The 144,179-nt window shown below is 44.0% G+C and overlaps 2 protein-coding genes across 3 annotated transcripts; both read right to left on the bottom strand.

Moving 5' to 3' along the window:
* Nucleotides 1-15,763: 15,763 nt before the first annotated feature.
* On the bottom strand, nucleotides 15,764-67,823 carry LOC126259551 (acidic mammalian chitinase-like). Of its 2 annotated transcripts, none has more exons than XM_049956437.1 (9): nucleotides 67,753-67,823; nucleotides 50,648-50,824; nucleotides 44,921-45,015; nucleotides 44,701-44,832; nucleotides 35,063-35,190; nucleotides 34,841-34,967; nucleotides 34,522-34,707; nucleotides 17,722-17,844; nucleotides 15,764-17,104 (listed from the first exon to the last, which is right to left on the bottom strand). In XM_049956437.1, the coding sequence occupies exons 1-9, from the start codon at nucleotides 67,769-67,771 to the stop codon at nucleotides 16,973-16,975; spliced, it is 1,119 nt and encodes a 372-aa protein (XP_049812394.1). In that variant the 5' UTR covers nucleotides 67,772-67,823; the 3' UTR covers nucleotides 15,764-16,972. The 2 variants fall into 2 exon arrangements, with proteins under 2 accessions (XP_049812394.1, XP_049812393.1); XM_049956436.1 differs by lacking the exon at nucleotides 67,753-67,823 and adding an exon at nucleotides 63,259-63,308.
* Nucleotides 67,824-111,315: 43,492 nt separating this feature from the next.
* LOC126259549 (chitinase-3-like protein 1) lies at nucleotides 111,316-131,422 on the bottom strand. The gene is made up of 11 exons (XM_049956434.1): nucleotides 131,185-131,422; nucleotides 127,518-127,587; nucleotides 127,093-127,269; nucleotides 126,785-126,879; nucleotides 126,564-126,695; nucleotides 124,266-124,393; nucleotides 122,807-122,933; nucleotides 122,516-122,701; nucleotides 119,770-119,892; nucleotides 117,797-117,952; nucleotides 111,316-111,699 (listed from the first exon to the last, which is right to left on the bottom strand). Exons 2-11 carry the CDS (start codon nucleotides 127,585-127,587, stop codon nucleotides 111,424-111,426), a joined length of 1,470 nt encoding a protein of 489 aa, XP_049812391.1. The 5' UTR covers nucleotides 131,185-131,422; the 3' UTR covers nucleotides 111,316-111,423.
* Between the last annotated feature and the right edge of the window lie 12,757 nt (nucleotides 131,423-144,179).

The following is a 144,179-nucleotide window of genomic DNA, read 5'->3' on the forward strand; positions in this document are numbered from 1 at the left end:
CATGACCAGCGTGCTGTTCTTCTTTTCTTGTCTGCCGAAGTACAAACACCAGTAAAGATCCATCGAAGAATAAAGAATGTGTACGGGGCAGCACGCCTGCATCATTCTGGAATGCTGCTGCATCATGACAACCCACATCCCCCTTTCGCAAATGTCGTAACGCAGAAGTTACGCCAACTCAGGTGGGAGACATTTGAGCACCCGCCTTATAGTCCTCATCTCTCCCCATGCGATTATCACAACTTCAATCCTTTAAAAAAGTCCTTGAAGTGTCTACGATTCCCGTCGGATGAGAGGTGCAGCTGGCAATAACTGACTTCTTCACGCAGCGGAACACGGTATTTCACCAAACAAGTATCTTTACCCTGGTGCGTAGGCGGGATAATTGTCTCAATGCTTACGGTGAATTTACCTCATTGGCATACCGATTCTGCATAGTGAAGGCCTACGAATGGGAACTTCTTGATCGCCTATTATACAGGGTGTCCCAGCTATCTTGTCCACCCAAAATATCTCTGGAACAATAACAGCTATTGGAAAACGACTTTCACCGGTAACAATTTAGGGCTGGGGCCATTAATGTACATATTTGGAAACATTCTAAAACGAAAGCATATGTGTATGTGTTTTTTAACACAAACTTATGTTTTTTTAAATGGATCTCCTATATTTTTTCTTCAGCAATCCATAGCATGACAAAGCACATACACAATGGCGTTGATTGCATCGCAATATTCCCATTACATCCAGAGATATTAAGACGCGAAGTTGACGCTTGAAACACCCGACATGCGCTACTAGCGCACGTCCTGAGGCTCAGGCGTGAACCCCATGCTGCCCGTAATCGCGATGTGATTGACATGCGTAATCACACTTCCATACTTATCAAGAGGTCCGAAACGAATAATACGGTCTGCTGCCATCCTGCATTAACGTCGTACATTCCAGCAGGTATTTATCCCATAGGCTAGGGGTGATGCGGTTCTGTAACATATCTGTCTACCGCAACGTTAGTCACAAAGTTAACTTCGTTTATCGTTAACCGTTACTAAAAAGGTAATGCCGTTCAACGTTAAAACTTTACTTTACTGTAGATCTAGCGCAAGTGACAGTTAATCATTCACTCGTAATAGTAAAATTCATGTTGATGGTTTTAGTGAAACGAGCAAGTGGACTAAAAGTTTTACCGTTGTTTAGGTAAAAATGTTTTGATTTGGGAAGTTCAGGTAGGACATAGAAGATGAATGTAAACATGTTTAACCAATTAGTTTTATTATCACATAATTATCAATGTTATGTTTACCTAATGCGTTAAATGACAAATTGTTGCAAACAAATGTTTCTTAACATCACTGGGTAAAATGGCCCTTTGTAGAAACTTCCACTGTGATACCAGCACTACATACTAAACATAGCGTTCACATCTCATGCTCAGAGTGATGCCCATTGGCTTGCACACTTAGGGTCACTCTGCGGATGAAGGATGCCCTACTTCGTGCTACTGTTTCCTCTTTGATGGCTGTACAAGCATCAATAATGCGTTGCTTCATGTCCTCTGGTGTTGTTGGTGTTGAGGGTTGGCAGGAGAGCCAACACCGGGTTATTAGAGGAAGCCGAAAGGCACGCGTTTTAGCTCATGCAGGCTGGCGTGAGGTCTGGAACAGGACAAGGAAATTAGACTTTAGAAAAAACGGACGTAGCTGGTGGAATACTTAACTTTAATCCATAAATGGTGAACGTCGCTCTTGACTACATTATTCACGATATCAATAGTAACTGAACATGGCGCCTTGCTAGGTCGTAGAAAATGACGTAGCTGAAGGCTATGCTAACTATCGTCTCGGCAAATGAGAGCGTATTTTGTCAGTGAACCATCGCTAGCAAAGTCGGTTGTACAACTGGGGCGAGTGCTAGGAAGTCTCTTTAGACCTGCCGTGTGGCGGCGCTCGGTCTGCACTCACTGATAGTGGCGACACGCGGGTCCGACGTATACTAACGGACCGCGGCCGATTTAAAGGCTACCACCTAGCAAGTGTGGTGTCTGGCGGTGACACCACGGTTGGTTCATGTTGGTAAACAGCATCCTTCACTGCTCCCCAAAGAAAATAATCCAGTGGTGTAAGGTCCGGAGATCGGGCAGGCCACCTAACTGGGCCACCTCGTCCAATCCACCTACCAGGGAACTTACGGTTCAGAAGTCGTCGTGCTCGTAAGGCGTTATGTGCAGGGCATCCGTCATGCTGATACCACATGACCATTCTCCGGTTCAGAGGTACGGTGTCCAAGAGAACAGGAAGATTGTGTCATATAAATCTTGAGTATTGTCTGCCATTTTGGATGCCATTTATAAAGAAAGGTCCGATAATGGTATCTCCAATAATCCCACACAAAACATTATCTTTCCACGGACGTTGATGCTCTACCTGACGGAGCCATTTTGGATTGTCTGCGGACCAATAATGCATATTCCTCATATTGACAATTCCTTCGTTTGAGAATGATGCCTCGTCGGTAAAGAGAACATCTGCAAAAAATTTGGATTAGTCAGAAGTTTTTGCTGAGCCCACCGACAAAATGTTACCCTATTGCGGAAGTCATTTCCATGAAGATCCTGGTGTAAATGAACATGGTAAGGATGAAATTTATGACGTTTAAGAATACGCTGTGCACTTGATTTCGACACACCAACTTCACGTTCAATTTGACGTGTGCTGATTTGAGGATTCACAGCTATGGTAGCGAGCAGAGCAACTTCAGCACGTTCATCTGTGCGTGTTCTAGGACGATGTCGAGGTCTTGGATTTAAGCTTCCCGTTTCATGTAGACGAGATGTGAGACGACCAAACATCCGGCGCGAAGGCGATGGCTTGTCAGGGAATCGTCTTCTGTACAGTCGTTCTGCATGAACAGCATTTCGTCCACCTACAACAGGGTACAGTACAGGTATATAGAGTAGGGTAGAAAACAGACATATTAACTTAATAATCATAATGTTCGCTAACAGTACTATCAACAAACAAGCAATCTCATAACGTATTTCCCGCCAACGTACATTCTCCATAGATCAGCAGCATTTCTACCATATCTTCATGTGTGTGCATTATACTGTACAGTATAAGTTCCACAACACAACGTTTATTCACAATGTGTACTACCTCCGTGCCGTCACTAGATTACTCTGATGCACGACTACACTGGCAAGCGGTGTACTGCACGCCAAAGCAACAACAAATGGGATGCTCGGAGGGTAGTGGAGTACAGGAGTTTGCATGGGTCGCAAATCATAAACAAGGCGAAGTGGTAACTGTGGCAGTAGTGGTTCAAAAATGGTTCAAATGGCTCTGAGCACTATGGGACTTAACATCTGAGGTCATCAGTCCCATAGAACTTAGAACTACTTAAATCTAACTAACCTAAGGACATCACACACATCCATGCCCGAGGTAGGATTCGAACCTGCGACCGAAGTGGTCGCGCGGTTCCAGACTGAAGCGCCTAGAACCGCTTGGCCACAACGGCCGGCGGCAGTAGTGGGAACTACGTTGGACACTTGACTAGGTAGAGCCAGGCCCTGCGCGACAGGCACAATGGGTCATATAACGCATTAGATAAACCTTATTTTGGGTGTGCAGGGTAAATAAGACAACCTGACGGGTGTACACCGATCGGTACTGGTTCATATTGTGTACGTAGATACGTAAAACGTGCAAGATGGAAACCATTATGTGCTTATGAGAGTTGATGGCAACAGACCGTATTATTCGTTTCGGACCTCTTGATAAGTATGGAGGTGTGATTACACATGTCAATCACATCGCGATTACGGGCAGCATGAGGTTCACGCCTGAGCCTCAGGACGTGCGCTAGCAGCGCATGTCGTGTGTTTCAAGCGTCAACTTCGCGTCTCAATATCTCGGGATGTAATGGGAATATTGCGATGCAATCAACGCCATTGTGTATGTGCTTTGTCGTGCTATGGATTGCTGAAGAAAAAATATAGGAGGTCCGTTTAAAAAAACATAAGTTTGTGTTAAAAAACACATACACATATGCTTTCGTTTTAGAATGTTTCCAAATATGTACATTCATTGGCCCCAGCCCTACATTGATACCGGTGAAAGTCGTTTTTCAATAGCTGTTATTGTTCCAGAGATATTTTGGGTGGACAAGATAGCTGGGACACCCTGTATATAGATTGATAACACATAGGCATACAAGGAACGCGATTTAGCTCAAATATTAAGCCATAAAATGGAAATAAGTGTGAAAAAATACTGACAATCGCATCCTTAATTCCCACATACTTTCAGTTGGTATGCAGTGGTAAATGAAACAGTACCAATACCACAGAAATGAAACAAAATAAAATAAAGATCCTGAGAGAAAATATAGGTATGGAAATGGACACTCTTCATTATGAACAGGATGCCAGAGGAAGCAATACGTTTATGAACAGTACGTCTGAGGAAGCAATACATTTGAATCCGATCAGCCTGGAGTGCGTACCCTGAATGAAAGAACAATACTACAATATGGCCTACAGGGCATTACGCATATTTTTTCCTCACTAACAGGAAAGCAACAATGCAGGAATACGTCTAGCACATTGCAGAAGAGCCCTTATTTCGCAAAGAAATAGCCGAACTACAAGAAAATGTCCCAAACGTTTCTTTACCTGACATGTCCTAGCTGAGCGGTTTAGCGGCGTTTGTGTTGTATTATATTTACTTCATGTTTCAGCTTCAAGGTGATAATCCATCCAACTGTTGTGTACCTTGCAATACAAACGTAACACATATGACGTAAAGAAATGTTTGTTGTAATTATATTTTTTGTGCCAGTCATGTAGTATCCTGGCATTTGTTTCATGGTGTGATGAAATTGCATACTATTGAATACCATTCAATAAAAGTTTATAACTGAAAAAACTAAAAGTCAGAAAATACTCGACTACTGTTCTGCAACGCTGGGTTTCAATCCCATTCCCGTGCTCCTTTCACCTGTGGCAAAGATTTACTAACGTGAAAAATGTCTAGTAGCACTGAGGCACGGAGCACACTGGATTTCCAGTTCTGAGGTTAGGTTAGTATCCCCTGTTAGTGCTCTTTGGTATGGAACCCACGTGCTCGATAAATATTCCAAAATGAGACGCACAAGTTTTTTCTAAGCATTCCCCCGTTCAAAAGCTCTCATTGATTCTTCTCGGAACATGCCGCTTTGGGAAACTACAGTGCTTTCCTTTTCATTTGGGGTCTTCCAGTTTTCTTGAAGCTTGGAATGTCTGATCCCAAAATATAGGTCCCCATAGTAATTCCATGTTACTGGCACGGTTATGCAGTGTTTTCTAAACCTCATTTGCATCCAAAAACTGGGCACATCAGTTATTTCACAGGTATTCTGTTTATCATGCACCCAGCAAACACGATGCTTCCAATGAAAAACACCACAGGTGTGACTGTAAATGTGAAACAAACGATGCTCCAGTGCTAACAAGCAGTTTCGTGGATCTATCTACTTTATGCGATGCACGTGTCTGAAAACTTTGAAATTCATTTAACACTTCGCTACTAAATCCAAATATTACCACTACGAAGGGGCACAGTACCGTGAACAAATTGCAAACATCGATTACCATTAATGAAATTAAACTGCAAAGAATGCCAAGACACCGCCGGCCGGAGTGGCCGAGCGGTTAAAGGCGCTACAGTCTGGAACCGCACGACCGTTACGGTCGCAGGTTCGAATCCTGCCTCGGGCATGGATGTGTGTGATGTCCTTAGGTTAGTTAGGTTTAAGTAGTTCTAAGTTCTAGGGGACTTATGACCACAGCAGTTGAGTCCCATAGTGCTCAGAGCCATTTTTTTGAACCAATGCCAAGACATCTATTGGTAGGATGTAAACCATCAAGTTATCCATCTTATGACGTAAAGAAGGGTAGCCAGTCAGAAGAGCCGATACCCTGGCTGCCGCAAATGGCAGGTGAGTGCCTCAGCACGGGTGTCCACGGTTGAGATTGGCCAGCTACGAGGTGCCCGGAGGTTCCGTTCCAGCCCAGCGGATGGGCGCTAAAGCCGTCTCCCTTGAGTGACGCCGACAGCCGGTCTTGTCAGCACAGCTTGCGACGGTCAAGTACTCCCATGGGCTCAGCTGGAAGTGTAGCCGAATGACGACACGCCTGTGGCACGGTGAGAGCTGCCTCGGCTTCCTGGACCGCTACTCGAAAGTTCGGGCCATTGCAGTACTAGTTAAAATCTCGCAGCTGCCGTTCGTCGCGAAAGAACTTGCCCCCCTTCTAACAGCCGTGTACCGCAAGTCTCTAGAGGAACGGAAGGTTCCAAATGATTGGAAAAGAGCACAGGTAGTCCCAGTCTTCAAGAAGGGTCGTCGAGCAGATGCGCAGAACTATAGACCTATATCTCTGGCGTCGATCTGTTGTAGAATTTTAGAACATGTTTTTTGCTCGAGTATCATGTCGTTTTTGGAAACGCAGAATCTACTATGTAGGAATCAACATGGATTCCGGAAACAGCGATCGTGTGAGACCCAACTCGCTTTATTTGTTCATGAGACCCAGAAAATATTAGATACAGGCTCCCAGGTAGATGCTATTTTTCTTGACTTCCGGAAGGCGTTCGATACAGTTCCGCACTGTCGCCTGATAAACAAAGTAAGAGCCTACGGAATATCAGACCAGCTGTGTGGCTGGATTGAAGAGTTTTTAGCAAACAGAACACAGCATGTTGTTATCAATGGAGAGACGTCTACAGACGTTAAAGTAACCTCTGGCGTGCCACAGGGGAGTGTTATGGGACCATTGCTTTTCACAATATATATAAATGACCTAGTAGATAGTGTCGGAAGTCCCATGTGGCTTTTCGCGGATGATGCTGTAGTATACAGAGAAGTTGCAGCATTAGAAAATTGTAGCGAAATGCAGGAAGATCTGCAGCGGATAGGCACTTGGTGCAGGGAGTGGCAACTGACCCTTAACATAGACAAATGTAATGTATTGCGAATACATAGAAAGAAGGATCCTTTATTGTATGATTATATGATAGCGGAACAAACACTGGTAGCAGTTACTTCTGTAAAATATCTGGGAGTATGCGTGCGGAACGATTTGAAGTGGAATGATCATATAAAATTAATTGTTGGTAAGGCGGGTACCAGGTTGAGATTCATTGGGAGAGTGCTTAGAAAATGTAGTCCATCAACAAAGGAGATGGCTTACAAAACACTCGTTCGACCTATACTTGAGTATTGCTCAACAGTGTGGGATCCGTACCAGATCGGGTTGACGGAGGAGATAGAGAAGATCCAAAGAAGAGCAGCGCGTTTCGTCACAGGGTTATTTGGTAACCGTGATAGCGTTACGGAGATGTTTAACAGACTCTGCAAGAGAGGCGCTCTGCATCGCGGTGTAGCTTGCTCGCCAGGTTTCGAGAGGGTGCGTTTCTGGATGAGGTATCGAATATATTGCTTCCCCCTACTTATACCTCCCGAGGAGATCACGAACGTAAAATTAGAGAGATTAGAGCGCGCACGGAGGCTTTCAGTCAGTCGTTCTTCCCGCGAACCATACGCGACTGGAACAGAAAAGGGAGGTAATGACAGTGGCACGTAAAGTGCCCTCCGCCACACACCGTTGGGTGGCTTGCGGAGTATAAATGTAGATGTAGATGTAGATTAAATTTTCGACCAATGGCAATCCTCATCCCACACTGCAGCGTAAAACATTATTTTTCCTTCATAAATTCACTGTCTGCTTCAAATGGTGCAGGTCGTAAACAATAGCATGTTACGTCTCATTATTGTCCTTCCTTTATGTAGAATATTTTGTTTATATTATGCTAATGTTTATTTCTGACGTTTCTGCCGAATATGAACCCATTCTGTGCACGTAATATGAAAGGAATCCGTCAGAACCATTGCGTATATTTGTGTTACCTAATTCTGTTGTTTCTGGGGTTTCGGTGCCTCGGGCTTCCTGTAAGTAATGCAAGCGAATCTTAAGGAAGGAAAAGAGCCGTGTTGCTTTTTCTCACATATTGTATCTATGTTTTGTTATCATAATTCTTTTTGCCGTGCCCCAACCCAGTGTTTCCGTTGTTCCATTGTGCTTGTCTAGCTTGAGCGTGTGAGACGACTGTGTTTTCTTGTAGATGAAGAAAGTCTTGTAGTCTGCAAGGGCAGTTTAGCCAGCGTAGAGGGTTAGGCATAAGGGCAGAAAGGTTTATCAACAGGCAGAAGAGGGGATTTTGTATGAGAGGTTTCAGAAGGGTTGGTATCCGGTAGCAGTAGTCTTTGCCTTAGCGCTCACACCCTGTCTGGCTTCTGGAGCAGAGGAGTGCTGGTCAGTAGAACCACTGCACACTCTTGTTCGAGCTCTCGGTAAGTCACGTTGCACCTCTCGAAGACACTCCGAGATGTGGATACAGGCACTGGAATGGTCATGGTATGTTTTAATTTTGTTTCACAGAGAGATTTCAGGTTTAGAACGTTAGAAGAAAATTTGATATACTCGTTTTGAGTATAATTTCGTATGTGCACGAATGTCTATAGGTTGTGTAGCTACCACTCGGGGTGGTAAGACAAAGGAACCATGCTTAATTAGATATTTTATTAAATCGTTTCACCCTCAATGTTTTAGCTAAATTAGAGGGGTCTATTTACTTTTAACACGGTTTTGGTATTATAAATTTCCTGAGTTTTAGAGGACTTAATCATTGGGTCTTTGTTTCAGCCAAGTTTCCCTGTGATACTACAATAGGATCGATGTCCTTTGCTTTTGTTGTCTTTCATAAGGGTTCACGATTTCAGTGCTTGTCTAGGATGCAGGCGATTTTTCATCAAGATGTAGTTTTTGAGGCTAAACAGTAAAGTTCCGTACTTCATGTGGTCGTCAGAGTTTTGCCACGTATTTACGTTTAGCTGGCTGTTCGTATTCACTATTGAATTGTGCAAAATTTGTTTCATAAAATGAACACCTATTCGTCTTGCTGAAATCTGTTTTTCTGATTTCCAATTTAATATCTTTTCATGATTTTCTTATGCGACTGATTCTGTCTGCCCACTCCCTTCAGATTGTGCTGGGGCATGCTACGACTTTCTGTAAACGACTGCTCTTTTTCTTTGATGCAGAACGACTACCTACATGTGCAGCGGGGTTTTACTAATTTAGGGATCTTCAGAATTTTCGTATTTGTTCATTGTGAAGACCTGCTTCTTTGCCTGGTCTGCAGTATGGTGGTGTGGTAGCTTCTCTCTTGCTAATTGTATTTTTGTATCATTAATCGAGTGCTTGAGTCTGTATTCAGTTATTTTGCTTGTTAATCCTAATGTTTCCTTCTTTGCCCTCACATTACAAAGCAATGATTCCAGCTTCTGTTTGAAATAAACCACAGTACATTCCCTATAATTTGATATTTATGGTTAATCTTATTATGAATCCAGATTATTGGCTTATATAAAGTGCTGATTGCTTCATGTAAATTGCGGTTTCCGTTGAAATTGAAAATAAATCTTATTTGTGTAGTCTAGGCCTTATACTTTGCAAGCCATGTCCCAACCTGATCCATTCAAACTTAATTGATGTACAAGATAGTTGCCCTAAATTTAAACAAAAAACGTTGCATTTCCTTTGCCCAAATTAAATTTGAATGTTTTTGAGCTTGATTTATGGTCAATGATAGTGAATTCGTCCCCCAGTAGTCACAGGATATGTTACAGGTTTCAGAAAGGAAGTTCCGCTAAGCTACAGAGCTCAGAGTAAATTAAATTCTGCTACTAATAACGGCCAATATCTTTCAAATGTGATGTGTGAAAATATTGTGTAGTTTACAACGCCGATAGACTTTTAACTATAGGTTGACAGAAGCGAGGGGAAATGCACTCACATGAGTAAGGTGGAAGGCACATGGAGAGCCTGCCAACTAAAGACAGCTAAACATACTGAGCATATCCTGACTTGGATACGGGGCTAAGATATACAGCTACATGGAATTATTTTCTCATATGGTCATTAGCACCGATGGTAAAAATCTGTAATGTTTAAATAGTGGTGCATGCCACCTGTTAATTAGAAGGCGAGCCATGTAAACGGCGATGCTTAAACCACGTAATACTCTATGATACTATGGTACCTACACAACGCTTCAAAAATGGTTCAAATGGCTCTAAGCACTGTGTGACTTAACTTCTGAGGTCATCAGTCTCCTAGACTTAGAACTACTTAAACCTAACTAACCTAAGAACATCACACACAGTCATGCCAGAGGCTGGATTCGATTGTTGGTTGGTTGGTTGGTTTGGGGAAGGAGACCAGACAGCGCGGTCATCGGTCTCATCGGATTAGGGAAGGATGGGGAAGGAAGTCGGCCGTGCCCTTTCAGAGGAACCATCCCGGCATTTGCCTGGAGTGATTTAGGGAAATCACGGAAAACCTAAATCAGGATGGCCGGACGCGGGATTGAACCGTCGTCCTCCCGAATGCGAGTCCAGTGTCTAACCACTGCGCCACCTCGCTCGGTGCTGGATTCGAACCTGCGACCGTAGCAGCAGCGCGGTTCCGGACTGAAGCGCCTAGAAACGCTCGGCCACAGCGGCCGGCTCACAACGCTTCACATAGTCGCCTCCCGGCATTGTATTGTTTTCTTTAATATTGTAAATAACATGGGCCAGTATTTATTGTGTGTTCTTTTGTCAATACAGACTAATTTACGTACGCATACTGACTGTTATTTAGCCAATTCACATTCCCTGTGATAAATTCCTTGTCCAAATCCTAAAATTTACCTGTTCACCTTAATTACAAAACGAGAATCTGTCATATTTTCTCGACAAAGACTGTCAGGAATTTATGTCATCTTGAAAAACAATTTGCCGATTGAGACTAAATAAGTGGTGCAGTGACTGAGTTGTACAGTGTTCAAGAGAAGTTAACTATTAATCCAAAAGACATTTAAACTGACATTTATATTCAACAAAAATTCGTGATAAACGAAGAAGTTGAGTTTAGCATTTCATTGTTTGCAAGTGTAGAAAGTGTACGTTCATTTACTTGTATTTGTAAATATGTGACAGCCGCAAATTAACTTCCTCGGTTACTTTAGAGGTTGCTTTACTCAAAGCCATGTAGAATTATTTTTTAACCGTTAATGTAATTTTATGGCTAGTTAGTGTCTCACAATAAAGTGCATAATCAATATTAACACGTAAAAGTTCCTTCAACAGCTGTATCATGAAATATTTTATGCAGACAGTTAATTAGTCATTGAAATTCCGGGTTTAATTACTAAAGTTTTATTACTCAATGAAAAGACTGTCCGAATTGGACCGACGATCATAATTTTACCTTGCTATGACTCGTAATTACAATTTTGTATGACCTAGCAGAAATGATTTACAATTCGCATTGGTTTTTTACTGACTGCGGCATGCTTCAGGGCAAAATATACGGAGTGTTTCCAAAATACTTCTACAAACTCTGCAGACAGGTTCCTTACAACAAAACAAGAAAAACGGTTCTTATAATATGTACGAAACCCCTTCGTTTCCGAGCTATTAACAAAAGCTTACACCTAAAGAGCGTCAGAGGGGTTGCCTCCCCTCAGGCGCTACAGCAGCCGCGGTGTACCACTCAGCTGAATGGGTGTCGAAGTCTCTGTACAGGTACATTTTTAATGTGCTCAACAAATGTGCGTGGATGCACCGAAAACATTACCGAACTGGGGGGTTCTTAAAGCACCCCTTTGCCCTTTTATTCAAGCACATGTCAATGTTGCATCCCTCAATGATCACGCAACAGGAGGGCACGAAACAGGGGCGTTGAAAAACCATAAACACGCTTCTCCCCTTCGGATCACGTTCGAATTTCGTCGAGTGCTTTTGAAGGGTCCCTAGTGGTTCCACCAGGTACACCAGAGCAAAACTTGCGGTCTCACTACACTCCAAAGGGGTTAGATCTTATTCTATGGGGTTGCAATCCCATGATGTCCTTGGAGGAGGGTTCAATCGTCTGGGGCGTGTCAGCAACGTCTACAGTGTGTAAACTTTTAGATGGCAGACCTCTCCCAGTAGTCCTGAATCGGTAGAAGTCGGTAAACGTCGGCAGGCTTCGGTAGGCACGCAGTTTCGACTGCTGCCAACATTACGTAGCTGACTGTGTTGTACAAGGTAGCCATTGTCGTCTGCTTCGTTATTGTTTTGCGCTGTACTGTTCTGCGTGTTTTTATTGTGCAGTTGTGCTAAACATTATCAAAATGAGTGAAAAGGCAGTTGCTGTGGCCCATCTCGGGAGTCGCCAACAACACCTACCGGTAGGCCTACGGTTAGAAGGAAACCAGTATTCCGTAGCGATGCTCGCAAAATTATCGGATGAATGGTTTGTGAGCGCATAGTAGACAAACATGCATACATTCATTTTTATATATATAGATTTTAATGTACATGACGATTTCAGTTTCGTTTACGAACAACATTTAAAGCGAGTTTTACGTCCAAGCCTTTCGTCTGCTTTCGTGTAAGCATGACGCGCAATTTGTAGTGCCAGCACTGCAACTGGTAGGCGTGCCTTGTTCCCCCCCCCCCCCTCCCCCCAACGGCTCCTCTCCCCTCGCCAGACAATGCTTGCTTCCTCCTCTCCCCGCACTCCCCTCGCAACTCTCCCATCTTACAGTTAACACACTGTAATGTTGTCTAGAACATCGTATTGTTGCTTATCACTCTGCGAACTGTCGTTTTCGACGGCAAAACGTGTGGGAATCAACGCTCAAAGGGAAGGGATGGTTTTATTGACGCCCTTTATGCTACCTCCATAGGGCTTTTCGTGTCTATTCTGAGCGGCGTTTTACCTGAAATGTTTTCCTCGGCAACCCAAAAGAAAACCCTGTCTCCAGCGCTGGATCTCGCAGTTCTGACCTGCATAGCAGAGACATCAAAAGAAGGGACGAAATGAGAGTAAGAAGAAGTGTAATGACCTTCCAGTCGCTTGACACGTCCACGATCGTCTTGGACAGAACTGTGGTGTAATTTGGTGCTAACGTGACATCATTAACCCATTTAGACATCATATCTTCTTCTGAGCTGTAGCTTTTTTCCCGTATGTTTCGACACTATGCTGTTTGAAGCTTCTCCCAGCCCGAGTGTTACGTCATCGGGTGCTATGCTTTTGCATTATTACAGAGGAACGTTGTATGCACCCTTGAGCCAAATGTCAGGCTTATACTTCGCATTGGGATATAGTTACAGGGGTTTCGCAGAAGTGACAACTATTTTTTTAAGTACTTGCAGTGTACATTTCGTCCATAAGGGACGTCATTATGAGAGCTGCAACTTTTGATCAATGCAAATAAAACAGTTTCTGTGTGACTGACGCAGTAACTGTTTTATTTGTACCGGTAGTGTATATTCATGTGAAAGTAGGCTGTTTAGGTTTTTATGTTGGTAACGCCATGTAGCGCTTTATATGCAAATCACTGACTTGTGCTGTGTGCAGTGTGTGGCTGGTTTGCATTGTTGGAATTTGCTATTGCAGTGTTGGGCAGTTGACTGTTAACAGTACGTAGCGTTGTACAGTTGGAGGTGAGCCGCCAGCAGTGGTGGATGTGGGGAGAGAGATGGCAGAATTTTAAGAGCGGATGATCTGGACGTGTGTCCATCAGAGACAGTAAATTTGTAAGACTGGCTGTCATGAACTGATATATATATATATATATATATATATATATATATATATATATATATATATATATTATGACTTTTGAACACTATTAAGGTAAATACGAGGCCTGTTGAGAAAGTAAGCTCCGATTGATTGCCAAATTGAAACCACAGTGAACATCAGAAATGTTTTACTTGTAACAATTAGCTACACCTTTCAGCTACTTCTCTACGTAGTCGCCGTTCTGACTTAGACTTTTGTCATAGCGTTGTACCAACTTTTCAATAGCCTCATCATAGTAGGCAGCCGCCAGTGCTTTCCGCCAATTCTCCACGCTGGCCTACACCTCGTTGTCTGTGTCAAAATGTTGTCTTCAAAGACAGCGGTTCATGTGACCAGAGATGAAACTCAGGGGGAGACAATTGCGGACTGTATTGTGGGTAATCTCACATTTCCATTTGAAAACGATGCAGGAGCATCTTCATTGCCCCTGCAGAATGCGGCTGAGAATTGTCTTGAAGAAGAAACAGCACGACAGTTATGTAATGTTAGCTGCATAGCTTCAGGCGAAATTTCTCACCAGGCCCTCGTACTTGGCGGCAGACACTATTTTCTAGACATCTTTACGCACTCACTGCGAGCTCAGAAATGAGAAGAGCGACGTGATGCTAACTGGGGTTATACTAGAGACACTACCCAACACATCTGTGCAAAGCTTTATCGGATTTTCATAGTCGTTTCCATTTCGCGACCGATCGGAGCTTACTTTCTGAACGCCCCTCGTACATTGTTTCTTCTCTATCAAAATCTTTCATTTGCTAACTGTGCCTATCAGTAGTTAGTGCCTTCAGTAGTTAGAATCTTTTATTCAGCTGGCAGTATTGGCGCTCAATGTATTGCAGTAGTTTGAGTAAAGAAGATTTTTGTGAGGTAAGTGATTCATGAAAGGTATAGGTTATTGTTAGGACGAGTCATTTGTACTGATTATTGAAAGTCAGATTGCGTTGCGCTAAAAAAAAAAATATTGTGTGTCAGTTTACTGTTGAAGAGAGTAAGTAAAGAGAGAAATGTCGGAGTACATTCAGTTCTGCTCAGCTGTTTGAAAATCAAATAATGTAAGAGGTTTATCAGCACAGTCATTCATAAATTTTTCTAAGGGGGCGTTACATATGTATGTTTTTGATAAATTGTACATAATAATGTCTTTGATAATAACGAAGCATGTTGTCCAATAATCAAGTTAAGAGCCCTTGCCAACTTACCATTGTCTAAAACTTAATTATGAACTAGGCAAATTGTACTTAGTAATACATGCACCTCTGTTTGCATAATCATCTGCACTTCATCATGCTATGGGCCTTTTCTTACCTACATGGTAAACGTTTCGGCCCTATAACTTTAATGTTTAAGTCATACAAGTTGTTTTATGTAGTTGATGTAAGAACGCTTGGGTCAGACTCCTACAAAAAGAAATAAAATGTCACATCTTTCTATTAATGGGCTTTATTAATTAATTCACAGCCAGAATACAATTGACAAATGAATCCATAAGCTATCCAGGATAGCTTTAGCTACTGGATAATAACATTACTTTTATAAATACATATGTTTGTATAGTAAAAATATACTGGAACTCTGGTAACGTTACTAGATTCTATTACAGATACAAGGTGCAAGACACCATGATTAAAAGTTCACTAAATGAAAGAGAAGGGAAAATACCTATGTGATTAATATATCACATGTTTATTCATTATTAATTTTAACATCTTTTTCTTTGTTACAACAATATGGTGCTGTCGAAGCACATTTCATTCATCAGTTTTTCTATGATCAACACGTTTAGTGTTTGGCGTCATTGAAATCGGCGTTTCATCGTTCACATTGTTATGGTTTTTGCTTAACTATAGAATCTTAAGTACAGATATTGTAGCAAAAATGCTGTGTGGTGGCGTGTTACAGCAGCATCCTTACGCGTAGCGGGAGTAACGAATGTAAATACGGTAGCGAAAGCCTGGAAGCGACTTCTTGCAGCAGTCAGCAGACAGGGACCTATGTTAAGCTTGATCGTCAAGTCGACCGCACGTCTGTCGAACTGAGACCATTTATTTATTTATTTATTTATTTTTTTGTAATATTTTCGTAGGCGAGAGTCGTGATCCTGAGCTTCTGATAATGTTTGTTGTGGGTAGACTATCATTTCGCGGTGCAGTCGGCACTTTATAACTGTAGCGTAGGTAGTTCCTTTGAACTATGAATTATTTTCTGAAACAGCTCACGTGCAACTTGGGTGGAATTTTACTCTGTGGTGGACTATGAATTGTGTACTGAATTAAGTGATACGCTTCCTTGAATTACGAATTTCGTTATAGTTCGCTCCACCCTCCAATAACAGAGCACAGATTCGCATTTGGTTAAATAAAACTGTGGCTCTCCTGAACTTTAATTGTGGCGAGAACTGGCTACATTTTTGCTGCAGCGACTGTCGGATTAGTAAGTGATTCCAGTGATGACACGTCGTAATCGAGAGCTTCACTAACACAAGTGCAATGATAATACCACTAACAACCTTTCAGTCGAACATAGTCTGAATGGCCAAAAAATTTCAGTTAGCTGTAAACGTTATTCAGTGGTCCACGACAAAATAAATACCAATAAAATAATGCCGTGTATATCCGTAAAGCATTTGGCTCTAACTACTTTATGGCTATGTTATGAGCCACCCTTGATTTCATCTTTGACCAGATCGAGAACATTAGATAAACTGAGTAATATTTAATCTGGAGAAATCAAGCAACTTGTCTTTGTCTTTTAATAAATAGCAACTGACGAGTGTAGTGAGGAAATCTGTGTCAAGCCTTGCTCTATGCATGGGATGTGTTTCAGAGTGTCTTAGGTGCCCACAGTTCTAGTCCCGCGTTGAGGAAGAATATCAATGGAAGACGGATTGTCTCAGTACGTTTATGGCAGCGGATACTGATCAAAATGGAGGGAAAATCCTACGCATGCCGGCGCCAGAAGCACCTTCTATTCTGAAGACGCAGATACTTTTTAAACACAATCCACTTTCACTCCTTTAATGCTCCAATAATTGCTTTAATACTCAATTATCAACGCATCATGCAATATAAAATGTTGAGCAACAATTAGTAAGCATTAACATATTAATCGATAAATATTGGTTCAACAGGTGCCAGTACATCTGGTAATGGCATTGTCTGAAAGCGACTTCTACATTTAATGAAGTGTCGGGCACATACACCTGTCTCAAAAATTGAGTAAGAATCCGGACCGACGTTCTTTTAAATGCATCTAACCCCGAAGGACTTGGTTGATCGTCCTGAGCAGAGGGTAGGTTGTAGAACTATTCAGGCCTTTGAAATCGTCTGTTTCCAGGCTCCAGATCATTCCACCAGCCAGGCCCATGTCGAGAACGTACTGCGACTGGAAACAAATACAAAAAATCATAGTTGTAGCGTATCTACAACTTTTCAATCTGAGCAGTTAACGTTTTGATATTTCTTATAGGATCACAACAAAGAACAAGGAATAGTAAGGAAGACTACCATCAGCAGAAACTCAAACTCTAGACGTTCTACACTGTTCATTCATCATGTTAAATATTTTTTGGCTTGCAAGGCTAACTTCAGCGAATTGTTTCACTCCAACACATTTTTTGTAAGCAGTGTTCCCAGCTTCTAAGCAACTGCTGCATAGAATTATTGAAACTGGTTTGCTTCAAAAGATCATCTGCAGTCGAGAAAATTTGAAAGCTTTTCCTGTAAAGAAAACTTTTGACGACTGAAGATGATTTTTTTAATCGAAACTAGCCTCTATAATAAAGAATATATCATTGCAACATTTTTATAAGTCTTCAAATGTTACTGTCTCACTTATGGCCTCGTAGGCGGGAAACTGGTTAAAGAGGATCAGATATAGTGTAGAACGTTCGTAGTTCGTGTTTCAAATTTATAAATACCGAACGATTCTTTCAGGCTGTGAAAAAAGAATTCGACGCCATAAATAAGGAAGAGATGGAGAGTTACACTGTTCACTGTTACCTTCAGCCGGATGGACTCTTCGTTGTCATAACCAACCCACTGGTTTTCGTGAACAGCATACGGCACCTTCTGCTCTTCATCCCATGTGACTTTCCACCCTCCAGATTTTAGTTTTTCCAGGATCTGAAAACATGAATAAGATTTGAGTATTTGCTGTAGCTGTGCTAAAAAATTGTGGCGTCGTGACCGCCCCTATCTGCGTCCTGATGTGAGCTCAAGATTTGGTTTCTTTTAATTAGGAGTACAATGGCAGAATCAACGGAACGAGAAGGAAGAAGCTTCCTTATCAGATGGTTCAGATGGCTCTGAGCACTAAGGGACTCAACTGCTGTGGTCATCAGTCCCCTAGAACTTAGAACTACTTAAAACTAACTAACCTAAGGACATCACACACACCCATGCCCGAGGCAGGATTCGAACCTGCGACCGTAGCAGCAGCGCGGTTCCGGACTGGAGCCCCTAGAACCGCACGGCCACCACGGCCGGCGCTTCCTTATCGATTGCTTGTAGCAGATTTAGGAAAGAGTAGGGCTTCCAAGTACAATATATTGTTCGACAACAAAATCAATTTATTCAAAGTAAATTTTACAGTTGACACTGTGAGCAATACTACTTGTTTCCCTTTTTACCATTTCTCTAGTTGTTCACCGTTAATTTATTCACCATCTGCTACGTCCAGTGAAGAGGTAAAGAGGCATACGAAATGTTTAGTGAGATATATTTGAAATCTCAACGTATGTTATTCTTAAAAATAAAATGTAGAGGTGTTATGTCCTAGCATATCACTAGATGTATGGATGGGGCATTCGTATGCGCATCACACCTCACAGGTGGAAGCGTCCTAATGGTGAAAGAGGAAAACAGTATCACGTGGAACACCAACCGTGATGCAACTTCTTTTTCCTTATATAGACAGGTATTCACACATTCCGTAGATCTAAATTGCAATCTGTCATTATGATGTGGAATGTGTCGTTTAGTTTACAGCTGATACATACTTTCTCAGTGGAAAACATTGCAGTATGCTGACCATTTACATAATTATTTCTTACATTAATCATAAACTACAGTGCCTTTAAATTTTTTGTTCTGGTTTATATATAACTCCTCTCTCTCACACACACACACGCACACGCACACACACACACACAGTTCAGAAATTATTCTATGGATTATGGAGTAGAAGTTGTCAAGCTGGGATGATTTAAGTTTGTGTTTGAAGTTATATAAGTTTATTTATTTATAAACTGCGAGTGACGTATGCTTTCACAACTGGAAAACGTAAACGTGGCGCAAGTGTTGATTTGTTTCATAACGAACTTTAGCGGACAGTGTGGCAGCATCACTGATGAACATTTACAGTACTGCACAATCGGGGTCTTGACTTTGGTTTTGCTTTCGAGTTGCCTGATTTAACTGACGAATCTGCCAAATATTATTTGCAATTCACTTTAGTTTTGCTATCGAACTGCCCGATTTAACTGGCAAAACTGCCAAATATTATTGCAGTTGACGCAGTCTTAACTGCACTGAGCTCCGATTTTAACTCTTTTACTTAAGGTGGAAACCAAAAGCCATATGCCGCGCAGGGTAGCCGCGCGGTCTTGGGCGTCTTGTCGCGGTTCGTGCCGCTACCCCCGTCGGAGGTTAGAGTCCTCTCTCGGGCATGGGTGCGTGTGTTGCCGTTAGCGTAAGTCAATTTAAGTTAGATTATGTAGTGTGTAAGCTTAGGGACCGATGACTTCAGGAGTTTGGTCCCATAAGAATTTACCACAAATTTCCAATTTCCAAAATCCATTTAATTATTTTTTGTAGGGCCATCGTCTTTCTTTGTGTTTTTATTGCAAGTACAATACTCAACAGTCACCTTTAACTTATTTTACTGGGTTTTATATGTTTAATAGGTACTTACTTAGCAAAACTTAGCATAGACAGCTAGGGCCGTTATTAGGGCAGCAACGCAGCGGCGGATGACCCACCCCTGCGACTACAAAGCGCACTTTCTCGCCAGAGTTTTTTACTGGCCCGGACTTCAACCGTCCTAGTACTTTGAGAACACGGTCGCGGATTGTCGTAATTATTTTCTCAGTTAGGGGGAGTCGGCTTGTAGGCTACTGATAGAAACAGACAAGTGCAGGAATCTGCCAGTGGAAGCGGAAAGCTATCATACAAATGATGTAAAACGTTCAGTCCGAATTGCGTTTATTGGGCGCCGTCTTCAGTGTGAACTGCATTGATCTATTAATCATGTTACCTTCAGCACTTATTATTAGTTATACAGTGAATCATACTACAGTACAAAGATCGACCCAACATGCATGAGTTATCAGAACCATGCCAGAGATACTCAGTTAACCTTATCAGGACTTCATATTTTGAACAATAGCTCATACATTATGGAGAGGGGGGACTCCCGTTCCTAAAGCCATCGGTACACGGGACGAGGCGGCTAACGTGGATGTGGAAGCAGACGGGATATCCCATGTCACGAGACACAGAGCCGTCTGGTTAACGTGATTTTGCACTCTCAGCACTCTCCAGTTTGTTCATGACAATGGACGCGCGTTGCTGTATTAAAATTGACAATTTCTTTGTTGACCATATACTAGTCACGTTATCCGTCCGTGTTATATAAATAAAAACTTCAGTATCCGTGAATGTGTGATAATAGAAAAATGAAAGACATATGTCCACTGACGAAGGACATCAGCTTATAAAAGTTCACCAAATTGAACTCACTCCTTATTGAGAGTGAACTTACGTTGACATAACAGTAAATATTACAGAAATCATTCCTATTAATTTCACAGGAAACTCCCACAACCTTTTAGAAAGCACGAAGGTTGAAAGAAATTGGATACATCGGGACGCGAACCCTCTTCGATACGCCCTCGGTTTCGAATTGTGATGCAACTAAGTAAACTATGGTGAAATTCGGCTTCTATAGGCCCCGCAATTTAGCTCACAACTTCTAAAGGCTTCAATGGCCGAAATGTCATAATTATAACAAATCCTAACAAGGACGAAACGTTATCATGAATATTCGTGGGTCACCGGATTAAAACGGCGTACTCTCAAAGCACGCGAGTCATGAGGCGGAAATAACTAAATATGAAAATTCTTTGACCACTGATATGACGTTTCGCGTCATTTTATTATAACAACTCGTACCAATAACGACTCGTTCTTGAGACATTCACTGTGCTGGTGCTTGGAAATTGCGTCTATTCATAGGGTCTAAATGTAACGTAAAACCCACCGATTATGGGCTTCTATTGAACATGACAAATACAGTATGGCGTCTTGCTTTCTGATTGTGACGTAGGGAGCGGCATTGCTTCCTATTGGTTCTACTTTAGATGGCACGTTGCCAGAATATCGGCGAACTTACTGTTACGGCACACAATAGTAAGGAGTAGAAATTAGAAAAAAATGTATTAAAACTCACTCACATTGCCTCAGGGAAATTCAAGTCATACCAAAGACAGAAAAGACAGACGCGGAAGTAGGAAGCGTGCCATTATCAGGGGATCAGGTCGACGACAGTACCTGCTGAGTAAGGAATAAGCATTCAACAGGAAAGAGGATGGAAAACCAAAGGAAGCAGATAAGAATATTTGTTAGCTGGTTAGGAATGTTGCAAGAACCTGTTCTATTTGATAAGAGCTTGCAACCAGGGACCGACAGAGCAGTTAACAGCCTGTTAAGTGAATTCAGCAAATTAAGGAAGAGAATCGGTCATTACGAACCGAGATTTGCGTCATAGCCTTGTAAGACGTGTGTATTTCTATTGTCTATTGTCAAACTACAATTTATGAAAGATATTTATATTTTGTTAATAGGATTAAGTAGGAATAATTAACATTTGTCATTTTGAAAATAATTGTGGTAGCAGGGAATGTCTGCACCAAAGTATTGTTGGCAGGAGAGACCGCACATTGATATAATTTTAAAAAGGGCAGGAGAGACGGCGTATGGATACATTTTAAGAAAAGAGCGGGAAAGACCGCGCATTGATACATTTTGTAATGGTAGCAGGGATTGTCTGCACCAGAAAGTATTGCTGGTGGGAGAGACCGCACTTTAGTGTTCGTAGGAAGTCAGTAGCAAGCGAGATGTGAAGGGAGTCGGTAACAGGTCAGAAGCGAGAGGTTGAGAGGAGCGGTGTGTCTGCCAGCCACCAGCTATGATTTACAAGAGGTAATAAACGGATGTACAGAGACATCAGCTAACTATTATCATAAGAGGAACTAATATTATTGAATTAGTTTTTTGAGAAATTCATTACTACTGAAGGTATGTTTACGCAATGCTATTTGTAAGATTATTGTAAAAAGTAAGTCCCATTTGAACGTTTGTAAAATCATATCATTACCAACAGCAAATATTTGAAGAATCGTTTTCAGAATATAATTAATTTTTGCCACCAATATTGTATTTCTGTGTATAATCCATCCCAAAAACCATCGACGTAAAACTTTGCAAAATTTTATTGTTGTCAAGAAAAAGTTTTAACTGTGAATTACGTAACTTCAGTCAAATTAATTAAAGAATAACGTCAGCTTTGCTATTAAAGAATAACGTTAGCTTTGATAATAAATGCAGCCACTAATTATGACAGCCCACCAGCAGCTAATAGAGTATAGTAAAACAGAGTAAGTGTATTCATGTTGCAGTTCGATGTAGCAGTCAGATGGCGATCCAGTAACATTAAAAAAGGTAAGGAACAGTTTTGGGTTATTGCAGGTAACGACGGAGGGCCACGACGACGACGCATTCTATGTTTCGTCGAAATAATCAAAAAAAATGGTTCAAATGGCTCTGAGCACTATGGGACTCAACTGCTGTGGTCATAAGTCCCCTAGAACTTAGAACTACTTAAACCTAACTAACCTAAGGACATCACACACATCCATGCCCGAGGCAGGATTCGAACCTGCGACCGTAGCGGTCGTGCGGATCCAGACTGTAGCGCCTTTAACCGCTCGGCTACTCCGACCGGCTCGAAATAATCGGCAAATCACTTTTGATAAGCGGCTTTTAAATTTGTATGCAAAGATTGCACTTATTATTATTGAGAATTAATTTCAAAGGGGAGATTTCATTTGTTATTATTAAGCAAGAGATAGAAATCCTAAGGGAAGGTTCCATAGGTTATTGTAGAAGGGAAGGTTGCGTAACAAAAGAGATATAGAGGAGACGGGAAGGTTTCAACCTCGCGCTAGCTTCCATTAAATGCTCCAGCTCTTGTCATGAATTGATCACTGGAATTGAAGGCATTCACAGTAATAGCACTCGATTTCATTATCACGATAGTGTAGAGAATCTGCGTCCTAGATGTTCCAGCACAGTCTATGAACTAGCCGAAGATCTACTCAAAATTATGGTCTTCACCAGACGAATCTCATGCAGCTCGCCGCCTACTATCTACTAATGGAGAAACTGACTGTCGTCTGAGAACGCCACATCGCAGAGTGCTGCCAGCACCTAACTTCAACGTGGAGGCCAGCAACACGGCCATCTTGGGTCCGTGTTTCTGCTCAACACTCATACGCCTTCGGGTGGTGAAACCTACCAGGGGTAGGGAGGAGATCAGCCGACGACACGACATCGCAGATGGGTCATCAAGGATCATAGTAGGATTCGGAATGGGACCGAGCACGTTCCGCAGCCGGCGCGAGGACCACTTCACGCTGGCCAGCAGCCGCCGCGCCGACAGCGTCGCTGACCCGACATCGAGAGTGGAAACGCTGAGCTGACTCGACGAGCGTCAGCTAGAATCCAACACGCAGCTGACTTAGCAACAGCCAAGGAAACTGCAGGAGAACAACGACTTGTAAACACTGTGAATAAATAACTGAACCCTAATAATGTTGTATTAGTGTTGTTAGACTTCAAGGCTTCCCAACAAGGGTCCTTTAATACACTACTGGCCATTAAAATTGCTACACCAAGAAGAAATGCAGATGACAAACGGGTATTCATTGGACAAATATGTTATACTAGAACTGACATGCGATTACATTTTCACGCAGTTTGGGTGCATAGATCCTGAGAAATCAGTACCCAGAACAACCACATCTGGCCGTAATAACGGCCTTGATACGCCTGGGCATTGAGTCAAACGGAGCTTGGATGGCGTGTACAGGAACAGCTGCCCATTCATCAAGAGTAGTGACTGGCGTATTGTGACAGCCAGTTGCTCGGCCACCATTGACCAGAAGTTTTCAATTGGTGAGAGATCTGGAGAATGTGCTGGCCAGGGCAGCAGTCGAACATTTTCTGTATCCAGAACAAGCGGTCGTGCATTATCCTGCTGAAATGTAGGGTTTCGCAGGGATCGAATGAAGGGTAGAGCCACGGGTCGTAATACATCTGAAATGTAACGTCCACTGTTCAAAGTGCCATCAATGCGAACAAGAGGTGACCGAGACATGTAACCAATGGCACCCCATACCATCACGCCGGGTGATACGCTTGTATGGCGATGACGAATAAACGCTTCCAATGTGTGTTCACAGCGATGTCGCCAAACACGGATGTGACCGTCATGATGCTGTAAACGGAACCTGGATTCATCCGAAAAATGACGTTTTGCCATTCGTACACCCAGGTTCCTCGTTGAGTACACCATCGCAGGCGGTCCTGTCTGTGATGCAGCGTCAATGGGAAACGGCAGCCATGGTCTCCGAGCTGACAGTCCATGCTACTGCAAACGTCGTCGAACTGTTGGTGCAGATGGTTGTCGTCTTGCAAACGTTCCCATTTGTTGATTCAGGGATCGAGACGTGGCTGCACGATCCGTTACAGCCATGCAGATAAGATGCCTGTCATCTCGACTGCTAGTGATACGAGGCCGTTGGGATCCAGCACGGCGTTCCGTATTACCCTCCTGATCCACCGATTCCATATTCTGCTAACAGTCATTGGATCTCGACCAACGCGAGCAACAATGTCGCGATACGATAAACCGCAGTCGCGCTAGGCTACAATCCGACCATTATCAAAAAAAGTCGGAAACGTGATGGTACACATTTCTCCTCCTTACACGAGGCACCACAACAACGTTTCACCAGACATCGCCGGTCAACTGCGGTTTGTGTATGAGAAATCGGTTGGAAACGTTCCTCATGTCAGCACGTTGTAGGTGTCGCCACCGGAGCCAACCTTGTGTGAATGCTCTGAAAAGCTAATCATTTGCATATCACAGCAACTTCTTCCTGTCGGTTAAATTTCGCGTCTGTAGCACGTCATCTTCGTGGTGTAGCAATTTCAATGGTCAGCAGTGTAATAAAAATATCGTGTGGCGAGGGCCTCCCGTCGGGTAAACCGGTCGCCTGGCGCAAGTCATTTGAGATGACGCCACTTCGGAGACTTGCGTGTCGATCAGGATGATATGATGATGAAGACATCACAAACACTCGGTCCCCGAGCGGACAAAATCTCCGACTCAGCCGGTAATCGAACCCGGGTCCCTCGCATGGCATTCTGCCGCACCTGACCACTCAGCTGTGGGGGCGGACAAACAAGTGTCCTGACTTCACGCAAAAACGTCTCCGCTCAGCCCTTTGTATTATTTTGTGTTTCCCGTCACGAAATCGCTCCTCACCTAGAAATAGCAGGGAGTGACGTCACAAACCTCGTACAGTGGCCCGTCAACGTTAACTAAGTCGTCCCGTGTACCGACGGCTGAAGGTCAGTTGTTTCGTTATGAGTGACGTATTACTGTCGACATAAGGTCACCAGAAAAAATATTAATCGGCCCCTTAAATGTATTCACTGGTCGCTTTGGAGCGCTGTACACGGTACAGAACTGGTACCAGGCGGTCACGTGACCCTCCCGCCACTGACGTTCGTCATGTGAGTGAACTGGTGTCTGCGTGCCAGTCGCTCGAATGGAATCAGCGCAGCAAATAGGGTTGACAAGGAGGCATGGCAGAATGGCAGAAAGCAGCTGTCGTGTTTGGATATATCCATGACCACAATGTGTAAGTAGGCCGTTTAGGATTTTATTTTGGTAACGCCACGTAGCGCTCTGTATGAAAATCACTGACTGTGCTGTGTGCAGGCTGTAGCTGGTTTGCATTGTTGTAATTTTCGCTATTGTAGCGTTGGGCAGTTGGACGTGAACAGCGCGTAGCGGTGCGCAGTTGGAGGTCAGCCGCCAGCAGTGGCGGATGTGGGGAAGAGAGATGGCAGAATTTTGAGACCGGACGATCTGGACGTGTGTCCGTCAGAGAAAGGAAATTTGTAAGACTGGTTGTCATGAACTGGTATTTATATTATGACTTTTGAACACTATTAAGGTAAATACACTCCTGGAAATTGAAATAAGAACACCGTGAATTCATTGTCCCAGGAAGGGGAAACTTTATTGACACATTCCTGGGGTCAGATACATCACATGATCACACTGACAGAACCACAGGCACATAGACACAGGCAACAGAGCATGCACAATGTCGGCACTAGTACAGTGTATATCCACCTTTCGCAGCAATGCAGGCTGCTATTCTCCCATGGAGACGATCGTAGAGATGCTGGATGTAGTCCTGTGGAACGGCTTGCCATGCCATTTCCACCTGGCGCCTCAGTTGGACCAGCGTTCGTGCTGGACGTGCAAACCGCGTGAGACGACGCTTCATCCAGTCCCAAACATGCTCAATGGGGGACAGATCCGGAGATCTTGCTGGCCAGGGTAGTTGACTTACACCTTCTAGAGCATGTTGGGTGGCAAGGGGTACATGCGGACGTGCATTGTCCTGTTGGAACAGCACGTTCCCTTGCCGGTCTAGGAATGGTAGAACGATGGGTTCGATGACGGTTTGGATGTACCGTGCACTATTCAGTGTCCCCTCGACGATCACCAGTGGTGTACGGCCAGTGTACGAGATCGCTCCCCACACCATGATGCCGAGTGTTGGCCCTGTGTGCCTCGGTCGTATGCAGTCCTGATTGTGGCGCTCACCTGCACGGCGCCAAACACGCATACGACCATCATTGGCACCAAGGCAGAAGCGACTCTCATCGCTGAAGACGACACGTCTCCATTCGTCCCTCCATTCACGCCTGTCGCGACACCACTAGAGGCGGGCTGCACGATGTTGGGGCGTGAGCGGAAGACGGCCTAACGGTGTGCGGGACCGTAGCCCAGCTTCATGGAGACGGTTGCGAATGGTCCTCGCCGATACCCCAGGAGCAACAGTGTCCCTAATTTGCTGGGAAGTGGCGGTGCGGTCCCCTACGGCACTGCGTAGGATCCTACGGTCTTGGCGTGCATCCGTGCGTCGCTGCGGTCCGGTCCCAGGTCGACGGGCACGTGCACCTTCCGCCGACCACTGGCGACAACATCGATGTACTGTGGAGACCTCACGCCCCACGTGTTGAGCAATTCGGCGGTACGTCCACCCGGCCTCCCGCATGCCCACTGTACGCCCTCGCTCAAAGTCCGTCAACTGCACATACGGTTCACGTCCACGCTGTCGCGGCATGCTACCAGTGTTAAAGACTGCGATGGAGCTCCGTATGCCACGGCAAACTGGCTGACACTGACGGCGGCGGTGCACAAATGCTGCGCAGCTAGCGCCATTCGACGGCCAACACCGCGGTTCCTGGTGTGTCCGCTGTGCCGTGCGTGTGATCATTGCTTGTACAGCCCTCTCGCAGTGTCCGGAGCAAGTATGGTGGGTCTGACACACCGGTGTCAATTTGTTCTTTTTTCCATTTCCAGGAGTGTACATTGTTTGTTCTCTATCAAAATCTGTCATTTGCTAACTATGCCTATCAGTAGTTAGTGCCTTCAGTAGTTAGAATCTTTTACTTAGCTGGCAGTATTGGCGCTCAATGTATTGCAGTAGTTTGAGTAACGAATATTTTTGTGAGGTAAGTGATTCATGAAAAGTATAGGTTATTGTTAGTCAGGACGAGGCTTTTGTAGGGATTATTGAAAGTCAGATTGCGTTGCGCTAAAAAAAAAAAAATAAATAAATAAAAATAAAAAAATATTGTATGTCAGTTTACTGTTGATCAGAATAAGTAAAGAGAGAAATGTTTGAGTACGTTCAGTTTTGCTCAGCTGTTTGAAAATCAAATAACGTAAGAGGTTTATCAGCCTAGTAATTTATAATTTTCCAAAGGGGACTTCTCAAATGGAACGAAGTTATATGGTTTGTTGGTGTATGAACGTGGAGTGTCCAACAAGTCTACGAGGAATGCTGTACCAATCGGTGTAAGAACAACGGTCGTTGAAACATCCTAACCACCAGGCAGCTGGGACGAGTGTGAAGCATTCTAAACGACGATCGGTTTCAAATCCGACAGTAATCGCTGCTGTCGATGAATGCAGGTCCACCTCAACCAGTTTCCGAGCGATAGAACTGGTAATCGAATTGCAGCAGCAACGGACATTTGGAGCTTGGCACACTGCAAGACACCATTGCTTACAGCGATACATAAAGATGCACGTGTTAAAATTACCAAAAAACGCAGAAATTGTACAGCAGCTAACTGGAGCCGTATAGTGTGGTCAAATGGCGTTATCAAAGCTGGAGTTGTTGTTACACGGTATTAACGTCACGTATCCTCGTGTGCCTGATTTTTTCTAAGAGGTGTGCTTATTGTTGTGGCAGGGCAAATATACACGGCGATACAAAAGTTATCTCCCACATGACAATAGGGTGAACCAGAACTCCCACAAGAAACTTTCACATGTGTTAGTATGGATGGAAACAAGAACAAAATGTCTAGAAAAATATGGGCTCTAAAATCCATGCCCTAAGAGCTATGAGTACTTCTTCGTTTTCGATATTGTGAAACAAATCTCTTATACCGGGAGGTTTTAATTAAACTTCCCCTATTTAATACGTTATAACACGGTAACTAATTACCGTACGAGGACCAAACTTCGTAGCATTAATGTCAAGGACATGTGGAAGAGAAATAATGCCAGGATTGCCACAAGTTCTGGAAATCAGGGAATATCAGGGAATTTCAAACGTGTCAGGGAAATATCAGGGAAATTAAAAAAAACACTGGAAAAAGTCTGGTTTTTATAGCAGTAGATGAAATGGTTCGTTCACTATGCCATGCATCGTCGCTGGCTGGGCGCAGCTGAGAAGTGCACCGCTTCCCTACTCCCTCATTCTTACTGCTTCTCCCCTTGCTACCACTCACCACACCTTGCAGGCAGTGTTGCCACAACTTCTTGCCGCTGGCATAACAGCTGCCGAGAACAGCCAGGGCGGCGTGAGGAATGGTTTGTTCGAATCTGATTCTCAGAGACTGTTGACGCAGCGGCCGCAGACGGCGGTCATGTGTGCGTGAGTTGTGTCTGAGTGATTGTGTGAATGTGTGTGTGCTCTTGTTTTCTGACAAAGGCTAGGGCTGAAAATTTAGTTCTGAGAGTGTGATTGTCTTTTCAGCGTGCCTGTCTGAGGCTCAGCGATCATCTTTGCGGTGAGTTGCTAATTATCCTCATTAGTATTCATTCTCAGAGTACTTCTGTTGCATGGATTGATCACCGAGATCTCATTTCATCAACATGTTGTTTGTGACACGTGAATAACTGGCCGCACGAGTGGATTTCCGCAACGGGCAAAAATCGCAGACCATTTCTGCGGGTATCTCTAACGTATCGGGCCTGCCGATATGAAACCCGTCGTTTCCCACTAAGGTGCAGGCCCTGCCCGTCGGATCTAGTCTCACTGATTTGCCTGCATGCCGGGTCTGTTCGTGTGTGGCATAATGCGACGGATTTTCATGGTCCCAGGACCGAGGTGGACCTCGACAAGGGGACGATGGATTTAAGGAATTGCGACTGTCTCACAGCAAGTACATCGTACAGCGCGGCGTTTTATAGACTTTTTATTTATTGTAGTACATTTTGGTACTTCGTAATTAATTTATATATTAGAAAGTGTGCTTGATAAGAAGAAGAAAAATGTGCAGTCGCTGGCGGTTTGTATGCTATGTACTCATATATTTCTCGAAAGAAAAATCACACAATACCTTTAAAATAATAGATACAACACAGTGGGAAATAACCATTTTATTGGCGGTCACCTATAGTGTTGATTTACCCAACTCTTCCCTGTCTTACACGCTTCTTTCAAGAGGTCTACTTTTTTCTGAGGTTATTTGTGAAATCAGTGAAGGTATTTTAAACCTGTCTTGTGACTCCAAGGAAATGCGTATTTTTGTCACTAGATGTCTTCGTTTCATTGAAATGAAATAACAACAGTGGTCTTAATGAAACACATGTACCATTTGGCTTGCTTTCTCCACCTGAAAACAGATCATTACAAAAGATGGTGTTGATGTTAGTACTTAAGATTTTTGCTGACACGGGGGAGAAGTACGGAAGTCCTCACATTTTTTTGTCAACTTATGTCTTTATTTGCCCTTGAGATCTCAAAATTTGTCGGGGAAAAATGCTAAACTTGTCTATAAATCAGGGAAACATCAGGAAATTTCACTTGGAAAAACTTGTGGCAACCCTGAACGCAGAATCAATTCAATTGAAACACTTTTAATGTGCTGCTACGGTACACCATACCATTACATATCGGTTCCGTTACTGCTACAAAAGGGGCTCAATATGGCGCCCATCAGTGTCCAGAAGAGGCTGAAAGCGCAGGAATGCTTTCTGCACAGCAGAACGAAGCATGTCCGTAGGTATGCTGGCTACCTTTCTTGATATGCTGCGCTTCACATCAGCACATGTGTGAATGTTCCTCTGGTAAACCCTGTCTCCACAACCAGAAATCACAGGGAGTGAGAGCAAGTGAGCGTGCGGGCCGAGCATTTCGAAACGATCGGCTGATAATTCGATCGTTTCCGAATGTGTTTCAGAGAAGCAGGTGAACTTCACGAGCGATGTGTGGTGGGGCCTCATCTTGCATGAAAACTGTTGAGTTCAGTGCGTCTCTCTCCTATAGGACGGATATGACATGCTGGCGAAGCATATCGCAGTAACGCTGGTCACTCGCACTGCACGTCTTTGGTCCCTGAGCGCCAAACTGTTCAAATAAGAATGGAAGAAAGATGAACGTGGCCACGAAGCCACACCATGCGGTGACACGTTCATCATGCAGAGGAACTTTATGCACAGTGACTGGAGTTGAAGATCCCCACACTTGGCAATTCTGTGTGTTCACATTACCCTTAAGAGAAAAATGAGCTTCGTCTGTCCATAGGACGCTCCAGGACCAGCCCTCGTTAAGGGGCTCCGGAACGCCCTATACTTGCAATGTTAAAATAACGCTTATAAATTACATCTTTCCTCACAAAGTATTTGAGGTAGGAAGTTGAACTTTTTACAGATTATGTATTGGAATATGGGCTACAACTTAACACAGGGATTTTACAAAATTTTAGTTCAGTTATTAAAGATGATTTTTTTTTCAATTGTAATGAAAATTCACAACATTTTTTTGCAATTTTTTATTTATATATTCAAAAATATACAGTTTTTTGGAAAAAGGCTGTGTTAAATTATGCAGAAGGTACTGTGTAACATTTACTGAAAGTTTGAAACAAATATGTTTGGAAGATCCTTAGAAAACATGTAATTAGTATGAGAAAATAAAAGTTTTGGGAATCGAGCGACAAAGATTGGATTAACATTTTAGTGCATTCCAGGTCCATAGGATGGATTATCTTCATCCTCTGCAAACTCCTCCTCCAGCTTCCTCTTGTTCCTCCTCCTGTTTACTCTTGCTTGTATTTCTAGACTCTTTACAGCCCTGTCTGCAGCCCGAAGGTGTTCCTTGTCTAAAGCAAGCATCGCTCGTACCATGTTAGAACCTATCTTCATTCCCATATTTCTAAATACCTTTGGCTTTCCAACATTTCTCCTTTTCTTAAAAGCCTTCGGAGGATTTCTAATAACTTTACTTTTACTCATTATTATACTTCAACAAAACAGAGACTCAAAAACAGAATTAATTACGAATATTTTCGAGATAACGACAGAGTAAATGAACATGAAACAATCGACAATCACACCAGCGATATATATTGAACCATCACAGGTTAGCCACAACACATACTTTATCTCACATCACTAAAATGTACCTGATGAACACGGACGTTAATAATACCACCATTTGACAGCAGTTTAACAGCGCCACAGTGGGTCACGCCCATGTAGAACACATTTCAAAAAAAATTTAAAAATAGTTGTAGTCTTCGGAATTGAATAAATTATATATCTATTAAAAGGTAATAGTCTGCAGATTCAGAAAACGCAAAAAAGTAAAAATTGAACTTTTCATGATTTTGAGCCTTTCCGGAGCCCCTTAACTCCAGTCCCTGTGAGAAATTGGAGAGCGAAGTCAAGACTTCGTTGTGCGTCCTGTGGTGCAAGCTGTTGTACGATATGGATCTTGTACGGATACCATTTGAGAATGGTTCGAAGCGCCTTCCGTACAGTGGGCCACGGAATATTCAACAGTCGTGGCACAGCACGCGCACTGCCTGACGATCGGGAATTGCACGCAGCCTTGTCTGCCATAGGAACAACGATTTCTTCAGCCACCTGTGGTGCGACCGGCTGTCGGCCTTTTCTCGGAGCGGCGCCCAGTTCTCCAATTGATTCGAACTTCTTCATCATGCTCCGCAAAGCAGATGGAGAAAGAGAACCCTTCCGTAATGCTTTCAGCCGGCGATATTCTCGAAGTGCAGCTGCAGCATTACTGTTGTTTTGATAATAGAGCTTCAACAATAATGCTCTGCTCTTTTCGTCCAAGCTGCTGTTGATACGCTCAACGAGTGCAATGCGATGGTCAGGAGTGTGAGACTATGAATCATGATGACTGATCACGGCACCTGGTGGCCATAGTTGGAACTGGACGGTGGCGCTGTGACGCATCGAAATCATGCACTCCGTACTCTGGACATTAATGCTAGCCGTACGTTAATTAGTTTCCGTGTTATAACGTGTTAAACAGAGAAAGTTTAATTATAACTACCTAGTACTACAAGCTCTAGTTTTCCATATTTTGAGAAATGGCAGTAAGGAGCAAAACACGATAAAATGTCCGGCAAACTTGGGCTTTAAAATTCATTCCTGTACCTTACGAGCTATGAACACTTCGTTTTCTATACTGTGAAACGCGTGTCTTATACTGTACAAGTGTCCAAACTTCTTAAGGTATGCATTTTAGAGCTCTAGATTACTAGACTTTTTTATTTGTTTTGCTCTATAGCACCACCTCTCTAAATATGGAAAGCAAGGAGTGTGCAGTAGAAGAGATTTGTTTCACAGTATCGAAGATGAATTGCTCACAGTTCTTAATGTAAGCATTTTAGAGCCCATGTTTACTAGACATTTATTTCTTTTTTTGGTCCATACTACCACCTTTGAAAGTTTGTCGATGGAGTTCTGATTCACGTCATTTGTCCTATGGGACCCTGTATATATAAGCAAACAGATTTCCGCTGAGAGCTATATCTTTAAGTGTAACTGCTTTTGTTGATAATCAATAATCACTCTCGGCCTTTTGTCGCCTGTAGCGTAGCCCACGTCCGCTCTCGTACCCCCCTCTGCCAGGTTTCGAGACAAAGTTTCGTTGTGAAAACTATTATAAGCATCTCGCATTGAAATCCGCGCTAAATTTCGAGCTTCTGCAAAAGATCGCCGCTCTCGGAGATTTTGCGTTCGTTTAAATTTGGCCACAGTCTTCTGACCCGTTTTATGTACCATGGTGCATCAGTTCCGTGGGTTGTTAATTTATTTGGTATAAATGTCTCAACTGCTGTCGATACTATTTCTTTGAATTCGAGCCTTACAAGCTTTTCAGACTGTTTCGGAAAACCCTGTACAGTACCGCTGTTGCAGCCTCAGACGGGGGGGCATTCTGGACGGACCGACCAAAGTGTAATCCTCGGGCAATGATGTCATATGGACGCGATGTGTGTATGTAAGCGTGCGGGGAAAGGCGGGCGGGGGAGGGGGTGCGGGATTGGGGTGAGGGTTAAGAGGGGGCGTGTGGTTGGTATACCGGTCTTCCGGCCGTTGTCAGCTTTGCAGACCTTAGAACCGCCATGTCTCATTCCAGCAGGTCCTCTGTTGGCATCACGAGGTTGTTTGGAGCTTGTTCCAGTCCTCCCACCAGAGAGAAATCCTTCACATTATCGGGAATCCAACCCATGTTCTCTGCACAGCACTCAGCTACTACGGAGGCAGACAAATGGCGGACGTGCTGGATCGATAACCGTTAAACTTGGACGAGAGACTCTTGAAGAAACGAAAGAATTTTGCTTTCTCGAAAGCTGATTAGATAAAGGAAGATGCGATAAAGACATAGCAGCAAGGATTACACAAGGGAAAAGGGCTTCCTGTGAAAAGAAACAGCTGCTGACCTCAGAAAAGGATTACTGAAAAGCTATGTTTTGCGGACATTTCTGTATGCGAAACGAGGACACCGATGAAGTCAGGAATGAAGAAATTGGAAGCCTTTGAAATGGGGTATTACAGGAAACAGATTGAAGGTCAAATTGATTGATAGAGTGTGGAAAGAAGAAATGCTGCAACGAGTCATTGAGATGAAATATCTAGCAGGAAAATGAACAGGTAGAATGACTGGACAGATATCATGACATGCGCCACTGCTGAAAATTGTAGTTCAGGAGTGGTGGAGCGACTGTTGACAATACAGGATGCAACTGCTTTGTAGAAACGCCAATGACAGCTGGAATGGATAACTACATTAAACATTTCAGGTGATGGATGAACAAAACAACAACATTGAAAAAGCCGCCTGAGGACAGCAAGCCAGTAATATGTAAGTGTTGCAGTACCTCATTGTAGCCCATCATGCCAGCCTCCTTGGTGTACGGTCCAGCGGTGCCGGGTCCATTTGTCGGAGCCCCGACGCCGGTGTGGGCGGTGCTGGCCAGAGTGAACGTCCTCCCGTAGGTCCCCATGCCCAGAACAAGTTTTGAGGGGTCTGCGCCATTCTGGATCCAGTAGCGCACGCTGGAGTCCTGGGGGCCACACAGAAGTAAGAAGTGAGCGGCCATTGTCCTCCCTGCTTCGCTTTGGGAGTCTCCAGTTACGGATTGGAGTAGGAGGGCAGGGCGTTGAGGGCGGCGGGGGAAGGGGGCAGCAGTCACTCACCACGTTCAGCTGCCTCTCAGCCTCCGTCTTGTCAGCAGAGCTGGCGTACAGCGGGGAGTTTTGACCAGTCTTGTTGTCCCACGATCCGTGAAGGTCGTATGCCATCAAGTTGATGAAGTCCAGGTATCTGTCGAAGGTTAAGTGATGAACATGTTTCGCTACTGTCTCCATGCTGATAGTGGAAATATGGGTACACTTATGTGACTCGTCGTTTCAACTTACCTACATAATTGGGGTACATCGTAAGCAGTCCCAACTAGGTAACGACCAACACCCACTGCAGCCGTCAGCAGGTAACCGTGTTTATCAAATTCTCTTCTCAGCTCCTTGAGCAGTTCAACAAACGCCACCTGAAACAGAATTTTCCAATGCGTCATTTCTCCTGTATCCGTAAGCTCGCGGTGTGGATTATCCGACCTGTGGATAATATGTGCACACTTCAACGATTTTTGAAAAAATAAAAAAGTAAGTCTGAAGCATTCTGTTCTAATCAGAACGAATATTTTCTTCAAAACATTTATTATCACGAAGAGGTAGATGACGAAAATATTCGCGAGTGGGTAAATAGCGATGCCTATGAGCCGGGATATGAGCAGGTGCAGTGAACGTGGTGTGGACGGCAGAGAAGAGAGCGAAGCCCAGGTGATCGAGATGCTATTATCACGCACACTGAAATGCATTGCCCTGTTGTTAGAGTATTCAGATGAGATTCGTTTGACGATAGCAATGGTTTGACTCTCCAAAAAATGAGAACCATCGTCGTGAAAAAACTGAATGGAAAAAAGAAAAAATGGACGATCCTTTTTCTCAAAAGTAAACTGAAATCGGTGTGTGAACTGAAATGCAGTGTCATTTTGCAAATAAATTTTCAATTTCCAGCGAGCAACGCGTAAGTAATGCAATGCGCTTCCAAATGTGTCATGCAGCACGCTTTGTGAATGCAGTAAACAAGAGCAGCAGTTTCCAGGGACAGGCAGATTCAGTAAGTGACATGTCGCATGTTTTGTGAATACAGTAAGTAGCTGTTTCCAGTGACAGGCTGATTCAAAGGATTGCGCACACACTGAAGGAGCTGATAGAGTACTCGAAATACAACAACTCTGGAACAGGACCTTGTGGTCTTGGAAGTACTTCTCAGGCAGTGAAAGTTTTGGAATGTCAGGAAGAACAAGGACAGTCAATGCACACTTGCCGAAGTCGAGCAACTGTTAGAGGGTATCTGACGTAACATGCGTCATCATATGTGGATACAACTAGACGGAGCTCGGGCATCCTGCTTTTCTGTGCAAGTAGGTGATGTTCTCACAAGGGAACCTCCCCATCGCACACCCCTCAGATTTAGTTATAAGTTGGCACAGTGGGTAGGCCTTGAAAAACTGAACACAGATCAACCAAGAAAACAGGAAGAAGTTGTGTGGAACTATGAAAAAAATTAGCAAAATATACAAATTGAGCAGTCGATGTGCAACATAGGCAACACAAAGACGCTATGAGATCAGGTGCGCCGCGGTCCCGTGGTTAGCGTGAGCAGCTGTGGAACGGGTTCAAGTCTCCCTCGAGTGAAAATTTTAATTTCTTTATTTTCGCAGTTATGATCTGTCCGTTCGTTCATTGACGTCACTGTTCACTGTAATAAGTTTAGTGTCTGTGTTTTGCGACCGCACCGCATAACCGAGCGATTAGTAGACGAAAGGACGTGCCTCTCCTATGGGAACCGAAAACATTTCATCGCAAGGTCATAGGTCAACCGATTCCTCCACAGGAAAACACGTCTGATATATTCTATACGACACTGGTGACGGCATGTGCGTCACATGACAGGAATTTGTTGTCGACCCACCTAACTTGTACACTTGGCGAATAGGTAAAAAGATTCTTCTACCTTGCCCGATTTAGGTTTCCTTGTGGATGTGATAATCACTCCCAAAAAAACGATGAAAACATAAGAGTTTGTCACATAAACTGCAACAAATGAATGCAACAGTTTCACAGTCGCACAGTTATCCCTGTGCTCTGTCAAAACGTATGTTTTTAACGTTTTCAAATTTTTCCGTGTGTAGACCGCCAAATCCTTCATATGTCCAAACAAATCTGAACATGTCCTGGAATTTTGGAGAGCGAATTTGATTATGTGTGAGTGCCTGAACTTTGATAATTGTCTGAAAATAAAAAATTAAACTTACAACTCGAGGGTAGACTTGAACCAAGGACCTCTCGTTCTGCAGCTGCTCACGCTAACCACGAGACTACTGCGCTCCTGAGCTCAGACTATCCTTGATGTTGCGTATCTTCAGCATGAACTACTCAGTTTGTATATTTTGCTTATTTTTTTCATAGTTCCACAAAACTTCTTCCTGTTTTCTCGATTGCTCTGTGTTCAGTTTTTCAAGGCCTACCCACTGTGCCAACTTATAACTAAATCTGAGGCGGGTGCGATGGGGAGGTTCCCTTGTCAGTACCACATATTCCAGGCGTTGGCTCTGAGCACTATGGGACTTAACATATGAGGTCATCAGTCCCCTAGAACTTAGAACTACTTAAACCTAACTAACCTAAGGACATCACACACATCCATACCCGAGGCAGGATTCGAACCTGCGGCCGTAGAGGTCGCGCGGTTCCAGACTGAAGCGCCTAGAACCGCTCGGCCACAACGGCCGACCCAGGCGTTGAACCAGAAGGGGAAGACCACATGCATATGGCCACCGAGCTCTCCTTATGTAACGAGGGTTTTCTTTTTTTTTTCCTGTATCAGAACCCTCGTGTACGTGACACCAGTTCCCAACGAAGGAACAATTCTTTCCAGAATACTTGCAGCGTCTGAAGAGGTTGGTGCGACTCCTAGTGGACTTGGAAGACTTGGAAAATTGCCCTAGAGGTTTCTAATAGGATATTATGCCTGTACTGAATGCGATGATCGTCATTTTGAACACCTTCTGTAATGTACAACATCAATGAGTAAACACTGAACATCTTTGTCGTACTTAAGTAGCGCGTGCATCGACTGTCGTTGTTGTTCTTCACATTCCAAAGCTTTCTCAGCTTCAGGATTACTTCCAAGACCACAAGTTCCCATTCCAAAGTGGTTGTATTTCGATTCCGCCATCAGCTACATGTGTTTGTGCGCCACCTTTTGAATCATCTATATACGGGGTGATTCCGTCATGATGTTACAAACTCTCAAGGGTGATGGAGAAGGGTAAGCGAAAATCGTTTTAATATCTCTGACAGTGGATTCATGTACCTGTACTATTGTCACTGCGACTTCACGACAGGCAGCTTTCAGGGGCGCAAGTATGCACATAAACAAGAAAAAATTATCTAGTAAACATGGGCTGAAAAGTGCATACCTCGGAAGCTATGGGCATTTGGTCAGTAGAACACATGTGTTTCACAGTAGCGAAGATGAGCAAGTGCTCACAAATCGTAACGCATGAATTTTAGAGCCCATGTTACCTGACAGTTTTTTGCTGTTTGGTCGATGCTACCACCTCTAAAGTAGCCTATCCTGCAATCTTAGCAACAACAGTAATGGAACATGTATTCCACTGTCATAGGTATCAGAACGATTTTCGCTTATAACTTTAGACTAGGTCTTCTGGAACTGCGTCACTTACGTCAATTTCATATATTTACCCCTCCTCCATTATCCCTGAAAGTCTATAATACCAATATGCTGCCGATATGGTTGCACTATCGGTCGGAGGATGGCATTCACGTATCGTACAGCCGTTACAGCGCCTTCCATGAGCACTGGCGGTGTACGTCAATTCCACATAATGCCACCCCAAAACAGCAGGGAACCTCCACCTTGCAGCACTCGCTGGACAGTGTATCTAAGGCGTTCAGCCTGACCGGGTTGCCTCCAAACTCGTCTCCGACGGTTGTCTGGTTGAAGGCATATGCGACATTCGTCGGTGAAGAGAACGTGAGGCCAGTCCTGAGAGGTCCAGTCGGCATTTTGTTGGGCCCATCTGTACCACGCTGCATGGTGTCGTAGTTGCAACGATGGACCTCTCCATGGACGTCGGGAGTTAAGTTGCGCATCACGCAGCCTATTGCGCACAGTTCGAGTCGTAACACGACGTCCTGTGGCTGCACGAAAAGCATTATTCAACATGGTGGCGTTGTTGTCAGGGCTTCTCCGAGCCATAACCCGTAGGTAGCGGTCATCCACTGCAGTAGTAGCCCTTGGGCGGCCTGAGCGACGCATGTCATCGATAGTTCCTGTCTCTATGTATCTCCTCTATGTCCGAACTACATCGCTTTGGTTCACTCCGAGACGCCTGGACACTTCCCTTTTTGAGAGCCCTTCTTGGCACAAAGTAACCATGCGGACGCGATCGAACCGCGGTATTGACTGTTTAGCCATGGTGGAACTACAGACAACACGAGCCGTGTACCTCCTTCCTGGTGGAATGACTGGAACTGACTGGCTGTCGGACCACCTCCGTCTAATAGGCGCTACTCATGCAAGGGTGTTTACATCTTTGGGCGGGTTTAGTGAGATCTCTGAACAGTCAAAGGGACTGTGTCTGTGATACAGTATCCACAGTCAACGTCTATCTTCAGGAGTTCTGGGAACCGGGGTGATGCAAAACTATTTTGATGTGTGTAGTAGTTAGGTTACAGTATATGTCGAGATTCATTGCAGTTTAGCTCAGCGCGTCATTTCTTTTGAAAATCATTATTCGAGCAAGTAGAAACTGTAAAAATATAAGAACTTCAAATCGGTAGAACTACTACAACCACGAGAGTTTTACATCTGTTTCAATGGCTCACTGGATAGGCTGACGGTTTATGAACGTAAAGGACGAGCGTTCGAATCTAAATGGAGTTAATTGTCATTTTTTTCAGTTAGACCTGTGCTGGTAATATTTTAGACTTTAATTTGCTACAAATTGTGCAGTTGTAGGCTTTTTTAGGGTCTACATTATTTCAAAAGATTCCATTTATAATAGTGTAATCTTTAAACAGACATGGTAAAAATATTGAAAAGTGTTTTTTTTAATTACTTCGACCGCCACCTGCTGTGGCTATAGTTTTCATTAGAGAAACGTATTAGCTGATTGTCATACGTCATAGGTCTGCTTCAAATTGACTGATATGAATGTTCGCGACCCAACCATTGCTCTCTTTGAAAACGCTGTTAGTGCGTTTGAGGCAGGACGTCGTTATGGTGCTGATGCTTCCACAGGAAGGAGATGGATTAGACGATTTAGAGATAATGGTGAGGTAGTGAGGCGTCTAATACCTGGAAGACCACGAGCCTCCACATGGAGATAAGATGGCCAATTGGCCAGGCGGGCCCAGAATGGTCCTTTGTAAATGATCCGGGAACTAAGGAGAACTTCACATTTCCCGGGCTCTCCGAGAACTGCTCTCAGAAGATTAAAGGACCATGGAATCAGGTCCCGTCGTGCTCTTATCAAAGAACCGTTGTCTGACGAACGAGCCGTGGATAGACTATCAGCTGTGAGTTCCTGGGAAGATGTCGACTTGAGTCCACAAGCAGAGGTCCTGATCTTGTTTACCGCACAGAAGGGAAATGATATGACGCGCGCTTTGTGGCCACATGCGCTAGAGGCGGACGCGTAAGTGTGAAATGCTAGGGGCTGGATGTCTTACACGTGTGCAGGAACTTGAGAACGTATCCAAGACAAGTTCAATTCAGAATGCTATGAACGTTTCCTTGAGAATGTAATCATCCCTGGAGCTCGATTCTGGTACTCCGAAGGTACCAACATGATAATCATCCATCACACACTAGCATTAGGATTCAGAACTGGTTTCAAAAGAGGGAGAATGTTATTCAGTGCCTTCCGTGGCCTCGAAAGTTGAACTGATCTCAGTTCCATAGAGCACGTATAAGCTCAACTTAAGAAGACTCTGCGGGACAATTGGCTAGACCTTCCTCCGGGAACTGTGTGTGAATGCTCTATGGGTTTTGGTACATTGTTCTTGGAAGAGAATTGCCATGGACGAGGAATTTTTCCATACACTTGTCAGTTCTATGCCTCGAAGGATCCAAACTGTTCTTGATGCCAGTGGCATGTGGGTAAAATACTGATGCTATAGGTAGTCTACCATTCATTTTATTTTATTTCATGATAGAGGACATCAAACGGAATAACCCCTTCAGAGTACCAGAAGACCATTGCCATGACTGAGGGTGCGGTTTTGAACTTTTTCTTTGGAGGTGGCGTAGTGTGGCGCCATTCCGTTTCGTTTCCGGTTCGAAGAGATGAACCCACGATCCATCGATCACCTCGAATGAGCACACGTTCCGTCAGTGCAGGAGTCACAGCTGTGTGCGGCCGACCGGGAGGTGGAACAGGTTCGCGCGACGTTGTTGCGATAATGACAGACGCCTCGCCCAACGAGTCACCGTGCTTTTGTTCACCGTCAGGTCTCCGTAGACATTCTGCAAGCATTTATGAATATCAATAACGGCTCTCTGCTTGGAACGCACTTCCGTCATAGACGCCATTTTGAAGGCTGCATATAACGCAGCCACCTATCGAAACTTTATGAAACTACTGGCGGCTGAAGTGGGAATGTTCCACGATGTCCTACAACAAATTACCCATTACTTAAACAGAAATTGGCTGAGAAAAAAATGTTTACATTACTTATTGAATGTATCTCCTGAATTATACGCAAACTATAAATTATACGCTTAATGGCACAAATTACTGAACAGTGCGTTTCAACTTCCTAGAGTGTTTCTACAGCTACATGGACGGACGGCTCTATAAAGACAGCTAATGAAAGAGCGGTATTTGCATTCCCGCGTCTAAGCTCTACTTTCATACAACTGATTGCGCTCCCCAGTGAGACTTCCAGCTGTTCTCCAAAAGGCACAGATTTATAGCACACAGAAAAAAAAGTCCTAAGGGATTGCTACCAAGTACGTAGACTACATATTTTATTAAGAAATATAATCTGCTGGTAACAGACATCAAGAAATAAATTAAATAGTTTGGGAAGAAGGTAAAACTGGTGCACGTCGAGGGACTTGTTGGCACTGAATATAACTAAACAGTCAATGATCTAGTGAAGATGGTCAATAAAAGAGCTCACGTAAAAAGTATGTAAACTACCACCAGTAGACGTAGGCCGTTTCATACGGAGGAGTGAGATGCCAATGGAAATCAAAAATCAAATCTTAAAACCAGTAAGCAGAACATTGTGGACAAATATAGCCTTGGTACTACACAGCTGAAGTGAGTAAAAAATATAACTTCCAGCTTATCATCTAAGCCCATATTTTTATAGTGATCTTCAGTCCAAAAGCTACTCTATCCTGTGCAAGTGTCTTCATCTTTCGATAACTACTGCAACCTATATCTAGTTGAACCTGCTTACTACATTCATGCCTTGGTCTCTTCCTCTACAATTTTTACCCCCTCCCACTTCCCTTCATTACAAAATTAACGATCCCTTCATGCCTGAGGACGTCTCTTATCAACCAATATGTTCTTTTAGTCACTTTGTGCCTTAAATTTCTTTTTTCCGCAATTCATTTCTGTATCTCCTCATTAGTTATGCGATCTACTTGTCCAATCTTCCGCATTCTTTACTACTACCATAGTCCAAAAGTTTCTATTCTCTTCTTGTCTTAACTGTTTATCGTGCACGTTTCACGGAACCCAAAAAATGGGATGTTTTTGGCTGATATCTCTGTCTTGCACTAAGCAAATGATAAATTAAATAAACACGAGAAATTAAAAAAAGGTGATAGATCGGTCGTCTTAGAGGCGACTTTCTATCGCTGAGAGGATGATGAGTCTGGTGTTCTGCAAGAGGACGTCGTACACCGATGCCACAGTGCCATTAGAGTCCAGTTAAGAAGACAGGTTCTTTTCATTTTGATTCGGACAACCAACCACTGCATAGTACAGTTCAGATTAAAAACTAAACTGAAACTAGACTCCGTCCGAGCAGGTCTCTAAAGGCCCAACGATACCGACTGACCGCTGTGTCGTCGCCGTGCGGGATTAGCCTAATAGCCGGCAGGGTAGCTCAGCGTGTTCGGTCAGAGAGCTGGTAGGCCTCTGTAATAAAAAAACTGAGTGGAAGGATCAACAAAAAGAAAAAAACGGATGTCATGTGACGTCCGCAACGACCAAACGCGACGATCAACAACGAACAAAGTGAAAAAAAAGAAAAAGAAAAGAAAAAAAGTGGTCTAGGGCGCTGCAGTCATGGACTGTGCGGCTGATCCCGGCGGAGGTACGAGTCCTCCCTCGGGCATGGGTGTGAATGTTTGTCCTTAGGATAATTTAGGTTAAGTAGTGTGTAAGCTGAGCGACTGATGAGCTTAGCAGTTAACTACCATAAGATTTCACACACATTTGAACTTTTTTTTTTTTTGCTGTGCCGTCCTCAGCCCACAGGCGTCACTGGATGGGGCTGTGGGGGGGGGGGGGGGGGCATGTCGTCAACTGGGGCAGGAGATTTTCTCAGCTCAGGCACTGGGTGTTGTGTTGTCCTCATCATCATCTCATCCCCATCTCCGACGCGCAAGTAGCCCAATGTGGCGTCGAATGCAATAAGTACTTGCCCTCGGCGGCCGAACTTCCCCGAATGGGGGACTCCCGACCCACAATGCCGTACATTCATTTCTTTTTTTTTTTTTTTTTGACTGGAGCCGCTACTTCTCAATCAAGTAGCTCCTCAATTAGCCTCACAAGAGCACCTCGCTCCCCAACAGCGCTTGGAAGACCCGAATGGTCACCTATCCAAGTACTACTTGCAGAACGTAACTTCGGCGATCTGACGGGAACCGGTATCACGACTGCGGCAAGGCTGCTGGGATGTTGACGAGAGTAAGCTTAACTTGTAGATATCAATTAATGTACAGTAAAAACTTCCTACATTAACATTATTTATTAAGCCATATAATTTTCACTCGGAGTAATATCTCTAACTTTCCGGAGCGGGAAGGAGCGCCTGGTCCCCGTCACGAATCCACCCGGCGGACTTGTGTCGAAGTCCGGTGAGCCGGCCAGTCTGTGGATGGTTTTTAGGCGGATTTCCGTCTGCCTCGGCGAATGCTGGTTCCCCTTATTCCGCCTCAGCTACACTATGTCGACGATTGCTGCGCAAACAAGTTCTCCACGTACGTGTACACCACTATTACTCTACCACGAAAACATAGGCGTTGAATTTCAAATGTGTGTGAAATCTTATGGGACTTAACTGCTAAGGTCATCAGTCCCTAAGCTTACACACTACTTAATCTAAATTATCCTAAGGACGAACACACACACCCATGCCCGAGGGAGGACTCGAACCTCCCCCGGGACCAGCCGTACGTCCATGACTGCAGCGCCTTTGACCGCTCGGCTAATCCCGCGCGGCCATAGGGGTTACACTCGTCTGGTGTGAGACGTTCCTTGGGGGGGGGGGGGGGTCCACCAGGGACCGAACCGCACAATAACCCTGGGTTCAGTGTGGGGCGGTGGAGGGGTGAAGTGGACTGCGGTAGTCGTCGTGGGGGACGGAGCCTCTCCGTCTTTCCTAGGTCCCCAGTTAGCATACAATACAATACAATACAATACCTCTAACTAATTTTGTCATCTTTTACTGACCTCAATATGTTTATTTTAAGGCTGAGTATAACACATATGTACAAGGCAGTTAGACGATTTCTATACTCTACTGTGACGAGTTTACAACTGCGATTATTTTCGGAGGAGAGAAATGTGGTAGTTTTGAAATTTTGCATAGGTGAATCAGCACTGAAATTCTATCTTGTCATTTATGGAAGCAGCAACATAGATATTTAGTCAGACCAGACCTCTGTACGGTTTCCGTACAGAAGAGCGCACTCGTCGGTGCAGGCAGTGACTCACCTTGTCTCCCGGGGAACCGCCGCGGTGCCCTGGGTATTCCCAGTCCAAGTCGAGACCGTCAAACCCGTAAGTCCTCAAGAACTGAACCGCACACTGCACGAAATGAGCCCTCAGCGAGGGGTCGTTCACTACCTGTGCGGGGTAGAAGCAGACGTGGTAATGTCGTTAGAAGAAAACAAAAGAAGCGACTGATTTGTGCAGCATTCTATGTGTCACTTACAGCTGAGATCGTAGCAGAGCTTTCATTCCAACCTCCAAGGGCGATGAGAGTTTTCGTCTTGGCCGATTTGAGAGCATTGAAACGCTTAAATCCGTCTAGTGGAAAAAGGAAAAGATAAGAATCATATCTTGTACATCTTATTGTAAAAGTAAAGTCATTCACTACAGCTATGAAATAAAATCACAGAGAATATAATATTGGGCATCCTACGTGAGTAGAGAAGAAAAATTTGATGCTTACCTTTTCCTCGCGTCTAGCACCAAGAACAATGCCAACAGGCTTCCCCCCGTCAAAGAAGGATCAATGCTACCAATTCACCTTTCCAAACATCACATTCATTTACCCTAAACTATGGCTATTTCCTTTGATTCGAGATGTCAATTTTAGACCGGTCTCTCCCAGATAATGTTTACGTGGAATTTACTGAATCGTTTTGCACAAATGGGCTAGCTTTATGTTTTGTAAAAAACGCTGTTCACCGAGTTTTGTACTCTCAGAAATATCCCACGTCCTATTAACCTAGTATACCAACAAAAAATAATAAACAGAATAGAAAATCATAAGTTCTTAGGTGCATATATTGATGGAAACTTAAATTTTGAAAATCATATCGTATACCTGCTAAAACGTTTAGGTTTGGATACTTTTGCTATAGCAATAATTGCCAACTTTGGAGCTATAGAATTCAGTAAGTTAACACATGTTGCATATTTTCATTCAGTGGTGTATCCTAGGATAATATCCCAGGGCAACTCCTTTCTTAGGCAAAAAGTATTCCTTACACAAAAGAAAGTAATCAGAATGTGTGTGGAATTCACACATATGCATTCTGCAAGTAGCAGATAGGAATATTAACCACAGCCTCAAAGTACATTTATTCACTTATGAGTAACAGAGGTATTCTCAAGTACAACACTAGAAGGAAAAATTATCTGCGTTTTCCTTTAATGAATCTGCATTTAGCACAAGAGGGTGTGAAATGTGCACCTATAAGACTCTTTGACAACCTTACCATGCACAGAAAACGTCTGGCAGATAGCAAATTTAGTTTAGAGGTATTTCTTCTTAATACGGAAGTGGAAGTCAGTATAAAGGCAGGGTTGCTACGAAAGTAGCAGTACAACTTCTGTAGCATACTGGATTGACTTTATCCTGAAAGCAGTAGATATGTATAAGAAATAAACAATTATGACGGAATTACATAGTTTATTTGATAACACCATTAACAAAATAAGGCGCTTGCATTTCCTGGGTGGAAGTTGGTATAAAGGCACTCACCGTCCTATTGTTTATCGCATTGTTAGAACTTTGTCCAACCTCAAAAATTGTCTTCAGTATTGATTTTGTTAGGGTTTTTAGTTCTTGTAGTGAAATTGTCGCCCACTCTTCTCATATCGTACTTTTCAGCTCTCATACGGCTTCAAATTGCCTTCCATTGCGATAACACCTTGCAAATATTACCCAAAAGTTTACTATGGGGTTCATGTCTGGGCTACATGCAGGCCAGGGCAAGACATCGGTATCTTCATCTTCAAACCAGTTTTGGTTGTAGCAGAAACATACACAGATGCCTGATAACGACATGATTATTAGAATAGATGCACCAAAATACACTCCTGGAAATGGAAAAAAGAACACATTGACACCGGTGTGTCAGACCCACCATACTTGCCCCGGACACTGCAATGATCACACGCACGGCACAGCGGACACACCAGGAACCGCGGTGTTGGCCGTCGAATGGCGCTAGCTGCGCAGCATTTGTGCACCGCCGCCGTCAGTGTCAGCCAGTTTGCCGTGGCATACGGAGCTCCATCGCAGTCTTTAACACTGGTAGCATGCCGCGACAGCGTGGACGTGAACCGTATGTGCAGTTGACGGACTTTTAGCGAGGGCGTATAGTGGGCATGCGGGAAGCCGAGTGGACGTACCGCCGAATTGCTCAACACGTGGGACGTGAGGTCTCCACAGTACATCGATGTTGTCGCCAGTGGTCGGCGGAAGGTGCACGTGCCCGTCGACCTGGGACCGGACCGCAGCGACGCACGGATGCACGCCAAGACCGTAGGAACCTACGCAGTGCCGTAGGGGACCGCACCGCCACTTTCCAGCAAATTAGGGACACTGTTGCTCCTGGGGTATCGGCGAGGACCATTCGCAACCGTCTCCATGAAGCTGGGCTACGGTCCCGCACACCGTTAGGCCGTCTTCCGCTCACGCCCCAACATCGTGCAGCCCGCCTCCAGTGGTGTCGCGACAGGCGTGAATGGAGGGACGAATGGAGACGTGTCGTCTTCAGCGATGAGAGTCGCTTCTGCCTTGGTGCCAATGATGGTCGTATGCGTGTTTGGCGCCGTGCAGGTGAGCGCCACAATCAGGACTGCATACGACCGAGGCACACAGGGCCAACACCCGGCATCATGGTGTGGGGAGCGATCTCCTACACTGGCCGTACACCACTGGTGATCGTCGAGGGGACACCGAATAGTGCACGGTACATCCAAACCGTCATCGAACCCATCGTTCTACCATTCCTAGACCGGCAAGGGAACTTGCTGTTCCAACAGGACAATGCACGTCCGCATGTATCCCGTGCCATCCAACGTGCTCTAGAAGGTGTAAGTCAACTACCCTGGCCAGCAAGATCTCCGGATCTGTCCCCCATTGAGCATGTTTGGGACTGGATGAAGCGTCGTCTCACGCGGTCTGCACGTCCAGCACGAACGCTGGTCCAACTGAGGCGCCAGGTGGAAATGGCATGGCAAGCCGTTCCACAGGACTACATCCAGCATCTCTACGATCGTCTGCATGGGAGAATAGCAGCCTGCATTGCTGCGAAAGGTGGATATACACTGTACTAGTGCCGACATTGTGCATGCTCTGTTGCCTGTGTCTATGTGCCTGTGGTTCTGTCAGTGTGATCATGTGATGTATCTGACCCCAGGAATGTGTCAATAAAGTTTCCCCTTCCTGGGACAATGAATTCACGGTGTTCTTATTTCAATTTCTAGGAGTGTAGCTGCTTGTAATAACTAATCTTTATTCACGGCAGGCTGTTTCGGCATTTATCGCCATCGTCAAGTACGTCTACACTGATGTGACGTGCATATTAAGTCGTTAATGAACTGTCTTATAATTGTCACTGTTTTAAGAAGATGGTAAATGGTGTAAATATATTTAAAATAAAATGTTAATTACAGTGTGACAGTAGTTTGAGAGTTCCACTCTTGCGAGTAATTATAACCTCGGAAAATAAAGTTACGTAATTAACTTGCTTGTTTGCTCCTCAGGTAAACACCTGCAGCGCTGGTACGCATGGAAATCCCTGTGGCGCAGTACTGTAGAACGCCGCTAGCCGAACCAAAAGAAACGGCGCAGCCCATTGAAACAGCGGCTACTGGCTGCGCCGTTTGTTTTGGTTCGGCTAGCGGCGTTCTACAGTACTGCGCCACAGGGATTTCCATGCGTACCAGCGCTGCAGGTGTTTACCTGAGGAGCAAACAAGCAAGTTACTTACGTCACTTTATTTTCCGAGATTATCATTAAAACGTTGCGAATATCTTTCGGTCCGCAGTTCGTGGCCTCGCGGTAGCGTTCTCGCTTCCCGAGCATGGGGTCCCGGGTTCGATTCCCGTCAGGGTCAGGGGTTTTCACCTGCCTCGAGATAAATGGGTGTTGTTGTGTCGTCTTCACCATCCTCATTCATCCCCATTCCGGTCGGAGGAAAAAAATGGTTCAAATGGCTCTGAGCACTATGGGACTCAACATCTTAGGTCATAAGTCCCCTAGAACTTAGAACTACTTAAACCTAACTAACCTAAGGACATCACACACACCCATGCCCGAGGCAGGATTCGAACCTGCGACCGTAGCAGTCCCGCGGTTCCGGACTGCAGCGCCAGAACCGCACGGCTACCGCGGCCGGCCGGTCGGAGGAATGCCATGGCAAACCACCTCCGCTAGGACCTTGCCTAGTAAGTGGAGCGGGTTTCCTGCATCGTCCCCTATGCTCTGTCAAGGAGTATGGGACTTAATCATCATCAATATCCTTCGCGCAACTACAGAGCATTCAAATTTGCATTTATGTATACATGGTCCAGTCACATTAATGTGATTACTGACTGTGTTCGAAGCCAACGTGCAATAACCACTCGCAGACAGCAACTGGCAACACTAGCAATGGAGGGCATATAAAACGTGTCGGATAACAGTGAATTTGTTGTCATAATGCGGAAACGGAGTGATTTATCTGACGTCCAAAAGGGCATAATCTTTTTTTTTTCCAGTTTATTGTCTTCCGGGCCGTGCCCATTCGGCCGCCTCAGTTATGCCGATGCGAACTAAGGACAATCAACAGTCAGTTTCCGAGTGAAGAAAATCTCTGGCTCGGCCAGGAGGACATGACCATTGGCTTTCGGACCATGGGAGCATTTCTGAAGTGGTTAACTTTGTAAACCGCTCGCTTGCTGCCTTGGTTAAAGTGCACCATGCTTGGCAAAATGGTGCCATCCAAAACTGGCAAAAAGGCAACTGTGGTGTGCCATGAGCCATGCATGACATGGGAGAACGACTGCTGTGAAGATGTGCTTGGGCGAATAGAGATGCAACTATTGGGCGACCGATCGCCCAGATGAACCAAGGGGCTACCAAAAATGTCTCCTCAATGATCGTTGAGGGAAGGCTGCTGCAAATGGGGCTTCGCAACAGGCACCTGGTTAATGCGCCCATCTGACTACTGTTCATGGCTAGAATTAGCACTCCAATATCCCAACCGGGTCCGCAGCTCATGGTCTTGTGGTAGCGTTCTCACATCCCGCGCATGGGGTCCCGGGTTCGATTCCCGACGGGGTCAGGGATTTTTTTTCTGCCTCGAGATGGCTGGGTGTTGTTATGCCGTCTTCATCATCATCATTCATCCCAATTACGGTAAGAGAAAGGCAATGGCAAACCACCTCTGCTAGGACCTTGCCTAATACGGCGGTGCGGGTGTCCCACTACGCTCCTCTGAGTATGGGACCTCATCATCATCATCCCAACCAGACGTCTAATGAGTGGCGATAGGTAGCCGTTTCGGATAATCACGTTCTAGGCTCCATCGAACAGATGGCCCTCGGCGCGCACGGCGTGAAACATCTGAAAGAAAAGGGGTCCAGGCCGCATAAAGGAGCATTATGGTCTGGGAAATGTTTTTGTGGCATTCCCTGGGTGGTATTGTCGTACTGGAAGGTACAATGAATCGGTATAAGTATGCATCCATCCTTGGAGCCCATATTCACCCCTGCATGCAGTTTGTTTTTTCTCAGCACGATGGCGTCTGTCAGGAGGACAATGGAATGTGTCACACAGCTCGTTTTGTAGGTGCATGGTCCAAGGAGCACGGGGATGAGTTTACCATACTCCACTAGTCACCAAACCCAATGGATAATCTGTGAGACCATCTCGATTGGGCTGTATATGCCATGGGTCCTTGGCTGAGAAATCTAACTCAATTGGCCACAGCACAGAAGTCGGCATGGCTCCACGTCTCTGTTGGTACATTACATTACATTACATTACATTACTGACTCTCTTCCTGCACCTCTTGCAGCGGTCCGTGCTGAAAAAGGTGGTTACTCAGGCTTCTGACAGGTGGTCACATTAATGTGATTGGACAGTGTGCCTCTGTGTATTCCTCGTCGCTAAAATATGTGATGGAAACGCAGTTGTTTACTTCTTAAGATTACTTACTTTTTCCTTCGGGAAGATCCAGCCACGGATCAATAATCCTGACCTCTCCTTCAGGCGTCATTCCAACGAAGCTGTAGATGAGGTGGGTGGCCAGTTGGGGCTGTATGTACTCTATCTCAAACTTGCCGTTGCCGGTCCTGTAGGCCGACCAGCTGCCGTGGTAGCACACGACCTTTTCTGGAACAAAAGGCGTTGTCACTTCACAGCTGCGTATAGTAAAACGAACAACAAACAACAAGTTTCACAAACGTCTACATTTGTACTCGGCAAGCCATCTTCCGGTGTGTGACAGAGGACACTTCTGAGACCATTATACTCTCCCCCCTTTTCCTGCTCTATTCGATAATGATGTGTGGGGAGAACAGATATCGACATTCCCTAATAGAAGCTCTAATATCACTGGCTCTCTCGTTGTGATAATTGTACGAAATGTACGTGGCAGGTGGTAATATATTGGCTGAATCTCCTTGGAAAGAGTGTCATCAAAATTTTTAGAGTAGTAATGAATTTTGTCCATAGTGGATGCTGTTGAACTCCGTGACTGTTCCTTTATGGATTGTAGAAAAATTTCCGCTACCATTCACAATAAAAGGTTATTTATTTGTCACACGACCGGTTTCGGGCTTGCGCCCATCCTCAGGTGTTTATACATTCACTTACATGTTTATATTGCTGGAGATTACTGTATTGTCCAACTTGTATCAGTTTAGTCACTAGCAAATACTTTTTTTGTGTTTATACAGTGATCTCCAGCAATATAAACATGTACATGAATGCATAAACACCTGAGAATGGTCGCAAGCCCGAAACCGGTCGTGTGACAAATAAATAACCTTTTCTTGTGACGGATAGCGAAAATTTTTCTGCAACCTATTTTAGAGTAATGTTTCCATTTCCAAAACGCCTCTCTTACAGCGTTCAACGAGCATCTCTGTAACACTTTTATCCTTGCTAAGCGAAACCTTTATGGAGCCCGCCTCCCTTCTTTTGATCTCCTCTCCTCTTCAGTTACTCCAACCTAGTAACTCAAACATCAGTCGAAACTGGTGTTCTGTAAGTCACTCCGTTCGTGAATAAACTGCATTACCTTAGGAATCTTGTGATGACTCTCAGCCAGGTATCCGCTTTCCTAACGACTAAACTGCCAGAAAAAAATGCAACAACCTCGAGGACTGTGTTCAGTGGCACCAGAATATAATGTGTAGTAGCGTCCCCTTTGAAAAATTAAGCATGACTGTGCTGGTAAACTTCAACCTTACTTGATTTTCAAACAGATGAGCAAAACTCAACGTACTCAAACAGTTTTCTCTTTACTTATTCTGATCATCACTAAACTGACACACAATATTTTTTAGCGCAACGCAGTCTGACTTTCAATAATCCATACAAAAGAATGGCCCTGACTAACAATAAACTATACCTTTCATGAATCACTTAACTGACAAAAATCTTCGTTACTCGAACTACTGCAATACAGCGAGCGACAATACTGCCAGCTAAACAAAAGATTCAAACTACAGAAGGCACTAACTACTGATAGGCATAGTTAGCAAATGAAAAATTTTGGTAGAGAACAAACAATGTATTTACCTTAATAATGCTCAAAAATGGTTCAAATGGCTCTGATCACTATGGGACTTAACTGCTGAGGTCATCAGTCCCCTAGAATTTAGAACTACTTAAACCTAACTAAACTAAGGAGATCACACATATCCATGCCCGAGGCAGGATTCGAACCTGCGTCCGTAGCGGTCGCGCGGTTTCAGACTGAATGCTCAAAAGTCATCATGTATATATCTATCAAATCATGACATCGATCTTTACAAATTTCCTTTTTCTGGCGGACAAGCGTCCAGATCGTCCGCTTATAGTAACTTCTCAAAACTCTGGCATCTCTTTCTCCACATCCACCACTGCTGGCGGCTCACCTCCAACTGCCCAATGCTACGCGCTGTTCACATCCGACTGCCCAACAATACACAAGTGAATATCCCAACAGTGAGTCCAACCAGCCACAGACTGCACACAGCGCAGTCAGCAATTTTCATACACAGCACGTTACCAACATAAAAACCTAAACAGCCTACTTACAGTGTTCATACAGAGGGGTTGTGGTGTTAGTGATTCATTGGTCACAGTCATCGGCTATCAGATGGCTCTCAGGAGGGCTGTCTGTGAAACCACGGTTTCGGCTCTGCATGCAATAACTGTGCTGAACAATGTTTGCAACATGCCCCACCGGCGAGAACGTACACCGGTTGAAAAGGTTCGGCCATTTGAAAGGACTGACATTGTGGGCCTGTGGGAAGCTGGATGGACGTATCTACGAGTTGCTGCATATGCTGGGCACAATGTACAGGCGGTGTGTCGCTGCTTTCAACAGTGGTCTGTGGAACGCTCCCATACCTATAGACTACGTGGACGTCCACATAGTGCAGACGCACGTCTAGATCGGCGCATTGCACGAGCAGCGCTGGACGACCGTACATCATCCAGTGACGAAATCTGAGCAGTTGCAGCTGCTTTGTCATCAGGAACCACTGGGAACCGTCTGCTTGCAGCAGGATTAAAATCACATGTGACTCTGCCCAGGCTACCATTGACACAACGACACTGCCACTCAAGGGTACTCTGGCGTCGTGAAGAAGTTGCCTGGAGACTGGAGTGGAAGTCTGCAGTCTTTAGTGAAGTCAGTAGATTCTGTCTGTGTTCGAGTGATGGATGTTCACGTGTTTTTTCTTATTCCAGAGTCCATCCACATGTATGCCGTATATCAGAGTACATTCATCCTCGATATACAGGTTCCACCCCTGGCTTCATGGTGTGATGGGTCGCCACTTACTTCTCTCGGCCACATTTGGCATTTCTGCAGGGTAATGTAGCCAGTTCCCGCTACATTGCACTGGCTACTATTCCCGCGCTACTGCCATTTCTTCGAAGGTAAGGTGAAATGCTTTTCAGCTGGACAGTGTACGTGCTCTTTATGATGTAGAACAACTGCCATGACCAGCAAGATCTCTCGCCAATTAAACACGTGTGTCACATGATGAAGCGATAACTTCCTCATCCTCCAGGGCCTGCAAGAACTTTTGTCGAATTGCAACAAAAGTCGCAATATGCTTGAGACAAACTATCGCAGGATGCAATTCGGCATTTGTACGATCGTTCGTGTGCGAGAATACACGCTTGCTTTGCAGCCACAGGGGGGCACACTGTGAATTGATGTTATTGGACACCGTTTGTTGTGACGAATTTTTCGTTTGGTCTGCATTTGTTATCATGCACTCCTACAATCAAGAACTATATGTCACCTCACTTGTCAGTAAAGTTACCTTCTCCTTGAGGGTGATGCATTTTTTTCCGGCGTATAGTTACCTCCACGTAGGGTTATATAGTCGAACCTATCGTTCCTGAGGAGGGACAGAGAGTTACAATGCGACCCAGGCGACCCAGGATAAATTGACTACAGCCGGCGGTGTGACCGAGCGGTTCTAGGCGCTTCAGTCTGGAACCGCGCGACCGCTACGGTCGCAGGTTCGAATCCTGCCTCGGGCATGGATGTGCGTGATGTCCTTAGGTTAGTTAAGTTTAAGTAGTTCTAAGTTCTAGGGGACTGATGACCTCAGATGTTAAGTCCCATAGTGCTCATAGCCATTAAATTGACTTCTGGAAAAATGCAGAAACATCCGAAGCAATGCTGACCCAATGAATTATCTTAGAAGATAGACCGAAGGAAGAAAAACCCATATTTATAGCATACGAAGATTTAGAGGCAGATTGCGATAATTGAACTGGAATACACATTGCCAAGTCCTGAAATTATTGTGGCAAAAATACAGGTAACGAAAGGTTATCAATAATTTGTACAGAAACCAATCAATAGTTAAGTGGTGAGAGGTATGAAGTAGAGGCAGCAATCTGTATTTAATCTGTACATTGAGCAAGCAGTAAAGAAAACCGAAGATAAATTTTGAAAAGGGTATCAAAGTTAAATAAGAACAACAAAAACTAAATTTTCTGGAGTTACAACTCCTCCATAGTAAAAAAGCATCGTCCGCGAAGAGACTCACGAATCTTCCGACTGAATTCACCAGATCGTACAGGACGTAATTAAACTTTCGCTGTTCGAGAAGTTCCCCAAGAAAAGTGACCGTAAGTCAACGAAACTTTATAAAAATATTTGTTAGGACATGCGGAAGAGAAACACATTTTAGTTGCCATATGAGAGAGTTCAAATCCGGTGTCTTAGTAATAACGCAGTTTGGAACGATCGGCAAATGATTCGTTTTTCTCTAAAAATGTGTTACTGAGTAACCGAGCGACCTCACGAACAATGTGAGGTGGAGCTTCATGTTGAGTCCAAAGCACCTCTTTCTAGCAGAGCGGGGATCACATGTTGACGAAGCAGGTCACAGTATCCGTTCACGCTGCATGTCCTTGGTCCTTGGAACCCGAGTTCGTCAAAGAAAAATAAACCAATCACGAACTGTGCCGTGAAGCCTCACCACACTGTGTTGCGTTCATTATGCAGGGGAACTTTATGCACGTTCGTTGGCCGTGACGATCCCCAAATGCGACGATTGTGGACGTCCACTGCCCCAGCGAGCGCAAAGTGTGCTGCATCACTCCACAAAATGTTGCAGGACCACACGTCGTCAACTTCACCCCTTGCAAGTAAAAGCAAAGTGTACTCGAATGTCTGCGTCACGTGGCAAAAGTTGGTGAGTAATGCGAAGTTTGCACGGATACAATTTCACAATTATTCACAGCACATTTCGAACCATGGAAAGTAAAACATTTTAGTTGCCACGTGAGAGGATTCAGATGCGGTGTCTTTGTAGTAACGCAGTCGACACAGCTCGTGCACTGCTAGGAGGTCGCACGTTGCGTCCAGCATTCTCAGCCACGGCAACAGTGACTTCTTCAAAAACCTGGTGCGCAATTACTGTTTGGCATCTCCCAGGAGCAAACCAAATCATTGGCCGATCGCTACAAACTGCGTAACCACCAAGATTATCAGATTTGAACTCTCTCATGTGGAAATTAAAAAATGCGTTTCTTTCAACGGTTTATTCGTTATTTGTCTTCTGCATATCCTAACAAATGTTTTAACAAAGTTCCGTTGTTGTACGACAACTTTTCATGAGGGACATCTCAGGTAGGGAAAGTTCAATTACAACCACCCTGTACATGCACGCATGTATTTTGTTCATTAAAAGACAGTGCAAACTGTATCGAATGCCTTCCCGAAGTCGAAGAACACGGCACCACCTCAGCGCTGTGGTCTACGGCCCTCTGAATCTCTTGGACGAGCTGAGTTTCAAAAGACCTCTGTTTGCAGAATCGATGTTGATTCGTTTAGAGAAGTTTGCGTTCTCCATAAATGTCAAAACACGTGAGAACAAAACTTGCCCTCATAATGACTTCTTTTGTTATAAAGTAATATTTTGCTTCCATCAGTAACATTTTTTCTTTTGAAACTTCCTGGCAGATTAAAACTGTGTGCCCGACCGAGAGTCGAACTCGTGACCTTTGTCTTTCGCGGGCAAGTGCTCTACCAACTGAGCTACCGAACACGACTCACGCCCGGTACTCACAGCTTTACTTCTGCCAGTACCTCGTCTCCTACCTTCCAAACTTTACAGAAGCTCTCCTGCGAACCTTGCAGAACTAGCACTCCTGAAAGAAAGGATATTGCGGAGACATGGTTAGCCACAACCTGGGGGATGTTTCCAGAATGAGATTTTCACTCTGCAGCGGAGTGTGCGCTGATATGAAACTTCCTGGCAGATTAAAACTGTGTGCCCGACCGAGACTCGAACTCGTGACCTTTGCCTTTTGCGGGCAAGTGCTCTACCAACTGAGCTACCGAACACGACTCACACTCCGCTGCAGAGTGAAAATCTCATTCTGGAAACATCCCCCAGGCTGTGGCTAAGCCATGTCTCCGCAATATCCTTTCTTTCAGGAGTGCTAGTTCTGCAAGGTTCGCAGGAGAGCTTCTGTAAAGTTTGGAAGGTAGGAGTCGAGGTACTGGCAGAAGTAAAGCTGTCAGTACCGGGCGTGAGTCGTGTTCGGTAGCTCAGTTGGTAGAGCACTTGCCCGCGAAAGGCAAAGTTCACGAGTTCGAGTCTCGGTCGGGCACACAGTTTTAATCTGCCAGGAAATTTCATATCAGCGCACACTCCGCTGCAGAGTGAAAATCTCATTCTGGATTTTTTCTTTTCTTCTACCGACGCTTTTTGGGAAATAATTCTCAGTATTACGTAAGTTTTTTCGTGTTGTGTGGCAGTTTTGCTGCTACATTATTTGGGTGACTTCACTGTAATGTAAACATGTGCAGTTTTGCAGTTACTGATGTATCTTTCTCCACAGATTAAGAGTAAGTTTCGTGTGCGAATTACTTCTTGCCTTCTTGTGTAGAAACTCATACACATAATCCATAACTGTTACAGTCCACATTCTAAAACACGTGTTAAAATCACAATGTCCCATGCAGAAACAGTCACAAAGATGTGTTACGTATAGACAAGGTGCTTCAAAGTAGCCGCCAGAGTAGCCGAGAGCGCTAACGCGTTGCTTCCTGGACTCGGGTAGGCGCGCCGGCCCTGGATCAAATCCGCCCGGAGGATTAACCACTAGGACCGGTGTGCTGACCAGCCTGGATGTGGTTTTTAGGCGGTTTTCCAAATGCCGCTAGGTGAATACCGGGCTCGTCCCCACGTTACGCCTCAGTTACACGGCTCGCAGACATCTGAACACATTCGCATTATTCCATGGATTATACTAGTCGCAGACAGTTGGGGTACGCTAATTCCTTCCCAAGTGGTACGGGGTGGCGACAGGAAGGGCATCTGGCCACCCCTTAACATTACCATGCCACATCCGATTAATCAGCAGACCCCACCAGTCAGGATAAATGCTTGGAAAGAGAGAGAGGGTGCTTCAAAGTCTTTGCGATAAACGTCTAGGGGCGATAGATAACGTCACTTTTGTTCTAGACAATTCACTGACGCTTCCCAGCGTGGTAGCTGCTCCTTTAGTATTAACCAGCACTGGGACGACGAGATTCGTCAAACTAGGAGGGTCTACTAACTAGGTGTACAGCATAGTACCTACCCCAAAAATTGAGAGAGTGATTTTCAACAAGAAAACCATAAGGGGCAGAAAGATATTTTAGGAGCGAATCGGGAACATCAGTTTTGATCGGCTTGCAGTCTTGCACGCTACAGAGAGCCTACGTAATGCCAACTCCATAGAGCATAACCAGTCTTGAACGATGCCTAGCATCACCAGGACGTATCAACGATCATTCTGTCTCTAAGAAAATCTACTCCGCGTTACTTGATCTATCGTTCCTTCACGTTTGTCGCAAAGACTCAGAAACACTCTTTATAGTGTGTCAACAGAAACACACTGATGAGCCAAAGCAGTACTAACACTTGCTTAACAGTGTGTTGTTACGTCTTTGGAACGAAATACATCACTGATTCTGCATGTCAGGGATCCGACAGTTTCTTGGTAGGTTTGTGAAGATATGTGGCATTAGATGTCTACGCACAGGTAATGTAATTCGCCTAAATAACTGTCCGCTGATTTGGTTCAAATGGCTCAGAGCACTATGGGACTTAACATCTGAGGTCATCAGTCCCTTAGGACTTAGAACTACTTAAACCTAACTAACCTAAGGATATCACACACATCCACACCCGAGGTAGGATTCGAACCTACGACCGCAGCGGTCGCGCGGTTCCAGACTGAAGCGCCTAGAACCGCTCGGTCACAACGGCCGCCTCCGCTGATATGCGTACGCGGTAATGGCACCCGATAGCGACCCAGATGGGATCAATAGGACTTATATCAGGCGAATTTCGTCGCCGAGACATCGACGTGAGCTCACTATAGCGTTCCTCAAACCACTGCAGCGCGGTTCTGGCTCCGAGACACTGCTGAAAGGGGACATCGCCGTCGGAGAAGACTTCAAGCATGAAGTGATGTAGGTACTTCGCAGTTGTCAGCGTTCCTTCGATTACTACCACAGATCTAATGCAAGCGCAGGAGAATGTCTCCCGAATCGTGCTTCCACCAGCCTGCGTCCGTGGCGCGTTGCCCGTTGCGAGCCACCATTCACCTCGATGAAGGCTTTGTCGAGACAACCAGCGACTTAGTGTAGCAAAAATGTGATTCACCCGAAGAGCCGACACGTTTACAGTGATCGACGGTCGAATCCCGATGGACCCATACCCACTGCAGTCGTAACTGACGATTTGGTTGGTTGGTTTGGGGTAGGAGACCAGACAGCGTGGTCATCGGTCAACTGACGATTTCGTTGGGCAGCATGTGAACACTTATAGGTGAACGGCCGCTGTGGCCGAGCAGTTCTAGGCGTTTCAGTCCGGAACCGCGCTGCTGGTACGCTCGCAGGTTCGAATCCTGACTTGGGCATGGATGTGTGTGATGTCCTTAGGTTAGTTAGGTTTAAGTAGTTCTAAGTCTAGGGGACTGATGACCTCAGATGTTAAGTCCCATAGTGCCTAGAGCCATTTTTGAACTTACAGGTGGTCTGCTTTGGCGCTCCATGTTCAACAACGTGCGATGAGCGGTGTGCTCCGAAACACTTGTGCGTCCACCAGCATTGTGCTCTTACGGGAGAGAAGCCACCGATCACCATCTATCCTACTTTACAGAACGGGCAAGCCACCGAACCCCACGTTCTGTGGAGCGTCGTGGGCGTCCAAACATTTAGCGCTTAGTTCTTCTACCTCTTTCTGCAGATATCACGACAGTAGCACGTGAACATTCGACCAATTTCCCCGTTTTCGAGATACTCGTTCACATGATCTGCGCAATAGTAATGTTCCCTTTGTGAAAGTCGCTTATGGAGCCCACATGTTCGCTAGCGTGATCCCCGCCCGTGTCTGCCCCGCTTACACACTTTTGTTATCGTGTCACGTGCCTGCAACGCCATCAGGCAGCATCTAGCGTCGCGGTGGGCACTGGTCATAATGTTGGCTTATTAATGCATATGCTATAGATCGTCCACAGAATACATACGCTATAATATGCTGCAGAGGGCGTTCCCCATCTATAATCTAAAACCATTATTTACGTGCATATTATCTACAACGGTGTTTCTTTCTCTGAATAATATATATTTTGCTTGTTTACGGAAACTATCGAAACATCTGAAGAAATTCACTCTGTTGCTTTCGAGTTCTTCATTCACTATTTTAACTCCATACTTTTTGTAGTGGGGATGTATCCCCAGTTCTTGTGACACCCTTTATTTAGTCTGTGACGTACTTACACGTTTTGCTCTACTTTTCCAAATGTGTATTTGTGTGGCTATTGCTGTTGTTGTGTGATTACTATGTACGTAGGCTCTAATGCGCTCTGTATACCTACTGTGGAAATCTCGGCCTGTTTGTCTCGGGAAGAACACGGGACAGTCTTGACATGCTACATTCCAGAACCTGAATAAGCATCGTTTGATCACACTTTGTATTATGTATTATATTCTGTCGTAGTTTTTAGGTGGAGTGAATCCAGTTTTTAATCTTGTGTTTTTCAGGACATTTGCAAATTTCTTTCGTATGCCGCACGGAATGTTAGATGTATATATGTCTGTACTGTGGTTAGTACTTGGTCGTCTTCCATAATTTTACGTCAGACTGACGTCAGCGACATAGCTCCATAATTATGCGCGTGTGTCAGACATATCTAAACGTATTTCATTCCTTACTACTAAAAACAGTCTTGATCACGATTTATTTATTAAGGTGACCGGTTTCGACCACTACTGTGGTCATCTTCAGACCATTAAGTAGGAACCTCTTTCTGCTGGAGAATCACTACCGGTCACCTTAATAAATAAATCGTGATCAAGACTGTTTTTAATAGTAAATATTTGTAACACATTGATCACTGTCACTCCCATAATGTATTCAAAAGTAATATTTCATTCCATTTAGTCCTGAAAAGCTTAACAGTCTACGGACAGAAAGCAGGCAAGAATCGAATACCTGCCAATATTCAAAACGAAAACAAAAAGTCACCTCTTTAACCACTGCTTCTATAATTTATCAGTGTATTAACTGTTTTCCCAGGCGCTGGCCACTCTTAAATAGAGTGTTATAAAAAGTATTCCATATTTTGCCAGGCGATAATACGGACCAGAAAAAAGAAAAAAAAATTCAGTAAATATATAGTCTAAAATGCATACCTTAAGAACTATGAGCACTCGTTCGTCTTCGTTACTGTGAAACACATCTCTTCTACTGCCAACTCTTTGCTATTATGAACGACCAACCGAATGCAGTAAACAAATGACACATTCCTGTTGCTACTGTCCATGGATAAAGCATGACGTATACATCTGTTAGTATTGTTACTGTAAACTGTATTCACAGCCTAGTTAAGTTCTAACGGAACCAGCTTATGTTTTCAGTAGTTTATGAAATACTTTTTTTTTTAAATGTGTGAAATCTTATGGGACTTAACTGCTAAGGTCATCAGTCCCGAAGCTTACACACTACTTAACCTAAATTATCCTAAGGACAAACACACACACCCATGCCCGAGGGAGGACTCGAACCTCCGCCAGGACCAGCCGCACAGTCTATGACTACAGCGCCTAAGACCGCTCGGCTAATTCCGCGCGGCTGAAATACTTTTACCTTGTTGTTTTATCTTTGCACTTACCAACATGGAAGCCTATCATTCCACACAGTAAATGCTAGACATGATCTTTCACCATTGATTCCATTAACCACACAATAACAGAACATCGTTTCTGCCATTTTCTGTGTGGAATAATAGGCTTCCGTTATGCTGGTAAGTGCAAAGACAAAACAGCAATGTAAAAGTATTTCACAAAATATTAGTCCACAAACTGGTTCCACCAGAAGTAATGTATATGTTACATTTACCCAGAACTGTGAATACGGTTTAAAGTAACATCATTAACAGATGTTTATTGTATGCTATATCCATGGACAATAACAGACAAATACATTCTCATTTGTTTACTGCATTTTGTAGCTCTTCCGTAGTATCAGATAGCTTCTGGTAGAAGAGATGTGTATCACAGCAGTGAAGATCAGCAAGTGCTCATACCTCTAAGGTATACATTATAGAGCCCTTGTTTACGTGACACTTTTGTCTTGTTGCAGTCCACATGGAGTGGCCGTGCGGTTCTGGGCGCTACAGTCTCGAGCCGAGCGACGGCTACGGTCGCAGATTCGAATCCTGCCTCGGGCATGGATGTGTGTGATGTCCTTAGGTTAGTTAGGTTTAAGTAGTTCTAAGTTCTAGGGGACTAATGACCACAGCAGTTGAGTCCCATAGTGCTCAGAGCCATTTGAACCATTTGTGGTCAATAATAAAATCAACATTCTGCCTTTCTCACCTGTTTGAACTTTTCTGCACACATCTTGTTCCTAATCCTTTATGTATGGGAGCATTTCTATACGTCTTTCTTGCCAGATTTGCACCTGGTGGTCAAAATGGGAACTAATTTTTTTCCCAGTGTAAAGCGGTTCCGCATTAACGCATTAGAATATCTACCAAATTTCGTTCTCATACGATAATTGCACCCTACACTAGATCTCTGTAAGCAGCTGCACATTAATTATAACCACCTGGTACGTTTTTTAAGGAGAAATGTCGAAAACTGGAAAGAGAAACGTCAGAGGTGCAAACTTCCTCAGGCCCAGCCACGTCCTCCACCCTCTACTGAGTGTAATCTACTGTATGTAGCCACTTGTTACATGCCAGAAATACTCTGCTAAGCCGTCAAATGCATCTCCACGGCAGAACTGCGGTGTAACACAGAAGATACGAGGGGCGTTCAGAAAGTAAGCTCCGATCGGTCGCGAAATGGAAACGACTATGAAAATCCGATAAAGCTTTGCACAGATGTGTTGGGTAGTGTCTCTAGTATAACCCCAGTTAGCATCACGTCGCTCTTCTCATTTCTGAGCTCGCAGTGAGTGCGTAAAGATGTCTAGAAAATAGTGTCTGCCGCCAAGTACGAGGGCCTGGTGAGAAATTTCGCCTGAAGCTATGCAGCTAACATTACATAACTGTCGTGCTGTTTCTTCTTCAAGACAATTCTCAGTTGCATTCAGCAGGGGCAATGAAGATGCTCCTGCATCGTTTTCAAATGGAAATGTGAGATTACCCACAATACAGTCCGCAATTGTCTCCCCCTGAGTTTCATCTCTGGTCACATGAACCGCTGTCTTTGAAGACAACATTTTGACACAGACAACGAGGTGTAGGCCAGCGTGGAGAATTGGCGGAAAGCACTGGCGGCTGCCTTCTATGATGAGGCTATTGAAAAGTTGGTACAACGCTATGACAAAAGTCTAAGTCAGAACGGCGACTACGTAGAGAAGTAGCTGAAAGGTGTAGCTAATTGTTACAAGTAAAACATTTCTGATGTTCACTGTGGTTTCAATTTGGCAATCAATCGGAGCTTACTTTCTGAACAGGCCTCGTAAATAGAAACACGGAAACGATTACCAGCCGACGGCGAAGCTGCCAGCCTCGCTGCTCGCACTTCGCGGCATTGCCTGGCGATGATGAAACAAAATCCCACTGGAACTCACCGGCGCTTTTAACCTGCTGCATCGCTGCCCGCCAAGATTCACGCCAGTCGACGATGTAAACTCAGACTGGTTTGTTTTTCCAGCAGCGACTATCGAGGGCCCGTCCTGAAACGTGAGCCGTGATTGGCTGCTTCAAGGCCACTCTAGTCGCGCCGTTTTTGAGTTCTCCTCGTTGCGCGCTTTCTCGAGCAGTGTTTTTTGTTGCGAGCTTGTGGAAACAGTTTCAGTTACGATATTAAAAAGGCACAGCCGTCTGGTACTAGAGACATACACAACATCACAACCGCTGTGTATTGGACTAACATACATAGACGTTTCTATATAATGTGAAACACGTAAGCTGCACTTTAATATTCTTTTATTTAATCAGACAATATTTTCTTCAGTAAGGGACAGAGAAACAGTTTCTTGTGTCGATAGCCTCTACAAAATCTGCATTGTTCCTTCTTGATGTGCCAACTGCAGGAAGTATGTCTCTATAGTACGTAACGTTCAGTGTATTCTCTTTACCTACAGCGGTATTATATAAAACACAAAGAGCTTTTACAATAAGCTCTGTTGTCTCAACTTTCGTTTCAATCAGTTTTTCTAAATATTCGCTAGTGTGCTACTGCAATTCCAAATGCACATTCAGCCATTCTTCTGAGCCCTTAAAAGGCTTTATGAAACCTATTTTTCGAATGATGAAGAGTTTTCCTGGCACAATCTATAATCAGGTGTCTGAGTTTGAGCAAGTTTCATCTCCTACGAAGACAAAGGGGACTTTGATAGTAGTACTTGGGAGGAAGCCGCCCACAGGAATTCAAGCATATCTTATGCCATTTTATCGTTCAGTACGTACCTCCTGAAACTGCCTTCAGCACTTGTTTTCCACATGGCCCTGACTTCCGCAAAAGTGTATTTGCAATGTGCAAATACACTGCAGTATTATTGAGGAGTAGCTTTTATAATTACGAAACTTTGAGACTGATTACTTAGAGCTAAGAATTCTGATATGTTCCCCACTGATTGAACTTAGACATTTCTGGAACGCTCATTTCTTATAGAACATAACAGCTATTTCTTCGAATTTTGTGCCGATTGTGTGTTCATATACAAGAGTTGTAATTTTTGCTTCAGCACCGATAAAACCTTGCTGACAATAAGAGATACGGTAGTTATTCACACTCTAAATTTTCCTGATAGAAATGCATTCGACATCCCTCTTGCCATGAACATGAAATTAAACAGCAAGACTGTAGAACAAACGTACTCAAACGTAAATACTCCCTTAACCTTTCTCAAATTCCCAGTGGCAAAATATCATCGGGTCTGCTACCATCAGCCTACCAAACAACGAAACCTGAGGATTCGACAGTAATTTAGTTCATTTTGATTATTTTTACATGCCATCCACTCTGAACTCTCGCGTCACACCTAAGGGCTTAGACATATCTTCCCCAACAGAATATGTTTTACCACAGGAAGCCGTAAGTGTTCCAAGTTTTGTAGGTACTGTTCCAGGGATTCCTGAATTGTTGTTATTGTGGTCTTCGGTCCTAAGACTGGTTTGATGCAGCTCTCCATGCTGCTTTATCCTGTGCGAGCGTCTTCATCTCCGAATAACTACTGCAACATACATCTTTCTCAATATGCTTACTGTATTCATCTCTTGGTCTGCCTCTACGATTTTTACCCCCTTACTTCCCTCCAGTACCAAATTGGTGATCTCTTGATGTCTCATAATGTGTCCTATCAACCGATCCCTTCTTTTGATCAAGCTGTGAAACAAATTTCTTGTCTCCCCAATTCTTTTCAGTACTTCATTAGTTACGTGATGTACCCAAGCAAACTTCAACATTCTTCTGTAACACCGTATTTCAAAAGGTTCTCTCCTCATTTTGTCTAAACTATCATCCATGTTTCACTTCCATACATGACTACACTCTAGATAATACTTACAAAAAAGACTTCCCAACACTTAAATCTATATTTGATGTTAATAAATCTCGCTTCTTCAGAAGTGCTTTTCTTACCATTACCGGTCTGCATTTTACATCCTCTCCAATTCGGCTGCCAAAATAACCAGAATTATGCTTACATATCTACACTTTCCCACCACAGCCCCACAAATATGGGAGCCAGGGATGCTTTACCAGCCGGCAGGTGTGGCCGAAAGCCGGCACGGTAGCTCAGCGTGTTCGGTCAGAGGGCTAGCTGCCCTCTGTAATAAAAAAAAAAAAGTGAGTTAATGGATCAACAACGAACTTCATCGGCCGTCAGGTGACGTCCGCCACGAACAATTGAAACGAACAATAACGAACAAATTGAGATTTAAAAAAAAAAAAAAGCGGTTCTAGGAGCTTCAGTCTGGAACCGCGCGACCGCTACGGTCGCAGGTTCGAATCCTGCCTCGGGCATGGGTGTGTGTGATGTCCTTAGGTTAGTTAGCTACCCAATATTTTACTGTTGTCGACGAAGGAGCAGATTCTCCCAAAGTAGCATCTAATTCAGCTTTAGTATTGCCTGTGCTGAGGCCTTTCAAAATAAAATATTGTATCACATAACGATCACCAGTTTTCTCCATTTTCGCAAGTTCACTCACAACGTTCACTATTGATGGCTGCCAAACAAGTACTAAACAATGTGGCGTCTTCTAACTTGAAACATATGCTTCGTAGATCGTATACTTTATAATACTGAGATATCTTTCAACAACGACTGCCATCTCTCGGTCAGACCGCGTACTTATTTACAAAAGAATCAATGGAAGCAGTTACTTTCATAAAACATATAAGAGTACGTGTTCCAAGCGATTTGAAATGGATCGACCATATAACCGTGAGTAAGGCAGATGCCAGACTATGATTCATTGGAAGAAACCTCAGGAAATGTAGTACATCAGCAAAGGAAGTAGCTTAGAAAATACACGTTCGACCAACACTTGAATATTGCTTGTTAGTATGCAAACCGCACCAGACACGGCTGATAGTGTAAATAGAGGGGATCTAAAGAATAGAAGCGCGTTTCGTTATAGGTTAATTTACGAGGGTTGGAACTTAAACAGTGGCAACTATTTATTCACAACCGATTCAAAAGAGTTACATGTTTGCACCTGTTACTGTCCTTCAAAGTAGTCACCAGCGTTGTGTAGAACCCGTTGCCAGCGATGTGGAAGGCGTAGTATACCATTAGGAGAGCCTGTTCTGTTGATGGTGCGAACGGAGCAGTCTAAAGTTATGGTGATTCTCGTGTACGACTGTGGTTCAAATGGCTCTAACCACTATGGGACTTAACATCTGAGGTCATCAGTCCCCTAGACTTAAAACTACTTAAACGTAACTAACCTAAGGACATCACACACATCCATGCCCGAGGCAGGATACGAACCTGCGACCGTAGCAGCAGCGCGATTCCGGACTGAAGCGCCTAGAACCGCTCGGTCACAAGGCCGGCAGTGCGACTGTGATGGTGTTACCCCAACGCATTAAGTTCCTCCACCGCAGACCGTCAATGCACAGTATTACTGTTCGTTTTTGGAGCATCACCTGCGATCAGCTTTGCGAAAGAAGCGGCGACACTTTCTGCGCAACCCACCCATCATTTTGCACGACAATGCGCGGGCGCATACAGCGCAAGCTGTGGCTGCTCTGTTCGGTCGATCGGACTGGGAGGTACTGTACCATCCACCATACTACCGGATTTAAGTCCTTGTGACTTTGCCGGCCGGAGTGGCCGAGCGGTTCTAGGCGCTACAGTCCGGAACCTCGCGACCGCTACGGTCGCAGGTTCGAATCGTGCCTCGGGCATGGATGTGTGTGATGTCCTTAGGTTAGTTTGGTTTAAGTAGTTCTAAGTTCTAGGGTGACTGATGTCCTCAGAAGTTAAGTCCCATATTGCTCAGAGCCATTTGAACCTTGTGACTTTGATTTGATTCCGAACATGTAACTCTTCTGTATCGGTTGTGAATAAATAGTTGCCACTAAGTTCCAACCGTCGTTGTAAGCACGAAAGCGTCACAAAATGGTTCAAATGGCTCTGAGCACTATGGGACTTAACATCTGAGGTCATCATTCCCCTAGAACTTAGAACTACTTAAACCTATCTAACCTAAGGACATCACACACATCCATGCCCGAGGCAGGATTCGAACCTGCAGAGTCGGACGTAGAGGCTTGCCGGCAATCGTTCTCCCCGCGAATTATTCGCGATTGGAACAGGAGAGTGGGGAAGTGACAACGCAAACTACTCTCCGCCACACAACGCAAGGTGGCTTGCTGAGTATAGTTGTAGATATAAACGCAGCCCAATAGTGTAAAAGGAAAAAGTGGCTTTTTTAAAAGTACCTGCTTTTCTGTTAATTCATATTAGTAATAAAGTAATTTAGATGTAATTCCCGTAATTATCAGGATGAGTAGGTTTGCACTACTCGTAACTGGTAATTAGTATACATTACAAAAGTAGCCTTTAGCGACTGCTTTAGCCATTTAATGTACAAACTGTAGCTACACTTACTGCCTTCCGCACAATGCATGTCGGGTGACGCGGCGAGACTGTCACGAGCGCAAGCAAGCAGTCACGACTTCCGCGTAAGATAGCAAGCGCTTCTGGTGGTACGCCTGCGTCAACTTGTAGCTATTGCGCATGCGCCAGGTTGCTGTCTCCCGTACCTAACTCACGCAGTGCGATCTGCATTGTTCCTTCGGTGAGCTTTCATTCATCGATTCTGCATCTGAACTCTGCGGAATACTGTGAAGGGCATGGCAGAGGATACTTCCTATCGTACCAGTTATTAGCGAGCACAGGGAGAACTGTTGCTTTAACACACCTGAGAGTGCTGCAATTATCTAACGTTGTCTATGCAATCCCTGCGCGAGCGATATGTAGGCGGCTGTAGTACATTTCCTGATACCTCAAAAATGGTTCAAATGGCTCTGAGCCCTATGGGACTTAACATCTGTGGTCATCAGTCCCCTAGAACTTAGAACTACTTAAACCTAACTAACCTAAGGACATCACACACATCCATGCCCGAGGCAGGATTCGAACCTGCGACCGCAGCGGTCACGCGGTTCCAGACTGAAGTGCCTAGAACCGCACTGCCACTCCGGCCGGCTCCTGATACCTCAAAGATGCTTCTGGAAACTTAGTAAGTATGCAGTCGCAAGAAAATTTGAGTCTGCTCCAAACGTCAGTCTGTTCAGTTTTTTCAACATCTTCCTGACGGTCGACAATGGCTGAAACAATTCGTTCAAAAATGGTTCAAATGGCTCTAGGCACTATGGGACTTAACATCGGAGGTCATCAGTCCCCTAGACTTAGAACTACTTAAACCTAAGGACATCACACACATCCATGCTCGAGGCAGGATTCGAACCTGCGGCCGTAGCAGCCGCGTGGTTCCGGACTGAAGCGCCCAGAACCGCTCGGCTACAGCGGCCGGCAAACAATTCGTGCTGCTGTTCTTGTCACAAAGACCAATTACCGGTTTTCTTTGTCTAATGCATATTTTTCTGTTGCATTATACACGGACATTATACAGACAATATCGCGCAGTAGTGCAGCAACTCGACGTGACAAGGACTCAACAAATCTTTGTAAGTCTCCTGCAGAAATATTGAGTCATGCTGCCTCTATAATCGTACTTTATTGCGAAAGTGTTGCCGGTGCAGAATTTTGTGCACGAATTAGCGTCTGGATTATGTTCCATAAACGTTCGATGGGATTCATGTCGGACGATCTGGGTCGCCAAATGCTTCTCTCGAACTGTCCAGAATGTTCTTCAAACCAGTCGCGAACAGTTGCGCCCGGGTGACATGGCGCATTATCATCCATAAAAATCCCGTTGTTGTTTGGAAACATGAAGTTCATGAATGGCTGCAAATGGTGTGCAAGTTGTCAAACATAACCATTTCCCGTCAACGATCGGTTCACTTGGGTCAGAGCACCCAGTCAATTCCATGCAAACACAGCCCACACCATTATGGAGCCACCATCAGCTTCCACGGTGCCGTGTTGACAACCTGGCTCCATGGCTTCGTGGGATCTGCGCTGCACTCGAACCCTACCATTAGCTCTTACCTACTGAAATCGGGACTCAACTGACCAGGCGACGGGTTTCCAGTCGTCTAGGGTACAACCAACACGATCACGAGCCCAGGAGAGGGGCTGCAAGTGATGTGCTGTTAACAAAGGCACTCAAGTCGGTCGTCTGCTGCCACAGCCCATTAACACCAGATTTCTGAGCAATGTTCTAACGAATATGTTCGTCGTGCTTCCCGCATTGATTTCTGCGGCTATTTTACCCAGTGTTGCTTGTCTGTTAGCATTGATATCAAACGCAGCTGCTCTCGGTCGCTAAGTGAAGACCGTTGGCCACTGCGTTTTCCGTAGTGAGAGGTAGTGCCTGAAATTTGGTATCCTCGGCACATTCTTGAAACTGTGGTTCTCGGAATATTAAATGAATTTTATCCCTAGTGGATGCTGTCGAACTCCGTGACTGTTCCTTTATAGGGTGTAGAAAAATATCAGCTACCAGCAACAATAAAAGGTTATTTATTTGTCATACGACCGGTTTCGGGCTTACGCCCATCCTCAGGTGTTTATACATTCATGTAAATGTTTATACTGCTGGAGATCAATAACGATGAAGCATCATTAGTTACACACTTACTTTACATACACGTAAACATAGTGTATTTCACGAGTGCACATTGTAATAGTGAAATATGAAGCTAAACTTTATAAAACTGAAATATGGACGTGAAAATGATAATAAGTGTGTAAGTAAGTGGCAAGACTGTCACCACAGCGTAACTATAATAATGATGCTTCATCTTTATTGATCTCCAGCAGCATAAACATGTACCTGAGGATGGGCGCAAGCCCGAAACCGGTCGTGTGACAAATAAATAACCTTTTATTGTGACTGGTAGCGGATATTTTTCTACATCCTATCTCGGAATATTGATTTCCGAAATGGAATATCCCAGGTTTCCAACTACCATTCCGCGTTCAAAGTCTGTTAATTCGCGTCGTGCGGCAAAGGACTTGGAAGAGCAGTTGAATGGAATGGACAGTGTCTTGAAAGGAGGATATAAGATGAACATCAACAAAAGCAAAACGAGGATAATGGAATGTAGTCGAATTAAGTCGGGTGATGCTGAGGGAATTAGATTAAGAAATGAGACACTTAAAGTAGTAAAGGAGTTTTGCTATTTGGGGAGCAAAATAACTGATGATGGTCGAAGTAGAGAGGATAGAAAATGTAGACTGGCAATGGCAAGGAAAGCGTTTCTGAAGAAGAGAAATTTGTTAACATCGAGTATAGATTTAAGTATCAGGAAGTCATTTCTGAAAGTATTTGTATGGAGTGTAGCCATGTATGGAAGTGAAACATGGACGATAAATAGTTTGGACAAGAAGAGAATAGAAGCTTTCGAAATGTGGTGCTACAGAAGAATGCTGAAGATTAGATGGGTAGACCACATAACTAATGAGGAAGTATTGAATAGGATTGGGGAGAAGAGAAGTTTGTGGCACAACTTGACCAGAAGAAGGGATCGGTTGGTAGGACATGTTCTGAGGCATCAACGGATCACAAATTTAGCATTGGAGGGCAGCGTGGAGGGTAAAAATCGTAGAGGGAGACCAAGAGATGAATACACTAAGCAGATTCAGAAGGATGTAGGTTGCAGTAGGTACTGGGAGACGAAGAGGCTTGCACAGGATAGAGTAGCATGGAGAGCTGCATCAAACCAGTCTCAGGACTGAAGACCACAACAACAACAGCGGCCATTACCAGGTCGGAAACCTTTTTACACATATCTCCTGAGTGCAAATGACAACTCCGCCAATGCACTCTCCTTTTATACCTCATGTACCTGATACTACCGCCATCTGTATGTGTGAGTAACGCTGCATCGTGGCTTTTGTCGCGTCAGCGTAGGTGTAAGACAAAGCATGGAGCTACAGCTAGACGGATGCTATCTAGAGCGCAGTGCGTGAAGCCTTCAGAGATTATCCTAGCAGAATAGTGTCAAACAATCTTTCACAAAACCCAGTGAAGTTCTGGTCGTTTGTAAAACTGTTGGCGGCACCAACATTAGCGTCCAAACACTCGTGATGAGACAGGAACTGCAACTGCTGGTAGCAAATCGAAAGCAGAAGTCCGTAACTATCTTTTCAAATATTCCTTTACAAAATAAAACCCATAAAAATTGCCCCAATTTAATACTCATAATATTGAAAAGAAGAATGAAACAAGAGTTAGTGTCAGTGGCGTTGAGAAACAGCTGAAATCATTGAACCTGAAGAAAGCTCCGGGGCTGATTCTATAATGAATTTGCAGCTGAGTTAGCCCCTGTGTCAACTATAATCTGTCGTTGATTCCTCGAACAAAAAACAGTGCCCAATGGTCGGAAGAAAGCATAGGTCACACACATTTAAAAGACGGGTAGTAGAAGTGATCCCCAAAAATGCCGTCAAATATCCTTGACATTCATTTGTTGGAGAATCTTAGAGCATATTCTGAGCTCAAACGTTATGTGGTATCTCGAACAGATTGACCTCCTCCATGGCAACTAGCATGGTTTCCGAAAATTCAACTCGCTCCTTTCACGCATGACATACTGAAAGCTTTGAATCAAGCCAGTCAGGTAGATACAGTATTCCATGATTTCTAAAAAGCATTTGACTCGTTACCACATCCACGCTTATTATCAAAAATACGATCGTACGCGGTATCAAGTGAAATCTATGACTGGATTAAGGATTTGTGGACAATATCGATAGTAACCGGAGACTTTTTGAAGTTGCTGCAGTTATGTATAATGAAGAAAGAAGCTGCGTAAATATTAAGACAGACCTTGATAAAATTTCGAAGTGGTGCAGATATTGACAACTTGCTTTAAATGTTCAGAAATGTAAAATTGTACGCTTAAAAAAACGAAAAAAGTAGTATCCTATTCTTAAAAATGGATTTAAAAGTGTCTTGGCGGCCACTTTTTTTTTTTTTTTTTTTTTTTTTACAATAGTTGCTGGTTCTGGTCAGAATGTGACCATCTTCAGACCATTTATACCATGACAGTAGGCGGTAACGTTGAACGGAGCAGTCGTTGTGACTTCACGAACGTAAACGTCAGAACAAATGACGTTGGTAAAGTTGAGCCCATGAGGTGTGGGTAGAATGACTGCCTGTACATCTCTGTGCGAGCCGTTACTTCCCTTATCTTATCGGAACGATCTCTACGGAACAGGTACGTAGGAAGCTGAAGAATTATTGTTCTCCAAGTTTTCTAAGCAGGCTCTCGCGAAATGTACCCCTGTCAATATTTTTTAAACATTTCCGTTACACTCTCACGCCAGCGAGACAAGCCTGTGAGCATTCGCAATGCCATTCTTTGCATACGCTCATTGTACCCTATTGGTCCCATAGAGAGGGGATATCTGTGGAATGAGCTTAGTGAACTACGCACGTCGCGAATATCAAACAGTAATAGCCACATGACTTTGAATAACACTGTTTGTTTACTTTTTGCACAATGATAGTAGTATTAGTCCTTTTGTGCACAGTTATTTATTGAGAGCAGCAATGGTGCGTAGTTGTTGCTGACACAGATGCAAATCGAAATACGTCAAAGGAGGGAAAGTCCATTTTCAAGGGTAAATACCGCGGAGGTCCGTGACTGCATGGCCATATATATCGCCATCCCGAAAAATTTGGTCACTGCGTTAATATAAAGTATAGTGAAAAGCTAAGATGGCGGTTTTAATGCTTCAGGTGTTCTACATACACTGATTAGCCATAACATTATGACTACCGACCTAGTAGCGGTATGTCCACCTTTGGCACAGATAGCAGTGGCGACGCGTCGTGAAATGGAAGCAATAACGCCTTGGTAGGTCTCTGGAGGGATTGACACCACTTCTACGCACACAAGTCACCTAATTCCCGTAAATTCCGGGGAGGACGGCGATAAGCTCTGACGCCACTTTCAGTCATATAACAGACGTGTTCAGTCGCGTTCAGATCTGGCGAGTCGGAGGTCCAGCACATTAATTAGAACTCGCCACTGTGTTCCTCGAATCACTCCATCACACTCCTGCCTTGTGACATGGCGCATTATCTTGCTGGAAAATGCCACTAACGACGGGAAACATGATCGTCATGAACGGGTGTACGTGGCCTGCAACCAGTGAACGATACTCCTTGGCACCAGCTTCATTGGGCCCATGGATACCCACGCAAATGTTCCCCAGAGCATGATGGAGCCGCGCCAGCTTGTTTCCGTTCTGCAAAATCGTTCAAATGGCTCGGAGCACTAAGGGACTTAACATCTGAGGTCATCAGTCCCCTAGACTTATACCTAACTAACCTAAGGACATCACACACATCCATGCCCGAGGCAGGATTCGAGCCTGCGACCGTAGCAGCAGCGCGGTGGGGACTGAAGCGCCTAGAACCGCTTGCCCACAGCGGCCGGCTACGTTCTGCAGTACAGGTGACGGGGCGCTGTTCCCCTGGAAGACGACGGATTCGCGCCCTCCCTTGGGCATTACGAAGAAGGTGTCGGGATTCATAAGACCATGCATGCAACGCTGTGCCATTATACAGGGTGTTTCAAAAATGACCGGTATATTTGAAACGGCAATACAAACTAAACGAGCAGCGATAGAAATACACCGTTTGTTGCAATATGCTTGGGACAACAGTACATTTTCAGGCAGACAAACTTTCGAAATTACAGTAGTTACAATTGTCAACAACAGATGGCGCTGCGGTCTGGGAAACTCTATAGTACGATATTTTCCACATATCCAACATGCGTAGCAATAATATGGCGTAGTCTCTGAATGAAATTACCCGAAACCTTTGACAACGTGTCTGGCGGAATGGCTTCACATGCAGATGAGATGTACTGCTTCAGCTGTTCAATTGTTTCTGGATTCTGGCGGTACACCTGGTCTTTCAAGTGTCCCCACAGAAAGAAGTCACAGGGGTTCATGTCTGGCGAATAGGGAGGCCAATCCACGCCGCCTCCTGTATGTTTCGGATAGCCCAAAGCAATCACACGATCATCGAAATATTCATTCAGGAAATTAAAGACGTCGGCCGTGCGATGTGGCCGGGCACCATCTTCCATAAACCACGAGGTGTTCGCAGTGTCGTCTAAGGCAGTTTGTAGCGCCACAAATTCACGAAGAATGTCCAGATAGCGTGATGCAGTAATCGTTTCGGATCTGAAAAATGGGCCAATGATTACTTTGGAAGAAATGGCGGCCCAGACCAGTACTTTTTGAGGATGCAGGGACGATGGGACTGCAACATGGGGCTTTTCGGTTCCCCATATGCGCCAGTTCTGTTTATTGACGAAGCCGTCCAGGTAAAAATAAGCTTCGTCAGTAAACCAAATGCTGCCCACATGCATATCGCCGTCATCAATCCGGTGCACTATATCGTTAGCGAATGTCTCTCGTGCAGCAATGGTAGCGGCGCTGAGGGGTTGCCGCGTTGGAATTTTGTATGGATAGAGGTGTAAACTCTGGCGCATGAGACGATACGTGGACGTTGGCGTCATTTGGACCGCAGCTGCAACACGGCGAACGGAAACCCGAGGCCGCTGTTGGCTCACCTGCTGCACTAGCTGCGCGTTGCCCTCTGTGGTTGCCGTACGCGGTCGCCCTACCTTTCCAGCACGTTCATCCGTCACGTTCCCAGTCCGTTGAAAATTTTCAAACAGATCCTTTATTGTATCGCTTTTCGGTCCTTTGGTTACATTAAACCTCCGTTGAAAACTTCGTCTTGTTGCAACAACACTGTGTTCTAGGCGGTGGAATTCCAACACCAGAAAAATCCTCTGTTCTAAGGAATAAACCATGTTGTCCACAGCACACTTGCACGTTGTGAACAGCACACGCTTACAGCAGAAAGACGACGTACAGAATGGCGCACCCACAGACTGCGTTGTCTTCTATATCTTTCACATCACTTGCAGCGCCATCTGTTGTTGAAAATTGTAACTACTGTAATTTCGAAAGTTTGTCCGCCTGAAAATGTACTGTTGTCCCAAGCATATTGCAACAAACGGTGTATTTCTATCGCTGCTCGTTTAGTTTGTATTGCCGTTTCAAATATACCGGTCATTTTTGAAACACCCTGTATCTATGTCCAGTGCCGATGGTCACGTGCCCATTTCAGTCGCAGCTGCCGCTGTCGTTGTGTAAACATTGGCACATGCGTGGGTCGTCGGCTGTGGAGGCCCATCTTTAGGAGTGTTCGGTCCACTGTGTTTTCAGACACACTTGTACTCTGCCCAGCATTAAAGCGTGGCATAAGTTCCGCCACAGTTCGTCGCCTGTCCTGTTTTACCAATCTGTCCAGCCAGCGACGTCCGAAAGATGCAATGAGGGGTTGCGGCCCAACCCCACGACGCCTGGACGTGGTTTCACTTTGGTTTCGGCACGTGTTGAAGACACTCACCACAGCACTCCTCGAACACCCGACAAGTCGTGCAGTTTCCGAAATGGGGCCATCACAATCCTCCCTCTGTCAGACTCAGATAGATCGCGCGCCTCCCCCATTCTACATATGGACGGCACGCTCAATGATACTACATGTACCGTGAGTGTTGTTGACTAGCAGTCATTCCTTGCCAGGTGACGCTGTTATCGCCTGGACGGGTTTATGTCAATAGTACTGTAGTTGGGGGGTCATACTGTTCTGGATGAACAATGTAATTCCGCATCCCCCCCCCCCCCCACACACACACACACATACTTGAGTACAGCGCTCGAAACGTTCATACACACACGAGAAACTGTCAGCTCTGACGTGGCGATGTTCTTCAACTCGCGCGTCGTATTCGCAGTTTCTTCTGTCTTGGCGAACTAGCAGAGATCAATTCTACAATTCGCCGTTTTGTGGTAGGTTCATACTGATAACACCAAGTCTCGTCACCTGTGATTTTTTTCACGAGAAAATAACTGTCCGTGCTTTTTATGTCAATCAAGTCGCTGCACGCGTCCACGCGTCGCTGTTTTTGCTTGCGAGTCAAGGTATGCGGGGCAAACTCCACAACACCTTCCCCTTCTTCAAAACATTCCGGAGAATGTTTTGAACACTTCATTTGTTTATGTTCAGTTTGTTGTTCCATTGCGATTTGTGACACATCGACACACAACAGCCGCACGCCCGACTGCATTAACACTGCCTGCTCACAACTGACTGGGCGAACGCACAACTGTTGCTTACAGTTATTTTTCAAGCTGCCACAGTATTTACTGTGCTGACGTCACTTATACACCAAGAACAAAATGTCTTGGAACTTTTTAGACGGTTGGTGTGTTATGAGACAAGTGCTAGGTAAATTCGGTAGTGACGGAGTGTGCTAAGAGTCAATCCGTTAAATATATATTTATTTTTTTAACCTGATTTGATTAGGGCCATCAGGACCTTTCTCACATCGGACGAAGTTGTCACACACACAGTACCTTTTTTACATTACGAGTTCCTAATAAATAAGAATTTTAATATGACAAATAGTGTTGAAATGATTTTAGTATTTGTAAAGGCAATGTGAGTAAATAATGCTGAATATGAACTAATAAAGTTAATGCTGGCAATACTTGTGCTACTGCAGCTGCTGCCTCTGATAGTGATATTAGAGGAAATTATGGACGAATATTAAAGTGCTATATAACATTCAAAATTTATTGAAAATGTAATGGTTTTTTATAAACACATTAAGTAATTTCTCCCATTTATGCATGAAAAATTACGTCCTCTATTTGACCACCCAAGAACGCGCGGCAACGAGCAATGCGTTCATTGAAGTTCTCGATGATGTGTTCACAAACAACTGCTGGGATGCCGATAATAACCCTTCTAATTTCATCCTTCAACTGGTGTATTGTTTGTGGTTAGTTCACGTACGCTTTTTATTTCACAAATGCCCACAAAAAGAAGCCACCAGGCGTAAAATCCGTAAGATCGCACCATCTTGTAGACCATTCCTGGTTGGCACGCAAAGAGATAATTTTTTGAGGAAACTTTTCATTCAGCAGAGCAATCGTTTCACGGGATGTGTGACATGTCGCACCATCCTGTTGAAACTAAAAATCGTCATTTTCTTCAATAAGAGGGAAAACCAGTCAAAAAGCATGTTTCGGTAATGGCAGCTCCCTCATCGTTTTCAAAAAAACTACCGGCCGATCACTCCTCCTGCTCAGGACCCACACCACACAGTCGTGCGCTGTGGATGTATCTCGTCTTCCTCAGTCACTCGCGGATTTTCGTTACCCCAAATTCTGCAGTTCTGCTTATTGACGTACCCGCTCAGTGGAAGTGCGCCTCATCTGAGAAAAGTATTCTTTTTTGTGAAGTTCTCGTTCTCCGCTTGTCGAGCCAAGACCCATTGATCGAATCGATGTCTCTCTCCATAATCTGCAGGCTTCAGCTCTTGAGTAAGTTGAATCTTGTACACATGCATTTTCAGATCTTTTCAAAGGATTTCATGCAGTGATTCAATTGTTGATCTCGTCGGCTCACCGATTTTCTGCGGGTTACGGTCACATTCTCACGCACGACAGCAATGTTTTCGTGTGTTGGAACAGATCGCGGTCGTCCTGTTTTCTAACGCCTGAAAAAGAACCCGTGCTCTCCCGCTCCCGGATCAATTTCCGAACTGATGATTCGGTTTGGGCAGCATTACGTCCGAGTGTCACACGCAGTTCACGAACGGTTGCCGTGGGACTTTCACTGTTTTTGTAACAACATTATATCACTAGGATACGCCGTTCAGTTCCATGATGAAAATAAACATCAAACAACAACGCTCACCACACAAAAGCTATCAGGCTATTAAAGGGGAGGATTGCAGGAAACAAACACGAAAAAAACCACGGCTGCCAACTGTTATATGACAAAATGGCGCAAAATTCAAATTCGTCCTTCCTTCCGGGATACCCGTTAGAAATTGTAATAATAATAATAATAATAGTGGCAATAATAACAATAATGATAGTAGTAGATATGAAAATAATTTATAGCTGTACAAGATAGAAGTTTTCTGGTGTAGCGAGTTCTGTGAAAAGGAATTTTAAGGAGGCTGCACTAGCTAACAGTACAGGGCAAGGTGGAAGAGCTAGTTCGAAAGAAGGATGAACAAGGATAACAAGTGCATACAGGAAAAATGGTGATCGTTATTTTTGCTTGAGTAGATATGTCATTGACTGTCTTATGAAGCTGGAGATGTTATTCACTTCTGTAATATAATGCGGGAGGTTATTTCAGAGTCGGGTTCCTAGAGCGTAGAAGGATTTTGAGAAAGTGGCTAAATGATGGAGTGGGACAGAAATGATTTTTCTCAGATGGGAGCGAGTGTTTCTGCCGCACTGTTCGGATAAGAGCGTTATGGTTGAGGAAAGATACAGTATGAGGGACAGTCTTCGTTGATAAGCAGTTGAGAAGACAGAGGGTATGGGAAACTCTGCGTACATCAGCACGTAGCCTAGCTGTGTACATGAGGGTGAAATATGATCAAAGAGTGGGACATCACACAGATAACAAACAGAGCCATTTATAAACAGTTCTAGACGCCGTGAGCTTTTCTGAGTTAACATCGCAGTAATCACTAACTGGAAGTATAAGTATTTGTACAAGTTTCTTTTTTAGTCAAGAGTGAATAGCTTTTTATGTTTTTGTAGGACATAGAGAGATGTTGATACCTTCTTGAACCTTGCATTTACGTGCTCAGTTCAATTTAGATTTTCATCTGTTATTACTCCTAGGCTGTTTACTGAAGGAGAAAATTTGATATTTGTCCCATTTAGGATTAAAGATGGCAAACTTACCTGATATTTCGGGCTAATGAGCCTAGAACGACCAACCAGTACCGCTTGGGTTTTGGATAGTTTCTGCTTTAATATTTTATCCTGCACCCATTTTGACAGCTGTCTTCAGGTTTATTGGTTTTGCACTTAGATACAAGTGGGGTCATCAGCGACCATTTGATATTTGCAGAAGAACAAAACTGATGACAAATCATTTACATACAATGAAAAGAGTATAGAACGTAATACGGAACCCGGGGAAAGTCTGACGCCACACGCAGTTCGAACAATGTTCACCTGCAAAGATGATTTATATTTGACAATTACTTCCCCTGTGTTCTAAAGAGACACAAACCATTATGCCTATTTTAAAGTGTTCTCTACAGGTTGCTGTATTACAGGTGCCTATGACGTGGAAAATGAACATGTGCTCCGAATATTTTTGTTTCCCTAAGGATGAACGAATAATAGACGGATGGTACAAGAACGTGAAAACGGAAGAATTTCTTCACTAAAAATATTTCAAAATATGATAAATCGCGAATTCTATGTATGTCATAGCTCCAAGTTTTACGGGAGACTTCCACTTTTACATATTAGGCAGATATGTCGCAATGCCGTCACCATCCCCGTTATTGAAACAGAGACTCGACAGTACGATCAGGGGAAGTATATAACCTAACAACCCTTCTTTTCCTCTAACAACAAAAATAGAACTTCTGAGTTGTGACAATTGTCGCAAACAAGCTCCACACCCTTGAATGTACCTCTCCAGATTTGTAAATAAGTGTATTGCAGGTATTATATACAAATTATTAAGACGCCTACGAGACGTTTGTACAAAATTCACGGAACTTTTGTGCTGGATCTGCCTCTACTAGGGATGTAACGGCGGTCAACATTGCAGGCCGCTTACGTACAAACCTCTTCGCCATAGCACAGTCACCTTCCTTTGGGACAATGAATTTTGCGGAGAAAACTTCATTGTGCGCTTTCGAATGCTCACTCCATCAATATTCTTAAGCCTGGTCTACACGTAACGACATGCAAGACCGACGAAAAGACTGACACAAGTCAGTCAGCTGCACTATTCAAACTTCCGCTCACTATTTTGTTCAGTCTTTTGCTTAGTCATTTCGAAATCATCATGGAGGAAGAAATGTTCTTAGTGATGACGAGTGGGCTATGTGCTCTTAAAGCAAAGCCTGAACGTCGTTCACGATGGTCCCAGGGTTGCTTGTTGACGAGAGGGACATTCTCCCAATTCAATCTTCTCCGAAAACTTTAGCAGGAACCAGAAGACTAGCGCAGTTGCTGACGTATGGACATAGAAACGTACTGTAAACAATTAACGCTAGTAACCACAGAAACTGAAAAAGAAGCTAGTGTCATGATGGCAGCTATCAGCTCCCACGACTGACTCACAGCAGCGTTAATGTTTTTAGCGACTGGCAGGAGCTACAAGGACCTTGAATTCGCTGCCGTTATTACGAAACAAGCTTTGAGTCACGTCATAACAGGAATCTGCGAAGCCACATACAACGTTTTGAAAAACGAATATATGTGGTTATACAAATAAAACGTACGAATGTTTGGCGTTTTAAAAGAAGAGTGTTCAATTAAAATAAGTGGACATTAGGCAAAAATATTATCATATTAACACAATACGATTCAAAGTAAAAATTTTAAGTAAACATTAACGGCTTGAAAAATTAAACCATACAAAATAATAAAAAAAATGCTAAAAATATTTTATAGCCAGATATTCTCTAATTTTTATACTGATATTTGAAATAGTAATAAACTGAACTGTATGATTGAGTTGTGGATAACCCACTCAACTGCTTGGGAAATTTTTTAAGATCACGTAATTTACGCGCTATATTTTTCGAGTAAGCATCAAATTCATCGTCAGAATGAATAGGTTTCAATTTTTATTAGTTAGTGTAAGTACTTCTGTGGCGTATCATCGCTTTTTTTGGTTGTTCTTCCTTTTTATGGAAGATTGGTCGTTGCTTGAAACAGTTTTTAAAGCACACACTCGTGATTTTAGAGAAGGTGGTAAAACAACCTCTGTTTGAGATTCCTCTTCATTTACCAATTCTTGTTCATCTTCCTAGTACATAAAATAAATAAACCTGTTCATTTTTATCTATGACAGAAAACAAAAACTAAATTAAACATTTACTCAACTTTCACTGTTGTTTGACTGATCCAGCCGTTGTTCTTTTCAGTTTCCGAAGACCGAAAAAAGAAGAGACAGACATAGCTGAATGACGCAGTTGACGGGAAGCATGTGAGAATCCCATCAGCAGGGCACAGTGGATTTCAGTTTTAAAAACACCCACAGAGTTGTACTCATGGTAACTGCCAACACTTATTGTGAATTTATATACTGTGATATTGGAAAAAATGACAGGATTTCCGATGGAGGAATAGTTGCAAACACGAAGTTCTATGACAAATGATACAAGGTAGCCTCAAGATTCCTAGAGCAGATAAAGTGTCAAATAATAATCAAGCATCTCCTTACTTCTTTGTCGGTAACGAAGCTTCAGGACCGCAGTCTCAGTTTCTCAAACCAAATCCTAGAAGCAGCATAAGCCGGGATACACGAATTTTTAACTACCAATTGTCAAGAGCTTGACGTGTCTTTGAAAATAGATTTGGAATAATTGCATCTCGTTTCCGAATTCTGCAAACTGCCATTAATTTGGATGTAAAAATTGTTGAAATCGTAGTGATGGCTTGCTATATATGGCACAATTTTTTTTTGGAAGAATACGTTCTCATAACTGTTTTTCACCTGATATAATCGATAAAGAAAAAATAGAGGATGGGTCTGTGGTATTAGGAACGAAATGTAACTCCGAAATTACGCATAATTTAAACTTGGAAGACGTGGTGTGGTTCTAGAAAGCACAAAAATAATGAGGGGCGGCTTTAAAATATACTACAATGAAGGATCAACACCATGGCAAGACAAAGCCATTGCGTAACTTAGAACGTACATAAAACTGTGCAGTTCGAACGGGCATTTACAGGTCGCATCGTAAAAGTATACGTATTGTGCTTTAATAAGCTTGACACTAATTAGGAAAACAATCAGTGCAGCGATTAGTTCTGGCTCCATTGTGTTGCAAACTTTTTCTTTTGTTAAAAAAACAGTAGAATCTCACTGTAAGTTACAAAACTTATACTACACGTAATACTTATAATGGTACTTATAAAAACACAAATTGCATAATTTCGTATGAGAGACTCAATAAATAATGGTTGCTGGCCACGAAAATTAAAATTCATTTTTACTACTTACCTTCTCTGAGGTTGGTCATCGACATTCAGGAAGGAAAGTAAATCAAAGAACCACAAAGAAGATTTCTAAATTCCCTCTGTTCCAGCTCCAGACCCCATGGACACTTTTATTTTCGACCTCTCTTTGCGGTGAACTGTTCGAGATCAATTGATCTTTTTGGTGACCAACTCTATTGTTGCTTTACGGTCCACTTCCATGTACTTACTAAAGAAGGCGACGTATGACTGGTTTTTGTTGTCTCGGTTGTTGTGATCCTCAGTTTTTACTTGCCAGAGGCAAGGAAAACTTTAATACATCTTTATGAAATCAGTGAGAAATTCGTCAGTCCAGTGTCGTAAGTCTGCCATTTTATCTCGCCACTACACGCACTAAAACACTTGGAACCTCTAGACCCACCGAGAGTAGACCCCTGGTGGTGGTAAATTTTAGCGATAAGCCGGCCACTGTGGCCGAGCGGTTCTAGGCGTTTCAGTCCGGAACCACGCTGCTGCTACGGTCGCAGGTTCGAGTCCTGCCTCGGGCATGGATGTGTGTGATGTCCTTAGGTTAGTTAGGTTTAAGTAGTTCTAAGTCTAGGGGACTGATGACAGATGTTAAGTCTCATAGTGTTCAGAGCCATTTGAAGCATTTTTTAGCGATAAGACTGGTGTGCCACTGCATGCACAGACTTGTCGGCAGTCTTGCATGTACACGAAGTTCCAGTCCGTCAGTGTTTTGCAACTTTGTCAAACTTCGTACAATTGATGCAAGTCAGCCAAACTTACGTCCACACGTACCGTTTTATTTCACATATCTGGCGTGATCATGCAAGACTGACGACTAAACGTTGCTTACAGACCGGGATTTACTCTAAGCTTAGTATGTCCTAATAAGAATTCCACGCAAATTGAGCAACAGTTAAGTACAGTGGCAAGTAAAGTGTTTTGTAAGCAATCTCTTTCGCAGTCAAAGCACAGGTTCTCATTATCCTACCACTGCATCGTTGAGCCTCATTTGCTTGACCCACAACTAAACTGTTTTAGTCGCTCGACTTCGTATCTCTACAGATCGTTACTTCCAACGATTTGTTTGACATTATTGACTTCAGCTGTGACTTATTGATCCTGTAGTCGGAGGATTCCATAGTTTTACGTCTCATAAGGTGTACAGCTTAGCAGTTCTCTACATTAGGAGCTAACAGCCACTGTCTGAGCTAGGCTGTTGTCGAACTCTCAGTGGATGTCACTGGCTTCTGAACATCATAGCGCAATGATTAAAACATTAGACGCACATTCGGGAGGACGACTGTTCGAATCCGCGTCCGACCATCCAGATTTAGGTTTTCCATGATTTCCTTAAATCGCTCCAGGCAAATGCCGCGATGGTTCGTTTCAAAGGATCGGGCTGATTTCCTTCCCCATCCTTGAAACATTCCGAGTTTGTGTTGCGTCTTTAATGACCTCGATACCGACGGAACGTTACACTTTAATCTGACTTCCTTCCTTCCTTGACCTGCATATAATTTCCTCATAAATAACCGCATCCTTTGAAACTCATTCTTAGATAACCCCCACTCAGAATAACGAGCCGTCAGGAAATTTTCGACCCAGCTGCAACTGTGCTGTAGAAACGTGTACAGAACTATGATGTACTGAATCGAAAGTTTTTCTCAGGTCTAGAAAAATCGAATCAGTTTTTCTCCTCAGTCCATGGCACTAAGGATACCACGTGTGTATAGGGCGAATTGAGTTCCGCGTGTTTTCGGAGCCCGAGCTGAATCAAGGACAAGGTTATTCACGTTTCAGGCGTGGCATAATGTTGGACTATCAGTGTTGTGTAGAAGTCTCATGCAAATACACTGACGGAAAAGAAAATCACAACACCAAAATATAATTAATGTAGAGTAATGAAATTTCTGAAACACATTTGTCTAGGTAAGTGATTAACATCGCAAGTTCACAGGTTAATGTAAGCTCGAGATTAGCCATTGCAAATGTAAAATGCTGGTAGATTAATAACCAGTGGTTCCACCAGAATGTTGACTGGGAGAATACAAACGTGCACACAATGTGTCTTACGGGTGCCGGATGTCAGTTTGTGGGTTGGAGTTGCCTGTTGAACTTAATAGGTCAATACAGGGGCGGTTAAAGCTGTTTCTGGATGACACTGGAGTTGTCGTCCGATGATGTCCCAAATGTGCTCGACTGGACTCAGATCTGGTGATGGAGCAGACCAGGGCAACATGTCGACAATCTCTAGAGCATGCTGGGTTACAACAGCGGCATTTGGGTCACCGTCATCCCGTTGGGAAACACCCCCTGGAAAGATATTCATGAATGGCAGCACAAGAGGTCGTATCACCAGACTGCCGTACAGATTTGCAGCCAGGGTGCGTGGGATGACCACGAGAGTGGTCTTGTTGTCATACAAAATCGTACCTCAGGCCTTAATTTCAAGCTTAGGTCCAGTGTGTCTAGCACGCAGAAAGGTCGGTCGCAGACCCTTAACTGGTCTCCTTCTAACCAACACACGGCCATTTCTGTCACCGAGGCAGGACCAGCTTTCATCAGAAAACACAACAGACCTCCACCGTGCCCTCCAAACACTATTTGTTCTTGGTGCTGCGATTTTCTTCCGTCGTCCAGTTCTGTAGATGACACCGTACCCACCATTCATGATCACATGAAGTCAGGAAGTTTTCGATCCATTCGCAACTTTGCTATAAAAACCCGTACGGGAGTATTTGATTTCGAAGACGTCGATGTTGTACTGAATAGAAAGTTTTCCTAACATCTAGAAAAACCGAATCAGTTTTTTCGTCTGTCCGTGGGGCTATGGATATCGCTTGTGTAGAAAGCGAGTCGAGTTTCGCGTGATCCTTGTTTTTGGCGCCCGTGCTGAGTTCAAGGCCAAAGTTATTCTCATTCCAGGCGTGGCATAATGTTTGAACTCGGAATATGACGTAGAATTCTGCTGCAAATGAATGTCAGTTACATATGATAGTACTTCCGTGCATTAGTTGGAATTCCTCATTTTTAAATGTGTGTGAAGTGTACTCTTTCCTAGTTAGGAGGAACATATCTGTGCTCAAAGTATCTCCAGTAAATTATGGCGAAGAGTAGAGCTAATTGATCCGCAAATTCTGTACGGAACTTGACGGAGACCCCTTATTGTTTTTTGGCGATTTAACCTGTTTTTCAACAACACTGGATTTGATTACTATGTCACTCTGCAGTGGTATTGTTATAAAATGACGGGAGCTCTCCTTATTTTCCTGCAAGAAGCAACATTTGAAGGGAGAATTCAATATTATGCAGTTTGTTTTGCTACTTTCTGTTTTGGTTCCTGCCTCGCCACAAGTTTCTGCACACTGATGTTTTGTATCCAAATGGTTCAAATGGCTCTGAGCACTATGGGGCTTAACATCTGACGTCATCAGTCGCCTAGACTTAGAACTACTTAAATCTAACTAACCTAAGGACATCACACACATCCATGCCGGAGGGAGGATTCGAACCTGCGACCGTAGCAGCAGCGCGGTTCCGGACTGAAGCGCCTAGAACCGCTCGGTCATAGCGGCCGGCGTTCTGTATCCCTGACAGTTTTGTCGCACCAGCCATTTCGCGCGTTAGGTCTGTGGGCCTCTTCCTGTCCTGAGTCCTCGATTTCCCTGGTCTCTCCAAAACATCTTTCACCTGTCGGTCGGGAATCAGTAGCTTTTCTTAGCCACTCATCGATTGTTTGGAGGCATGAGTGAGCCATTTTTGGATGTATTCTTCAATTTTTTCTAGTATAGCGAGGGTCTTCAATTCCCTTCTGATGTCATACCATATGACCAAAAATTCCTGGTGTTTTGAAAGAGGTCCTGTGACAGTAGTCGGTTCAGGTAGTTAACGAAGGCAGTGAGACTGAATCTTTTTCCAGGCTTTTTCCCATTACTAAAGCTGGAATGCGTAATTGTTGTACCTCATTGGCGGTACAACTTTATTTTTGGGTGCGGAAGAGCTTTGTAAGATTGGCGATATACACTATCTGATCAAAACTATCCGGACACCAGGCTGAAAATGAATTACAAGTTCGTGGCGCCCTCCATCGGTAATGCTGCAAATCAGTACGGTGTTGGCCCACCCTTGATGACAGCTTCCACTCTCGCAGGTATACGTTCAATCAGGTGCTGGAAGGTTTCTTGGAGAATGGCAGCCCATTCTTCACGGAGTGATGCACTGAGGAGAGGTATCGATGTCGGTCGGTAAGGCCTGGCACGAAGTCGGCGTTCCAAAATATCCGAAAGGTGTTCTATAGGATTCAGGTCAGGACTCTGGCAGGCCAGTCCATTACAGGGATGTCATTGTCGTGTAAGCACTTCGCCACAGGCCGTGCATTACGAACAGGTGCTCGATCGTGTTGAAGATGCAATCGCCATCCCCGATTTGCTCTTCAACAGTGGGAAGCAAGAAGGTGCTTAAAACATCAATGTAGGCCTATTCTGTGGTAGTGCCACGCAAAACAAGGAGTGCAAGCCTCCTCCATGGAAAACACGACCACAACATAACACCATTACCTCCGAATTTTACTGTTGGCACTACACAGGCTGGCAGTTGACGTTCACCGGGCGTTCGCCATACCCACACCATGCCATCGGATCGCCACATTGTGTACCGTGATTCGCCACTCCACACAACGTTTTCCCACTGTTGAATCGTCCAATGTTTACGCTCCTTACACCAAGCGGGCCGTCGTTTGGGATTTACCGGTGTGATGTGTGGCTTATGACCATGAAATCCAAATTTTCTCACCTACCGCCTAACTGCCACAGTATTTGCAGTGGATCCTGATGCAGTTGGGAATTCCTGTGTGATGGTCTGGATAGATGTCTGCCTATTACATATTACGACCCTCTTCAACTGTCTGCGGTCTCTGTCAGTCAACTGACGAGGTCGGCCTGTTCCGCCAGGAAGTTTCATATCAGCGCACACTCCGCTGCAGAGTGAAAATCTCATTCTGGAAACATCCCCCAGGCTGTGGCTAAGTCATGTCTCGGCAATACCCTTTCTTCCAGTAGTGCTAGTTCTGCAAGGTTCGCAGGAGAGCTTCTGTGAAGTTTGGAAGGTAGGAGACGAGGTACTGGCGGAAGTAAAGCTCTGAGGACGGGGCGTGAGTCGTGCTTGGGTAGCTCAGTTTGTAGAGCACTTGCCCGCGAGAGGCAAAGGTCCCGAGTTCGAGTCTCGGTCCGGCACACAGTTTTGATCCGCTAGGAAGTTTCATAACAGCGCACACTCTGCTGCAGAGTGAAAATCTCATTCAGTTCAGTCCTTGTCGTAATGCGGAAACGGAGCGATTTATCTGACTTCCAAATGCCCATGATCATTGGCTCTCGGCCCAAGGGTGGAAACATTTCCGAAACGGCTAAGTTCGTAATCTGTTGGCGCGCCGCCGTGGTGTAAGTACACCGTGCATGGCAAAATGGCACCATCCGAAACCGACGCCGAGGCAACTGTGGTGCACCACGGGCCGTTGATGGCAGAGGTGGACGACCGCTCCGGAGATGTGTAGGGCAAATGACGTGCAACTGTTGAGCAACTGACCGCCCAGATGAACTAAGAGGCTACCAACACCGTTTGCTCAACAACCGTTCAGAGAACGTTGCTGCAAACAGACCTCTGCAGCCGGCGCATGATTCATGTGCCCATGCTCAGCACCGTTCATCGCCGACAAAGGCTAGAATTTGCAGAGCAATACCGCGACACTGAGTGGCGACAGTTAGCCTTTCCAGACAGCGGATGATCGTTGGCGTATATGACGTGAAACGTCTCAAAGCAAACGGCCTGCAAAAATCGTCGGAAGAGTCCAGGCCGGAAGAGGGAGCGTTATAGTCTGGGGAATGTTTTCGTGCTTTCTTTCGGTGATCTTGTCAGTCTGGAAGGCACATTGGATCAACACCAGTATACATCTATTCTTGGGAATCTGTCCTCCCCTACAGGCTGTGCGTTTTGCCTTTGCACGATGGCATCTACCAGCAAGACAACGCAACATGTCACACAGCTTGCCGTGCACATGCGTGGTTCGAAGAGCACCAGGGTGAGTTTACCGTACTCTCCTGTCCATCAAACTCCCTGTATGTAAGCCCAATTGAGAATCTGTGGGACCATCTCGATTGGGCTGTTCTTGCCATGGTTCTACAGCCGAGAAACCTAGCGTAGCTCGCGACAGCACTGCAGTCGGCATGGCTCCACATCCCTGTCGGTATTCTCCAGAACCTCACTGACAATCTTCCTGCACGTCTCGCAGCATTCCGCGCTGCATAAGGCGGTTATTAATGCTTTTGACCGTGACTTGACAGTGTATGTGTGTGGCATGGAAACAAACAGCCTTCGAGTTATCAGCTCGAGGAATTTCTTGTAGCGCCTGCAACACATGCGTCAGTTCATGAGACTGCTGGTTAGAAACTGGCATGAAAGTATACGTCTTCCCATCACATCCCTGTAACAATCTTGAGATAACAAATCGAGGGACTGAGAACGCCATTGTAGGACCTGTATATTCCTCAAGACATTTTTGGTGTGATCTGCAATGTGGGTATTTCATTATCCTGCTGGAATATGCTATTTGGTGCCCTACTCATGAAGGGTATGACGACAGGATTTACCGTTCTTGCCACATACTAGAGAGCATTCAGCCTACCTTCAAGAATTACCAAATTATACCTGTTGTCTTTTCGAAGAGTTTCATGTTTCCAGGAGTTGGAGAAGTATGCATGTCGAGAATTGCTGCTTCCTGTCATCTTTCGCCATCTCGGGTAAAGATAAGCTGGTATCGATCTAGCCGCCACAGACACGTGCGAGACTCACAGCTGAGTAACACAGAAAGCCACTCAATGTCCCAGTGGTCGCTGGTTCTTCACGATGCAAGTCACTCTTGTCTTTGGTACTGTGTACTGTGTCCGCGGTGAACTACGCATGTCAACTCGAAATCTCTGTCCAGCTTCCAGGAATTTATTGCTGACGGTCCGTGATGGCACCTGTAACCTCTGCCCCAATTTCAGCTGCCGGCATCCGTCTATTCGTCGGAGACAGCCGAACAGTCCTACTATTATTTCTTCGAGTAGTCTTTCTGGAAGGACTTGTGTGTTTTCTTGCCACACTGTCGTCCTGAGCCCACCTCGTCACGACCCATTCTACAGCCATGGCACTAAAACCAGCTGTCTGTGATCTGTCGGTATGCTGCTCCCATATTTCTCACGCCTACGATTCGACCTTTCTAAAAGCCTAAAAGATGGCGGTAAACTGCACGCCCACGTCCTCTGAGCCTATGTTGCGAGCTGTACCTCGGAAGTTCCAATAACGTTAGCAATCATTTATTCACACCATTCATCACCTGCAGAAATACATTTTTTCTGTACTGAAAATAATTTCGCTTAAGGGTGATATTTCAGTCATTTTAGCCCAAAGGCTTGGAAATATTGCAGTATTAATTATAGTACCGTTCGGTCGAGGTTTTCATGGCGAAACACTTTCAGTTTCCGTCTGTGTGTATTAAGACGACACATAACAGGTAAGTACAGAAATACAGAAGCCTACATGCACTCTAACACAAAAACAGCGACACACCACGGAGGAATTATCCGAATGGGACGCAAACTATTAAATGTGATGTAAATGTCCAGATGAACAAATGATTGCAATTAGATGTTTTATTCAGGAGAAAGAATTTCACAAATTGAGCAAGTCAGTAATGCGTTGGTCCACATCTGTCCCCTACGCAAGCAGTTATTTGGCTTTATACGGATTCATAGAGTTGTTGGATGTCCTCCTAAGGGATAACGTGCCAAATTCTGTACAGTTGGTGCTTTAGATCGTCAAAATCCCGTCTGGTTGGAGGGCCCTACACATAACGCTCCAAACGTTCTCACTCGGTGAAAGATCTGGCGACATGGCTGGCTACGGTAGGTTTTGGCAAACACGAAGACTAGCCGTAATAACTCTTGCCCTGTGCAGGCGGGCGTTATCGTGCTTTGAAATGTAAGCCCATGGTGGCTTGTCATGATGAAAGGTGGCTACACTGAGCCACAGCGCCAGAGATCGCGCTAGAGAGTATTGTTCCGCCGCCTCCACTGGCAGTGATTATTGAGATGTCGTAGTGGGCAGTGCCTGTCGAGGACTCGTGGTAGTCAGTTCCTGTCGAGAGGTCGTGGTGGAGTGTGCTTGTCGAGATGTTGTAGTAAGGAGTGCTTGTTCCATGTTTTATGCAGTTGTTTGATGGGCTAGACAGCAGATGGTTCGAATGGAAATACTGTAATGATCAGAGTGCTTTTCGTCAATATATATGAAGGTAAAATATTCCGTGTTTTTTTTCATTATTTCAGTGTCTTAAATAATGCGTCATTACAGGTTCAGTCAACAAAGCATCTGGCTTGTGTTCTTGGATTAGAGTGTAATTCTGGTTCTCTTGAGTAATTATGGTATTTTTATTTTCTTTAATTAATTCAGTATAAATGATATTTAAAATTTCTTGTGTTATTGAAGAAGAACCGTGCCAGATGCGTACGTTCAATCACACTTCCACACACAGAACAGTTATACTTGTGCTTTGGTTTCGTAGGTTTTATAGTAGCTGGGGACTTAATTAATTAATTGTGTTAACGAAAAATTCCATTTCATTCTTTGTTATTGTTCTATGCAGTCAGATAGCGTAATAATACTAGTCAGGGCCAACCGTTTACGAGACTTTGTAAACGAACATTCAAATACTAAAAATTAAAATTAATTGCATTATATTTTAATTAAGCCCCCATGCACGTGGCGACCCTGCCAGGATCGTCCCTTGGAATTCTTCTGATTGTAGAAATAGTAGACAGTAGGATTGTTGTAGTAATTTGTAGTTTAGTAATTGTAGTCTATATTGCATGTGTAGATTTGGTAATTGTTATTCTTCTAATGGTATTTTTTTTTTGCAAAATTTCATTTCTGTTATCTTGTCTACAGGTTTGACAATTAGTGCAATTATTTCAATTGTTCGATTAATCGTGTTTGAGGGAAACATTTCGTGTGAATGGTATTGTTGGAGATAAAGAGTCATTGTGTGTAATTTTCATATAGTGACGAGTTTTGTTTGTTTTGTAAATGATTACGCGATCAATGAAAAAGGCAAAAATGATGGATAGTCAGAATGACGAAATTGTTGACATGGCGAACTCGCCAACACAGGACAACAGTATGATGAATAATGAAGTGGAAAATTTAATAAGTCGGGAAAATTGTCCGGAACCATTTCAAAATTTTTCTCAATCAGAAAATTCTCAGAATACGAGATTAACGATAGAAAATTCTGGAATAGTATCGAACACAGATAGCTTTACAGCTATGACGAATGAAACTGGTTTTGCGGGAAATGTTAGGGGCGAAAGGAATTTCGAACAAGTTAATACGGAGCAGTTGATGGGTGTAATATTAAATTTGGGATCTGAATTAAAAACAGTGGTAACACGGTTAGACTCACTGGGATCACAGTTGGGATCACAAATAGGAACAATTAAAACAGAGATGGGAAGTTTGGCAACACGGTTAGAAACAGACAGGGGAACAATGGAAACACGGTTAGACTCACTGGGATCACAGTTAGGATCTGAATTAAAAACAGAGATAGGAACAATTAAAACTGAGATGGGAACAATGGAAACACGGTTAGACTCACGAATAGGGATATGTTTCAAAAATATGAAAGATGAATTAAAGAAAGAAATCAGAGAAGAAGTACAACCGATTTTGAATGCTCACAATAATAGATTAATTGCAGTAGAGATTAGACAAAGGGAACAGGATAGAGAACAGGAAGAAAGAGATCGCGTGATAGTACAAAAATTTTCAGAATTAAATTTACAACGTGCACACGATGAGGAAGAAATAATTGAGAGAATCGAGGAATCCGTACCAAATGACAGAATAAATAATTTAACGCAACAGTGTGAACAGTTAACTACTAAATGTGACAATACCGAAACCCGAGTCGCGACACTTACGGAAGACGTAAACTTATTGGAAAGAGATGAGGAGATTTCAGATAAATTGACAAGTCTTAGTTTACATGGGGACAGAGATTCGGATGATACAGCTCCATTACCATTTGCAGAAACCAAAGAGTACCAGAACATAAATATGTTGAAAATCAGGAAAAATTTAATGATCGCGTTAATAGGGAATTTGAGGCACTACAAAAGCAAGATAAACATATTGAAAGCGAAATCGTAGGAAAAGACAGCAAAAGAAATTTAGAATCACAGATATCAGAGGGGTTTGAAGAAAATAATTTATTTCATTTACGAGAAGCAACAAGAGAGCGCCAGGCGGGCGAACTTGACAATAATCGACATTGGGACTGGGACAGACGCGGTAGGTCTTTGTCGCCACGAGGCGAAAACTTTGACTATAAACACTTTTTGACGGTTCAGAAATTTAAGATCTTCCGCAATTCTAAGAATGACATACATCCATGTTCATGGCTAGATCAATTTATGTACGCACTTACGCCAAATTTGCCACTAAGTCACAAACTGAAATTTATGTGCAGCTATTAATGTCCTCAGGGGATTCACTATACTAAGTGAATATGTGCCGTAGCATTCACAGGGCCCCGAGCTGTAGTGGTGCTATTTCCCTTTTAGTTTTCTGCACCGCTGCCTACTCTTTCACTATTCTTTGCATCTATAAAAACAATTCTTCTACTATCCATCTATCTAGACAGTAGGTAAAGAATAACCGAATTTGACGATTTTACCCAAAAGTGACTTTGGAAATTACCGTTTGGACTTACTATATTTTCTGCAGCATTCATTCGTAGTTTAAACGAAATTTTACCTGTTTATCTTCGTGACAATATTACTTCATATGTTGACGACATTCTTATTGCTAAACGTTCTTGGAGTGAGCACAACAAAATTTTGGATTCATTATTACGTATTTTTGCAAGAGTTGGCATTACAGTGAACTTGGAAAAATCTGAATTTGGTCGTTCTCAGGTGAAATTTCTCGGTCACATTATTTCTACAGAAGGTATTCTTCCTGATCCAGAGAAACTAGATGTTATTCGTAATTATGCTGTTCCTTCCACAAAACGTGATGTTCGTAGTTTCCTTGGTGTCTGTAATTTTCTTAGACGCTTTGTTAGATTGGATGATTTGGCCACACCTCGTTTACACATTTCAGTTATGCGCTCTTTGGTCCCAGAAAATGCTTTCATAAATTACGAGAAAATTGCTACTTCAGTAATATGGAAAAACGTATTCGATCTGTTCTTGCCAAATGCAAATTATGTCAAAAGGCTAAGCCGCCAACTGTTTCTCACAGAGCACCGTTGTTTCCTATCATTCCAGCGAAATTAAAGGACATGGCTGCAGTCGATTTGTTCGGTCCAGTGGTTCGTTCTACTAATGGTTTTGCGTACATTTTCGTAGCAGTGGAATTGACATCAAAATATGTGTGTTTTACACCTTTACGCAAAGCAACAGCTCGTTCAGTATCTAATGCTTTCATCAAACATTTTCTTAAAGAAGTTGGTCATGTTGATAAGGTTATATCAGATAATGGAACACAGTTTCGCTCTAAAATTTGGCTTCGTACTCTACGGCGTCGTAAGATTAAACCAATTTTTATTTCACTTTTTCACCCTCAATCTAATGCTTCAGAGAGATGGATGAAGGAAACCAATAAATTGTGCCGTCTTTATTGTCATCAGACTCACAGAACTTGGGATCAGTATCTTGATATTTTTCAAAACATTCTGAATGAACTTCCTAATGACTCAACTTCTTTACCGCCTCTATTGATATTAAAAAATAAAGTACCAACAAATCGCATTTCTGAAATCGTTCCTTTTCCGCCTTCACGGAAACTGCGGCATTCTGAAGTTGTGAACCTGGCTCTGCAAAATATTGCATCTGCGGCTGCTAGAAGAGAGGAATCAGCTAAACGTCCTGGTCGTTTAAAAATTTTGTCAGTTGGTCAAAAGGTGCTAATTAAGTCTCATCGTTTGTCTCATAAAGGGAAAGGCTTATGTCGCAAATTTTTTCTGCTTTATAACGGTCCATATAGAATTCGCAAAATTATTCATGATAACACTGTTGAAGTAGAAACTCTTAAATCTCGGCGCTCTAAGGGAATACATCACATATCTAACGTTAAAATTTTTGTGGAATGACATACTTTTGAGAATCCAACAGTTATACGTAAACATGCGGAGAATGCAAGGATACCGCGCCGTGTTCCGGCGGCGGCAGATACTCAAAGCAACAGTGAAGTCTGCGCGCCGCACAAGGCAGTCGTTGACCGCAAACAATCACTTTCTACGTCACGCGTCTACAGCTGATCGAGCGCTCAGTGCGAATGCACTGACAGACGTAAACAAATACACAGTCTAATTTCTCGGATTAAATTCGGTATAAAGCTATAGTGACTTTATAAATTATGTTATTAACGTTCAGTATTTTTCAGGATACGGTTCTATAAAATATTTAAGAACTTCAGGTAAATTCTGTGTGTGTCCGACGTTAAGACGACTTGTTATCGAGAAAATTTCAGGAAGAACGTAATTTCGAAGAAGAAACTAATAAACTAAAAAGGTAACGATTAATTGAGTTTATTTTTCAGGTAACATATTTCCACTTAGGTACGTACTTTAGACGTAATTTGCTACTTGCGATTACGTGATTCATACTTTGTGCTAAATTTCATGTTCTATGAATTTACTTGTGAAGCGACGTGCTTGTGTACATTTACTGATTTTGACAATTATTGATTAATGAACAGTGTTGTTACTTATGTATATTATGCATCGCTTGGCTGCTATGCTTTTTCACTGATGTTATATTTTTTTATTATGTGCCTGCTGTGCTTATTTATTTAAATTGTAATTGTCAACTGATTAATTGTGCTGACTGTGGTTATGTATGTAAGTTATACTTTGTGATTTATCTGCTTGCGCCTTCGTGTTTACTTATTAAGATGACACATGAACATTTATTTGCTTATGCTGATATGATGATAATGACCTGTTTATTATGTGAGATACATATTTGCTGCTTTGCATATGGATTGCATATTAACACATTTCCTTTTGTTGTCATAACTACTCTTCAATTTAGAATATAGCAATGCTGATGTACAGTGTACAAACATGGAGATTAGGTTACACTATGGTATTAATTGTAGATTGTTCGCTTGGCAGAGCCTCGTTATAGGGATTGTGTTGCATCCACTTGTTGACATTCTGTTCGCTACTGGTATATTTACTCGCTATTGCATGTTTTGCTTACGCTCAGTGCCTTATATTTTTAAGATAAGAAAATGAACTGCTATAATTCTACGAACGACATTGGTACAAGAAACTGCATAGAAGTCACATGAGCTGGAGGTTTTATGGAAGCTGTATAAATTTATGCTAATAGGAAGGAAGCTAACGACATGACATACCAACACTAGGTTAGACCATTAACAGTTATTACACTGCATTCTTCGTGAGCAATTGAAATAGGAAGTGACACTTGACACAAGAAATACTCCACATGTTTGCTTCTGTTTGCCATAATTCTTGAAGTGGTGTACACACTGTGAAATATTATGATCATTAACACTCCGTAATCGTACTTAATTACTGAAAGTTCTTCGAACTAAAGGCTGTTAGAGGTCATGTATGCATTTTTTTTATTTAATGATTTTGTCTGTACTTGTTCGAGGAGACTGACTGGAGGAAAGAGTTGTTATGGAAGTGAAATGATATTGGTGCTGAGGTTTATATGTATCGACGTATTGAAGAGGTATTATTGAAGTATTAAGATTAAGTGATGATGATGATTATTGGAGTTTTAGTGGACAAGAGGTAAGGTAAATGATATTGATGATAAGGTTTATATGTATCGAAGTAAGAGGTATTATTGAAGTATTGAGATTATGTGATGCTGATGATTATTGGAGTTTTGGTGAATAAGAGGTAAAGTAAATGAGGAGCATTTTTTTTTGTTGGTCTATATGGAACAAGAGGATGAAGATGGCAGACTAGAACACTCAAGTAGAAGGAAGATTGTCTACACACACACTTTGTTAAATCACTAAGCAGTATATATATATATTTTTTTTTTTTTTTTTGGAGAGAGGAAGTAATTGCATATCTTGGCTCACTGACAGTTGTTCAGCAACCGTACATTTTGATCTGGCTTGGCAAACATTGGTCTTGACATGATGACTATGACGTTGACTAACTATTATTGACTGTTATACATTGCTGCCACTACTACTTGATACACATGACGAACATAAAATTTTGACAGAATTGCATTTACACAGTTAACACTATTCAATTACACAGTAGCACTAATGTGGATGAAAGATGAGTGAGTGTGTTTTGTGTGTTTTCCTTTTATAATCCCAGAGAAGTGATCCCAACCTATCTCCTAAATATGATTTTACTTGTTTGTTGTGGCTTGCACTGACACCCATAAATATTATAGGCTTACTGCTATTTGTGTATTGTAATAGTTAATATGACAACTACCTGATATCATTTGTGCGTTTATTATGATTTGTATGTTTAGTGTAAGAGCATTGATAATAATTTTGTTAATTGTGTGTGCACTCAAACTATTGTTCATGACTGAACTGTCTCATTAGTGATCGTGAATATTATGGACTGTTACCTGCACTTGTTCAACATAATGGGTGCCACTTGGAAATGTTTAATTTGTGCTAATGAACTTTGATTAACTGACTGATTAGTGATAGTGAATATTATGGACTGTTACTTGCACTTTTTCTACATGATTGGTGCCACTAGGACATGTTTAATTTCTTCTTATAAACTCTGATGAACAATTGGATTAGTGATAGTGAATATTATGGACTGCGGTCTGCAGCTGTTCAACATTACTGGGTGCCACTGGTGGACTGCTTCTACTGAAATGATGTCACTTGTTGCTGTCTGCACCTGCTCAACATTGCTGGTGCCACTAATGGAACTGATTATACTGAAATGGTGTTACTTGTTGGTGTCTGCACCTATTCAACATTACTGGGTGCCAATGATGGACTGCTTCTACTGAAATGATGTCACTTTTTGCTGTCTGCACCTGCTCAACACTGCTGGGTGCCACTGATGGACTGTTTCTACTGAAAAGATGTCACCTGTTGATATCTGCACCTGCTCAACATTGCTGGGTGCCACTGATGGACTGCTTCTATTGAAATAATGTTACTTGTTGGTATTTGCACCTGTTGACCATTGCTGGGTGCTACTGCTGGAACTATCAATTACTTTTTTTTTTATCTTTGAAATCATTTTATGTTAACATTTGTATAAACTGATGTTTTGTGTATTGTGTAAACTATTATGTAAAGTCGTATGTATGAAAGAACTTGTATTGCTTACTGTATTTTATATATTAGGTTATTGAAAGGTCAGTGCAAAGCCAAAATTTTATCTAGTTATATGATATTTACGCATTAATATTATCTTTTATTTTTGTCTGTATTTTTTTTTGACGAATTTGGTGGTATTTTCACCACCAATGCTGGCAAAAATACCATCAAATTCTGGCCCGTGGAGGAAGGGCATATGAAAGGTGGCTACACTGGGCCACAGCGCCAGAGATCGCGCTAGAGAGTATTGTTCCGCCGCCTCCACTGGCAGTGATTATTGAGATGTCGTAGTGGGCAGTGCCTGTCGAGGACTCGTGGTAGTCAGTTCCTGTCGAGAGATCGTGGTGGAGTGTGCTTGTCGAGATGTTGTAGTAAGGAGTGCTTGTTCCATGTTTTATGCAGTTGTTTGATGGGCTAGACAGCAGATGGTTCGAATGGAAATACTGTAATGATCAGAGTGCTTTTCGTCAATATATATGAAGGTAAAATATTCCGTGTTTTTTTTTCATTATTTCAGTGTCTTAAATAATGCGTCATTACAGGTTCAGTCAACAAAGCATCTGGCTTGTGTTCTTGGATTAGAGTGTAATTCTGGTTCTCTTGAGTAATTATGGTATTTTTATTTTCTTTAATTAATTCAGTATAAATGATATTTAAAATGTCTTGTGTTATTGAAGAAGAACCGTGCCAGATGCGTACGTTCAATCACACTTCCACACACAGAACAGTTATACTTGTGCTTTGGTTTCGTAGGTTTTATAGTAGCTGGGGACTTAATTAATTAATTGTGTTAACGAAAAATTCCATTTCATTCTTTGTTATTGTTCTATGCAGTCAGATAGCGTAATAATACTAGTCAGGGCCAACCGTTTACGAGACTTTGTAAACGAACATTCAAATACTAAAAATTAAAATTAATTGCATTATATTTTAATTAAGCCCCCATGCAATGAATGGCAACAAAACGGCCCGTAGAATATCGTCGACGTACCGCTGTGTTTTATCGGTGCCGCGGATGACAACCAAAGGAGTCCTACTATGAAATCAAATGTCCTCCCCAGACCATCACTCCTCGTTGTCGGGCCATATGGAGTGCGACTGTCAGTTTGGTACCCCACTGCTGTTCAGAGCGTCTCCAGACACGTCTTCGCTGTTCATCGGGGCTCAGTTCGAAGCGGGACTCATCACTGAAGACGATTCTACTCCAGTCAGTGAGATTCCAGACGGAATGCGTTCAACACCATTGCAAATGGTCTTGTTGATGTACAGAGGACAATGGCACTCGCCGCAAGGGACGTCGTGAGCTCCGCCCCTTTCCGTGAGCCGCCTTGTGGTCAGTGAAGCATCGGATCTATGATAATGATGACCACGGGACTCTGAATGCTTCTCCGGCAACTGCTCGTTCCTCGCGTTCTGTCGTCCTCCTAGGTCGACCGCTTCCTTCTTGGCTCTGTGTTCGGTCATGGTCCAGCCATTCCTGCCAGCATCGTCGAAGAGTGGCATCGCTCCTATTGAAATGTCGAACGGTTAACCCATTACTCCAACCGGCTTCTTTGAACCAACAACATGTCCTCTCTGAAACGCTCACATAGGTTTAGTTACTGTCCAAATGAGTACACGACATGAATATCGCAGAGACTTTATGCTCTGGTATCAACATGTCCCCTGTTTTCCATCCCTGCCAGCTGTGCACTGAAACTGAGCCGGAGCGTCAGACATTCATCCATAGACCGCCAAAATTTACAATTTTACATTTTCCGTCGATACCTGCATGAACATCAGTTTGCGATGAATTTGCATATCTCCTTCACGGTCATAGTTGGTTTTTTTTTTTTTTTTTTTTGAGTGTGTATACGAAATGCGATATCAATCAGATTCAAACATTAAATTCATTCCAATAAAATTCCCCTCGGTGTGTGATCGTGCCATGGTGCGGTAAAACCAACGACGTTTCTTCACTATCGCAGGAACTGAAGTGGAGGCTGCGTGCAAAGGCAGCCGAAGCTCCAGCCATTTTATCACACCTTGACGCGGTTACACACCCAGGGGAATTTTGCTGGGCTGAATTCTAACTGCTGAAGCCTACGCCATTATATTAAAATAATTCTTTATATTTTATGAATATCGCCTTATGTTGTACGAACGAGTGAGTCATTCAGTTGTTGGAGGCTGCCTTCGTTTCTTGCTATGAGTCCCTGTCTGATATACTGTGACAGCCTGCGATGTCTTCAAATACGCCACACTTGCAAGCCACACTACTCACCATGTTCAAACAGTATACATAGTTTACATCTCAGCGATGGACAGAAGGTGATGGACCAACCAAGTGTACACCGCAATCTCCAGCCCTAACTTCTTCTTCTTCTACCTGAAACGTTTCTGCATACGCAGGTCGTTCATGGCGTCTCTTCCAAGCTTCTCTTTTCTACCACAGTCTATCATTTACTACCTCCTCCCAATGAAGTCCTCTTTGATTCACATCATCCTTCACCTGGTCTCTCGATAATGTTCGCGGTCTTCCAATTGCTCTTGGTCCATATTCCTCTCCATAGTTTCTTTTAGGAGCTTAATCTGCATAACTCCTCCGGATATCTTTGTGTGGGGTTATGAGGAAGATATTACGTACGCCCCGACACGAGATAAGAACATCTTCTAGACATTTTATACGTTACAGAAAAAGTTCATGAAGACGAAATATTTTTTTTTGGTTCAAAACGTTTTGAGTTACAGTCCGCAACATAATTAAACGATCACTTTTTCGAAACTCCATAATTATTTCCCACTGCGACGTTGTAAGTAGTTCCATTACGTTGATTAAATATTACGTTCAGTACCGAAAACAAAATAGCCAACTTAAGGCTATTGTCTGCATTGTTTAAGATTCTGCGATTCTCTATGGAAATAAATAAGTACTCAGATATCGATAGTAACAATCTGAGGGCGAAGCATGGGAGTGCGAGTCTAAGCATTGTTGTGAGACGAGGTCTGTCTGCGAGAGTAAAATTTTAGTAGCGTTGGTCGAGAGCTCGGAGACAGAAGACGTGTCACGGTCACGCTGCCCTCATGTCGGTGATGGCAGATCTTACCACACTCAATGCCTGATTTCATTTATATAGCCAGGAGAGATTTAGATGGGTTAACTACGCTTCAAGATGGAATTCAAGGTAAAATTCGCAAGCATACCGTAAAGCGCAATTGCAGGGTTAGGCTCGTGATTGCTAGTCCGAGTTTGCAATAACCCCATGTTTTGCTTGTCAGTTAAAGAAGCCTCCTTACCCTCCAAATAATAATAATTATTCTCCACATCTGATTCATAAATATGCTGTGGTTATTAAATTTTAATGTAGCTTTGAAATTGAAATAATCTGTTAATCTGGCCCTCAGCCATTATTGATACTTATAAGCTCATTGTCAGGCATTTCGCCATTATTAATACTTGTCAAACTATTACTGGTCATGACGATTTCTGAAGTTTTTAAATCGACTTAATTTATGAAATCCCTTCTTACAAGTTATTTAGTAGCTAACAGGACCCAAGCAAACTCCTTTTTATTAAATTCGTTCTTAGTAACAATAAGCTTTAGCCACTGCTGCTGCATGCTGCTGCGAATTGCTGTAAACCACATGGAAAAAGGCAGTCATCTAAAGAGATGAGAGGGCAAAAACAGAGACACTGACACACCACAACATGTCATGTAATCTAATCCAGTAAATTCCTTTGCACAAGTCAGTTTCAGTATCACTTGTAAATTCTTATTCAAATACGCAGTCAGATAGCTTATCCAAATGTTAGTTTTAAGTTTTTCAAGTAACGATCTGTTGAGGGCTTAAATGACAGCGAAACTGACCCTCATAATACACGCACACAGTGTTATGCGCAAGTTAGATTCGATCACTCATTGCTTATCGAGTCCATTTTCACAGACGAATGTAGGCTTTATTTGTTGTAGGTACGTTACAACGTGTAAGTTTGCAATGTGGTCAAAGATGCCAACAGTCTCTAATGGTGCAAAAGCGAGGCGTCCCGCGACGTCACCCTCGCACTTGGTGACGCTTCAAACAGTAAGGTGTCGACCATGGGAAAAAAGACCAGAGCTCAGAAGATCATGTGAGGTGTAAGGTGTTTTAATGATGTCACATTGGCACCAAATTTCACCTCAATTCCGCCAAACTCCAGCGTGGACGTATCTTACGAAGGAAAGATCATCGCACCCCCTCTTTCCCGCATTTTACCCCTTCTTTTGACGCCTCCGCGATAGAGGTTAGAACTTCGACGCCCAGTGTTGAAATCACTCTAATTTTTAAACTGCGGCAGAGAAAAATTTGTCAGATACACTGCCGCTCAGAATCAACACGAAAAGACATCAGCGTGTGGCATGAAGGGCGCCAGTGAAACCACCAGTTCCCTGGAAGGGTTTATTCCTACACATTCTGTGGTCGAAAATGACAATTCACAGGAACAAGACGAAGTTCTTGACAATCTTTCACGCTGCTGATACCCCACGGACGCTCGAACCCTTCACTAAAGACATGGTCGGCCAGCAGTCTCCCTGATCGCACCCATTTGGAGTGCAGTGGGATCTCAGTTTTCGCTGTGGTGCAAAGTGTGGAACCACAAGGGACCGTTCAAAATCATTCGAAGAAATTTGAACGCATTCCGAAGCAGCAAAGGACGCTTATGCCTTTTCAGCTCTCTGTTTTGCTCCTTTCTTCGGCGGGATCACGCAGGAGTCCGACATTGACACATGTGTAAATAAAATTCCAAGGGTTCTCTCTAACATCCACCAGTTCGGCAATACTACCAGTGCCACCCACCAACCGTTATTGAGCACTTAAAAACGTGCCTGCACATAGAAGATCCGTGAGTGAGTCCTGGCCGCCTGCTAGCAGACATGCCGGAATGGAAAAATGTCAAGTGGTTGCCTACCTGCAGCCGCCTAGGATTCCTGTTACTAGTTTTCTATGTACAGATACATTTTAAAGCGCTCAACAAACTTGGATCGATGGCACTGAGGGTGTTACCGAAGTGGTGTGTGTGTGTGGGGGTGGGGGTGGGGGGGGTGGGGGGGGAAGGAGTCTTAGAGGGACCATATAGTCAGTTCATACAGGTATGTGCTATGTTTGAATGAGCAGTGTCGTGTTGAAAAATGGTTCCGCAATACTGTCACATGAATGACAACGGATGAGGACACAGAATTTCCCTGTACCATTGTGTCGTCAGAATTTCCTGAATCACTAGCAACACAGACCTCAAGTCGTACCTCATGGCTACCCACATCAAGACGTCAGGAGGAACACCGCTTCCTCTCCAAACCATTAGAAAAATGGGAGCTCTCTTCAGGTCACCGCCATATTCATTGGGGCAGTGCAGAACCGCGATTCGTCGCTGAACAGAATGTGATACAATTCATGGGAATCCATGCTTCCTGGTCATGACAACATACCAAAGGCAGCTGTTTAAGGAAAGCCCCCGCATGGGACGGTAATTCCACAGCCCGCTGCTGCTAATCTGTGACCAATAGCGTGGGGCAACACAATGTTACAGGGAGTCCGTTACTTGTTCTCAGATGACAGGAACAGATGTGAAGTTGTTATGATTTGCTAGGTTCACATGTGGTAATCCTCCATCGTGGTGGTCAGACGTGTTCGAGCAGAAGCATGATAACGAGAATCCCTGTTCCCATGCAATCCCACAATGGGCCACTGTCACGTCCGAATGCCCCACAATCGTGGTTGTTGCACGATTCGACCTGCCGGCTAAGTGGAGTCCCAAAACGAGACCTCTTCCAAACTCTGTCAGGTGCTGATAACGCTGTCTCACTTGACTGTGCGTCATCTTCGTGTGATCATTCAACATCTGACGCCGTTATTGCCCCTTGTATATCCTACCAGCCTGGTAACAAAACTAAACACGAATAACAATAACACACTCTGGTGCCTGTGACACGGAATCGCAACTCTAATCGTTTAGATACGCACTGATGATGGTGTGTGCGTGTACAATGTTACCAAAGTTCAAGTGAGATTCGACCCTGTCTTCTGGATGCTTAACTTTTTTATGTCAGGCTGTTACAGCGTCTCCAAACGGAAGGGGAGTATATGTGACTATGAGTCCCAGTGGTATAAATTATTTAAAAATTTTCATGATTCTTTTCTTTTGAGAAACGTTTCATGGAAAAGTGAAATCTGAGTAAAAAACCGAATAGCAGTCAAATGCGGCTAAAAGATATGTGCCAGACGTGTACGACAAATTTTATCAAATGATAAAGAAACGAATGCAGGAACCTACTGTAACATCCGAATACAAACAGGATGGATGGAGTTTGTTGAAAAACGTATGTTATCGATTTCAGATTGGGATGAAATGATCTTCAGTGATGAGAAGAAGTTTAATTTAGGTGGACGGATTTCGATATGATTGGCATGAACTGAGAACAGAGCAGCAGTTAAGAATGAGAAGAAATTTTGGTCGTGGAAGTGTTATGGTTTGAGGAATCTTCTGCACTAAAGGTAAATCGCGCATTGTTCGGATGAACACTACAATGAACTGTAACATGTATACTGAGATGATAGAGAGTATTGATTAGAATGTATGAGGACCAAGAGAATGCATCTGTGCTGTTTCTCCAACAACCAAAAAGTGGTCTGAAGGTAAAGATATCGAAGTCTTGCACTGGTCTACACGTAGGCCAGATGTGAACCCTTGGGGGAATATTTGCAAGGCGTATTTATCGCAATGGAAGGCAATTTGAGGCAGTATGTGAGCTGAGCAGTGCAGACCAGAAGAATGGGCTACAATTTCACTGCAAAAACTACAAACCATGACAAAATCAATGCTGAAGAGAATTTTTCACCTAATTAGAAACAACGGAGGTTAGTCAAACTATTAACATGCAATAACATAACAGGACAGTGAGTGTATTTATACCAATTTCCTCCCAGGAAATGCAGACGCCTTATTTTGTTACTCCTGCTATGCAAGAAACTACGTAATTCCGTCATGATTGTATACACCCATCATAACACGTTTTGCATCATCTCGGTTCCGAGAGTTCCGCAATCTGTACAGAAAATTGGAATAGAGATCAACATAAACATCATTTCCGCCCTTTTATTGCTCATAAAAAACATTGCATGTTGTACCACCATACAGCGAGACCTCTAGAGGTGGTGGTCCAGATTGATGTACACACCGTACCTCTAATACCCAGTAGCTTGTCCTCAACGGCGATTCGACGTAGATCCCTCAGATTGGTTGGTGGGTCACTTCGTCCATAAACAGCCCTTTTCAATCTATCCCAATCATATTCGATAGGGTTCATGTCCGGAGAACATGCTGACCACTCTAGTCGAGCGATGTCGTTATCCTGGAGGAAGTCGTTCATAAAATGTGCACGATGGGGGCGTGAATTGTCGTCCATGAAGACGAATGCCTCGCCAATACGCTGCCGATATGGTTGCACTATCGGCCGGAGGATGCTTCCATGACCGCTAGCCGCGTATGTCGACACCACGTAATGCCACCCCAAAACAGCAGGGAACCTCCACCTTGCTGCGCTCGCTGTACTCTGTGTCTAAGGAGTTTAGCCTGACCGGGTTGCCTCCAAGCACGTCCCCGACGATTGTCTGGTTGAAGGCATATGCGACATTCGACGGTGAAGAGAACGTGATGCCAATCCTGAGCGGTCCATTCGGCATCTTGTTGGGCCCATCTGTACCGCACTGCATGGTGTCGTGGTTGCAAAGATGGACTTCGCTATGGACGTCGGGAGTGATGTTGCGCATCAAGCAGCCTATTGCGCACAGTTTGAGTCGAAACACGACGTCCTGTGGCTGCACGAAAAGCATTATTCAACGTGGTGGCGTTGTTGTCAGGGTTTCTCCGAGCTATAATCCGTAGGTAGCGGTCATCAACTGCAGCAGTAGCCCTTGGGTGGCCTGAGCGAGGCATGTCATCGATAGTTCCTGTGTCTTTGTATCTCCTCCATGTCCGAACAACATTGATTGGGTTCACTCCGAGACGCCGGGAGCCGCGCGGGATTAGCCGAGCGGTCTATGGCGCTTCAGTCATGGACTGTGCGGCTGGTCCCGGCGGAGGTTCGAGTCCTCCTCGGGCATGGGTGTGTGTGTGTTTGTCCTTAGGATAATTTAGGTTAAGTAGTGTGTAAGCTTAGGGATGACCTTAGCAGTTAAGTCCCATAAGATTTCATACACATTTGAACATTTTTTGAGACGCTGGGACACTTCCCTTGTTGAGAGCCCTTCCTGGCGCAAGGTAACAATGCGGACGCGATCGAACCGCGCTATTGACCGTTAAACTACAGACAACACGAGCCGTGTACCTCCTTCCTGGTGGAATGATTGGAACTGATCAGCTGTCGGACCCCTCCGCCTAATAGGCGCTGCTCGTGCATTGTTGTTTACATCTTGGACAGGTTTAGTGACATCTCTGAACAGTCAAAGGGACTGTGTCTGTGATACAATATCCATAGTCAACGTCTATCTACAGGAGTTGTGGGAACCGGGTTGATGCAAAACTTTTTTTGATGCGTGTCTGTCTTATAAGTATCTACTACTTCCATAACAAAACCGATATAGTATGTGTGGTGTCACCGCCAGACACCACACTTGCTAGGTGGTAGCTTAAATCGGCCGCGGTCCATTACTACATGTCGGACCCGCGTGTCGCCACTGTGTGATCGTAGACCGAGCGCCACCACACGGCAGGTCTCGAGAGACGTACTAGCACTCGCCCAGTTGTACGACGACGTTGCTAGCGACTACACTGACGAAGCCTTTCTCTCATTTGCCTAGAGACAGTTAGAATAGCCTTCAGCTAAGTTAATGGCTACACCCTAGCAAGGCGCCATTTGTAACATTGCATGTATCGTAATGAGTCTCAATTGTATCATCAAGATTGCTGTATACCAAAGGATAGATAAAAGTTAAGTGTTCTAGTAGCTACGTTCTTTTCTTTATCACATTCATAACTTATCGTGTTCCAGACTTCACGCCAGACGGCGTGAGTTGACGCGTGCCCTTTCGGCTACTTCACTGTGGACTGGCTGCCTTGTCAGTCCACTATATTGGCGACGAGTCTCAAAAGGGACTTTAGCGTTCGTATTGTATTAATTTGCTTGTGTCATGGCTTCGCCACATTCTCCAGATGTACTGTCCGAATTTTATCGCTTGCAGAATCAGCAGACGCAGGCCTTCTTGGATGCCCTTGGACAGCTCGTCCAGGGTCAACGTGCGCTGCAAAACGATGCAGCCGCCGCCGCTTCATCGCTACCGCAGCCACAACACGCCGTTGCACCACCGTTTCGTCCGTATAACGCGGACGACGAAACGTGGCCAGAATGGTCCCGACAATTTGGATTTCATCTCGCCGCCTACAGAATTCAAGGTAATGAGCGGCAGCCGTTTTTGCTTTCGTGTGTAGGTGTGTCCACCTACCGTGTGATAGTGAAATTGTTTCCCTGACGCGACGTAGCAACTCTGTCCTACGAAGAAATTTTGTCTGCTTTAGATGCCTATTTCCAGGAAACAGTTAATGTCGTTGCAAAAAGGTATACGTTCTTCCGTACAAAACGTACGGCCGGTCAGACTAATAGGGAGTGGGTTGCAACTTTGCAAGGACTTACTCGGGATTGTGATTTTGCATGTGAATGTGGACTTCCGTATTCAGATACTATGGTGCGTGATGCAATAGCACAGAACGTTTCTGATGTTCGCATACGGGAACAGATTTTGAAACTAGTTAATCCCTCCCTTCAACAAGTGATAGACATATTAGATAGGCAAGACACACTTGACTTTGCTACGGAATCATTTGAAACTTCGCCAGCAGTGTGTCACATTAACCGGCCCGCCGGGCGCGCAGCACGGGACGCTAAACGGCCCTCGCGCACGTCCGTGCAGCTGCCGCCTAGCTCGCAAACACGTGTGCCGCGTAAGCATGCCAATGCAGCTCTAAAATCATGCCCGCGGTGTGCAACTAGACATTCGCGTGACAATTGCCCGTCACGCCAAGCTATTTGCTTTTTCTGTCATAAGAAAGGACATGTTCAAAGTGTTTGCCAGAACAAGCTAAGATCAGACAATCACAACGATTCCAGGCCCTTTGCTTCGCGCCGGAATCGAACCAAGGACAATCAGGCTCGTGGACCTTCGCCCATGGACGTTCATGTCGTTAATTCCACCCCGTCCAGTGCCACTTTATCTAACAGTGACTGTGTTCGTCCCACAAAAAGTGTGCGTCGACGTCGCCGGAAATCCCGTAAAGTCGCAAGTGCTTCTGTACCTGTATCAGTTCAAATTGCACGTGAAAGTCGCTCTTGTCGTCAGCAGGACAATAAACTTTTTGTCGACTTGCACTTTGAAGGCACAGTGATCCCATTCCAGCTCGATACCGGAGCTGCAGTTTCATTGCTCAATCACGACACGTACAAACAACTGGGCGCACCTCCGTTGCGTGCCGCAAATGTTCAGCTCACCAGTTATTCAGGACAGAAAATACCTGTGTTAGGACAGTGCAGCCTTCTTGCCACATACAAGGGACAAACGAAACTTGTGTCATTTTACGTTCTTCATTCTTCTTCTGCGGTGAACTTGTTTGGTTTAGATTTATTTCAGTTGTTTAACATGTCTATCGTCAATCAGGTCCTATCAGTGAATCAGACTGTGCCTTCCGCCAGTGTTTCGCATCTATGTGAAGAATTTGCAGACATTTTTGCGCCGTGCCTTGGTTGCGCTAAGAACTCTGCAGCACATTTGGAAGTCAAAGTGAACGCGCAACCGAAATTTTTCAGAGCGCGCAATGTTCCCCACGCATTGCGTGATGAGGTCGCCAGAACATTCAACGATTTCGAATCACAAGCTTGCATGTTCATTGATTCGGAAACCGATGACGTGTTCGAATCGTTTCCGATTGATTTTCGTTGTGTAGCTACAGCCACAGCTGCTGACCCTGTCCTTGCTACCGTTTTGCGTTTTGTTGCTACGCAATGGCCCTTGTCCAAGTCACGGATCGAGGATCCATTGGTTCGCCGATTTTTTGCTCACAAGGAGAGACTTTTTGTACGACGTGGTGTATTGTTGTTGCGTTCTGATAATGATCAGTCTAGGGTCGTGGTCCCACGTTCGTTACAGTCCTCTGTCTTAAAGCTTCTCCACCAAGGACATTGGGGTATAGTGCGTCCGAAACAACTTGCTCATCAGCACTGTACTTGGTTCGGCATCGATGCTGCGATTACGAATATGTGCTCTTCTTGCATGGCGTGTGCCAAACAACAATCCGCACCGCCGCGGAAATTCTTTGCATGGCCAAAAGCCACTTCCCTTGGCAACGCTTACATATCGATTTTGCTGGTCCATTCTGGAATGCTAGATGGTTGGTTGTGGTGGATTCCTTCAGTAATTTTCCATTTGTTGTCTGGATGTCTTCCACGACGTCATCTGCCACCATCCAAGCGTTGTCCGCTATCTTTTGCATTGAAGGTCTACCACAGACTATCGTTTCCGACAATGGCCCACAATTCATGTCCGCAGAATTTCAGTCATTCTGCAAGGCCAATGGTATTCAACATCTGACATCCGCACCGTTTTCGCCTCAGTCAAACGGTGCCGCTGAACGATTGGTCCGGACTTTCAAGTCACAGATGTTGAAGTTGAAAGAGTCGCATTCTCGGGAGGACGCATTGTTGCTCTTTTTGTCTTCGTATCGCTCTCAGCCCCGCGATGGTCGCTCGCCGGCTGAGTTGCTCCACGGTCGTCCTCATCGAACCTTGATGTCTTTGCTGCATCCCCCGCTTCAGGTTCCTGTGCAGCGGCAGACTCCTGCTTTTGCTCCTGGCGACGTGGTATTCTATCGCAACTATCGCGGTTCACGGCGTTGGCTCGCAGGGCGCATTCTTCGCTGCCTCGGCCGCGCGATGTATTTGGTTTTGGGGGCCTCTGGTGAGGTGCGTCGGATTCTCAATCAGCTGCGCCTCTGTCGTCGCCTGGGTTCTGCCGCTCCCCGTCTGCTTTCAGCGATGGTGCCGTCCGGTCAGCGCCCTGGGGACCCATCTACTGGCTCGCCTCATCCCCAGGTGTTACCGACGCTGCCTTCCATTTTGCCTCATGGCGACGCGCCGCCACCGCCGCCTGTTCTCCCGCCGGCGCCGCCCGCAGTGGACGCGTCGCTGCACCCGCCTGGCGCCTCCCTGGGTCACGCGCCGCCGATCGCTTCACGTGACCAGCTGTCCTCCGCCATGGAACTCTTGCCCGCTCCGGACCAGATGTCGTCTTCGCCCGTCGGGTGCCCCGACCACATGGAGGTCGACCCTTCGGCCCCTCCTGTCTCTCTACGGGCGCATACTCCGCATGTTGACGTGCACCCTGGACTAGGTTTTCAGGCGTTTCCTAGCTCCCCTCGGACCGAATGGCAGGGTGCGGGTGGCACAGCCTCGCCTGTTGTTAGGCTCCCCACCTCATCGCATACGTCAACACGGGGTCCTCCCCACGGCGGGCGGAAGCCTTATCACACGACCGTTCGCCGATTTGCGGGGGAGGAACGTGGTGTCACCGCCAGACACCACACTTGCTAGGTGGTAGCTTAAATCGGCCGCGGTCCATTACTACATGTCGGACCCGCGTGTCGCCACTGTGTTATCGTAGACCGAGCGCCACCACACGGCAGGTCTCGAGAGACGTACTAGCACTCGCCCAGTTGTACGACGACGTTGCTAGCGACTACACTGACGAAGCCTTTCTCTCATTTGCCTAGAGACAGTTAGAATAGCCTTCAGCTAAGTTAATGGCTACACCCTAGCAAGGCGCCATTTGTAACATTGCATGTATCGTAATGAGTCTCAATTGTATCATCAAGATTGCTGTATACCAAAGGATAGATAAAAGTTAAGTGTTCTAGTAGCTACGTTCTTTTCTTTATCACATTCATAACTTATCCTGTTCCAGACTTCACGCCAGACGGCGTGAGTTGACGCGTGCCCTTTCGGCTACTTCACTGTGGACTGGCTGCCTTGTCAGTCCACTACAGTATGTTACAGAAATTGTGTTATTATTGTCGTAGGAACCATGCCTTCATACAGATTTCCACTACTGTAATTTTCTTTAATTGCATTTGGCAATCGAGGGGCGGGGAGAAGGGTTTCATGTGGACACCCTGTACATTAACTGGCAAACAGTTGAAAAAAGCTGGCGTGTATCTAGCGTGAACCTGCTTATAAAACTTTCAGAGTGAAAACTACGAAGATTCTTCAGCCGGCTACGTCTCTGTCACGTAGAGATCGCGCTGAAAACAATAAGCAGAAAACATCTCACACAGAGGTACACAAGCAGTCATTATTAGCACCTATCTTCTGTGGTTGGAACAGGGAGAAGCTGTAATAGGCGTTACGTTGAAAAGTACCCTCTGCCGTGTACATCACAGTGATTCGCAGAGTTCAAAACTACATGTGTAAGGAGTACAGTCAGTTTCCTTCAAATGTCAGCATCTGACACGGCACAGGAATGCTTGGTGTACAAATGAGATGCTTTTGCAGTGCACAGTAAAGCTTTATTTAGTCAACGAACGCCATGGCGACTAGCGGAAGTACAATTTGAAGAAGCAGGTACTTGAGTGCAAAGCCGAGGTATCGGCAGACTACGGGAGAGTGCTCAGCAGGCGACGAGGCTCTTGTAGTTGCAGGCAGAGGAAGACTCGTCGAAGACGAGGTCCCCTGGGCAGGTGAACTTGCTGGCGATGTAGCCGCTGCCGGAGGCGGTGCACAGGTAGAACACGTTGCAGTCGCTGGGGTCCCGGACGTAGCCCGCAGAGCTGCAGACGCCGGAGGAGCTGCTGGCACTCGCTGCCGTGTTGCTGCTGCTAGAGGAACTGGAACTGCTGCTGGAGCTCGAGCTGGAACTACTGCTGGAACTGGACGAGCTGGAACTCTGTAAAATACGTCATAGGCTTCAATAAAGGCAGATGGTTCTATCTAATAGTACATCAGAGAGACTGTGGGAAGTTGTTCAGCGCTCCCTGGAGTTCCACGCCGTGCTATTAGGCGCCATGTTTTATGTTGTCATTCTGCAGCTGTCCTGAAAGCTAGAGAGTTGATGGGTGGCTTCATAAGTTACGCAATTGCTGAATTTCTTCGGAATCGTGCCGGCCATGTGCTCAGGGTATAAGCAAGTACATGTCTGGAAAAACGATTGAAGACTGGAGAACATATTTTTACGTATGTTTGTAACAGTGTGTTATTTTTTGCGTACATTGATGTATTTGATTACTTGTGTAATAAAGCTTGTTACATCGAAGTTCTCCTTACCGTATACTCTAAGCCTTTCGATATTCCGAGAAGTTTGTGACATTTGAGAATAGTGAAAAAGACTTGCGTTCTATTTTGTAACATACGCAGCATAAGATTGTAAGTTTCGTTGTGATTGAAAACTTTGTTTCTAGAGAGAAGGAAAGGTGAATTATGTTTTTTTGTTTGAGCTTTATAAAGTAATTGATTCAGTTTTTGACAGTCCCAATAGGGATCATTCCAGTAGCTGTCTTTTTTATTTTATTTATGACTTTCTGGAAATGTTACGCTTGTGACCAGATAGTCATCCCTAAAAGTCCATCATGCATGAAGTCCATGAATGGCTCCGTGTAGTAATCGAACATTAACATTTCCAGTCAATGACCGTTTCACTTGTACAAGAGGACTTAGTCCATTCCACGTTAACACAGCCCACAACATTATTGAGCTACTACCAGCTTGCGAGTGACTTGTTGACAACTTGGGGCCACGGTTTCGTGGGGTCTGCCCCACACTCGAAGCCAACTGTCGGCTCTTACCAACTGAAATCGGGACTCATCTGACCAGGTCACTGTTTTCCAGTCATCTGGGGTCCAACAAATATTGTCAGGAGCCGAGGAGAGGCGCTGCAGGCGACGTCGTGCTGTTAGCAAAGGCACTCGCGTCGGCCGTCTGTTGCCATAACACACTGTCCTAAGGGAAACGTTCGTCGTATGTCTCACATTGATTTCTGCGGTTATTTCATCCACTGTTGCTTCTCTGATAGGACTGACAACTCCCGGTTGTTAAACGAAGGCCGTCGATCACTGTGTTGTCCTTGGTGAAAGATAATGCCTGAAGTTTGGTATTCTCGACACACTCTTGACATTGTGCATCTCGGAGTACTGAATTCCCTAACGATTTCCGAAATGGAATGTCCCATGCATCTACATGCAACTACCATTCCGCGTTGATTCCCTTCGTGCGGCCATAATCACGTCGAAAACCTTTTCACACGTATCACCTGAGAACAAATGACAGCTCCGCCAATGGACTGCCCTTTTATACCTTGTGTCCGCGATACTACCGCCATTTGTACATGTGCATATCGCTACCCCATGAAATTTGAAATAAGGACTATGGGACCAAACTGCTAAGGTCATCGGCCCCTAAGCTTACGCACTACTTAATTTAACGTAAACTACGAAGGGCGTGACCGAGCGAGGTGGCGCAGTGGTTAGCACACTGGACTCGCATTCGGGGGGACGACGGTTCAATCCCGTCTCCGGCCATCCTGATTTAGGTTTTCCGTGATTTCCCTAAATCGTTTCAGGCAAATGCCGGGATGGTTCCTTTGAAAGGGCACGGCCGATTTCCTTCCCAATCCTTCCCTAACCCGAGCTTGCGCTTCGTCTCTAATGACCTCGTTGTCGACGGGACGTTAAACACTAACCACCACCACGAAGGGCGTCCAAAACGTTTTGCACAGTCATCTCCAATTTTTTTATTTTATGCAGGAGAAGAATGAAACCTTTTGTGAACATTCTTGGAACATTTAACTATAAGTTGGTATACAAAAGTATTTTATTTACAGGTGAGCCATAATGGACCGTGAAGTAGATGTTAGGTTGCGACAACGGCCGGTGATGGAGTTCCTCTTCAAGACCGGCGATGACTCTGCCACATCGATTCACAGGAAGTTGCTCCCTGTTTATGGGGAGGACACAGTGGATCGCAGCAGAGGACAATCCACGATGCGGTAGACCATCGACGGCAGTGAGTGATGTGAATAAAGAGACCATTGATCAAATCATCGAAAATGACAGATGTGTGACGACACGACAGCTTGCTGAAAAGACTCGTTTGTCATTGGGTAGTGTGGAATCACTGGTACAGCCACCAAGATACAGAAAAATCTGTCCACGTTGGGTGCCAAGGTTATTGACATGAGAAATGAAAACGATGGGGAAGAATGTGTGCGAGGGTCTCATGAAGACCTTTACTGAAGAGTGGAAATAATGTTTTGACGGCGTCACTACCTAGGATGAAACATGATTGTTTTTGTCCGAACCTGAGAGCAAAATCCAATCCATCGAGTGGCGTCATCCGGGTTCCTGTCGGAAGAAGAAACCAAGACTTTCACGAACAGCAGGCCGAAAGGTGATGGCCTCCTTCTTTGGGATCAGTGTGGTGTCATTTTCATTGACTTTTTGGAACCTGACTCCACAATTAACCGGGACTGCTACTGTTTGTCCTTGGACAAACCGCGACGTGCCATCAAGACCCACAGACCACAGCTTCAGGGTCAGCTCATCAGACTACACCATGTCAATGACAAACCCCATACAGCCCTTACGACGCAGGAGAAAATCAGGAAAATGGGTTGGGAAATGGTTCCTCATCCTCCCTACAGTTCAGACTTGGCTCAGTCTGATTTTTACCTCCTTGGTCGTCTGAAGGCCAACCTGTACGGTAAAACATTTGATAGTGAGAAAGACCTTATTTCCTGTGTCACGCGATGGAGTAAAAATCAATCCCCAGAATTTTACCAAAGCTCATTTACATCATGGAAAGAACGTTGGGACAGGTGCGTCACAGTTGATGGAGGCTACACTGAGTAGGCTCAATGTATAACTAAATGTTACAAGTATGTTCACAAAAAATTTCATTCTCCTCCTGCAAAAAATTAAAAAATTAGAGACGACTGTGTAAAACTTTTTGAACGCCCTTTGTAACTTACGCTAAGGACAAGACACACACCCATTCCCGAGGGAGATTTCGAACCTCCGACGGGGGGAGCCGCGCGAACCATGACAAGATGCCCTAGACCGCACGGCTACGCCAAGCGCCGCTACCCCATGACTTTTGCACCTCAGTAGGTATAATAAATTTCACAATAAGTCGGAGGAGGCTTATAATGTTCGCTACACATACAGGGCGAGATAAATTAGCGCACTCCAGAGCGTTTTCTTGCATATTATCAGCACAGAAATGTATATGACAGTATTTCGCTGTGTGATATTTTCGGCAGAAAACTGACGTACGTGAGTGTCGAACTGGCAACACTGTTCTCACATATACGACAAAATATTCATTAAAGACGTTGTAACAACATTACCCAATTACTGGAGCAGTTAAGAGTATACGCTTGAAGTACTCTAGCTGGAGAGTTTCGCGTCCATTTGGGAGCGTGTTCGTTCTTATTTGGCAATTTTAGCCTGCATCACGGTAAGATAGCGCTATCTAGCTTCTTAATCGTTATACCGACGTTCTATCAGGTCTCATAAAAATCATGTGTTTTTGTTGTGGCGTTAACGACCAATATCTAGAGAGCAACTTACCCGAAACTTAGGAGGCTATAGATTAATCAGTTGAATTAATTTCACTGGCGCGAAATTCAGTTAATATGGATGAAATCAATGAATAGGCAATGGCACCTAAAGATAAAAGCGAAGCAACATTTAAAAATTCTGAACTTCAGTCTAGTGAACAGTCGTGATGGCCCTCCATCCTGTTCCTACTTCTGGTATTCATCTTCACATGCAATTATATTTGTTCATAAGTAATAGGAAGTAATAGAAAGAACAGAGGCACTGAGGCGCACTCAGATAGCTTGAGCATTCGGCGGCTGCCCGCGGAAAGAAGGAAGTTTTGGTTCGAGACGCAGTTTGGCACATACTTTAATTAATCAAGACGTATTCGTTACTTTTAGATTAACCTGCACTACATTACATTCATGTATTTAGGTGATAAAAGTCAGGGGATAGTAATATGCACATATACAGACGGTGGTAATATCGTGCATACAAGGTACAAAGAGCAGTATTCATGTGATTCACGTGAAAAATATCCCGGCATGATTATGGCCGCACGACGGGCATCAATATGCTATGAAGGCTGAATGGTAGTTGGAGTTAGATGCATGGGACATTCCATTTCGGAAATCGTGAAGGAACTCACTTTTCCGAGATCCACAGTGTCAAGAGTGTGCCAAAAATACCAAATTTCATTCATTGCCTCTCACTACGGACAACACAGTGGCCGACGACCTCCACTTAACGACCGAGAGCAGCGGCGTTTGCGTAGAGTTGTCAGTGCTAAAACACAAACAACACTGCGTGAAATAACCGCAGAAATCAATGTGGGAAGTACGTCGAACGTATCCTTTAGGACAGCGCGGCGAAATTTGGCGTTAATAGGATATGGCAGCAGATGACCGACGCGAGTGCGACATCGCCTACGGCCCCTCTCCTGGATTCGTGACCGTATCGGTTGGACCCTAGACAGCTGAAAAACCGTGACCTGGCCAGACGAGTCCCGATTTCAGTTGATAAGAGCTGATGGTAGGGTTCGAGTGTGGGGCGGATCCCATGAAGCCATGGACCCAGGTTGTCAACAAGGCACTGTGCAAGCTGGTGGTAGCTTCATAACGATGTGGGCTGATTTTACATGGAATGGACAGATCATTGACTGTAAATCGTTATGTTCAGCTACTTGGAGTGACCATTTGCAGCCATTCATGGACATAATCTCAAACAATGATGGAATTTTTATGGATGTCATTGTCCCATGTTAGCAGGCCACAATTGTTCTCGATTGGTCTGAAGAACATTCTGGACAGTTCGAGCAAATGATTTGGACATATCGCCAGGCATGAATCCGATCGAACATTTGTGGGACGTAATCGAGAGGTCAGTTCGTGCACAAAACCGTGCACCGTCAACACTTTCGCATGGCTCAATATTTCTACAGGCGACTTCCAACGACTTGTTGAGTCCGTGCCACTTCGGGCTGCTGCACTACGCAGCGCAACAGCAGGTCCGACACGATATTAGGTGGTATTCCGTGACTTCCGTCTCCTCAGTGTAAACCTGCAGATTCTTCTTTTTTTTCCTTTTGCTAATGCCTTTGATTAGCTTCGGCGCAGGGTCGGCATTGTTATTAACGAACTTGGCATGCTTAATTTAAGTGGTGGCCGGATGGCGTTCCTGTCGTCATCGTGTTACCCTCCTGGGGTGGAAAATATGTACCCCAACTTTTGCGTATCGGATTACGCATGTGAAAGTGAGAGACGATTTTCTGTACGTTTGAGAATCGTGTTAACTGTGACGCGACTCGGGTACCAACCTGTTATTCACCTGGTGGGATGTGGAAAACCGCCTAAAAACCACATTCAGACTGGTCGGCACATCGACATTCGTCGTTAATCCTCCGGACGGATTCTATCTGGGGCCATCGCAACACCTCGTCCCTGAATCGGTGCTTTAACGCGCACGGCTATCAGGACGGGTTCATAAACACAAGTTGTGCATAAAAAATGAGGTAAGAAGGTAGGTGTGTAACAGCGCTTCAAACAGGGGTAGAGTTTTGTCAGGCAGGGGCTGCGAGCACATAGTTCTTGGAAGCGTGTAGGACCGTCTATCTCTCAGCTGGAACCACTCATTGCTTCCTTACATCTTCGCGTTACGTGTTTTCTAAGAGTGAGATTGGTATCATAGCAAAGAAGATGTCCAGGATGCTCTGCATTTAACAGGTGAAGCATCAAAGACACGTTCTAACGTCTCACATAAAAAAATAAAATTTTAACTACGTGAAAAATACATTGGAAACTTATGAAAAACTGATTGTTGTAAATGGATATGAAGTCGTCGGTATACGTGGGATATCATTCAGAGGAAAAAAAAAGAACCAGAAGAAGGGAACGTAGGCAGTATAATGTGTATGCGTCATAAGCTGCTGTTAACTACAGTGACCACACTTACTGAGGAACCGCTGTTGGTGGAGGTGATTCCACGAAGGACCTCGTTGATGGTGCTGAGAAGAGGGTAGGTCTTCGAGCCGCAGAGGCCTTTGAAATCGTCTGTCTCCAGGCTCCAGATCATTCCACCAGCCAGGCCCATGTCGAGAACGTATTGGGACTGAAAACAAACATCAAAAAACATAGTTGTTGCCGATGTATATTGGTATATGCCATGCAGTGGTTGACATCAGAACATTACTCAAAGTTCATAGCTGGGAATACGAAGTGGAAGGAAGGGAAATTTTTATCAATGGAAACCCAGACTGCAGATCTTCAACAGTGTTTGTCTTGCTAGATCCGAATCTGTCTTCTGTTAATAGAATGAACCCTATTTTTAGTGCTCCGATACAGTTTATTACTCTTTACGTATTTCTTGCTATTATTCAATGGCTGTTACTACGGGCAACTTGTTTTTCAATTTTTGTTCTTGGTGTGCATTGAATTTTTAAACATATGACAGCCTTTATCTCTTGGTATTACTGGTTACCCAGTTGAGCAACTAGTCGCTTGTAGCGGTTTGTTTCTTTATCAATGTCTGAGGTGACGTATTAAGGAACTGAGGAACATCCTGACTTGACTACAAAGTTTCCGGGAGTATTCCTGGTATCGCCTAGTGGCTGGTTCCTCCTCAGCAGATAACAGGCCGGGAAGTAACTCAGTAAATGGAGTATGCGACGCAGCGCCCCATTTCGAAGCCGTTGCATTTTCTCAGTGTGAGATTTTGCATTTGTGTCCCAGATGGAGCAGACAAGTTACATCGAACGCCAGACTGTCGCTGCATGCAATGTATAATGATGACCTTGCATTAATTAGTGGGTAAAATGCGCACAGGATTTGAGGTATCTTCTTCCACGCCTGGTTTGCGTGCTGTCTCCATGTAAGCCGTCGATTAACTGCCACCCCTAGGTATCTATCACTGTCCATTGAAATGGAGTGTGAGGGGTCTCCAGTTTGGTTCAAATGGCTCTGAGCACTATGGGACTTAACTTCTGAGGTCATCAGTCCCATATAGACTTAGAACTACTTAAACCTAACCAACCTAAGGACATCACACACATCCATGCCCGAGGCAGGATTCGAACTTGCGACCGTAGCGGTCGCGCGGTTCCAGACAGGTCTCTAGTTTTTCGAGATCATCTCTTGATGAGTGGCAGTGTCTGACTTTCGCTGCTGGCCAGGGTGGCCGAGCGGTTCTAGGCGCTACAGTCTGGAACCGCGCGACCGCTACGGTCGTAGGTTCGAATCCTGCCTCGGGCATGGATATGTGTGATGTCCTTAGGTTAGTTAGGTTTAAGTAGTTCTAAGTTCTATGGGACTGATGACCTCAGAAGTTAAGTCCCGTAGTGCTCAGAGCCATTTGAACCATTTTTTTGACTTTCGCTGCAATGAGTCCAACTCGCCGGTCCGTTACCAAATGTTTGATATCTCTGCAGGCGTCCTGTAGTCAGGGTTAAGTGCAGCTGGCGAACGGCTCCTGCTTATTAGGGCAGTGTCATCTGAGTAAAAGCACTTGGTGACTAATGGCGAACTTAGGAGGCAAGTACCCTAGGCACTGCACAAAACAGGTCCTATAACGAATCCCTGCAGTACTCCTGTATGAATATGTCATTGAGACGATTCGCTGAATGCAATCCATACTGCGAAGGTACGCCAACAGAGGTAGTTCTAGAGATGCTCCACCACTGAGCTTAACATTCGTTAACTATTTATCTTGCTACCTCGAGTTAGCATTACAACATCAACTTCAGGCAACTGTTACTGTCTCACGAAGGCCTTGTAAGGTAAACACTTTAAAGTGAATTACATAAATGCCTTAGAATATCCACAGTTGGTATTTTTAACTAGTAAATAACAAGAGTTTCTCCCAGGCTGTGAGGGAAGAATCCACCAGAATGAATGTGGAAGAGTTTAGAGAATTATAGTGTCGGCTGTTACCTTGAGTCTGATGGATTCTTCGTTGTCGTAGCCAATCCACTGATTTCCGTTCACGGCATATGGCACCTTCTGCTCCTCGTCCCAAACGACTGTCCACCCACCAGCGTTAATCTTTTCACAGATCTGCAAATATGAAAAATATTATACAACCAGTTGTATTTATTCTAAAAAAATAGTACGTTACTGAAATACATCTCGACGAGGTCAATGAATAACGTAATGTACAGCCACTTAGATAGTAGCAGTACAAAAGCAACTCTGACCTCCAAAATTTCGTCATTACAAGTGGTAAATATTATCTAAAGAAATTTATAAACCAATGAGCGAAATGGAATAAGCACTTGAACTGAAGAATGCCTCTGAAGGGTGTATCTGTATCAGCGGCCCAACCGGACACGAAGGTTGCAGATTGGCAAAAACATCGTAAACTAAGTATTACTCAAGAAAGAAATGTTTTCAGACGAACTTAAGTAATGATAGAGTGCTTCCTAGAATAAGAATCAAGTATTAAACAATGTTGTTGTTGTTGTGGTCTTCAGTCCTGAGACTGGTTTGATGCAGCTCTCCATGCTACTCTATCCTGTGCAAGCTTCTTCATCTCCCAGTACTTACTGCAACCTACGTCCTTCTGAATCTGCTTAGTGTATTCATCTCTTGGTCTCCCTCTACGATTTTTACCCTCCACACTGCCCTCCAATACTAAATTTGTGATCCCTTGATGCCTCAGAACATGTCCTACCAACCGGTCCCTTCTTCTTGTCAAGTTGTGCCACAAACTCCTCTTCTCCCCAATTCTATTCAATACCTCCTCATTAGTTATGTGATCTACCCATCTAATCTTCAGCATTCTTCTGTAGCACCACATTTCGAAAGCTTCTATTCTCTTCTTGTCCAAACTATTTATCGTCCATGTTTCACTTCCATACATGGCTACACTCCATACAAATACTTTCAGAAACGACTTCCTGACACTTAAATCTATACTTGATACAATAGAAATGTAAATGGATGGCAATTAATACGGCTGGAGAATACTATATGAGTCAGAGGTGGCCGTGAAGACACGCCCAGAGCAAATGGCGGAGGGAGGGAACGTCAGGCCCGCTCATACCAACTACCCACCTTTTAGTTGCTCAACACATCATATCCTCAACTTTTACCCGCTCAAAGGCACTATATCCGCAACTTTTACCTGTTCAGCACACCAACTTGCCCAAAATTGCCGTTAACGCCTCTACCCAAACTCCGTAACTAGAAGCAGGTCTGTGATGATTTTCTCTTATCATCCTCCGCAACACTTCAGTGAAGCATATTTTGAGGAGTGCAACAATGTTAATCTAAAAATTACCATAACATTTTTGTTACAGAAGCTAAATCATTATATTAAACACCATAACTGTCAGAAAGACGACGAAAAAGTGTTCAAAGAAAAAAAATTATATAACAAAGAGCTTAATTGAAAGCACTGTTATGTAAAAGATAAATTTAAGTTAACAATATAAATTGCTACAAGCTGTAAAGAAGACACGTTAAGTTGCAGACAGGCACAAATAAAAGACGCTTGCCCAAAATTTTAATTGTGCCTGTCTACATGTGAAAGGGTCTTCTTTGCAGCAAGTAGCAATTTACTTTTTCCTACATTGTTCATATTCCTACCTGGCGTTTCCATTGTTTGATAAATTTAATAACACACTTCAAAAATTGCAGTTTGATCGTTCACTATCTTGCCACTGCGCAGTTTTGTTCTATTTGAATATTTTACAGTAAAGGAAGTGTTAGAATTATATATTAATACTTTCAGCTGCTGACGGGCGTTGATATATATCAAAGGGGACAGGTGAAAATGGGATCTCCTTCTTACATGGCAGACGCTCTATGCATCTGAGCCACCGAGGGCACAGAGGATAATGCGACTGCAGAGACTATCTCGCGCACGCCTCCCGCGAGACCCACATTCTCACCTTGTATGTCCACACACTACATTCATAGTGTCCCACCCCAACACACTCATTACTCGTCGAAGACATTCTTACCAAGTCCCGTAAGAGTTCGGGTAATATGTGTGCATCTGCACAGAAGAAGAAGGTCATGGCCGGTATTGCCAGGACTATATACTTACATGGATATGGTGCCTGTTCTTTCGGACATGTGGTGCCTGTCCGAAAGAACAGACACCATATCCATATAAGTATATTTAATGTGTTGTCCAACTGAATAATTTCTGAAGAAGCGCACAGACAAAAGTTTCGGTATAGGTGTTATCTAAACTGAAAAAAAGCTGTTGCCATCGGTAGAAAATTAAGAGAAACTGGATTGTTCAAGGCCTAGAGAGCCGGCCAAGGTTCTTAACAAAGAGTTGTTTAGACACGAAAATTTGAGTTGATGTTGTTGGATCTCTCTGGGAATGATTCATCAACAAGCACCTGCTTACGTGACTACGAAATGCAGCCTTCAAAGAGGACATTATGCAGAGTGCTGGAGGATCATAAACAGTTTGCGAAAGGAATGAGGCCCAGCTCAGTCGTTGTATTATGTTGAAACTGGGGCTCTGATCTTGGCGGATATTACTTTGGACACTTTTCATGAACCTCAGTTTTGGTACAAGATGTAAGCTGTTTGTATCAGTAAGAAACTAAATATTCATTTTCAACCATTACATCCTTGTCTCAAAGGATCGTCCATCATTTGCATAATGTTGACCATAAAGTATTGGGGTAACTTGAGTAGTAAGTAAGTGTGGCAGTACCTCATTGTACCCCATCATGCCGGACTCCATGGTGTATGGCCCGTTGGTGCCGGGTGCAGTTGCAGGGGCTCCGACTCCGGTGTTGGCAGTGCTGGACAGGGTGAACGTCCTCCCGTAGGTGCCCATGCCCAGAACAAGTTTTGAGGGGTCGGCTCCATTCTCAATCCAGTAGCGCACACTCGAATCCTGGGAATCGTACAGAAGTGTTGTGTCAGCTGCCGCTTGTGCCACCCAGCCGGGAGCGTGCTTTTCCAGTGGAGCAGAGTAGTCGAAGGGGAGACAGACACTCACCACGTTCAGCTGCCTCTCAGCCTCCGTCTTGTCAGCAGAGCTGGCGTACAGTGGGGCGTTCTGTCCGGTCTTGCCGTCCCACGATCCGTGGAGGTCATACGTCATCAGGTTGATGAAGTCCAGGTATCTGTAGAAGGTTAAATGTTGCAGGTTGTGATGCCTCTGTAAGAGAGGGCTCTACAAGCAGTCTGGGAACACAAAAAGAAAGACAAAGTCACCAGATAATGAGGTTCCGCGACGGCCCCCAATTGTCATAGTATATCTGTAAGAAAAAGTGTGTTGTTGGTCTGCAGTGTCGGAGATATTTGCACAATGGAGGTGTCCGTGTAGAGTATTACAAGTTTTATGACCTTGCAGTTATTGACACTGCTCAAAAATAGGCTGCTTTTAGGAAGAAGGGTCTTGGCACCCACATGTCATTAGCGCGGGAAAAGAAGGCTTTACGTAACACCAACGAAAGTTGCTAACAAATGATTCGACGGGCGCAATGAAGGACCTGAGATGTCCAATGACATGTTGGAACAAATAGAACCTTTCAGGAAGTTAGTGGAGAGATCCTCTGGATGTTATTGTTTTGTTTCTAAACTTACTATGTGATGGAAAGATCTTAATTTCGAATTTAGGCTTTATCGGAGAATTATTCGAGATATCAGAGATGAATGGAAACGTCATTTTGAAGCATCTGGTGACGATGTCGAGTAATAAACGCTTTGAAACACCGCTTCAAGGCGACATTTCCACTCATTTGATGTCCGGTGGAGATTTAATCAAGGTGTTATTTGTTTGAGATTAAGTTTTGTAAAGAGTAATTTTGATCAAACTAGCCAAGGTCCAAAACAGAAATCTTTTGTTTAAATGAAAAGAACTGTAATATATACCGAGCGAGGTGGCGCAGTGGTTAGCACACTGGACTCGCATTCGGGAGGTCGACGGTTCAATCCCGCGTCCGGCCATCCTCATTTAGGTTTCCGTGATTTCCCTAAATCACTCCAGGCAAATGGCGGGATGGTTCCTTTGAAAGGGCACGGCCGACTTCCTTTCCCGCCCTTCCCTAATCCGATGAGACCGATGACCTCGCTGTTTGGTCTCTTCCCCCAAACAACCGAACCCAATTGTAATATAGGTCAGTTATGTTTATGTAGATGGTGTGCCAAATCTTTTGTTATTGACTGCAAATGCCACACTCAAGTGCAGTTGCTTATAATTAACATATGTAATTAATGCATGTGAACTGCTCAATTGTCACCTAATAAATCCACCAGTACTTAGTTAACTTCAGTAGCAGTGATAACAAATTGATCACCACATTAATTACCTTCCCAAAGTAAGCAAAATTGCACAGTGCATAAAACGGCACCCAGTATGGAGATACTAGCTAATCGCTCGCTACAAGGTGTTTTATTGTGATCTCGGTACTCTGGGGAGAGGATAAGGTATATGTTGCTCGTTTTCGACTTACTTGGATATTTGTGGAACGTCGTACGCTGTTCCGATTAGATAGCGACCGACACCCACTGCGGCCGTCAGAAGATACCCGTATTTGTCGAATTCTGTTCTCAGCTCCTTAATCAGCTCAACGAACGCCGTCTGAAACAGAATTTTTCTAGCGTCAGATCTCCATGTATCCATAACTTAGCAAAGGACACTGTGACTCATGTTAACGCTAATAACACAACGTAATTACTGTAATACAGACAGGTGGTGGAGAAAAATTTTCAGGCTGCATCTCCTAACAACCAACGCTTTTTGATCTTTTTTGTTTTGCATTACCAGCTTAGAGACATCATGGTACGGATTCACAAAAAATGAAAACTGATTCACTAACCATGTATCATTGTAACAGGAAAACTTTTGAGTTAAAAAAATACAAATAGTTCCAGTATGCGAGAAATACAGTGTGTCGTCAAAAGTTTGCAAACATCAAGTGAAATGTGGCGTGTATGAGGCCGTGCCTTGCATCCGAGGAGTAAAAGGTTTGTCACAATACTAATTGTGAAGAAATGACAGTGCCATTTACGAGAGCTGTTCGGAAAGTAAATGAATACCACAGTGAAAATCAACAATTTTTTATTCGCAACAGTTAGCCACACCTTCCAGTTACCTCTCTAATTAGTCGCCGCTCCGACTTAGACATCTGTCGTGGCGTTTTACAAACTGTCAGTACCCTCGCCACAGAAATCAGCCGCCTGTGCTTTCCGCCAATTCTCTACGCTGGTCTGTCTTTCGTTGTTTGTGCCAAAATGTTGTCTTCATAGCCAGCGGTTCATGCGAGCAGAGATGAACAACGGAGAGAGCCAATTAAGGGCTGTATTATGGGTGATCAAACACTTCCCATCGAAAACGCTACAGGAGTGTCTTCATTGCCTCTGAAGAATGCGGCTGAAAATTGTCTTGAAGAGAGAAACGCATGACATTTATGTTATGTGCGCTGCATAGCTTAAGGCGAAATCCCTCACTAAATCAACAGACTTGGTGGGAGGCTTTGTTGTTTTAGGCATCTCTGATCACTTTGCGCTCTGAACTGGAAAGAGCGATCGACAGGCCCAATACATCTGTGGAAAAGTTCCATCGGGTCTTCTTAGTAGTTTCCATTACGCGCCTAATCGGACCTTACTTACCGAATGCGCCTCGTGTTAATAAAGGAAATAAAATTGCCAGAATGAATCTACTACCATTATGGTCCTCAGCAAATAGTACTTCCTAGTATTACTTTCATCTATTACGTTATTTTTGACGTGTTTAAGATACTGCCATCATCAGATCCTGTAATAACCAGCAAAATCTGTGTATAAAAAATTAGAAGTCAACATCCGTAAAATATCATCCAAAAAAATCCCTCAAACGAAGTTCAACTTAACGTGAAACTCTCCAGCAGAGTTCGCTACTGAATGCCCGCTTCGCCTTATGTTTCATTGCACACTGACAGTAAGCAAAACGTAGTATAAAGTAATACAATAAAATAAATAATCGTTCAGCGACCTAGCCAGTATTATTCGCAAAACAGGATGGTTGGTGTCTGAAGAACGAACAAGATCGTGCTTGCAGGGCTTTTTACTGCACTGGGTGCGGCATTTCTTTTTCGAACCTGACGAAAGATAGCTTATTACGTTTTTCAGCAGCCACTGCCAAAAACTAGACCTTTTAATGCACTGTTGCAGTTTACCGAGGCTAAATGTTCAGCACGAAGTGTTCCTGAAACAGGGCGGTCGTCCTTTAGGAGGATAGTCAAATGGCAACACTGAAATCCTTCATGTCAAGTATCAACTCTACTCAAGTGGCCTGGTGCCATCTCAGCTAAAAGCGTTAACTCGCTTTCGAACGACAGGAAATGTCTCGCTGTCCAGAGTCGTGAGATAGACAAGATGTTTAAACAGTGTTTTTCCCGAGTGTTTGGTTCTCTATAATGATGGAGCCTTATGCCTGAGTTCCAAATTCTAGCTATTTAGTTTCTTATTTGTCCGTACACAGAATGGAGACCTCAGAGCGCAGACCATTGGTGCGTACCAACCGACAAATAACATGTGTATGATTTACTATGTTATCGGATCAGTTCTATTATTTTTTTGGTGGGCCAGTGTCGCTTCAGACTATAGCTGCAAGTGTTTGGGGTCGTTCTGAAATTTTGCAAAACTAAATCAGCATTTGAAATTGTACCTTTTGCCTTAATGAGAGCAGCAACACACTTACTTGGTGAGATCAGACCTCAGAACGGTTTCCATACAAAAGAGCGCACTTCTCGATGCAGGGAGCGACTCACCAGATCTCCTGGAGAACCGCCACGGTTAGCCGGATATTCCCAGTCCAGGTCGAAGCCATCAAAGCCGTACGTCTTCACGAAATTCACGACGTTTTGCACGAATTTTGCTCGCAGCGAGGCATCGTTCATTACCTTTATAACACAGAAGTAGGCAGCGTGACGTCATTAGCGAAACAGCTAAAATGACAACAAATTTTCACTGCGCCTTGTGTTCTACTTACAGCCGAATACGTAGCAGAACCTTCATTCCATCCTCCAATGGCGACCAGAGTTTTCGTGTTGGACGATTTCAGTGCGTTGAAGCGGTTATATGCGTCTAGCGTGAAAGGAAAAAGTGAGTGTTATATCTAGTACATTTTATTGCAATATGTGGAAATATTATGTTATTTCTTCACTTTACAGGGCACCATTTTAAGTTCAATAAACCTCTAATTCTCTGACGCGAAAGAATCAGACGTGAAACGTTAGAAAATTCAGCACGTAGCTGTGATTATTATAGTTTGTTCGAATCTTCCGTTAGCTGACTTACTTTTTCCACTTGGAAGGTCCAGCCACTCGTCCAGAATCCTGACCTCTCCTGCAGACGTTATGCCAACGAAAGTGTAGATGAGGTGCGTGCACAGCTCCGGCTGAATGTACTCTATCTCAAACCTGCCGTTTCCGTTCCTGTAGGCGGACCAGCTGCCGTGGTAGCACACGACCTTTTCTGGAAAACAGTGCGAGAGTCATTTCAAAGTTGTGATGGGCACAAACAAAACTAACGAAACAATTATGGAAGAAGAAAGTACGTAAGTGCAGTATGTTTGAGACTCCAGAACCTGAAGTAACCTTTCAGAGGGTAACACAAAAGCAAATAATATATTGAGTTCTATGCTTCATTTGGCCTCTACATTCGCATTGCTTTATCACGAGAACACACAGGGATAGGCGTATAGGAGTTTGGGCTAAACTTACTATCTTCGGCACCACAGATGCTGAGAGAAACGCCGAGGATCACGGCAAGTCCAAGCAAGAAGTGAGACATCTGTGAACACAAAAAATTTTTACTTTGTGATGACTGATCATGTGAACATACAAGAAAGAAAAGCGTTGAAATCATCTTGAGAAGTTTCGTAACATAACCTCGATTATATATTACTAGTTTAGCGCCCGCTGCTGCCCTCGGGTAGACGGTATGGTTTAATTAAGGCCATAGAAGTATGGTCTTTTCCGAATGTATTTCTGACCAAAAAGCGATTCTGGCAGCTGGAGTCGAAGGTTTTTTTCAATCGTGCCTTTTGAGTTACCGTGGTGATATTTCCATAGAAACTTTCATCCCCTAACACGTATTTCTTTATTTCTAACCAAGATAGCAAAATATTTTCATGAAAATTTTCATCCCCTGTATCATCCCCTTAGGGGCTGAATTTCCAAAAACACTGAAACCCGTATTTTCTTTTTTTTGTTAATTTCGAACAGAGATGTCATATGCAACATATTGTTTCGATGTCTTTTCTGTATCAGAGTACACACTTGGTACCCGTCAATGTGAGCATTAGCTAGTCTGCATTCAAACGTGTGGTGCGAGTTATGCTAAACTGTAGTTTCAGTCGTGTCTGTCTGTGGTAAATTACTAGGAACCAGCTACTTTCCGCTTCGCACTGAACAATGGCCTGAGAAATACAAGTGTAGGACTACGAGTCCATGAAGTGCAAGACTCTAAAGGACGTCTGATACCGCTCTAACGGGACGCTTACAGCGCACGTATCAGTCTGCGCTTGATGTGGGAATACTATTGATGGAATTCAGCAGTAAGTGTTCTTGAAGAGTGATATTACATTTACGTTATTACAAATGAATATGATACTGGACGGGTGGAGGGTTCTCAGTAAGTAGCCTACTGCCCTCGAATACCAACAGGTGTTACTCCCATTTCTACGAAGGACGATCGTACAAGCTACGTCCTACGTAATATAAATTCACCTAGGCCTTCTTGGGGCCGTCAAGTAAGAGTGTAATAAAACTTCGAGTTTTCGACGATAACCCCCGTCGCCTTCATCAGGAGCAAACGGACTGTTGTGACAACTGCTGTGGTGGTCTTATATCAGCCCGTGATTAGTTGATCAACGACAGTGTGAAGTCATCATGGGAATCCTGTAGATATGTGCGATGCTGGTAGCTTCACTGCTCCCATTGGAACGTAAGCAACTCGACGAATTTCTTAACGTCGAGACGCCGCTTCCGTGAGCAACTAGGACCAGCGAGGATTATAGCTGTTGCCCAAGGTGAAGTTGTTGTTGAACAATGTCTCGCTGCCATAGGTCAATCGGGTATCAACTGCGTCTTTTTAAATAGGAATCCCCATTTTTTATTACATATTCGTGTGGTACATAAAGAAATATGAATGTTTTAGTTGGACCACTTTTTTCGATTTGTGATAGATGGAGCTGTAATAGTCACAAACGTATAAGTACGTGGTATCACGTAACATTCCGCCAGCGCGGACGGTATTTGCTTCGTGATACATTACCCGTGTTAAAATGGGCCCTTTACCAATTGCGGAAAAGATCGATATCGTGTTGATGTATGGCTATTGTCATCAAAATGCCCAACGGGCGTGTGCTATGTATGCTGCTCGGCATCCTGGACGACATCACCCTAGTGTCCGGACCGTTCGCCGGATAGTTACGTTAATTAAGGAAACAGGAAGTGTTCAGCCACATGTGAAACGTCAACCACGACCTGGAACAAATGATGATGCCCAAGTAGGTGTTTTAGCTGCTGTCGCGGCTAATCCGCACATCAGTAGCAGCCAAATAGCGCGAGAATCGGGAATCTCAAAAGCGTCGGTGCTGAGAATGCTGCATCAACATCGATTGCACCCGTTCCATGTTTCTATGCACCAGGAATTGCATGGCGACGACTTTGGACGTCGTGTACAGTTCTGCCACTGGGCACAAGAGAAATTACGGGACGATGACAGATTTTTTGCACGCGTTCTATTTAGCGACGAACCGTCATTCACCAACAGCGGTAACGTAAACCGGCATAATATGCACTATTTGGCAACGGAAAATCCACGATGGCTGCGACAAGTGGAACATCAGCGACCTTGGCGGGTTAACGTATGGTGCAGCATTATGGGAGGAAGGATAATTGGTCCCCATTTTATCGATGGCAATCTAAATGGTGCAATGTATGCTGATTTCCTACGTAATGTTCTACCGATGTTACTACAAGATGTTTCACTGCATGACAGAATGGCGATGTACTTCCAGCATGATGGCTGTTCGGCACATAGCTCGCGTGCGGTTGAAGCGGTATTGAATAGCACATTTCGTGACAGGTGGATTGGTCGTCGAAGCCGCACGTTCACCGGATCTGACGTCCCCGGATTTCTTTCTGTGGGGAAAGTTGAAGGATATTTGCTATCGTGATCCACCGACAACGCCTGACAACATGTGTCAGCGCATTGTCAATGCATGTGCGAACATTACGGAAGACGAACTACTCGCTGTTGAGAGGAATGTCGTTACACGTATTGCCAAATGCATTGAGATTCACGGTCATCATTTTGAGCATTTATTGCATTAATGTGGTATTTACAGGTAATCACGCTGTAACAGCATGCGTTCTCATAAATGATAAGTTCACAAAGGTACATGTATCACATTGGAACAACCGAAATAAAATGTTCAAAAGTACCTACGTTCTGTATTTTAATTTAAAACACCTATCTGTTACCAACTGTTCGTCTAAAATTGTGAGCCATATGTTTGTGGCTATTACAGAGCCATCTATCAAAAAACGAAAAAAGTGGTCGAACTAAAACATTCATAGAGGTCCTACCATAGCGCCATCTGGTTTCCCCCTTCAAGCTAGACAAGTTTCGTTCTTTGTAGTTTTTTCGTTTGACGCTTATTTAGTGAGATATTTGGCCCGGTCACGATCAGTAGACCACCATATATATATATAAATATATATATATCACTTAAACCGGTTACACCATGTAACCATGGGTGCTAACAAAGTCTCGTATGACAGCGTGCTGTCATTGAATGTCCTGTTAAAGAGGAAAAACTTGCTGCTGAAATTTGTCTCAAACTCAAGCGAGCTTTAAAGGATGTGTGAATGGGTGCGAGCAATATTAGGAAAGATGCCAAACGCTTCAGAGGTGGGAACATGCGCTCGGGCTACTCGTATATTACGGCACGTGACAAGGAAAGAGTGGATGAATTCATTGGAGAAGAAATGCAGCAAAACTTGAAGCAGAACACAATGGGGTGCAGGAAAAGCACGATCTCTTTGGTTAGCAAAAAGCTTGTTTCCGTTTGGTCCCTTAAGAGTACAAAGTTCAGAGAAGAACCATCACCTAACACCTTCCTCAGGGATATCGAAATAAAGGTGACCATTTTTTCTTTGGCGAACATTGTAACCAACGATGAAAGGTGCATCACTAAGATTAAGACGAGGTGCATAGTGCATCCAAAAACTAAAAATTAAGTTTACAACAAGGAGTTGCTCGTGACTTTCGGTGAGGTAATTGCACTTTCCAGTCGAAGGCAACCGTACTCGAGTGCCATGGACGACGGGAACAAGAGAACAGCTTCAGAATGAACAAGTAGAGGGCGAGCAGGCTTACCTTGATCCTGGAGATGGCCTCGCTGACTGATGTGTGGGACAGCAGAAGGGAACAGCTTATATAGGCCGTGCGAGCTTCACAAAGGGGATGTGACAAAGGCTACCGCCTTTTATTGTGGACGAGTTTGCACGGCTTACCGGAAGATGTACCGCATAAGGAGAGAGGAGCAAACTGCTTACATTAGACTAAGCGCCAGAGCAAACGCGGATTAAGATCCTTCTTCACCTGTCGTCAAATGCGCCGCTGGTTGCGTTACTGCGAACCTGTGCCAAACCCAACAACTCAGCGCTCTCCGTTATCGCGCGCTCCTCTGACACGGCCGCCCATGTTGACATACCAGAGATTTGCTCTCCGATACGACTGATAATTTCGGCGCAATATCGCCTGCTGACTGGGGACTTCGCGAAATTCGTAGCCGAGATTGATACGTAGCTTTCTCCTCGTCAGCCTTCTGGATGGTTTGACGCCGTCTATCGGTCGTTCTCTTTTCAAAGAAACGATCCCGGCATTTGAATGGAACGATTTTGGAAAATCACGGAAATTTTTCAAAGGTATCAACTCGTCGTTTACATGGAACGATCTGGAGAAACATCAGAGTAGCACTTGCGTTAGTAGCCTTCATTATAGTCCCGTTTAAATTAATTGTCAGCTGCTTCCTCCAAGAATGCGCTAATAGAAACTATTGGAGTTGTCGGCTCCCGCTGTGTTGTGTCTTCCGCCTCGCAAATCTTTGTGCCTGCCGTTTCTCAATTACAAAGCTTTTCCTGATGCAAAAATTTCACATGTTTCAAGAAAAATCTAATTCCGAACTTAACTAAAATAGGGAACGCAATTTTCTAATTCTTAAGAACACTATAGGGATACTGTTTATTAATTTCAGAATATTTACTTGGTTTTTGTTGAAGATGAGACTTTAACTTCGTACTCGCTACGCATTAAATATCGACAAACTTTGGAAAAAAAATGGCGCTTTCCGAAGCTTACTCACTGAAAATGAATGCCGTATGAGACTTTGCAAAGAACACTCGCCAAGTACAGTATTTTACTAATCATCGAAAAATGCGTGTTTTAGTGAGTTTAGTAGTTTTTTAAATAGTATAGCACTGTTTCCACAGTTTGGAAATTTCGTGTTTCAAAAGAAGGAAAAATACAAACCATAACTCTGGTCCTAATTAAAATCTGACAAACTTAGAGACACTGTATAGTTGTATACCATACGCGAATTGAAGGCTTTTGACGTGAAACGTCTTTTCGCTCGTCAGTCTAATTTCCTTGTGCGACAAATTATCGTCAGATTTGGGTCGGTCATAACTACAGGACTAACAATGCGTAAACAAGAGCTAACCCCAGAACAGAGAGATCGCGGCTGTTCGTGTTTGTAGTCTAGTATTTGTTTTGGCTGTTATGTCTTCGCACCATTGTAGGCGCATGTACTTCATTGTTGCGTATTAGATTTGTTGAAGTTGTAAATGGTGCGGGAGTGGAAATCCGTTTAGGTAGGACACAGACTTGCATGTCATTGTGAAGAGACTGAGGAGCTCTACAAGGACCAAAAGTGAGACAATGAAAATATTATCCGGAATGATCGCGGTAATAGGTATTAAACTGAAAATTATGAAATAATGAAAGGTGACTTCTCATATGATTCGCTCGTATGTTCGAAATTATGTAAAAACGCAAGTCAGAGGAAAGCTTGAGTCGAAAGGAATCCAAACAGCTTAAAAAGTCCAATGCAGAGCGACTGCGAGAGCTACGGCAACGTCGAGAGGGAAATGAAAAAACGGCGCAAAGTGATAATGTAGCTGGCACATCGGGCATACAGCGGCGAGCGAAGGTCCAAACCAGTGATTTATCTGTTCTCTAACCATTACACCACTCTGTGTACCATTGTGTTGAACAGATTGATAATTAAATTACATGTCAATACGAAACACCTGTTAGAATTTTATCCCGACGTTTTCACGAAAAATCTACGGCGTGGTCCTGAACTACTCACGCAGTTATTTTGTACATCACTTTTGTAGGAGGGACTTTAAAATGATTTTCTATTGCCGCGGAGGGAATAGCGCTTTGGCGGCTTCCCAGAACAGCAGATTACTTGTCGCAGCATCGGAACATAAATGTCAGCTGCCAACCAGCACGAATTAGACTATGTACACAACGTCCTTAGTTATTTGTTAGATATATTCTTCCCCATCATCTTTGGCCACTTCTGCACCATCTAGTATCCTGCTGTCATGTCCTTTCACTTTGACCCAATTTCAGAAGAAATGGGTGAGTTATTCTAGAGAAAGAGCTTGAAAATTGAGCAAGTCAATAACACATTCGTCCATCTCTCTCCTTTATGCAAGCAGTTATTCGGCCTGGTATTCATTGACAGAGTTGTTGTATGTCATGCCGGGTGATATTGTGCCAAATGCTGTCCAACTGGCGCGTTAGACTGTCAAATTCCCGAGCTGGCTGCAGGGCCCTGCCCGTAATGCTCCAAACGTTCTCGACCTTGCTGTCCAAGGTAGAGTTTGGCTCGCAAGAAGACAAGCAGCAGAAACTCTCTCCGCATGAGGGCGAGCATTATGTTGCTGAAATATAAGCTCATGATGGCTTGCCATGAAAAGTAATAGCACGGGGCATAGAATGTCGTAGACGTACCACTGTTCTGTAAGGGTGCTGCGGATGATAACCAAACGGTACGAAGTAGAAACGTTAACGAAATTATTTGTATCACCTAAGCCTTGTAGCACTTCGCTTCGAACACAAATGAGACAGATTACAGCTGCAATCCACTGTTTAAAAATAGATAGATAAAATACACAGATAGACAGCTGTACAAAAGACAAGAAGTGAAGCAACAATCGCATAATATATCACTGCCATGTAACACCTCGATGACACTTAATCTTTCATAGAAAGAACTAATAAGGTGTTCTACAGGAGGTAACTGAAAGAAATACGCAACAAGACGAACGAAACGAAATTTTATTCAAATAAACTGAAGTCAGGTCCCTGGGCGTTACAAAAGACGGGACATGGTTCCTAATAGTATGTGTGATCAACATCGGCAGCAACGCATGCTCTGCAACGTGCTCCCACACTAGCCACAAGTTTGGTATGGGATTCTTGTGATAGGGCGTTGCATTCTCCCAAGAGCGTGCTTCACAACTGCTAGACGGCCGTTGGTGCACGTGAGCGTGCTGCGATACGCCTCCCCACCGTATTTCAAACATGCTCGATGGGTTTTACGTCGGAGGAATGGACAGACCAGTACATTCGCCGAATATCTTCTCGTTGCAATACCTCCTCCACCTGTGTTGTTCGATGCAGTCTGCATTGTTATCCATAAAAATGAAGTCAAGGGCGAATGTATCCCTGAAAAGACGCACATGGGAAAGGAGTACAGTGCCGCAATAACGCTGACGGGACAGTATACTGTGTTCAAGGATTTGGAGGTCAGTACGCTCGTGGAACATTATGTCTCCTGGCAGCACAACGTCTGGACCACCGAAACTATCATGTTTCACAATGTTTTGCGTGCATTACGCGTTCTCACCATTTGAGAGTACGTACAGAATCACTAGTTGTAATGAACCTGCTCTCATCCGAGAAGAGCTCGCAAGCCCGCGCGTCGTTGGTCCAAATGTAGTGGCACCCCAACCCTTCACTCCTGGTTGTCGGGCCATATGGTGGGCGACAATCAGGTTGGTACCCCACTTCTGCCGGGGCGTCTCCAGACATGTCTTCGTTGGACATCAGGGCTCAGATGCATCACTGAAGACAATTCTACTCCAGTCAATGAGATTCCAGACCGAAGATGTATATGGAGGCGTCCTGGGCAGCAGTGGGACACGAACCTGACTGTTGCCCGCCATACGGCGCGGCGCGACAACCAGGAGTGAAGCGTTGGGGTGCCGTTTCTTTTCATAGCAGCACCCCTTTGGTTGTCACAACACAACGCTACATCGAAGACATTCTACGCCCCGTTTTGTTGCCCGTCATACTAAGCAATCCTGGGCCTATGTTTCAGCAAGACAACGCCCGCCGATACACGACGAGAGTTTCTACTGCTTGCCTTCTTACGTGTCAAACCCTACCTTGGCCAGCAAGGTCGGCAGATCTCTCCCCAACTGAGAACGTTTGGGGCGTTATGGACGGGGCCCCACAACCAGCTCGGGATTTTGACGATCTAAAGCGCCAATCGGACAAAATTTGGCACAGTATCACCTAGGAGGACACCTAACAACTCTGTCAATCAGTGCTAAGCCGAATAACTGCTTGCATAACGGCCAGAAGTGGACCAACGTGTTATTGACTTGCTCAGTTTTCAGGCTCTTTCTCTTGACTAAATCATCCAATTTACCTGCAATTGTAATCATTTATTTATCTGTATGTATACATCGCATCTACCGAATTCCGTTCCACTCGGATAATTCATACAGTGTGAGTCTTCTGCACATCTCAGAAATTCTTCCTCAAATTAAGGCTTACGTTTGATACTAGTAGAAACGTTTCCTGTGGTTTGCTGCTTCTTGTTTCCACCTTGCTTCGTCCGACATGCATTATTTTGCTGCGAAGGTAGCAGAATTTCTTCACTTCCTCTAGCGTGTGGTCTCCAATTCTGTCGCCAAGTTTATCGGTAGTCTAATTCTGTTACTGGTTCAAATGGCTCTGAGCACTATGGGACTCAACTGCTGAGGTGATTACTCCCCTAGAACTTAGAACTAGTTAAACCTAACTAACCTAAGAACATCACAAACATCCATGCCCGAGGCAGGATTCGAACCTGCGACCGTAGCGATCTTGCGGTTCCAGACTGCAGCGCCTTTAATCGCACGGCCACTTCGGCCGGCTATTCTGTTACTCCTCAATAATTTTGTCTTCCTTTCGTTTACTGTCAATCCTTATTCCGTTCTCAGAAAACTGTTCATTCCATTCAATAGGCCCCGCAATTCTTCCTCACTTTCATGAGAGATAGCAATGTAATCGGCGAATCTCATTTTTTTTTTTATATCCGTTCATTTTTACTGTAACTTTAAACCTGGTTCTGGACCTTTTGTTTCAATCCGTGTATTGCTTCTCCGATGTTTACACTGGAAATAGACGACAAAGAGGCCACCCCTGTCGCACCCCCTATTCTAACACGTGCACTTTCATCTTCGTCGTCCATTGTCTTCGTTCCCTCTTAATTCTTGTACGTGCTACATATTACTCGACTTCCCGCGTGGTTAATACCTATTTTTCAGAGAATTTCAAACATCTTGCACTATTATACGTTGTTGAAAGGTTATAAATCCTATAAAAGTGTTATGGGTTATGTAAACCTTGTTACGTTATCAAGCGCAACGTCAAAACTGCCTCTGTGGTGCCCTTGCCTTGCCTAAAGCAAAACTGATCATCACCTAATAAGTACCTACGAGGGTTCGTTTTTCGTTCCTCTACTTACTATTTTTGTTAGCAGTTTGGATGAGTGAACTGTTAAACTAACTGTACGATGGTACTCGCATTTATCAGGCGTCGCTACCTTCAGGGTTATGTGGGTGGTATTCTTCCGAACGTCCGATGGGTCATCTCTTGTCTCATATCCTACACTTGAACTTGAATAGCCATTTGGTTGCTGCCCTACCCAATTTTAGAAATTCCGAAGGAATGTTATCTATTCCTTCTGATTTACTTGACAGCAGTTTTTTCAACCCTCTGTGGAATTTTGACCGTAGTTCTGGGTTCCCTATATCTCAAATTCTCTTGCGAAGGCCATCAATGTATTCTTTCCACCTATACGCACTCAGTTCTGCATTTAGCAATGAAACCGTTTTTTACTTTTATTGTTAACGTCTTTTCTTGTAATTTCTCTGGTAATTAACTTGTTTTTTTCTGTATAATGAATCTGTCTTTCCGATTTCCATTTCCTTTCCTATTTATTTCACGTTTTTCTGCAGTCATTTCAGTTCTGTTTCCTGTATTCCTTACTGATTTCATTCCTACCTGACATGTGTTGCTGTACTCCTTCATTTTCCTTAACATTTTTATACATGTTTCTTTCGTCTATCAGTTGAAGTATTTGTTCTGTTGCCAAAGAATTCTTCACGGCTACTTTTCTTGAGCATATTTTTGCCTGACCAACTTCTGTGATTTCTCCTTTTAAAATGTGCAGTCTTATTGAACTGTACTACCTATTGTAGTATCTACACAGTATGTAACTGGCTTTTCTCTTTTGATGCTAGTCAATTGTCAGGATGAGCATTACTGCAAAGGGCATTTGATTCTAAAGCATTACGTCAGGGTGAAAAACACTAAATAAATTACTTTTTCTCTCTTAACAACATGTGGGCAGGGTGGGTTCTTCCTTGGCTCGGGTATGAGGTACAATGAAACAGCATTTTTACATAAGATAACTTTTATTGAAGATTTGTACAACTGTTCCCTTACTCGATGTTCTGGCTCGGAGAGCGGCAGCTGTGTTGTTCGCGAAGCCTTCTGCTGCGGCAGCGGCGGCGCCTGATTACGCCTGACGGTGTGTATCTCGTGTCGCCGTCTCGCCCAGTTGACTGGAGACGCGCATCGTGCGGTGGCCCGTTTAATTATTGAGAACGAAGTCGTGAATCAGATGGTGATGCCTTGGATGTGGTGTCCCAGTGTTTCTCTTCTCTAAGCGGCCGCGTGTGTCAGTGTTGCGCGTCGGCCAGTAGAGCGGCGCGGCGGGGGAAGGCCAGTGTCCCGGGCTCGAACAACAACGAGTTTCGAATGTGCATAATCATTGTACACTCGTAATTCAACAAGGGAGGTGGCAAAGTGGGTAGCACATTAGATTCGAATTTGAGAGGACGACGGTTCAAATTCCCGTCCGATGATCCAGATTTAGGTTTTCCGTGATTTCCCTAAATTGCTCTGGGCAAATGCCGGGATGATTCCTTTCAAAGGGCACGGCCGATTTCCATCCTCATCTTCCTTAATCTGAGTTTGAGCTCCGTCTCTATCGACCATGATGTGAGCTGGACTTTAAACAGTAACCTTCCTTTCCTCTCCCAGTGAATCAGTATTCCACCTCGTTCCATGTTTATTTTTCTTGGAGACCCTATTAAACTACAGTCTACTCATCATTATTACTAAGATATAGAGTTGCGCTCTACCAAAACTACGGTTCGGTCGTTTTGGTACAATACATAAATAACGTAGTAAATGGTAGGATTACCGACAGTATTGGTTTCATTGGTATGCAAAGAACTAAAATGAATATGTGAGAGAGAAAATGGGAGCTGACAACTTCTCTTTGTTTTTGTTTGTTTTGCACATAAGCATAACCACACATCGTTCAGTGCATTGTGTACTCTATATCATTGCAAAATACAATGAAGAACCAAAGAAACTGATACACCTGCATAATATCGTGTAGGGCCCCCGCGAGCGCGCATAAGTTCCTCATCACGATGTGGCATGGACTTGACTAGCATCCCCTCGATACAATTTGAAACGAGACTCGTCCGACCAGGCAACATGTTTCCAGTCATCAACGGTGTCGGTGTTGACGGGCCCAGGAGAGGCGTAAAGCATTGTGTCGTGCAGTCATTAAGGGTACACTTGCAGAAGGGTTGCACTTCGGTCACGTTGAACGATTCCCTTCAGTCGTCGTTGGTCTCGTTCTTTTTCCGGGCGCTGCGATGTCGGAGATTTGATGTTTTACCAGATTCCTGATATCCACGGTAAACTCGTGAAATGGTAGCACGGGAAAATCCCTACTTCATCGCTACCTCGGAGATGCTGTGTCCCATCGTGCCAGCATGGTAGCTCACCGTGTTCGGTAAGAGAACTGGCTGGTCTCTGTAACAAAAAAACTGAGTGAAGGGATCAACAACGAACTTCAACGGATGTCATATGACGTCCGCTACGATCAAATACTGCAAATAATACCGTTAAAAAAAAAAAAAAAAAAAAAAAAAGTCGTCGTACTCTGACTATAGCACCACGTTCAAACTCACTTAAATCTTGATAACCTGCCATTGTAGCAGCTGTAACAGATCTAACAACTGCGCTAGACACTTGTTATCTTGTATAGGCATTGCCGACCGCAGCGCCGTATTCTGTCTGTTTACATGTCTCTCTACTTGAACACGCATGCCTATACCAGTTTCTTTGGCGCTTGAGTGTATAAACTGCATTTTATAAGTAATAAAAAATGATTGATTGAGTAACTTCTGTGCTTTTGTGTAATCAAAGCGATTACTTTTCATGCAAGTCCAGATCACATGCACAAACATAAAAAATCTATATTATTATTGTTGTCTTTTGTACTCAATAGAACGTTCTTCATCATGATCAAAGGCAAGAGTTCCTGTTGTTATTGATAAACGTGTTAAGTTGTTTATGACTAACAGAAACTTATTTTATATAAGCTCGACGAAGCATTAAAGCGATGTTGATATGTTTTTGCTTTGTGTATTTTTTTTTAGTTTTACCTTCGTTTTAGGAAATTGCGTTTTCTAGCGCTATGTGTTAAATCTATATTGTTTTTTGTATTTTTACTACAACATCCCTCAGTTTCAATTTAAAAATCAACGGTTTTCAAATGAAACTTGAACTAAATACTGACAATTTCAATTATGCTATCCATACTGTTTATTTTGAAGTAATGGACAGGAAGATGTCTATGTAGAACAGAAATGTTCTGTAGGCTAAGCAGCCCTTTATATATTCTCACTCAGTTTCTAGACGGTTCACAATTTCCACTTTCTAGGAGAGTCTAATAAGACACTGATCGCACATGAAAACAAAGAGATTGAAATGAGGTAACGCCTGACAGATATGCAACACACCTCATGTACAGGTAATGCAGTTACGATCTTAGCTGACCAAGGATACTAGGAAAATACCGTAATCAACACTTACTCGTGATAGTTTATGGTAGCTTCTGGTAGTTTTGCAGCTCTACTATATTGTGATCTGAGTCCATATCTGCTCCTGAGTATGCGTTAAAATACAATATCTATTTTAAATGCGATCAATTTAGGTTAGGCTTTACCGTACTGTTATTGACATTAAATGAAACAACAAGTTTACTGTTACCAGTCACCGTTTTATTTATTTCCACGACGCGTTTCCAAGGTTTAAACTTCCATCATCGGGTGGATTTAGATTAGTTAATATGACAATTGTGTGTGTGTTGTGTTACGATTTTTTGAAGGAACTTGTGGCACTGTATAGTGGAGAAAACCAAAACCATGTTCTGAAATAGTGTCTTGTTTCTCCACTAGACACTGCCACAAGTTCCTCCAAAAAATCGTAACACAACACACACACAAATGTCATACTAACTAATGTAAATTCACCTGATGATGGAGGTTAAACCTTTGAAACGCGTCGTGGAAATAAATAAAACGGTGACTGGTAACAGTAAACTTGTTGTTTCATTTAAATACAATATCTATTTTCGAAATCTCTGTCTGAGCATGGTGTAATTCAGACGATATCTTCCCGTGTCTCCGGACAGTTTCCGAGTAATTTCCTCCTCTTGCAATTCTTGGACAGTGTATATGCTATTACTAGCTGAAATGTATGCTGAGCTCATATTCTCCCAAACTCTATAGTCTACTCCTTCCCCTACTACAGTGTTCTATTCATCAGTGATTAGTAGTTTTTAACTATAAATGAAAAGCACAGTTGCTATGTTTTCATCACTCTTCCCTTTCTGAATTTCCTATTGAATGTCCTCATATAGTCTCTCTATCCCTTCATCTTTTGCTTGTGGTGTCGGTATGTATACCTGAACTATTTTTCTTGCCTTGGGTTTGCTTTCGATTCTGTTGAGAATAATTATATGGCTGAACTGTTTACAGCAAGTCATTCTTTTATTGCAGTCGCTATTTTATTGCAGTGGAAGCATCTGCAGTGCGGCTTATGAATCAGTTGCGACGCAGTGTGCAGACATGCCCAGGTAATCCGCGCGGAGTAGCCGCGAGGTCGTGGGTGTCTTGCCATGGTCCGGGCGGCTGCCCCGTCGAAGGTTCGAGTCCTCCCTCGGGCATGGGTGTGTGTGTTGTCCCTAGCGTAAGTTAGTTTAAGTTAGGTTAAGTAGTTTGTAGGCTTAGGGACCGATGACCTCAGCAGTTTGGTCTCTTAAGAATTCACACACCCACACACACACACACACACACACACACACACACACACACACACACACACTCACACAAACACACACACACACACACACACACACACACACACACACACACACACACATGCCCAGCTAATGTTCGTCTGCGACGTAGTGCGTGAACAGTACGAGGAATACAGATGCAAGTTACCAGTAATACTAATGTAAGAAACGCGTGTGGAAAGAATCTCCGTAAATCTCTGCACACTGCTCTACGGTACTAGAGTGGACACCAGAGCTTACTCGATTGAGAGATTTTTGAGTGAAGTGTTTCACAGGAACAGTCTTCAACGTCACATGGAATCCTACGTTTGATAAAGTGAAATTTGGTTTTACAACCGAATTTCTGCTTTATACGAAACTTGTTAACCTTGTATGTCTTGATTAATAGAAGAAGAAGACTCAACAACTGTGGCGAAAGGTTTACAGTGTTCGATGTCGTAGTAATGATAATATAATTACAGCTCACGTACGGGAGAAGAAGGAATGGGGAGGCATCATCCGAAGACATATCTTCTCTATTACAGATCTACACGCTACAAATACGAAGGTATCAGGAGGATGGCTTATATAAAGTTCTTGATAGGCTCAGTACCTACATTACACCCTGAGGATGAAGAAATTTCTGCATCAATGGAAGAGATACTCAGTTATGAAGAGGGAAATGAGGGCTGCCAGTTCACCCCAGACGAGCCGTTGGAGCCAGGTTTCGGAAACAGTACTTCATTTACAGACCGCCAAGTACAGAATGAGGAAAAAAGTGGGGACAGCATAGCTTTCAGTGCAGTTTGGCGCAAGAAAAACTGCTGTGTGCTTTTGTAGTTCAGGTGAACTGTTTTTGAATTACGTGTGGTGTTCTTCAAAGGGCAAAGATGAGCAACTGTAAAAGCAGCTACCGCAGTAATCTTGTAAAGATATTGAATAAATGACGTATGACAATAATGTTTTTGTACCTTGTGTTACATTTTGTAGTTGAACTAAGGTAATGGCTCCGTTTCTTCATGGACTACGATAACTTCACTATGCGTCTTAATGTAAATGGGGTTTGCCACAAACGACAGATGAATCGTAGTACGACGGTTATTTTTTGAGTTGCACATTACTGTTCAGTGTGGCAGACTGCACAAGTTCGGCAGTCAACAGTTGTGGCTCTGTTAGTTAGTCAAGCCCATCAAGCACGGCAAGGTCGTACCACATTCGATGGGAAAAACTGGTAGGTAATTCCCCTGAGGACAAAAACCGCATGAAAAGCAAAATGACATCCGTTTTTTATTTATCTGAAGCCAAAAACCGCATAAACAGCAAAATGACATCGATTTCCGATTGTCGTGAGACTGGCGCAAGACATCCCTGGCGTAGACAAACAACTGAAAGATTTGGAAGTAAATAAATCACCAGGTCCGGATGGAAACGCAGTTTGGTTTTACAAAGAGGACTCTACGACAATGGTCCCTCACCTAGCCTGCATTTATCGTGAGTCTCTCATCCAGCACTAAGTCCCAAGTGACCGGAAGGAAGTGCAGGTGACTCCATTGTATAAGAACCGTAAAAGAACGGACCCGCAAAATTGCAGACCAACACCCCTAACATTGGTTTGCTGCAGAATTTTTGACCATATCCTCAGTTCGAATACATTAAACTTTCTTGAGACCGACAAGCTTGTGTCCACGAATTAGCATGGTCTTAGAATGCATCGCTCGTGTGAAACTAAGCTCGACCTTTTCTCACGTGATATACTGCGAACATGGATGAAGGGCAACAGGCAGATTTAATATACAGGGTGATTCAAAAAGAATACCACAACTTTAGGAATTTAAAACTCTGCAACGACAAAAGGCAGAGCTAAGCACTATCTGTCGGCGAATTAAGGGAGCTATAAAGTTTCATTTAGTTGTACATTTGTTCTCTTGAGGCGCTGTTGACTAGGCGTCAGCGTCAGTTGATGCTAAGATGGCGACCGCTCAACAGAAAGCTTTTTGTGTTATTGAGTATGGCAAAAGTGAATCGACGACAGTTGTTCAGCGTGCATTTCGAACGAAGTATGGTGTTAAACCTCCTGATAGGTGGTGTATTAAACGTTGGTATAAACAGCTTACAGAGAATGGGTGTTTGTGCAAAGGGAAAAGTTCTGGACGGCCGAGAACAGTGATGAAAATGTAGCACGCATCCAGCAAGCATTTGTTCGCAGCCCAGGAAAATCGACTCGCAGAGCTAGCAGAGAGCTGCAAATTCCACAATCAACTGTATGGAGAGTCCTACGAAAAAGGTTAGTTGTGAAACCTTATCGTCTGAAATTGGTTCAAGCACTGTCTGCAGCTGATAAGATTAAAAGAATCGATTTCTGTGATTTTATCCTTGCTCAAATGGAAACAGATGGATCTTTCGTTTCAAAGATTGTGTTTAGTGATGAAGCAACTTTCCACACTAACGGGAAAGTCAACCGTCACAATGTCTGTATATGGGGCACTGAGAATCCGCGGGAAACAACTCAGTATGAACGTGACTCGCCTAAGGTGAACGTTTTCTGTGCCATTTCAGCCAATAAAGTTTTTGGTCCCTTTTTCTTCGAAGGTGCTACTGTAACTGGACTACAGTATCTGGAGATGTTAGAGAATTGGCTGTTCCCTCAGCTCGAACAAGAAGCACAACAATTCATATTTCAGCAGGATGGAGCGCCACCACATTGGGACTTATCTGTCCGTAACTACCTGAACGTCAACTACCCGAGGCAATGGATCGGCCGCCAGGCAGCCCGTGACAGAGCACTTCATCACTGGCCTCCAAGAAGCCCTGATCTTACCCCCTGCGATTTTTTCTTATGGGGGTATGTTAAGGATATGGTGTTTCGGCCACCTCT

Source organism: Schistocerca nitens, chromosome 5 (genome assembly GCF_023898315.1).
Source record: "Schistocerca nitens isolate TAMUIC-IGC-003100 chromosome 5, iqSchNite1.1, whole genome shotgun sequence".
NCBI classification, from domain to species: Eukaryota; Metazoa; Arthropoda; class Insecta; order Orthoptera; family Acrididae; genus Schistocerca; species Schistocerca nitens.

Bases quoted from the DNA above. Each gene is read 5' to 3' on its own strand.
- LOC126259551 (XM_049956436.1), bottom strand. From the start codon at position 63,280: ATGCAGCAGGTTAAAAGCGCCG. The intron at 44,833-44,920 runs GTAAGTGACACA...TACCCCGCACAG, and splicing joins GCTCTGCTACGATCTCAGCT to GTAGTGAACGACCCCTCGCT. The intron at 35,191-44,700 runs GTGAGTCACTGC...ATTCTGTTTCAG, and splicing joins GCGGTTCCCCGGGAGACAAG to GTGGCGTTTGTTGAACTGCT.
- LOC126259549 (XM_049956434.1), bottom strand. From the start codon at position 127,587: ATGTCTCACTTCTTGCTTGGACTTGCCGTGATCCTCGGCGTTTCTCTC. The intron at 127,270-127,517 runs GTAAGTTTAGCC...ACTGTTTTCCAG, and splicing joins CATCTGTGGTGCCGAAGATA to AAAAGGTCGTGTGCTACCAC. The intron at 126,696-126,784 runs GTAAGTAGAACA...TGTGTTATAAAG, and splicing joins GTTCTGCTACGTATTCGGCT to GTAATGAACGATGCCTCGCT.